General features: G+C 42.3%; 1 protein-coding gene across 4 annotated transcripts; it reads left to right on the top strand.

The window, feature by feature from the left end:
• Nucleotides 1-40,976: 40,976 nt before the first annotated feature.
• YTHDC2 (YTH N6-methyladenosine RNA binding protein C2) lies at nucleotides 40,977-141,074 on the top strand. Of its 4 annotated transcripts, none has more exons than XM_075179678.1 (31): nucleotides 40,979-41,109; nucleotides 42,367-42,534; nucleotides 45,545-45,635; nucleotides 47,445-47,641; nucleotides 48,501-48,700; nucleotides 52,628-52,794; nucleotides 53,986-54,088; nucleotides 71,342-71,498; nucleotides 72,226-72,333; nucleotides 76,904-77,052; nucleotides 77,506-77,641; nucleotides 85,028-85,154; nucleotides 90,109-90,174; nucleotides 90,578-90,756; nucleotides 91,156-91,252; nucleotides 106,731-106,818; nucleotides 106,906-106,986; nucleotides 112,185-112,267; nucleotides 114,167-114,272; nucleotides 114,434-114,553; nucleotides 115,482-115,754; nucleotides 115,884-116,010; nucleotides 116,089-116,294; nucleotides 117,184-117,379; nucleotides 118,995-119,110; nucleotides 122,581-122,873; nucleotides 125,749-125,923; nucleotides 133,235-133,438; nucleotides 135,148-135,330; nucleotides 137,573-137,686; nucleotides 140,782-141,074. In XM_075179678.1, exons 1-30 carry the CDS (start codon nucleotides 41,103-41,105, stop codon nucleotides 137,651-137,653), a joined length of 4,284 nt encoding a protein of 1,427 aa, XP_075035779.1. In that variant the 5' UTR covers nucleotides 40,979-41,102; the 3' UTR covers nucleotides 137,654-137,686; nucleotides 140,782-141,074. The 4 variants fall into 4 exon arrangements, with proteins under 4 accessions (XP_075035797.1, XP_075035779.1, XP_075035771.1 ...); XM_075179670.1 differs by having other exon boundaries at nucleotides 125,749-125,932; XM_075179686.1 differs by having other exon boundaries at nucleotides 40,979-41,185; nucleotides 125,749-125,932.
• Nucleotides 141,075-144,179: the final 3,105 nt, after the last annotated feature.

Here is a 144,179-nt window from a genome sequence, read left to right as displayed (position 1 = left end):
CAACCTTCTGACTATAACAGAAATCTGGGTAATACAATCAGACACCACCTCACCTGCAGCCCTTTCACATGGTGGCCTACATTTCACCAACACCTCCAGACCTGAAGATGGGGTTGGACTACTTCTTTCCCTAAATTGCACATTCACACTTCTACCCAATTTCCCACCACTCACGTTAACTAATTTTGAAGCACATGCTACTTGGATTTTCAACCCATTCTCTATGCATGTTGCTGTGATCTATGGGCTCATGGTCCACACCAGCAATTTCTTGAATATTTCTCTTCTGAGATCTCCACCAACATGGGGGATTGTATCATCATTGATAATTCACATTCTACTTGTGCTTCCAAACTACTCTCTCTAACTTCCTCCCTTGTCTATCCCAGTGGACTGACTCCTCTGCACATCGGGGTGGTCTTGTTTTCTCTAGACTATGCTCAGTTTATGATTTCTGTAACACTCCTCTCCCCTCTCTGATCATCACCTTATCAGATACAAGCTCTCCACCAGTACTTTAACCTCTCTGTTGTCAAACTCTACCAAGCCCTTTCAATTCTGGTTTCATCTCTATGCGGATGATGCCATAATTTGGATCTTTCACCATCTGTGTCAGCCCATGTTAAGACTGCCTTTCTGCCATCTCATCCCGGATGTCCTCTCGCCAACTCAGGCTTAATCTTTCAAGAGCAGAGCTAATAATATTCCTACCAGTCAAAATAGGTTATCTACCTGACATTTCTATTTATGTTGACAACATGACAATAAATCCTACCCCACAAGCTTGTTGCCTAGGTGTGATCCTTGACTCAGAACTATTCATTGTCCCCACATACCATCTATATATGCATCCTATTACATACATCTAAAAATATTTTTAGAATATACACGTATCTCACACAAGACACTGCAAAAACTTTAATTCTTGCACTCAACTGAGTGATTTAGGAACCACGTATCTTCACATTCTTGAAGTGATAGCTGTAAGTCTTTTCATCTTACCATTAAAGGGGTACGCCACATAAAACTAAATATTAGCTATATGTTGGCTGTGAGAGCACATATTGAAAGTGTAAAAATAGCTACAGTATGAACATCAATTTAATGTGTGGTCCCTCTGTTGGAAGCATGAGAATTTTGTTTCAATAAATCCTTCAAGGCTAATATACCAGCATGCTGCTTGTGCTGATTATCCTGGTACATGCAGGAGCTTGCTATGATGATTCTCTCCTTCCCTTCTGTTTTATCTCCATTCACCACTATTGTCAAATGTCTGTAGTTTTTGTTTAGCTCTAGCATCCAGTTTCTTCAGCATCCTGATCATAGCAATACATTTTAGGCATATTGTACTACACAGTATATTTTGGTTATTTAGTCATTTATTATGATATAACTTTTTGTACCCAAACTGCCCATATTAATACCTTTGTGGCTGGGGATGTAGTAATGCTTTCAGATAACACAGATGTTAATTGCTTCATAACCATTTATTTGCATGCCTCTTTCAAATTAATGAAGCCTGTATTTAATTAAATGTATGTAGTTGCTACCAAACCTAAAATACGAGAATGTCTTCAAAGCACAGCTTGGTATGAACTCCAAAATGTGGCAACAGATCCTCCTATTATTATATAAATTATTATGTGGTAATGCAATTGCAAGAAATGGGTACACTTTTGGGTTATGATATGAGACAAGAGCGGTGGGCTGAAATGGGTCCCGTGTGGTTTAGGACTTTATATGATTGCTATTGTATTTGATATGGCTGTATACCATGATGTTTATGATGCTGTCAATATAGCTTTGATTGTATTGAAGACGTATATTCTCATGCACTGTTTTATGTATTTACATGTGTATTCTCACAAGTGAGATCAATAAAAAAAATTAAAATGAAAAAAAAAAAATGTATGCAGTGTTTCTGTCCCCCCCCCCCCCAAGTTTGATAATAATTTGCTAATTATTGCCAAAGCCATTTAGCAATACCCAGCTTTCCAAGCAACAGCTAGCATAAAGGGGTAAGAGTTAACAAGCCTCTTTGGTGGGCCTCTCCAGTTGTGCGCATGCGTAAAGTGGCTTGCGGTCACACGAATGCACAGTGGAGCTGAAAGACCACTTTCCGTTTCACTTGTAGAAAAATAAAATAGGGTTTAAAATTAGTCATAATCAAATTTTATATATTACAATGTATGCATTTAAAAAAGTCAACAAAGGAAGGTGAAACTAAAAAGTCTTTTGACAACAGTATTAGTTGTTTATTGTTTACAGTCAGGATGGATACACATGGGTGCTTATTTTGACTGGTATGTTATGTTCAAGCTGCCGTCACCTGGTTGTAGCACTTATCGTTCGTGAAGGGTTAAAACTTTCACTGTGTACTGACAAGCCCATTCGCTGTAATTGATCTCTATTTCAACAGCCATTCAAACTGCAGTGATATCAGCTTAAACCAAAAATGCCACAGGTGCAGAATACGCACCCATGGATATCCACCCTAAGGCACTCCGGAATATGAAGTGAGCTGCTTCTGATTCATTTTCTGTTTACAGAACTGTACTGATATCTGGGAAAATGTAAGACACTACTTTATTCTCTTCTGTCACAGTATTTTTTATAGCAGGGATTGAGTAAAGTAAAACATAATTGCTATGTTATTAACACAGAAATACAACTGAAGAGAAAAGTATCAGCAAAACTTTACTATCCCGTTTACCATATGTAAATTAGCTGTAGATAGGAGCCTTGTGGTGTCATGAAGTACTTGAAACAGTTTGAAATCCTGCTGTAAGGAATATACAAGAGGAGCATCATACAGATGGGCGGGTACCTCCTTCTGCTGTTACTGGGAGATCCTGGGGAGCTTAAAATACCTAAACTGTATTTTTCAGTCTATAGCTCAGCAAAAACATCAGGATACACGGTAACAGTGTGACACAAATGCATATGTCAATCCATGGTAGGCACAATTTAGAAAGAGAAGCCAGTGAACATCAGGAGGTTTATTAATATCCGGCGATAAGGATCATTTTCTACAGACCTCTTGCCGATAGAAAATCACCAATTGTGGTCATTTATCATTAAAATCTCGCCAAGGCAGCTGTCGACAATACTGTGTGACCCGGCTAACTGGTTCATACATGCGCAGAGGACCGCCGAAAAAAAGAGAAAAATACAATAATTGTAAATAAATAGATGAATATCTAAATAAAAATTGTTCAAATATACTGAACCTTGAAAAAAGTCTATACAAAGAATAGTGCATTTTCAATTATTTTTCTTCATTTATTGCTACACTGAGATGGCATTGACAGAACAAGTGTTCATCATCCTCAACATTTATTTATATAGCGCCAGTAGAATCCATAGTGCTTCCCAATTGGGAACAAACACAGTAATAACACATACTGAGTAATACAGAGAGAGAGAGCGGTGAGAGGGTTTTGCAGGCAAGCATACAATCTATAGGACAGTAGGAGTTTGATACATGAGGTTAAGTACTACTTATTGCATATTAATCCAGCCAGATTGAAAATGTAAAAAGTGCTTAGTGGGCTATATGATCCAGTCATGCAGCACTGTTGACTAGGAGGTCATAGGGTTTTGTCTTGTGTGAACTGAATAACGGGTGGTAACAGGGTATCCTAGAGTGGTTAAGAGGTTGGATGAGGAATACGATAAGCTTGCCTCCAGAGGTGGCTGTTCAGGGAACGCTTGAAGGTTTGAAGACTAGAGGAAAGTCTTACTGTGCAAGGGAGGGATTTCCAAAAGTGGGTGCAGCCCAAAGAAATATTGTAGCTGGGAATGGGAGCAGGTAACTAATATGGATGAGAGACACAGATCTTGTGCAGAACGGAGGTGTTGAGTTGGGAGAAATTTTGAGAAAAGTGAAGATATGTATGTTAGTGCAGTTTTGTTGATGGCCTTGTAGGATATTAGAAATATTTTATATTGAGTTTGGTATAAAAAAAAAAAAAACAAGCAACCAATGTAGAGACTTGCAGAGCAGATCAGTTATGGAAGAACACATTTCATGGAAAATCAATCTAGCCACTGTTACGAACCGCGGCGGTGCCCAGCCGCCGCGACTCACTCACCCGCGTCCCGGCCGTCGCCATGACGACCGGGACGTAATTTCCGGCCATAACCCGGCCGTTGCCGGGGCAACCAGTAGACGCTTCAGAGCTGCGTCCCGGCAATAGGAGGAGGCCGGGCGTAGCGTTCTACAGCCTGTGGGCTAATTAATATGGGCAGATTATAGGAGGCAATTACAGGCATTAGCCTGCAACTGTGCAGGCCAGGGGCAAGCCCTGATTGGCTCTGTTAGTGACTGCTTTATTAACCTGCAGGAGTGTGTTCAACCTGTGATTGATTCAGCTGGGTATTTAAGGCAATGAGGTCTGCTGCCTCATTGCCGGTTATAGCTCCTGTGTTCCAGTCTGCTGACCTGCTTGTTCCAGTTCCTGTATCCTGATATCTATATTTGACTTCCCGTGTATGACCCTTGGCTTTGTTTTGGACTTCGCTCGTGTTTCCTGTGACCCTGATCCTTGGCTTGTTTACCCGTTCCGCTACTTTGCCTGTGACCTCTGACCTCAGCTTGTTCATCGATACTGCTACTTGCTGCCGGCCTTTGACCTCTGCGTGGACCTGACTCTTCTTGCCTGGGTTCTCCCCAGCCGGTACACACTTCACGACCCTCTGTCAGTCTGCAGCCCAGTCTGTCCCCACCATCAGGGGCTCCAGTGAACACCTGACTGGCAGAGTAGACTCCGGGTTGTGTTGTGCTGGCTGGAGAGGTTCCTAACAGCCACTGCATGCAAAATAGATTGTAGGAGTGACAGTCTGATTTGGGGAAGACCGGTAAGCATGATATTACAATAGTCAATGCAGGAGATGAGGAGTACAGTTTTTGCAGTGTCTTGTGCTGCCATGTTTCTTAAATAGACATTCCCATCCTTTGCATAGAGAAGCTATCACCACCGGTGCAAATCTTACAGACAGCAGACGTTACTTTCAGCGATAGCACTGCCATCAACAGTGATGACCCCGTGATGTATAGGGTGAAGCCCTATCGCTGGTTAATGGCTTTTAACAATTTAATAAGTAGACCTCAAAAACGTCTTGCAGTATAGTTAAATACTATTTTTATCATCATACCAAACGCAAAAAAGAAAAATCAACAAGAGAACAGTTTAAAGATAGGAACAATAGAGATCCAAAACTCACTAGTCAAATAATCCAAACCCCAGAAGCCACACAACTCCAACAAATGTACATATCACATTACAAAAGTTGCAATCTGTCTCTTGGTAAATGCAAACGGTTTCATAAATTACATTTAGTACATATTCATTTGGGTGCGCCAGAAATGTGCATTGTAGGAAAATATTCATTGTGATGCTGAGTTGGACATAAAATAATTTTATTATTTTTTTGTTGCTTAAAATACCCATTTCCGTACTGCTTATGCTCATGAAAATTTGTAAGCATAAGAATGAACCTCAAATCTCACTACCCTCTACGCTCATAGAGGCAGTTGGAGGGAGGGAAAGGGGGGTCATGTGTAACCCAAGTACATTAAGGGTGTATCATGTAAGTAAAATAGAATGTAGAGGTGGACGCAGCCGCAGATAAGGTCTTCCCCTAGTGTAAGATCATTGTCATCAGCACGGACCTTGCTCTGTATAAAATAGTAGTGATTGGCTGTTTCAATATCATTCTCATTGTAGCCCCTAGCAGAACAAGTGTTTGTCACTCAATATGTTCTTTGTTTATTTTAAACCAATGGATTGCCACACTCCAAGAAAAAAGAGGATCCCCAGGATATAGCTGCACAATACAATGGTTAATGACAATGTATTGTGCATTGTTTATTTTTAATAACAGATTTTTAGTTAACGTGCATGTGTTTACAGCATTATATCACTGCACTACTGGTCCCGGCAGGCCCTGGATGCTGTTGCAGCCATGGGTACGCTGGTACATGTAGTTCTACAAGATCCAGCATATCAGAACACTTTAGGCCTGCCAAGCCTTGCTTTGACCAGTAGGGCGCCAGCAATAAAATACACTTTTTTATATTTTAACCATTTATTATCCAACATACACTTCACCAGGTGAAAGCACTACCAGACTTGGCTATAAGCGCTCGAGCTGGTAGCATTAGAGGGGATTGTTGGCACACTATTTTTTTATGTATTTATTTTTAAAAAATAACACAATGAAATTATCACAAGTTGATGATGATGACTTCTGTCTGTCTTTTACATACATTGTATCCAACTCAACATCAGGTATTAGTTAAAGATTTTAAGTTGAAAAAAGAGAGCATTCTGGAGAAAATGTATCCCGAGATCTTCCTCCTGAACGTGACTCTCTTATCTCCCTGTGCAACAGCATTGATCTGCATTTTAGAGAGCGCACGCAGGAAAGGTCTTCTGCTAGACGTTTCATCTCAGCCACTCAATTTTCCTACTCGGACTTTGCTACAGCCGCTATTCCTTACCGCTGTGGATGGTAACCGTGTCACCAATGGCTTCATCTACAGTGTCACCTCGCCAATTCATCTGTTGGTAGGAACTTTGCATAAAGAGTGGACAGAATTTTCTTCTACTCCAGTCCATTAATTCCATCATCCTGGGCTTACACTGGCTTAGAATCCATGCTCCCCAATTCAACTAGGACTCTGCTCAAATTTCATCATGGGGCCTACAGTGTCATAACTGATGTATTACCTCTGTGAAGCCCACACAGTCTCTCATCTCTTGCCGAGTTCCGTCTCCCCAGCATGCTCTACCTTCAGCTTATGAAACCATCCAATATGTATTCTGCAAAGCAGTCTCTGAGGTTCTTCTACCTCAACACCCGTGGGATTGTCCTATTGACTTAATGCCAGGTAAACAAATCCCCAGAGGTCGGATCTATCCTCTGTCTCTCCCAGAAACCCAGGCTATGTCGCAATATATTTCAGAAAATCTTCAGCGCGGTTTCATCAAGAGATCTTCTTCACTTGTAAGCGCAGGATTCGTCTTTGTTAAGAAAAAAGATGGGTCCTTACGCCCCTGCATCGACTTCCGCCTGCAGGCTGCATTGAATCTCAGATCCCAAAGAGGTCGGTCTAAGTTTAAAGTACAACTTGTAGCCCTCCTTGAAGTTCCAGAATATCTTACAGTCTCCTGAGAAACGGTCTGGCAAGTTGAGGCATGGTTCTACAGGAACGTCCCTGAGGATACGGGGGTTTCGGCTGATGCCCTCCAGGGTAGTGACCTGAATGGAAAGTTCCTGTAGGGATTGAGTCAAATTTTGGATCTTGGTATTAAAGAACTGGGCCATAGCCTGATGTCCAAGATCCATTATATTTTCTTAGGTACGGTCTGGGTATGAGGTTTTGGCCGGTAATAATGTTAAGAACCCCTCCAGCGAGTACAGCAAAACCCGGAGTTTGCTCTGAAAGTCTGGTGTTCACTGTTGCCCCTAGTGTTGGGGACAGACTTGGGTGCAGACAGACAGAGGGTTGTGAGATGTGCACTGGCTGGGGAGAACCCAGGAATAGAGCTACAGAGGCCGTAGAGTAGGAAGTGCAGGAGGGAGTCAGGTGAGACACCGAGTGGATGGTGTCAAGACTGATATATCACTCGTGGCCACTGGAATAAATATAGGAACAGCTGATAGAGAAGTCCCCTGCTACACAGCAACTTCTGAACCAGTGCTTGTCCGGAAAGGAACGGAAATTGCAGTGATAGGTAATGATTATGAAACTACAAACCACAGTACCTGTGAGAGTCTGGAGGTTTTAGGGAAACAGTTCTTAGGCAGTTGCCAGGGGTAACTGCAGCCCACAGTATCGGTGAGAGACCGGAGATTTAGGGTTAACAGTTCTTAAGCAGTTGCCAGGGGTTACTACAACCCACAGTACCGGTGAGAGTCCGGAGATTGAGGAAAACAGTTCTTAGGTGGTTGCCAGGGGTAACTGCAACCCACAGTACCAGTGAGAGTCCGGTGATTGGAGGAAAACAGTTCTTAGGCGGTTGCCAGGGGTAACTACAGTTACAGGGACATGGTGATATATGTAAACAGTCAAAAGTACCTGTGGCAAGGTTGAGTCTGGAGCCAGCGGAAGATTGTAGAAATCTGATCGCAGAGATGCTACAGGGGCTGTGTGTCCGTATAAGGTTAGGATGGGCAGAGGAGCTGCAGATCACGCCGGAGCCATGCCTGGGAGCACGACTTTACCGGGATCCAGGAGATGGTTGACTGGAACTGGTGAGTAGATAGTAGAATAGTCAGGAACAGAATACACTAAGCTGGCAGGAAACAACAGGAACAGGGAAAACACAAGGGAGCAGAACACTATGGTAAACGTATTACTGCCAATCCTGCAGAGGATTAGCCGGCTATTTAAGGAGAGCAGAACCAATAGGCTGCAAGTGATAATGAGGAGCCAGGTGAGTGAGCTCAGAGAAACAGGCTGCCCAGGTGAGGCATTACATAGAAATGACAGCATGAATCAGGGCAGATTCTGACAGAGAACAGACCTAACTGACCCTATCTAAGACCTATCTAATCTATCTAGCTAATCTCTCTGCCTATCTAATCTACCTAAACTATCTATCTAAGAACTAAACTAACTACCTATCTGAACACCCAAGTGGCTATCTAATACTTACCAAACTACCTACCTACCCCAAACTATCTACCTATCTCTAACTAACTATCTATCTATCTACTAACTCTGACAGAGAGCCCGGCGAGTCATAACACCTTGGGAGAATTCCTGTGAGAATGTAGCAAGGTCTGAGTAATGGAATCATGCACAATGAGTGGTTAAGACGAAGATAAGACAGTTAGGTGCGTAGTTTGCTGAAGTACATGATTTTGTATAACCAGAGTGCTATAAGTATGTGAATTTGTAAACAATAAAGTAGAGCTAATTGCACACACAGAACTTGCAGTGTCTTTTATTCTCTCCGGCTGATGAGCTCATAAACTGGTAAACTGACGATTACAGGTGAACTGACTGATTAGATCCAACATGGCCATCTCTGCAGTTCCGTGACAGAAGGTAGTCCTTAGACTAAAATCACTAGTGTTACATCTGGGCCCACTCAGTATAACAGCCCCTTTTTCTTACAGCGGATTGTGTTTATCTGTACTCAGTTACTCCCAGGATTTATGCATGAATCAGAAGTGCTTATTGTAAAGGAATTCATGGTATCACAGGAATAAAAGAACTCACTAAGTTCAAAGGGGATTGTCAAGAAGAGGTATAGCAAGTCAGGAAAATGCAGCACCAAATCAGTATCCAAACATAAGGTCACTTCACAAACCTTGTAGTACCTATCATGGACACGTCAGAGCATGCGTCTTGAACATCTATCACCCCACTACAGCAGGACACACCTCTGTGTGTGTCGAGCTGCAAAGCCTGTAAGCGGGCAAGTGATTGGCTGTACTTACAGTGGAGCAGCCTGACAGCTAGATAGTGACATCACTGGTGCTTCAGTGAATCAAGATGTAATATATTGGTTCAACCCAATAAAAAACAGCTGCTTCCACTGAGTATAGATCACAGGTCCACTTTAAGGAACTGTATTACAATATATTTTCTCAAGTGGTGGGGTTGTCCTTTTAACCTTTGTTGAAAAGCAGGGTTAACAAAAGCAAATTTTGTGTAATATGAGCTTGTTGTCAGTGTATAGCTTTTGCTACATAGTTTGGTGTGACAAACTTTTCTTAAAGATCTGTCACTCAGGATTTGGATGATGTGTTCAGTAACATATTAACAGTGAAAAGAAGCCAAAGGACCGATAAACTCTTTGGCATAATTGTTGTACTTATTTGTTCCCTGAGAACATCTGTCTAAGTGTTTCATTGATTGTACATGAGTAAACGCCATCCATGTAAAGCTTTGAAACAATAGTCATAAAAACTCCTTCTGCTCAGTCAATTATTTTACAACCGACCCGCTGCTTTTGTGTTTTGAATTCCTAGCAAACTGGAAAAAAAAATCAGATCACTGCAGCTAGTTTTGCAATCCCCTTGAACATTTGCTGAAATAACAGACACAACACGTTTGCTAATCCTAGTAATGACTGAGAAAGTCATAGAGGGACACACAAGCACTGTATAGAATAATTATTATAAAACAATTATATGTGATCACGTTATCTGTGGGTTTACAGGAATGCTACTGTGGTAGGTGTTTAAACATGTCAGAATGTGGTTTCTCCCTCTCTCTCTCTCTCTCTTGTCTTTCCCAGGTGTAAACTTCATTATCTGTTGTAAAATCTATTGTTGTTTTTTTCTCTTCCCCCTTTGGGCAAATGACACTTGAAGTTACATTATGAAGATGTATGTGGTATGGTAGATGGAATAACTTATTGATTGTCAATTATGTGGAACGTGTTATCATTAAAGCGATTTAGATGGTTCATGCTTGTCAGCTGCTTTGCAATATGGTCTTGTTACAACAATATCTGTGTATCTCATAGAGAGGCTTTCGTGCTCCATGAAGATTATGACATGGTGTTACTGATGCTGGATGAGGACATATATTTAGAGACAGTAGCCTCTGCTTACTACTATGACTTACAAGGAATTTGCCAAGTTTCGAGCATAATGCATTCTTAAGTTACACAAAAACAGTGGTGTTGGGTACTATCAATAGTTTAGACAGTGACTGAAATCGTATTTATTATCCATAGGCGATGGAGGGAAATTTGACACATCACATTCCTTTATGTGAATATTCGATAGCTATATATAAAAGAAAATAACAGATATTTTAAGTGCAGACGTGAAGACACAACTGCCAGGAAAGACAGACACACAGTATGGATTACACTCTATAATAATAATAACAATGGCACAATTTGATAATTCAGTAATAATTTATTTTTTTATATGAAAATGTTATAAAATTCACACTATCATTCAACTAAACCTTTCAGAAAAGCAGCTGTTATTACCTTAATTATTTAAAAATGTACTTGTAGTTTAAACAAAACTCACTACAAAGGAAAACTGAAGTGCAATATACGTATTACAATATGGAACCTTTTATACTAGAATATCTACATTGTGAGCTAGAACTGGAAAGAATTCCTGTATCTATCTATCTATCTATCTATCTATCTATCTATCTATCTATCTATCTATCTATCTTTCTATCTATCTAGTCTCTTATATGTTCCCGCAGTGCAGAACGGCTTTGGAGAAAGTCACGCACTCATGCTGACTTCCTCCACTTCAAGTTCATGCTTGCTTCTTACAGTTCGGCCCTATCCCTCTCTAAACAATCTTTCTTTAAAGCTCTCATTTCTTCCCAATCCTCCAACCCCCATCGGCTTTTTGCCACCTTCAACTCCCTCCTCTCCCCTCCCCCTCTCCCACTCCCCCCCACGCTCTCTGCTGTCGACTTTGCTACCCACTTCACCTCCAAGATTGAGTCTATACGTCATGACATCTCCCAGCAGTCCCTTCTTACCCCACCCTCTCCCCCCTCCATGCCCATTCTGTCCCCTTCTCACCCTCTGCTGCTATCTCCTTTCTCCCCTCCCCTCCTGCTAGCTCACCCTCTTTCTCTTCCTTCACTCCGTTATCTGCAGATGAAGTCCATGCCCTTCTCTCTTTCTCTCCCCCCTCCACTTGCACACAGGACCCAAACCCCTCCCATCTCCTTCGCTCCCTCTCTCTTGAAGCCTGCTCCCACCTTGCTCACCTCCTCAACCTCTCCCTCTCCTCTGGAATCTTCCCCTCCTTTTTTAAACATGCTCTTGTCTCCCCCATACTCAAGAAACCGTCCCTTGATCCCGCCTCTCTCTCTAATTACCGCCCTATTTCGCTTCTTCCTTTTTCCTCCAAACTCCTTGAACGGGTTGTCTACAACCGTCTCACCTCCTTTCTCTCCTCTCACTCACTCCTTGACCTGCTCCAATCTGGTTTTCGCCCCCTCCACTCCACTGAAACTGCCCTCACTAAGGTCACTAATGACCTTCTCCTTGCTAAATCCAATAGACACTACTCCCTTCTTATCCTTCTTGACCTCTCTACTGCCTTTGATACCGTTGACCACGCACTCCTTTTGCAAACTCTCAAATCTATAGGCCTATGTAACACTGTCATCTCCTGGTTTTCCTCTTTCCTTACCAACCGCTCATTCTCAGTCTCTACTCATGATTCTACATCACCCCCTCTTCCCCTACCTGTTGGCGTTCCTCAAGGCTCTGTTCTTGGCCCCCTGCCTTTCTCCCTCTACACCTCCTCCCTTGGCGTCCTCATCCGCTCCTTTGGTCTCCAGTACCACCTCTATGCTGATGATACCCAAATTTATCTTTCATCCCCTGACCTCTCCCCTTCCCTTCTGTCTCGTGTCTCCTCCTGTCTCTCGGCCATCTCGTCTTGGACGTCCCAACGCTTCCTTAAAATCCTTGATTCCTCCCTCTCATTCAAGCCTCACATTCTGTCCCTCTCAAAATCCTGCTCCTTCCACCTTCGGAATATATCTAAGATACGTCTATTTCTCACCATGGAAGCCACGAAAACCCTTGTTCACTCGCTTGTTATCTCTCGCCTTGACTACTGTAACCTCCTTCTCTCTGGCCTACCTGATTCTCGCCTTGACCCTCTTAAGTCTATCCTCAATGCTGCTGCCCGCCTCATTTTTCTCTCCCGCCGCTCTGTATCTGCAGTCTCCCTCCAACAGTCACTACATTGGCTACCCATACCCTACAGAATTAAATTTAAACTCCTCACCCTCACCTTTAAAGCTCTTAGTCAATCTTCCCCTCCCTACATCTCCAATCTCATCTCTACCTACACTCCTACTCGCCCACTCTGCTCTGCCTCACTACTTCACTGATCACCTCCTCTCACTCTCGTCTTCAGGACATTGCCCGGGCTGCTCCCCTGCTGTGGAACGATCTTCCACGTTCCATCAGGTTAGCATCTACTCTCAAAGGCTTCAAGCGTGCCCTTAAGACTCATTCCTTTATTCAAGTCTATCAGTCCTCCTCCTAACTTTCTTGTCCTGGCTCTCTCCCCTAGTTAGTACCACCCTATTTGTGTCTCCCCCTTTCCTTTAGGATGTAAGCTCTCATGAGCAGGGCCCTCTTTCCTTGTGTGCTCCTTCTACTGTTCCTTCACCCTCTGTACTTCTTGGCCTGCTTCGCTAGCCCTGTTTTCTTAAGCTTTGGCCTTCTTCTCGCTGATTTCTACCATCCCTTTCACTATCTGTCCCAGAGTTAATCTGATTTTGTTTTGATGTTTTGCATATAAGAGATGGTCTCGCACCTAATTTACATTTTTTGCACTGCACCAACACCCTACAACTTCACTTATGCCCATACCCAAGAGATAGCCAGGGCAGAGGAGAGCACAAGAAAGGAGGAACATTACCTTCCTATTCACCCACCGAAGGCCACACGCAGTGGTAGGAGGCTACAAGTGTATGGTGCCTCCTCTCTTATTATGTCAGATAGGTCAAACAGTATGCGGTTTAAAATATCACACCTCTCAAAAGCACCCTGTTTTTTCTGACATTTTTACTTTACTGTGTGCAGTTTGGGACTCTTCTAGCTGCCACACACTGTCGGCGGTTTGAGTTTTCACCCACCAAACTGCTGTAATAAATTCTCTGGTTTGGAGTTGAGAAGCGCTGGCAAAGTGCTGCTTAGTAAATCTTCCCCCTTTTGTCTGCTATGAAGTACTATTCAATGATAGCGTTTATCTAAAAAACAGCCCCCATTAACACATTTATGATCATATGTACAAAACATGTTTTTGCACTTCTGAGCTCTTAAAATCTCTTCATAACACATTAGCATAAATCCTTATGTACACAGAAACTCTTTTTTTAATAGTTAATTTATATGGATGGAAGATTTGAAAGACTAAGCTTTACAGCAATTAGAATACAGTGTTGTCATTGGGAGGTGGGGCAGGGATTTAAGTTACTGGCTGAATGTGGCAAAAACATGTAACAGCATAGACCACAACAGTCACAATTCTTGTGTGATTTTCCAGATATTTATGGCAAAAAATTGATGTGGCGCATGGCCAGGGCCGTAATTAGGGCTGTGCGACAGGGGCAACCGCCCATGGGGCAATGCTGAAGGGGAGCGCAATTTAGGAATATTTTAGGTTAATTTGGTTAAAATTGAGGGCTAGGGGGACGGCATATGGCTTTCTCGCCCCGGGCGCTAGAATTCTAGGTTACGGCTCTGCGCATGGCCACGTGAATAGAGGCAGTCAATGACAGCCATAGGGCAAAAGCCTTAACTTGGAATTCTATTTTCCAAATTGGGTAAACTTGGAGTCCAAATAATATAACAATAATCTTAGTGGCACATATCCTACCAGGTGATCCTGATCTAGATGTAGACATTTTATAAACAATAGGATATTTTCTTCCCTAAATAAATTTGTCAAGATGTCTACAATTCCAGGAGGGGGTGGGACTTTGTTTCACATAAACTCTCACTATTTACCTAACAAAACAACATGTTGACCCTGTCTGGAGAATAGAAGGTACCAGGACTAAGTTTAAGTTAAGTATATTAAGTATGAGATAAGATTAGGGAAGTTTATGTAGACCTCACACCGCCCCAAAACTTAGTATTCACTTTTATGTCTTAATAACAAGTTATTTTGTTTTTTTAATGTGGAAGCAGAATTTTGGCATTAGTTGTAGTCATCCTTTAATGTGGGTAAAGGGCAGACTGTTTAATAATTTAAATGTGTCATTTATGGCACTGGATTTAGATTAAAAATAAAATCTGTTCATCAAAAACACTAATTTGTTCACAGCTTGTACCTCATTAGTCCATACAGATGACAAATGTATGCATCAGCTTTGTAAACTCTTGTCCTCATTACCAGGCTAAAGTGAACACAATCACAAGACCCTTATCTTGGAGTTCAAGGACGCAGACTCAGGGTTTGGACGCTTGCCAAATGAGGATCCTCTCTCTCTCTCTCTCATTCTCTCTCCCTCTCACCAACTCAGAGGCATCATCTTTTGCATCTCATCCTATAATGTTTTACACCTCCAGTAGAGAAACACATTTCTAGGTGCAGTCCAAGCAATACGATAACACACACACACACACACAATTTCACAAGTAATAAAGGCAGTACTGGGGATAAATGTATTAAATTGCAGACTTTGCAAGTCGACGATATTCGCCGACTTTGCAGGGGAAATTTTAAATAGCAATGGGCCTGAGTCATTAAGCAAAGTAAGGCAAAAAAAGGAGTAAATGTTCCCTTGGGACAAACCATGTTACAATGCAAGGGGTGCAAATTAGTTTATTATTTTGCACATAAGTTAAATACTGACTGTTTTTTCATGTAGCACACAAATACTTGATAGCTTTATTTTTACACTGAAATTTAAAGTTGATCTAGGACATGCCCTATCCAGGATTAGGCTGGGAACTTAAAGTGATCCTGTAAAAAAGTCTTGAGGTGAACTATTTAGAACTACTGGAATTCGGTTGTAGTAACATTTAGGAAAACCTGTATGTGATAACTTAAGACACAGTGGGTCATCTCTAAGGCGATGCAGGGGTAAAACTGTCAGTCCTGTGCTATCAAAATACATGAATCCCTTTGGATGATCTGCAACTGGTTTATACCTCTCTGCTCAAACTTGTTTATTTGCCTACTAACACATCCTTCCAAAATTCCCTTCATAGAAACATATCTGACCTTGTTTAATAAGTTTAACTATTAAGAAACATGTTGGCACAATTGTATTTGATCAGTTTGCCAGAGCAGCATATGAGCACCTCACTGTTGCATCTTTTCCTGACGTCCTGAGATGCAAACTACTAGTCAAACCTCTCTCTTTAATATATATATATATATATATATATATATATATATATATATATATATATAAATGTATACTATGTGTTTCACAAAAGGCATTAAAAATAATCCTTATAATAAATGGCTATCCAGTGCGATCACCAAAATGGTGAAATTTTGCAAGCATCTGCAAGAAAACACTTATTTTGTAACAATAGTGTATGAGCCCTAAATGTGCCCTGTGATTGGGGGTGTTTGAATTAATAATATCTTCAACCATACTGTTAGTGGCACACAGCATTGCCTTCACGAGTAGTACAGTGTAAAGCAGGACATACCTCCCAACTGTCCGTGCTGTCGGACCAAATCCTGACTAAGCGAGACAGTCACCTAAATTCGGGACTGTCCCATCATATTCAGGACAGTTGGCAGACTATTCTGCTCTCTCCTACCTGTTTTTGTCACTTTCACCATCTGTGGCTGCTGGTTTCTTTATATCAGTTGCTGTTTGTCTGGATCCTGAATCTTATAGTTCCACTCCTCTATTGCTTTCATTGAACTTCCGCTGCAGTACCAATACCCTTCTGTTGTTGCTCTGAACTCGCTATCACCGCTTCAGCCACCATTCTATTATTGAACTACCGCTGTCTCAGACACTCTGTTGCTGCTACTCTGCACTACAATTGGGCCAGCTTTAGTGCTGCTTCTCTAGTACTCCACTGAGTTGCCGTCATCTCTCCTCCGTGTCAGACTCCGTCTACCACCAGGGGCGAACGCAGGATTTAGAAGGGGGTGTTTCCGCCCCCCCGGAAAAAAAATAAAATATTGCGAAAGGGAGCTGCTGCGCATGCGCAGCAGCTCCATTTCGGCGAGTCTGAATTCTACAGCAGCCGCGGCGCTGTCAATCAGCATCCGCGGCAGTGCTGTATTATACTACAATACAGCACTGCCGCGGACGCTTCTTTGACAGCGCCGCGGCTGCTGTACAGTTCCGTTGGTTCGCGAAGGGGAGGGGTTTCTGGAACACCACCTACCCGTTAGACTCCTCGCCCCTGAATGAGCAATATCGCCTGGCAGTTACAAGGGAATCACTAAATATCCACAGGATTCGTGACACACAGTATTGTGGGACCCCATACAGCAACAGGCAGCCTAGCTATTCTCTGCCTATTGCTGTCCACTCACCGCCAAAGCCTTTGATGTCTTTAAAGTTTTGCCTTTAAAGACATTGTCATTTTATATTTCCGCCGCAATGTCACTGAATATCGTTGACTTGGAAAATCCGCAGTTTAATACATTTATCCCCTGATATCCTATCACACTCATGATTAATTGAAACTATAAATGGCTAAAACAAGCAATATTTTTGCTGAAAAGCTGAAAAGTGTATGATATTGGAAGGGTGGCACTAAAGGGGAGGGAGATTCTGCACTGTGCCTCTATTCAGATTTTTCCACCTCTCCACACACCCAGACGAACTGTAGCTTATTCAGGCATCTTCCCAGAGCTGAGGGTAGACATACACCGTGGTGTGCACTGGCCAGGCCATCCAGGTGCACTGGTAAATAAGGCATGTTCTTTGTAAATTACATCTATTATGTGGGGGATGAACTGGATAGATGGAGAAACAGAAAATTATGTTTTAACTTGACTAGTGCTTAGCAGCAGAATAGCATAATGCCATACCTTCATATCTGACAAATCTTTAATAGTTGCCAACATCTGAATACAGCATATCTATATGCATACCAGAAATATTCACTCTGGTCATATTCAAAATATTATGTTATTGCATTCTTGAAGTTCCGGATGTAACAGTGTGTAATAGACAATGTCTGGGGCACACAAGGAGAGCTTTCAGCTACATGTTTGAATTCAAAGGAAGCAAGGCTGTGCCCGTTGAGTGGTTGCACTGTTAACACGTCACAATCTTAAGTATCTGCTTCCTTGTGCTACACTGAATTAGTGCCAAAATCATATCTGAATGGTTCTATCAAGACATCTAGCGTAAAGATCATGTTGTTACCTAAAGCAGTGTATTTATTTATGACTATTCCACATTTATAATCAGGTAAATTCATTAACAAATTCTACACCATTATAACAACTTTTATTACTAGATTAGCTAGCACGGTGGGCAGCACGTGGCATAGGGGTTAGCACTTCTGTCTCACAGCATTGGGGTCATGAGTTCAATTTCCAATATTGGCCTTATCTGTGAGGAGTTTGTATGTTCTCCCTGTGTTTGCATGGGTTTCCTCCCACATTCCAAAAACATACTGGTAGGTTAATTGGCTGCTAGCAAATTGACCCTAGTCTGTGTCTTTCTGTCTGTCTGTCTGTGTGTTAGGAAATTTAAACTGTAAGCTCCATTGGGGCAGGGACTGATGTGAGTGAGTTCTCTGTACAGCGCTGCGGAACTAGTGGCGCTATATAAATAAATGATGATGATGATGATAACCTGTCCTTCCCAAAAACAGGAGGACTGACATTCCCCATTGTAGAGAAATTATCAGCACTCATTACATTCTAAAATTATGTGGCTTAGACTTGAAGATTGTTTGAAAATAATGTTCCCGATAAAAGACCTATTATAGATATACCCTAAAGAAAGAGCAATTAACAAACACACCTAAAGTGTTATAGATTAAACTTCAAGCTTGGGACAAAATTATTACCAATACAAAGGAAAGGTCATCACCTTCCCTTAACCTTTCCATATTAGATTTGGCTAATCTGATTCAGAATTTAAACCTCAACTGTAGCCACAATAATGGCATTATAACCCTAAACAACTCGTATAAAGATTGGATATTTCCAAATATCTTCATGTGAGACCACATCTGAGACACAAATTAGTCTTCCCCCCTCTTTAGTAATGTCCAGATTTCTCTCTCAAAACCATAAAGGGGGCATTACATTTTGGTACAGATTTAGCCCAACAAATTCACAAACACAACTTTTATGAAAAAAGAGTGGGAAGAAATTTTCAAAAACAGTCATTGGGTATCAATATATTGACCACTCTGAACTGCTAAAAATTTTTTAGAGATGGAATGTAGTTAATGCCCAGCAAGCTCCATACCATATGACCCAATCAGTCTAACTTCAGCTGGAGGAAGTGTTGAGCCATAGGAGATTTGTTCCATATATTTTGGGACTACACAGCTACAAACCTTCTATGGATAGAGGTATTCAATTTAATTATCCTAAGTAACAGGAATGAATATTTTGTATCCCCTTAGATATGGAAACTATAGAACGTTAGTGCACATTAAATCACTGCTACTGACAGGGGCGGATCCAGACAATTGATATACCCCGGGCGATTTTAGGGGGAGGGGGGCGATTTAGGCCCCGTCCCCTTTCTGATTTCTGCACAGTGTGTGCAGGTCCGCTCGGCAGTGGCAGTGTGCTGCCCCGCTGCTCTGATTGTGTTTAAAACACAATCAGTGCAGCCGGGCAGTACACTGTCACTGCCGAGCGGACCTGCACAGTGTGCAGCTGTCGGCAGCAAGCCCCCGCTATCATCATCATCATTTATTTATATAGCGCCACTAATTCCGCAGCGCTGTACAGAGAACTCGCTCACATCAGTCCCTACCCCATTGGAGCTTACAGTCTAAATTCCCTAACATACACACACACAGACAGACAGAGAGAGGCACACACAGACTAGGGTCAATTTGTTAGCAGCCAATTAACCTACCAGTATGTTTTTTGGAGTGTGGGAGGAAACCGGAGCACCCGGAGGAAACCCATGCAAACACGGGGAAGACATACAAACTCCTCACAGATAAGGCCATGGTTGGGAATTGAACTCATGACCCCAGTGCTGTGAGGCAGAAGTGCTAACCACTATGCCACCGTGCTGCCCCAGCCGTCACTGGCTACTGATGCATTTATTGTTGTTATTGTAATGTTAAATAATGATGAAGTTGGCTATTATTGCCTATAAACTCCCATCCCCCTTATTCCTCTCCCCACTTTTTTCTATACCCAATAGTTCTTTAAGCATTAACAAAAATGATTAAGTAAAAAAAGACAACTAGCGTATCATACTTTTTAACTGTGTAAAATAGGAAATAAACTTAAGTTGTTGCTATATTTTCTATGAAGGTCTGTCAAATACTGTCAGTAAATGTAACTTATGAACAGTAATAAATGCAATCATGAATAGCATTCCATGTGACATCATTGAGCCTATTTGTCCAATTTGTGCATACAAAGGACACCCTCACAGTCTTACAATGGAACTGCGAAAACTTGCTGAGTGAACATTTGAAGGTCCAGTTTGAAATGTCACTCTGTTGATTAATTTCAACTCTTCTATTTTTCTCTAAAAATACAGCTGAATTAAACCTCACTTATGAAAAGACTTTGAGACTGTATTTATTATCATTACATTTGAATGACATTGTGGAAATGCGCCGAAAAATGGGCTTTCCTAAATAAAGCGTGCTTGGAAGCTGCTGAAATTTTGGGCTGAGGCGTGGTTTCTATCACCTCCACGGATGTGTCAAACATAAGAACTTTGCTGGGAGTAAAAGGCCACCTGCAACTGCTAAATGATCCCTCGTTGCCCTTCATCATCATCATCAGCTATTTAAATAGTGCCACTAATTCCGCAGCGCTGTACAGAGAACTCACTCGCATCAGTCCCTGCCCCATGGGAGCTTACAATCTAAATTCCCTAACACACACGCACACACAGACAGAGACTAGGCCGCGGTCAGGAATCAAACTCATGACCCCAGTGCTGTGAGGCAGAAGTGCTAACCACTTAATAACTTGTCCTGCAATATGAATTTTCGTTTTGCGCAAGGGTATACAGTGAGTCACATGATGTCTGAGTGCATGACACTGTCAGCAAGCACAAACAATTATCTACTTTTTCTCCTGTCTCTTTTATATTTTCTAGATAATGGGTTTCTGGTATAGAGATTCTATAGCTATATTTAAATATGCACTTTCACTTGGTAAGACTGTTAGGTGGGTTATCTCTATAATTTCCATAAGTTTTTAATATTTTTTCTTAGGGCTTTAGATTATTATCAAGACAAGGGGGTAAATGTATCAAGCTGAGAGTTTTCCAGCGGGTTTGAAAAACCAATCAGATTCTAGCTATCATTTATATAGTACATTCTACAATATGATAGCTAGAATCTGATTGGTTGCTATAGGCAACATCTCCACTTTTCAAACCCGCCGGAAAACTCTTAGCTTGATACATTTACCCCAAGATGGGAAAATAAAAGGAAGTAGTCGTTCCATAATACACCAGTAACTAGGTATTACAGCTTTCTTTGTCAAAGAAACATTACTATGCTCCTGCTTGTTCGATGTCACAAATAATTACTTAGGAGCTCCCTCTATTGGTAAGTTTATAAAACACACAATAAGTTAGGGACACTGCTTATATGATATTTCATCCTTTGCATGCACTCTTCCATTCTAATTGTTTATGTGACCTTTTATTTATGTATTTATATATGGAGAAGAGGGCCTTGTATGGTAAATAAACAATATATAATGAACAATATGCAATAACTGCCCCTGGAACTAGTTGTAATCTTAACATATAAACATATTAACTGCAATAAAAGTGTGAGATGTTTACAGCACCTGCTTGGATCGTCCGTGCCTCCTGTTTAGTATAAACTACACACCTAGGATGCAGAGAAATGTTAAACGCCTGCCAAGCTCTACTGACAACACTCATCTCTATCACAATTGGACCAGCTGCTCATTACATGTAGCAAGGGTTCACCCGAGGGCCCCGGCATTTAATAACTACATAGGGTAGACTACCTGAATGGAAGATGTTATACTGTTCACCAGGGCCGGACTGGGACTAAAAATCAGCCCTGGCATTTAAAGCACACAGGCCCACCTGCTGTGGCCTCCATGCATGATATATATGATATTTAGGAAAACAAGCAAGGCTTGTGTGGTAATTATTTATGTATCCTATGCTTATCAAATCTTCCTAAACAATTACTTAAACGCCCCTGTAGCTCTCATTGATTCTCAGGAGACATCCATGATAATGGACATTAAAATCTTTGCCCATCATGGGAAACCTCATGCCCTGTAATTGAACATATAATTCACTGAGATCACACTAATCCTATACTAAGTTGGAAAGCTAAGCTAAAATGTTCACCTTTTAAGAATGTATAATATTTGCTATCTAAGAGATCACGTTGCAGCTGCTAAAATTGCCTTAAAGTGTTTTTTGTTTTTTTAACAGGAACATATCTTTTATTATGAAGTACAACCATACAAAAAAATCTATATGACCATCTACAAATTGGGATAAACTGCACAGACAGTTCTGTTTTTGCCACAATACATTTCTTAGTTTAATTAGACCTACTACATATTCCAAAAACTACTAAAATTGGAAACAAAAATTCATATGGGTCAGAGTTTGCATCGATCTCTGGATTCTCAGCAAGCAATAAAGTGGCAAAATTTTCTAAACTCTGCAATATGCTTTTCTGTCACCTAGAAAGGTCCTTTTGTCATATAGGAAATAGCAGGAATTTTTATTAACATTTGGCGCAGATTCAATTAGTACAAAAATAGCAGCGTAGTGTCTCGGAACAGCCGCGAGAATCTACACAGTGAATTTTTTAGTGAAAGTAACGCTAACTTTCGTTTGTGCCCCATAGAGGTGTGAGCAAAAGTAAGTGTTACTTTTTACCATGTAAACTGTAATAAAGTGTGGAACATGGCGGCCAATTGAATTTGTCCCTTTGACTGCTTGCTAAAGACTGCTCTCTACAGTTCACTTTAAACAAACTGGTTTAACAAATAGTGTATATGTTGCTGCAGATTTTTATGTGAAGAAAAAAATAAAAGCAATATAACATGTGTCAGTCAGGGATTGGGTAACTTTTTTCCACTGCAGCAGTTGTTGAAATACCTTCCTATAAAAGAGCTGTGTGAGCATCACATGAGGAACTTCAGTTCTTTTTTGGGAGATCACCAATCTGTTACCAATTTGGCTACATAAGTTGGTCAAGCTGAATGACTAGCTAACAAAAAGCCCTCATGCTTTGAGCATAGCAGATAACTGCTCACAATTACAATATTTCAGACCTGGATTTGATCTGGCAGATCAGATCTTTACAGGGACACACTACTCATCGTCTTAGTGGAGGCAGAAGCTTGCCCACATAACGGCCGTCTCCAGTGGTCCACCTTACGTTTAGTTGTCCTTGCTCTAAACATTAACCAGCAGGAATTTACAACTGCGTACAACTTTGAATTCTGGCGATTTATTTACAGTATGAGTGCTAGCAATGAAATGAGATTTAGCTACCATAATATTAAGATACCACTGCGTCACCATTTAATCTGCCTTTTTGTTTTGTATTGAAGTGTTCAAGTTCAAAGCGCACTTTCTAACGCTGCAAATACAAACAAACCACTTTTCTATCACAAATAGTTCTAGCAGTGGATAGACCTGCAGTGAATGTACATGAAAAATATATTTATTGTATTAACATTGATGTCTGGCAACTATCAAACATTATCTGCTACAGTGGGATATGATGCCTGTGCGGTTATTTGAACATGGGGCAGTAATGTTGTGGTAACCAAAAAGATGGTAAACAGTAGGTAGCATATTGGACTAAAGCCAAGATTCCCTAGAGAATCGCCCTCGGCGCTAGCAAACCAATAAATAATCTCTATAATAGGGGTATCACATGGAGAACCCTGCAGCTCAAACCACGATTCATCAAATCGTTAACCTCAAAGGAGATAAACAGAATGTCGAGCGCTGGAAAAAACCTGTGATCCTTACCCCCTTCAATTAGGGTACACTGATAAACTTATACCAAGTACTACATCAAAAAGTTTTATTACACTTAAGCAACATGACAGTATTAAAAAAGCTTGTATATTAGCGAGGCAGAATCATATAAATATGAAGGATAATACAATAATTAACAGACAATAACATCCCCATGTATAAACACCTAGATTTTCTGTATAGAGGGAGATCAATACATATAGTTTGCCCGGGCAAAAGAACTGATTCCCTATATTTTAATTGATTCTGTCAGAATCCTGTCAAAACTGCTGTATCCCTATAAATCCAAGGCAAATTGATGTATAAAAGATTGTAAATACAATAGAAATACATGCATATAAAAATTACCAAAAAATAAAAATAATAATAATCATGAAAAATGGAATTAAAAAGCAAAATAAAAATGATATTGGACTGCTGCACACATCATACGGATACTCTACTTGGATTTAGAAAATTGTGAGAATTATACAAAATAGAAACAGGGTGATCTGTCTAGAGGCTTCATACTGTCGTATTGGTGAACAAATCCTCTATTGCCAACACAATTGAAATCATGTCGGTGGCAAAAACAAAACCAAAGAGCTCAGATAGCCTCCTCACTCAGCTTTAATATCCCCTCCCCTTCCCACACTTACCATCTTTTATCCGGTGCTGCAGAGGCCGGGACTTCTGCCTTCTTCTCCCTTCTGCACACGTGGGGCGGCGCGCACATCATGTGATGCGCGCTGTCACATGATTTAACAAAAAGAGAGAGAAGAAAGCAGGGGAGGGTCGGATCCGATTACGATCCGTGGACCCAAACATTAGTACAGTTGGTGCCTCTCCCGGCACTAGCCTGTCAATCCACCCTGTGTGCGGGGCTGACATCCAGCCCTGGTGCCAGGAGTTGCTGCTGCTCGAGCCTGCAGGGGGACGGATCGGCCCATCTGACCATCGGCCCTTCTGGCATTTGCCAGAAGTGCCAGATGGCCAGTCCGGCCCTGCTGTTCACTTTCCCAAGTGAAAAGGGGTCCACAGGGGAGCACCAGCACCTACAAGCTAAATAGGGCACAGCTACAGGGGGCAGCAGAATCTAAGTTACAGTGGGTAGGCTTCCTATGTGGGAGATGCCATATTGTTTACTCAGCCAAGTGAAATAGAAAAATTCCTCCATATAATTCAATTGAACAGTGCTTACTGAATAGGAGATCTGGCTCACTAGTATTTGTTTTCACTGCAGGTACAATGAGAACATTGCAGTTATCCACTAATTAAGAAACAATTGTCCAAAGTAGACACCTCTAAATATCATTTTAATATGCAGAAAACAATAAATACTTCTTCAACTTTAAAATCCTTTCTTACTATGTGGACATGAACAGATTGCTGATTAAAGACGAGAGCACACTCGTGTGTGTGTGTGTTTTGTGTGTTTTTGTGTGTCTCTCTGGGCATGTTTGACCTAATACAAACTCTCCCTTTTATCTGAAATTCCTCTGATAAATCACACTTGATGTAAAACACTGGCTACATACATCTTAATATTTTAGGGTAAACATCTGGAAATCATTTATGGCTTTGAAAAGACATGATTATTTTAAAATTGTTTTCGTTTTTATTTTAACTTCTCCAGGAACATAATGAAGATTGTTAGGACTAAAGGCTTGAGCACAGAGCAACATCATCAATGTCCAGATTGTGGCACCACTAGCTCTCTTGGCCTGTGTGCACTCACATGGTTCAACAATAGTCATGTTACAGATACTTTGGGATCTGATTATTTGGCATGTTTTGGAGCAGCTCACGCTGGCCAAATAGCCCCCTATTGCTGCTGACATTGCAGTATGTGGTATTGCTGCTGATGTCAGCATTAAGATTTTGTTTATATTGATGTATTAAGAAACCATAAGTAGAGAGAACATCGTGGAGGACAATTTAGGTCCTTCAAAGTTAAAAATTTTTGAAAACATAAAAAGGTATAGGTTTTTACTGAAGGGACAGTTTTTGCAAAGCAATTTAAATCTGGTACCTGTAGAAAATGTTGTAGTTGTAAATAACAAAAAAGATTCAATAATACTAGCTTTTCTATTAAGTATATATTGTTTCTAAAAGGAATTAAATTAGAGAAATTAATAAATCAATTATCCTGGCAGAAATTCCACTAATCACAGATGTTATTATTAACACTACTGTTGTCTGTTATACCTTTAACATTCAGTCTCAACAGTATAAGTGTTATTCCACAAGATTAATCCTCTTCATCAGTTCTTTGTGACATTGTGGCATCGTCAATGCATTCACAATCGTAGTCAAAGTTGGACAGTGTTGCAGTTCAGTATTGCCTTTGTCTGTCTATCTAAGTGTGGTACTTGTCATCAATGTGTTTGCTACAAAAGTTCATTATCCCTGACACTTTTGTACATACTTGAGTGTCTGTCAACATAAGGATTGGTTGAATGGTTTGTGCATCTCCGTCCCCAAGTCCATCAAGAGCTGAGAGCGTAACAAGCTTTAGCTTCAGCAATATATTCAGCTTCAATTGATGAAAGTAGTACTGTTGTTTATTTTATATTGATCCAGCATATAGTGCCAAACAAAAAAACAGTTGTAGACTTGCTGTATTTTGTATCAACGGGTCAGTTTGCATCTTCACAACCAGTTATCTTTGTGAAAGCCATAGCTAGTTATTTATTTTCCTTTTATAACTGACTTTCAAATAAGTTACAACACACTTTGCAACTGTTCTGAACAGTATTCTTACATATGTCTGTGATTGTAGATATTTGCCAAAGCACTCTTGATATTGACAGCTCTTGGTAATAATGTATCCACTTTTTCCCTCAAGAATTAAGGTTCCTTAGGAATTTTCAATTTCTTTGTACCTTATTTTCCACAGCAGATTAATATTTCCTTAAATGTATTTTTCTGTTAAGGAAACTTCCATCTTCATATTTCAATTTGTATTTTAAGATAAGAACAATTTCCCAAATTCTTAGTGTCAAAATTTTGGCTCAATTTTTGAACAATTAGTTTCAATAAATATATACTGTACACACACCAGTGCCTGCTTATAATATCCTAAATTCAAATGGCAAGAATTGCAATAGTGACCAAAAAAAAAAATACTTCCAGTCCCCCTTCCGATCTGTTTATATAAAAGGAAGTCAATGAGGATAGCCGGGTCGAATACACAGGTAGCAGCGTAGTCAATAAGTATAGCCGGGTCAGATACACAGCTACTCAGGCAGCAATGGATCCAGAAGCTGAGGTCTATCAAGCCAAAAGTCATACACAGGGAAACACCAGAAGCAGCACAGGATACACAGGGAGAGCCAGACGCCAAGTAGTAACTTTTTGCTCTGACACAGGCATTGTGTCAAAGCGCGCTAGATATAGGAGAAGGGAATTCAAATTTCCCACCCCTGAGTCACATGACTGCAGCAGAGCAGCCGCCCATAAGAACAGAGCGGTGGCTGGGATTGGGAGCAGGAACGAGGAGAGGTAAGTTTCTTACAGGTAGGCTTGTTTGCAAAACTCTAATACCAAAACTGGTGGCAGAAAATGCAAAAATGTTGAACTGATAAAAACGGGTGAAAATGTGTACAGAGGACCAGGTTGCCGCCCGACAAACCTGATTCGTGGTAGCTCCGTGACAAGCAGCCCAGGACACCCCCACCGCATCGGTAGAATGTGTTGTGAGAACCCCCAGCACAGGATGGCCCCTGCCCACATAAGCTTATCTAATTGTAGCTCTAATCTAACGTGCAATGGATGGCTTGGTAGCAAGCCAACCTCTTTTATGGGAATCATAAAGAACAAATAGAGAATCAGATTTACGCAAAAAGTCGAAGTTCAATCCACATAAAACCTTAATGCCCGAACCACATCCAGAGAGGCAGAAGAGGAGGGCCCCAAAGGAGACACCCCCTACCAAAGAGCCGGGACACAATTTCTTGATTTATGTGGAACCCAGAAACCACTTTTGGAAGGAAGGTAGGTACATGTAGGGAACTTGCATGATAAGGTACTGAATTACGACACCCTGCGCCCAGAAGCTATAGCCAACAAGAACACCACCTACCACATCGTAGCACGCAAGTCAGCAGACTCCAACAGTTCAAAAGGAGGACCTTGAAGAACTTCCAAGACCAAGATGAGATCCCAGGGAGCCAAATACAAGACATAAGGGGGTTTGTCACGGATCAATGTAGAAATACAGCTAAGGAGCCATAGATAGGTGAAAAAACAAACAATGTTTATTGCTGGAGAGACTGAACAGATGATGTAACAATGGTCTTGTAGAAATTACCAGGTATACACAGTTGCAGGTAAACAGGAGGTGTGGAAAGATTTCAGGCAGCAAGTACAGGGAGATGCACAGGAAAGTACCAGGTTCACAGATGAAAACAGGGCAGCAGAATGTATGTTGGGATCCCAATGCAGCATGATCACAGGAGCAAGGCAGGAGGAAGAATCCACAGGGTGCAACAACAGGATATGACATCAATAACCAGCAATGTGTGCTGGGAGTGACAGGTATATAAAGGGAAATGAGAACACACCCAGGTGCATGGAATAATTAGTGAACAAGTTAACCCCTAAAGCAAACAAGAAAGGACAATAGCAGCACCTCTGGTAATCAGAGGTACTGCCGCAATACAATAATAAGGACAAAGGCAGGAGCTGCCAGGCAAAGCAGCATGTAATGCATAAGCTTGCAGGCAGATCCTGACAGTACCCCCCCTTAGGGCGGATTCCAGACGCCCGATTACCAAAAATGTCTAAATTCATCGGAATCATAGTCCACAATAGGGGGCCTGGCAGAAAAGTCCTCGTCCATGGGCGGAAAGGCAAAAGAGACCATGCCAGTTGTCAGTTCAAGCACTGCAGAAGCACCTCTCTTCTTACGTCTTCCTCTCTTACGGGACTTCCTCGGAGTTGGGACCTGAGCCAACAGGGTGGAGCACAAAGGTAGTTCTCGGACTGTAGTGCTGGGTAGTGTTGCCAAAAGCACAGGTGACCCACAAGATGGCACTGCAGGGGTTGGAGAAAACTTTTTGATTACTGCCTCAACAAACAGTTGTAAGTCCGATAGGATGGAATGATCCGTTTCAATAAATGGGTTTGCCCACTCCAAAGCTTCCCCTCTAAAATATGAAATTAGGAACAGTACCTGTCTCTTAGGGTTGTTAACAAGCTCAGGTATGGAGGGAATGTAAGAAGCAGCAAATCTCAAAAGGGCACCAAGTTGGGAAATGTGCCCCTCAAAGAAAGGCAACGGCTCAGACTTGGCACTCTCAGCAAAGGATGACTTGGACTTGGCAGCTGACCCGGACTGGGCGGCAGGCTTGGCAGCTGGCCCGGACGGGGCGGCAGGCTTGGCAGCAGGCCCGGACGGGATGGCAGGCTTGGCGGGAACAGCACTGTGAGAAGCCTCGGGGCAGACAGCACTGTGAGAAGGCTCGGGGCAGACAGCACTGTGAGAAGCCTCGGGGCAGACAGCACTGTGAGAAGCCTCGGGGCAGACAGCACTGTGAGAAGCCTCGGGGCAGACAGCGCTGTGAGAAGCCTCAAAGCAGACAGCACCAAGTGGTAACTCGGGCTGAACCGCATAGAGTGGCAACTCGGGCTGAACCGCATGGACAGGCAACTCGGGCTGAACCGCATGGACAGGCAACTCGGGCTGAACCGCATGGACAGGCAACTCGAGCTGAACCGCATGGACAGGCAACTCGGGCTGAACCGCATGGACAGGCAACTCGGGCTGAACCGCATGTACAGGCAACTCGGGCTGAACCGCATGGACAGGCAACTCGGGCTGAACCGCATAGACAGGCAACTCGGGCTGAACCGCATAGACAGGCAACTCGGGCTGAACCACATAGACAGCTTGCAGGCAGATCCTGACAGGGTTGAACATGCAACACTCACTGAAGGAAAGTACGTACATCTAGTAATGTGGCCAAATGACGTTGAAAGAAAATGGATAGTGCCAAGACCTGCACCTTTAGCGAACTGTGTCGCAGCCCAGTCTCTAAATTATCCTGAAGAAAAGCAAGAAGTCTGGCTATTCTGAAAGACCCAGGAGTAAACAAGTTTTGCTCACACCATTGGATGTAGATCCGCCACACCCTGTGATAAATCCTTGCCAAAACCGACCTTCTAGCTCTCATCGGGGCCTCCACTACTCTAGAAGAAAACCCTTTGGCTCTCCAGAGGCCGGCTTCAACAGCCACGACGTTAAAGTCAGCCGAGGTAAAATCGGATGATGGAAAGGTCCCTGTCTGAGAAGATTGGGTCTGAGGGAACGGCCACAGACTGGTTCTTCTGCCATTAACAATGTTGCCTGAGAATCCATGGAATCATTGGAATAGGCGGGAAGAGAGATACCAATTGGAACTCCCACTTCATGATCATCACATATACTGCAATTGCCTGGGGATACTTGGCTCTTGCACAGAATCTTAAAACCTGGTAATTGTGTCTGGATGTCATTAGATCCAGATCTGGTAGACCCCAACTCCGGACCAGCTAATGAAACACCTGAGTGTGCAGCTCCCATTCTCCCGGAAGGATTGCATATCTGCTTAGATAATCCACTTCCAGTTGTTCACTACTGGAATAAACATTGCTGAAAGTGCTGGAATGAAGTTCTCAATTCACAAGATCTATACTGCTACCTGCATGACTCCTGCGTTTCTTGTTCCTCCCTGTCGATTTACATATGCCACCGCTGTGGCGTTGTCGGATTGGAGGCGGACTAACCCACCTTGAAGGAGGAACTACGCTCCCTGGAGGGCTAATATCATGGCTTTTAATGCGAGGATGTTTATGGGCAGAAGCGTTTCCTTGGCTGTCCAAAGTCCTTGAAGACGAAGATGGAGAACAACCGCTCTCCAGCCCTTCAGACTGCTATCGGTGGTCACCAGGATACAAGACCACGGGGCAAAAGATTGGCTCGTTATCAGATGTTCTTGAACTAGCCACCTTTTCAGAGATTGCCAAGTCTCTCTTGAAAGTCTGATCCGCTGGGTCTCCAGATGAAGAGGGGAGCCTGAACACTGTCTCAGTAGATCCCATTGGAAGATATGAGAGTGGAACCGACTATAAGGGAGGGTTTTGAATGTTGATACCATTAACCCCAGAACCCTCATGGCCAAGTGCATGGAAGGACAAGGGTAATTTCGGATTGATCGTACAGAGAGTTGCAGCGATTGAACTTTATGTTCCGGGGGAAAAGTCTTCTGAACAGTGGTGTTTATGATGAGGCCTAGGAACATCATCCTCTGTGACGGCACCAACTGGGATTTTGAATAATTGATTATGCAACCATGCAGCTCCAGAATCCAAATAGACAGCGTCAGATGCTGATTTAGAAGGGGACCTGATGAAAAGTATATTGTCCTAATACGGAACAATGTTTAACCCCAGAGCACGTAAATGTGCCGTCATAATTTTTGTGAAGACTCTCGGGGCGGTGGAAAGACTGAAAGGGAGCACCTTGAACTGAAAATGGGATCTTCTGACTGTAATATGAAGGAGGGACTGATGACCCTCCCAAATGGGAACATGTATATAAGTGTCCTGAATGTCTATAGACACCAGAAATTCCTGGGGTTCCAATCCATTGATCAATGAGCGGCCTAATTCCATCCGAAACTTCTCCACTCGAAGGTGTTTGTTTAGGCTCTTGAGGTTTAGAATTGGCTGAAACGAACCGTCTGGTTTTGGAAACAACAACAAATTTGAATAGAACCCTAACCTTTCTGAGATTCCGGGACCCTGCAAATAACCCCTGCCAATAGAAGAGAAGCGACTGATTGGAGCATCGCCCGTCTTTTTTCTACCTCCTGAGGTAAGGGAGTGTGAAAAAAAATAATGAGGAACAGGACCAACTATTTCTATAAAGTAAACTCTGGACATGATCCCCAATATCCAATTGTCTTGGGTGGACACTGCCCACTGATCCTTGAATAATTGTAGAAGACCCCCTACCCCCGCAGCCGTGAGGAAAGGGGAGATCCAGTCATGTGGAAGGCTTGTCTGACATCTTGGAATTTGGATGTCTCTTGGAGTAAGAACCTCTACCCTTTTGCGACTGTCCTCGGGTTGCAAGGGGTCGGCTCCTATTGGCGGCCCGGCCCCTATAGGCTGCGTTCCCACGTAAGGATGGCTGAAAGGACCAAAACCGCGGAGTTCGTGAAAATACTTCCAGTTGCTTGGCTAATCATATTGTCCAGTTCTGGACCAAAAAGAACTGACCCAGCAAATGGTAAAGCTTCTAAGGATCTCTTTGATTCCCCATCTGCATCCCATGAATGAAGCCAAACTGTCCTCCTGGTTGCCACTGCTGATGTAGACACCGAAGAGGAGATGGAAGCCGCATCTTGAGCCGCCTCGTAAAGATAACCTGAAGCTTCCTTTAGGTAGAGATCTAGGGGATATAATTCAGAGTCCTGCAAACCTGCGGCTGATTGATCAGCCCAAGACTCCTTAGCTCTGGCCATCCAAGCAGACAAGAATAAGGGTCTAAATGCGGTGCCAGCCGCAAGAAAGACCGTTTTGAGGGACTCTCTATTTTATGGTCAGTAGGGTCCTGAAGAACCGTAGAGCTGGGTACTGGGAAGGTTGTATGCCGTACCAACCTAGCCACTGGAGTATCTACCCTAGGTAATTGCTCTCAGCGTGTAACTTCTTGCTCCTGCAGGGGGTAAAGTATAGCAAATCTGCGAGGAACTGGAAATTTTCTGTCTGGTTGTTTCCAGGCAGATTCCGCTATTTCCGCTGAAGGTGGAAAGCAAATAGTTTTAGGTTTCTTGCATTTGAATAATCCCTGATCTGAGAGGCCCAGGTCCTCTGATTCCACAAGATCCAGGGTCTGACATACCGCACCAAGTCCTGAATTCCCTGGTTTCTACCATTCTCATCCCAGTCTCCCCGCTGGGTAAAATTGGAATCTTCCATCAAATTCCCTTCCTGTTTAGATGTATCCTCTGAATCAGATACAGTTAACAAGGTATGAGCAAGCTTTGAGTGTTTACCTCTGGGTGCTAAGTACCTTGGGGAATCTAGAAACTTATTCAGATGGCCCAAACACACAATGTCTCAAATGCAGAACAGGATTGATGTGGTGGTGCCCATTGTCTAGGAACACATGGAACAGGTCCAACAAGCTCAACAGAGGGTGTATAATAGGAACACCAGTGTATGTACATTTGCCCCTTGGGACAGAGTTCTGATTTTAGTGCCCACAGTAGAAAGCAAGTTTCTTGCAAAATGGCAGGGTCTGTTTGAGATCAGGGAAAAGTGAGGTTAACTATAAAGTGTATCAGCCAGGGAAGAGAAAGTCTGAGTAAATTTAACATAATAACCTAATAAAACCCTGGGAGGATAGGTTAGCCTGTCAGCTGAATCTGGCCCACCAATATCCCAACTTGCTTTAGTTCCAGAAATGAAAGTGTCAGAGGCACTGTCAGCACCCCAAAAGAATAGGGCTAAAGAGTTCATCATAAAAAACAGGGGTATATTTTCAGAGCTACCCAGCAGAATGGCCATAATAAAACATGACATTGTTACAGAACCAGAAGTCAAGGTCAACCTAAAACCAAAACCCAGCAAGAGGCTATTTCCAAGGAGGTTAAAAAATGTTTGAACTCAAGGTTATAGAAGAGTCTAATATTGAGTGGTGCAGCCCTATAGTTCTAATCCCAAAACCAGATGGCATCCTACACTTCTGTAACAATTTCCGTAAGATGAACGCAGTGTTCAATTTCGATGTCTACCCCATGCCCGATATGGATGAGTTAGATAGATATCTCACCACACAAAAGGTTATTGATAAGTACCCTTGACTGATATGACACTAAATAGTGATGATGACCGATAGCGCAAAAGAACAACATGCTTCTCTGTTTTAGAAGGGCTCTATCAGTATGTTACTGTTTGCATTACATGGGGCCCCAGTAACCTTCCAGCATGCAATGGATACAATTTTGAAGCCCCACAAACAATATGCAGCTGCCTGTCTGGATGATGTTGTGATTCACAGCACGAATTGCGACTCTCACCTAGATAGGGTTCTAACAGTGTTGGACTTATTCGGAAAGGCAAGGATAGCAACTAATCCAAATTTTTTTTAGCAATGAAAGAGGTTAGGTGCTTGGGATTTTGGCTATCCAAAACTGGCTCTGTCCTGTTAATGAAAAACAGGTGAGAGTCTGTATTAGATTTTTTCAGAGGAGTTTGTTGTGCAGACAGATGCCTCAAATGAAGGGGTAGGTGCCGTATTGTCCCAAAACAGAGATGGTGAAGAGCACCCTATAATTAACCTTAGTGGAAAGCTCAATGAGCATGAGAAGATGTACGCCTTTGTAGAAAAGGAAGCAGTGGCTATTAAATGGGCATTAGACACTCTGAGGTATTACCTCTTGGGTAGACAGTTTAAGCACGTTACGGGTCATACCCTGTTAAAGTGGATACTGTGTATATACAGTGGTTGGACAATGAATTAGGAATAGTGAATATATAATAAATATATTATGATTTATATTCTATGATGTAAACATCAAAATAGTTTAATTTAGGCAATTTATTACCATATTGCTCCACCAGGTGGCAGCACAACTTGGCTGAATCTTCCCGTAAAACTATGCTGTTTTATAAGAAGATTAAACAGAACAGTTTTATGGGGAAACTGAGCAGTCGTAAAATTAAGCCCAGGCAGGACAGACTGCTCAAGAAAATTGCAACAGAGAACCAAAAATCGCTAGGAAAACATGTGATGATGATGTGGAAGGGAGCAGGAGCTAACATTTCTTTAAAAACTATTGAAAGGTGCCTTGCAGAGATTGGGTTTAGAGCTTGACGATCAGTCAAGAAACCGAAAAAAAATTGCTGACCCCTCTTCTAGATCAAAATAAGCTCATACAAAACCTCCTCTTCATATAGTGAAGTAAATGTAACTTTGTGATGATATTTTGTTGGGGAGGGTGTTGAACGAATCTGCTCAAACAGGCCATCTGAATTCCAGTTGTAGTTAAGTGTCTCCAACAAAGAAGCAGTGCACCCCACAAAGTAGTCATAGGGGCAGATTTAATGCGGCAGTGGGATTTGACTGATGTGAGTTCTCTGTACAGCGCTGAAGAATTAGTGGCGCTATATAAATAAATGATAATGATGATCTCTGCTGATTTTTGCTCAAAAATTACTGTAGTAATGGAAATAATGTGCAGCCGGATTGTTCTAAAGAAAGAAATAGTGCATAGTTATCTCCAATCTCTGATAGCAATACTGAATTGCATGCATTACACTGATACTATACCAGGGAAAGTCATCATGGAAATGTCCATGGTTAAAGTGTTTGAATGTATTTGCGTACAGGATTTTAGTATATGATTTTAGAAATTGGATTTTTCATTGAGATTGGTCCTTGGAGCTTGAAAAATTAATTGACTTGATTTACTGATTTGAATTTGGAAGAAAATTTGCTGTTTCTGTGGTCAAGTAAATTTACATTACAGTCCCTAAGAAACAACATCTCACTTTTTGAATTTTGAGAAACAAGGATGCCCAGAAGGTTTATCATAGCAGTTAGTGACTGTACAGAGGTTTTACAAGCTTCATAGGTACCAGCAATAAAGATCTAATTGGTGAAGAGAAGGAACATTTTCCCAATTACGTATTTAAATTCAGATGAACGACAGAAGTTACATATCATTGCAAAAGGAAAACCACACTGAATAATACACATCCTCCTCTTTTTGTGCTCTTTCCTAAAACCAAACAGAAAAATTCTTGAATGGCAATAGATCTACCCCCAAATTTGGGGCTCATCCATGTTTCTGTAAGAATTATGACTTTAAGCATATGCATAAAGTACTAAACTCTTCATTTGTCCAGTTTAGGAATTAGATTGCGAATATTTTCACGAGTAACAGAGAACCCCTTTGGGAGCTTGAAAAGGAACACAACAATATTGGCATTTGGATAAGGGAAGATTTGCTTCAACATCACCTGCCAGAACCAGCAACAGAATAAATAAAAGTGTAAAGGATTTGTTAAAAAGTGGAAATATAGCAGGGTAACTATAGAAAGTCTAGACCTGAGATAATGGGTCTGTAGTAGAGAAACAGTGGTTAGAAAATGACATTGCAAAAAAGAAACAAAAATATAGCTAGTAAGAATTTCATAAATATGTATGAGGAAAAGTGAGACCAGGGGCTAGATTTACTAAGCTGCGGGTTTGAAATAGTGGAGATGTTGCCTATAGCAACCAATCAGATTCTAGCTGTCATTTTGTAGAAGGTACTAAATACTACCAGCTTAGTAAATCTAGCCCCAGAGGTTTGGCAAGTAAACGGTTGGTGAACAATATATGGATTGTGAGCATCTGTGCAGAAGAGATTCTAGAAGCAGACATGAAAGGGAAGTGTTTTATCTTGGAGCTGCTTTTCTAGGTACAGATGTTTAATGCTTACTATTCTTGTAAAAAACCCAAAATGAAAACATACTTTGAGAAATAACACACCTTGCAAAAAACTCTGACCTTCCTAAGGGAATCTTATAATGGAAAGAACTGTGTTCAATGTCTATGAATATCTCCTTAGTAACATATTACACAGGGTTGCAATAAAGTTCCTAAACTAGCAAACAAGTATATAGATCAGCACAGCAGATATTAGACCAAAATGCAGAATAATTTAATCTTTTATTCAAGGCTGTGTTACATATATTTACCATATACTAGATCAAAATATAACAGTGTTTTCACGGCTGCACGCTTTACCACGGGACCATATGTTTTATCATAATCTTGAACAAATTTTAATAATATCCTTTGACAACTAGTCTAACTCTGAAACACTCTTTGTAATGTCTCCATTAGTGTTGTATTTAAGTTTTCAGTGTACATTTATATGTAATCACTTTTGGTAATTGGGTCAATAGCCATGTTTAACTTTTATGCAATGATTCAATTTCTTCTTGAGTTGCCATTTCCAATTTCTTTGATTCTTCCTTTAGCAGCTTGTGATGGGTATGTGGTGCAAGAGACACTCTACATGACTGATGCCAGAAGAGATAATATAGTAAGATTGTACGCTTGTACCTCTCTGTGTGTCTGTATTACCCAGTGTTGTTGTATTGCTGTGTTTGTTCACAATTGTAAAGCACTATGGAATTTGCTGGCGCTATATAAATAAATGTTGAGGATGATCAATGGTATGTGAAGATTAAACTTTATTTCCACAGAGATGTAATTCACAGCTTTGAACAGCAGGTGTCATTATAAGTCCAACCACACAGTTTTAGGCACTGTTCCCCTTTGCTTTTTATACCAGTGTTTCAATAAGCAAAATAATAGTTTTTACACAGTGTTCTCAATCACAGGTCTCTCAACAGGTTTACAATAACCAGTTTGAAGCTGCAGTGACTGTTTGTGATGGTGGTACCAGAGTACATTTTTACCCTCTGCAGCCTCCCAGTAAAGAAGCAATCCCATGAAAATATAAGGTGCATGGGTTTTTGTTCGCATAAATCACTGTGACGGGCTATAAGAAGAATCTTGGTATCTAGCATTTTGCCATGGTTTGTTTCTTCAGGCTGCTATTAATGATTTCTAATTCTGCACAGTGCCATGGGCCACCATATTTTGTATCGTCAAGAGAGATTTTGAAAAGGAGCTGATTTGCAGAAAGACAACTAAGAAAAATGACTATCGGAAAAAGGTACTTAACTTGCTATTTGAAGATAAAAAAAACACCATATATGTAAGATTGCTGCTTTAAACCAATCTGCCCCCTGCCCCTGTTGTACTTAGTTCTCTGTGTTTTCTGCTTGTTTATCCTCTCTAGGTTCTCCTGAAGTTTTCTCTGTCTTTTTTTTCATTCTATTTCTGCTTTCCTTCTTTCTCCTTGTTTGCTGGTTGCTCTGTTTTTCTCTCTTGGTACTTTTTATTTACTTTACTTTCTCTCCTCTCCTTTTCTCTCTATTGTCTTGTGTCTTCCACTCATAACATACTCTACTCACCGATGGTCCAGTAAGACACCAGGATCCCAGCAGACACAGCATATCCCACTCCCACTCCCAGTGTTTGTTCAGTTTTTCTGTCCCTGCAGAGTCACACTCCACAGTCAGATGGCTAAGCAATAGGAAATTAGTGATTACCTATTGCTGCAGCTTCTCTGGCTAGCCAGCAATACCTACAGAAATCGATAGGAGCATTATGGCGATAATTACTAGTTGGACGATCTCTTTCCAAGATTTAGGTTCCAATATTTCTTATGTGTCATTTTTGTATGATAATCTGCAGGGTAGTATTCCTTTTATGATCATGGTTCCTTTATGATTTCTGGTTGTTGGGGGGTGTTTTTCTGATTTACAACACTTGGCTTGATCTCCCAGTCTGGAGAGGCTTTCATTTTGGATACCCAATTGGTAAAGCACTACGGAATTTGCTGGTGTTATATAAATAGATGATGATGTGCAGCCAAGCATTTTCCATGAACTACACCGTGTTTTTTACCATTACACAGCTTGTTAGGTATAAGCCGTTACTGATTTTTATGGTAGATGATTTTGTAAGTAGATTGCTGTGGTTAGTGCTTCTCTCTAAAATGTGTTTGGAATGTTGGAGTCCATTAGCATACGGCTTGCCTTCTCTATGAGAAAAGGTGGTTCTTTATTTTTGCAACTTTTGCTCAGGTGAGTGGGGGATTATAATAGGTACGCCACTTAATTTCTTTATGATTAGATTTTTCCACGTGCCCAATCATGACTAAGATGCTGTGCACAGTGTAAAGGGGCACCTGGGTGCAGGTCTCCTTATTCTAGACACACTAGCAGCTCTTACCTTGCTGTGGTGTCCCGTGGAGGAGGGGTCAGTGCTGTAATTCACTACCCAGCACAGCTTATGCTGCTGGTCCATGATGTAGGCGGTCTGTTCAGAGTGCTAGGGGCGTCATCAGCGAGAGTCATCTGTGTTCTTAACAGAGATCCTTACCACTTGGAGCAGCAGTGGTGGGACCTTCTGTGAAGACCGGAGACTTCCTCCTCCACCAAAAACCACAGCAGGTAGGAACCTGGGTGGGAAAGTTTGGGGCGTATGCGACAAGGGGAAAATGGTTGAGAAGCATCTGTGACAAGGAGAGACTGAGCAGGCCTTATATCCCCAGGACCACGAGTCTCGACTACATTTGCATTACACGTGTGGGGTGGGGACCAGTCATACAGCCCAGGCCCCAGATAATGTTAAACCACCTCTGCTCAGGAATATAAATTGGTGCATAATTTCTGTGATCATTAAAACATACTTAAGCTTCTCTGCTCATATACTCTCCAATGTTATCAGTAGGCAGTTTTACAGATTGCACTGGAACTTTTTTAATGATGCTGCTATGTACTCCCTTAAGTTTTTCTAGAATTTTACCTTTCAGCCTAGATAAGTATTATTTGATTTCCAGTTACATAAAAACTTGTTTCCAGGTGAGGTTACTGTTCGCATTGGCCTGCACACTTCACTATTGATTAGAGCTAATGAATGACTTCCTCTGCTGTGAATTGCTTTTAGGCCGCATCATCCTTGGAGATTTAGCTTTAATATATCACATGTATTTCATAAACATATTGTACAGCGATATAACTAAATCAGAAATCATGTTGTGTCCCAGGCACCAATGCAACGCATTTCTGACAAGGTGCTTGAATGTCGACATAATCTCAACTTTTGAGCTCTTTCAGGTTGCTGTCTGCTATTCTCTCAGCTAGGATTTCTGACCCATGCTGAATCACTCAATACTTTGCCTTAAAATAAAATATAAGAGTCCTGAACTGGTTAAGTTCAGCTATGGGGCTCCCCTCTAAATCTGGAAAAACATAGTACATCTTTCAGACAAATTTTTCGTCTTTTCCTAAACCTATGATACAACTTTGGCAGCCCTGACCAATTTATTTCACAGTAATACTTTCCACGTTTGTAAAGAACACTTTTTCATTTGTTGTATAGTTTAATAAGTGGAAAACAATTGTAACTAGTAATATGACTAGTTCCCCAATACACCAACTTTAAGAGAAATTTCCTTAAGGAAGTTCAAAACACCCATTACAGTAACTTAATATGCTGCTTGGAGTTATATGTGGGCAGCACGGTGGCTAAGTGGTTAGCACTTCTGCCTCACAGCGCTGGGGTGATGAGTTCAATTCCCGACCATGACCTTATCTGTGTGGAGTTTGTATGTTCTTCCTGTGTTTCCATGGGTGTGCTCCCACACTCCAAAAAACATACTAGCAGATCATCATCATCATCATCATTTATTTATATAGCGCCACTGATTCCGCAGCGCTGTACAGAGAACTCATTCACATCAGACCCTTCCCCATTGGAGCTTACATTCTAAATTCCCTAACATACACAGAGAGAGACTAAGGTCAATTTTGATAGCAGCCAATTAACCTACTAGTATGTTTTTGGGAGTGTGGGAGCACACCCATGGAAACAATTAAAGAAAGACTGGTCCATTTGGAAACATTAGCAAACCAGGAGACTGGCATTCATGGCAAAAGAAACTTCAAAAGCTGTTGCAGAAACCTATGGTGACGGTTTTGTGTACAAAGTCAGTGGAACCGCAGCAGCTGCAATACTTTAGTTATAAATAACTTCAAAACTTTATTTTTCAGTTATCTTCTGATGTGGTATTTTAGGCTAAAGGTACCTTAGTAAATAGGCGTTTAAGACTCCAAAGGGGAGACTCAATTCTGCCACGAATAGTGCGGCGTCAACAGTACTACCGTTAATATGGTCATTTTAATCTGGATTTCATCCCGCAGCTCAGGGAGCCGTGACTAAAAACCCACCGTTGAAATTACCGTATTAAGGGTAAAACTACTAACGCTGCGTTATTCTCGGCAGAATTGAATCGGCACCTTGGAATGTGATAAAATGTCTATTGACACAGTCTCTACAAATAAATTATTACAGGAACACTTTCTGTTTTTTACACTACTGACCACCCTGCAACAATTAACATCTTGGAACAATACAGAATGTGTAACTTCTATAGTTTAGAATGTAAACTTTGAATCATTTTGTCATGTCAATTGATTTGTGTGGTAATTGATATGCTTTAACTATTCTCATTACACCTATCGTTAATTTTAGTGTTTGTGGCCAAATCATTTTGACTTTGACCTCTAAATTAAAAAACATGAATAAAACCCAATAACTGCAGCGACCAAACTATACTATTAAATACTCTTCTGTTGCCCAGATCAATGATGGCCGCCCATTTCCCCTCACATCATTGCTATCTTTATACCCTACAATCAGCGTGGGTTTCACATGTCGCGTGATTGGGCTTGGCTCCTCCCTCTGGAATCAGCGGATAGACCCGGCTCTGGGGCCTCTAAGGTGTACGGGCTGCGGTTGGAGTCAAAACACTTCATGAAGTGAGCGGCGAGACAGACACCTCCGCAGAGTGTGTATCAGGACAGCATGAACTGTGAGATCAGCTTATTGTTCTACACAACTGGCGGTCTATTAGTGCGCTCTTCTGTATAGCATATCACTGTGACCAGGTATATCCACTGCCCAGCAGCACACTGCTTGTCATCCCTGGAGAACTCTAAATACAGGGATCGGTCGGGATTCTGGTTTCACATCCGTTCCTAAGCATGTCACTATTTACCTCCTTTATAAACACTCCTCTTATTCCATATATATCCCCTACAGACATAGATCGTGACCATTCTATCTGACTATATCCCCATTGCACTGGATTATAATGTCTATTTTCTTTATTTTCTAGTACGTGTTTCCGTCATAGTTTACATATATCTCTCTCTACCTACACCTGGCATGATAGAAAGCACACTAGGACTGCTGAGTGGAGGATCTTGTCAAAGGCAGATATATTTATAATTCATATAACTCAATGAAAAGCACAAGTGGAAAAATATTGCAGTTGCCCTTGTATAGGAAAGCATATATAAAAAGAACAAAAAGTAGATACATTAGACACAAGTACATATCAGTGTAGTTGTAATCCAGTATTCTGTGAAAGAGTTTGATAGTATTCTGTATTGGGGACAGGAGCGGGCTGGCAAGTTTTAGCCTGGGGGGCATGACTCCACTCAGTTGCCTATTAGGAACATTTTAGAGGATAAAATGCAGGTGACCCTGTGACCCACCTCAAGGTAGCCAACTATGGGACTGTAACGGGGGACAGATGCCCTCCCTGACGCTCAGCCCAGCTGCCCCTGCCTGGTGATACTCATTAAGACATTCACGTGGACTTAAAAATAAAGCTAAATGCTGTTTTAGCAATTGTGAATAAGGAATTTGTTTTATTCAGGGTGTTTTATATGAAGGGGAAATATGTTTGATGGTACACCTGGATGATGATGTTAAGAAATATTTTGGCACACAACCTCATGGTGTATGTACTACAGGGGTGGAAGACTTTGCGTAATTCCATAGATAATATTTGCAGATTGACTCATACATCATATAGTCTGTAAATCATTGTTGCATTACGAACATATTTTCCAATGTTACTAACTATATATGTATTTTCTCTTTTGAGATTGTGTCATTGTACTAGAAACTCTGTTATGACCATCTCAACACTTGTTCAAAACTAACTACATGGCAAGGCTAAACACTGAAACAAAGGGAATTCCTGGTACACTGGCTTTGTGAGCATGAATTATCCAAAGGGTTCGCATCATTTATAATTTTTTTAACCTTTTCTGTGCAGTCAAAATGTCGCGACCTATCAGTATGTCACCGAACCCTAACACAGTACAACAGCCAGGTTCTTCCAAGTCTGGAAGAGCAAAGGGGCTCAAAGACATTCGAATTGATGAAGAAGTGAAAATAGCAGTCAATATTGCGCTGGATAGATTTCGTTTTAGTGATCAAAAAGGTAGGCTTGTTTTTAATTTATTTATTTTCTACAAAAGCTCTGTAAAATCTCATTATATTAGTAAAAATTTTATTTATTAAGAAAAATGAAATGGAAATGCCATTGAAGGGATCCTGCAATGAAAAACATGTTTTATGCCTGTCCTTATATAATTATGCAGCTCTCTTCATGTAAACACCTACATGGAATTGTATAATGCCTTTAAAGTGTCAGTAAACCCACAATGAAAACACTTCATATAAGTAAAAACACTCTAAGAAGTTTATAAATGGGCGCTTTATACTGATATACAATATGCATATTTGGTTTGCTAAAGACTGCCACAATTATGTCTCTTAAAGTGGGCAATACTGTATGGTGTGTATATTGTAGTCAAAGAAAATTAAACAAATACTTTGCTTTGGTTGTCCTTTTTTAGATTGATAAAATAATTTTATCCCCCCTCATTTTTACCTGTTTCTCATGTAACAAATGCTAGGAGAATGCACTTTTGTTATTTGGTTGAATTTATCCATATGGGAGCATATTCATTTGTTCATCATCTTGTTCTCAGAATCATCACATACGTTTACAATGTGGCCACACATGATATACCAATTTGTATACACCAGGTTGTTCATCAGTCCGAATGACTGCATCATGCAGCTCTAGAGCACCAGCCACTGATTGTACACATGAAGATTGCACTTATCAGCTGAGTGGCCTACCATTTGCTTCCAATTAGATTCTGATTGGTTAACAGATTGCTTTAGCCCCAAACATGGAGCAGTGTTATAGTACTTTGGTTTTCTGAACTAATTGCTTTGCGGGTGACCAGTTTTCAAATTTGTTTAGAAATTCTTACCATTGATCAACACAAAATACTATGTAATGTGAAATGGAAAAAAAAACTACAGCCGTAAAGATTCTTCTTAATTGCAAATAAAAATAGACACTGTGATATTTAAGATTCACCCCTCTTTGTTTTGGTACTAGAAGCACCATTAGCTGCATATACAGCTTTTAGTATTTGAGAAAGTCTTTTCCAGCTTTGCACAACTGGACACTGCAATTTTGAGCCATTCTTTTCAAAATTCCATAAAAAGTCTTACATAAAATTGAATGGACACAGCAATTTCTAAGTCATCCCAACAGGTTCTTAAAAGAATTAGATCTGGGCTTTGACTGGGCCACGCCAAGATATTTATTGTTTTATCCAGTGTAGCTTTTGATGTATGCTTTGGATCATGTGAAGTTTTTGCAAGAGTGATTTTCTTTTTGATACTCCCCATATTTGTGAAGTGCCTGAGTTGTATCATGTCATATTTCTCCCATATCTGCCAACAGTTATGTGAGAAGAGCACTCTGAAAACATTTTGATGTGAAGCCAGTTCTAGACAAATGCCACATTCTCTCTATTTCCTTATGATGGACATGACAGTGCAATGGGGGATATTTAGTCTTTGAAATTGTCTGCATCTTTCCGATGACTGGTATTTTTCAATAACCTATTGTTAATTTACTTTGAATGTCCTATGGTCTTCAATTGTAAAGTGCTATGGAATCTGCTGGCGCGATATAAATAATTGTTGATGATGACCTATCACAGACAAGTGTTTTTTAAAACAAAAATCAGTGGAAGCACTTTAATTAGGCACATGGGGAATACAATAAATTAGGTAACCTCAAGACAGCTGATTGCACATGGGGTGAATGCTTATGCAGTAAATTGCTTTTATTGCAATTAATAAAAATCTTTAGAGTGGTGTTTTTTCTATTTGACATTACAGATTCGTTTGTATTAAGATTTCTCAAGTAAATTCATTAATTAAGAAAATAAAATGTGAAAAATGGTAAAGTTACCGTACATGTGTTATCATATCTTAAGTATTCATCCACTCGCTTTTTAATATGACTGGCTGGATGTGCGATCATGATTCGATTGGATTTATCAGCCGTTTCGTTGGCATATGAACAAACTGTTTGGACGTTGATAAGGATTGGTAATCTGTTTTGACCTGTACAATTCGCAGTTTATGATCAATTTGGTCCAAAATATCCTAATTTCCTGGCACAATTGCAGCACAGCCACCGTAGATCTGCTCACTGTGGACCTGAGTCATAACAGAGAGCAAAGGATAAAAAAAGGAGTAACTTTGCACCTTGGCAAAATCATGTTGCATTGGAGGGGGAGGTAAATTTAAAATGTGGGGACAGATTTATAGTTGAGGTAGGACATGACCTAGATCAACTTTGAGTGTAAAAATAAAGTTACATGACAAAAAAAAACAATTTTGTCTTTATGTGCAAAGTAATAAACTAATTTGTACCCCTTACATATTACCATGGTTTGTCCAGGATCAAATTTACTCCTTTTTCTTTTTTCTGCCTTACTCTCCTTAATGACTCAGGCCCAGTGTGTTCATCTGACAGACTCCAACTACACAGATGCCCCTTTGATCCGTCCATTTGTCCCATGTGCTTAATGACCAGGGGGTAAATGTATCAAGCTGAGAGTTTTCCGGCGGGTTTGAAAAGTGAAGATGTTGCCTATAGCAACCAATCAGATTCTAGTTATCATTTTGTAGAATGTACTAAATAAATGATAGCTAGAATCTGATTGGTTTTTCAAACCCGCCGGAAAACTCTCAGTTTGATACATTTACCCCCAGGTCTTTGAGACCTATCTACACAAATGTTTTGCATTCTGTGCCATACACAGCAGTTTGGATAAGTAACATGCCACACACCGACATGGCCAAGTTTAACGAGAATTGCATAAATACAGTCATCTATGCCGTTTGCCTAAAATTTGTATGCGTCAGACTAAATTGTCCAGTTTTAGTATTGATAACGCCATAGATTGTACCACATTGTTCTATGTGTAGATCATAAAATGCTGCTGCAGTAAGTGTATGTTATAAATGACTGCTTTATACGAAGAAAATCATTATTGCAGATGTGTAGTCTTCTATCTTTAAAATACAATTTTGATTAGTTAATAGCATTGTATTTACTTTTTTTGTTGAAGAAATGGAATTCCCCTCTTCATTGACCAGCACTGAGAGAGCTTTTATCCACCGTTTTGCCCAGTCACTTGGACTTATATCTAAGAGTAAAGGGTATGTTACTGAGTTTACTCTATTGTGTAAATGTTTATGCCTTATAAGGCTAAGTTTCAAAGCCAAAAGTTATATTGTGAGACAGTGAAACTTTGGTTCTGGTGGTGAGCTGAATATTAATTTTCTTGAAGTTATTGCCTTTGTTAAAGAGAGATTGTGGGCTCCTTGGCTTAGCAGTATGAGATTACAAAGATCACACTTTCCGCTAACCACATGACCTCAGTGGGTCTAAGCATGACACCTACATTTCACAGGTCCTATGTGGACCTGAACCAATAACCTAGATGAGAGTGGAACTACCTCTGCCATGCAGTAGAAGCACGCGCTGTCCGTCACGTACCAGGAAGCTGTTAAACAGTGAGTTCTCAGTGGTGCCATCTCACAGTGGGCTGACAAGAATTCACTCTATGGTTGTTAGCGTTACTGGCAAAAGTAATGCGACTTGCGCACTATTACCGTCATTACGGTAATAGTGCGCGTAAATATCGTTATTACAGTACCTTTCATGCTGGATTTCAGCTCGCGGCTCAGGGAGCTGCGAGCTGAAATCCGGTTTAGTATTACCGTAATAACGGTAATACTTTTAACCCTGCGGGGAATTTAAACAATTGAATATGCCCCTATAAAGCTTTTGCTGGTCCTGCTGTACCGCTAACGGAGGGGCAGGAGAGAGACCATGTGAACGTTAAACAGGGAAGATTTGCACCTACAGGTAAATTATTGCAGCAGAAAATACACAGAGAGCAAAGGGTCCATTGACAATACATCTAGTTACATAGTTGTTTAGGTATAAACAGGGCCGGATTAAGGGAATGGAGGCCCCTGGGCTAAGGGGGCCTCCATTCCCCCGTGAGGCCCCCCCCCCCCCGTGATCTGAGCTGCCCCCCCCCCATCCCCCGGTGAGCCGAGCCGCCCCCAAGGCACTCGCCTCCTTCTCTGGAATTGCAGTCCCTCTCCGGCGCGCTGTATGCTCTTTACTGAGGAGATCTCATGAGAGTGAGACTCACGAGATCTCCTCAGTAAGGAGACTACAGCGCACCGGGGAAGGACCGCAGTGAAAGTGCTCAGCAGCATTGATCGGGCCGGAGGCGCCCCAGCCCCCGACCGATCAATACTGCTGCTGAGTACTTTCAAGGGCCCCCTGGATGCCCGAGGCCCCTGGGCTGTAGCCCAGTTAGCCCTATGGTTAATCCGGCCCTGGGTATAAAACACACATGTCAATAGTGAGATCAAAAGGGTACAGACAATCTACAAAGGTTAGGTGTGATATGTGTGGAGAATTATGACTGGGCCACGTAGCCAACGGAGTGATTTCCCTTAGTCAGATTTGTGTTTCTGTCACATTCTTTTATATCTCTAGTGAACAAAGTACAGATAGCATTAGCAGTAGGATTCCTAAGCTGGATATAGAGTCGGTACAATTGGCTTTAAAGACAGCACATGATAAGGTATAAAGAGATCTAAACAGAATACCAATAATGTATATGTGGCATCCTTGCTCTGTAATCCAATAATTTTTGTATGCTAACTTTCTGATCATTTTAGGAATCAATGATCCTTTTTTATGCTCTGTTCACAGACAGGTTTGAACAAATTGCACACGTGTATACCACTGTGCAAACTTTGTGTGTGTATAGTAAAGTATAAATGGTAGTAACAAGCTACGTTTAAGATATGAATCATTTATTGGTGGCTGACATTTTACAGTGTTAATATTTATGTCTTGCGGAAGTGTGCACCTCTGCAAAGATGGTTTGATAAAAATACAATGTAATCTGTTGCTATAGACTCTGTTTGGTTTATTTTCAGAAAAGGTGCTAATAGGTATTTAACAATAAGAAAGAAAGATGGCTCTGAAGCCAATAGTACACTCATGTCCTGCTGTCTGACTCAAAACACAAAGCATGCCATGCGGAGCCTCATCCAGCGGTTTCCCATCACCAACAAGGAAAGGACAGAATTGCTTCCCAAAACAGAGCGGGGCAATGTGTTTGCAGTAGAAGCCGGTTAGTACTTTTTCCTTTAGCCAATGTTTAGACCCTACAAAATATTTACGGTATATATATTTTTTTCCATTCAACTGATGTAATTCATACCACTTTCCACGTTGTTAATCTCTCTTAAGGCTTTGTTGACAGAGTATATTTTGAAATAAAAAGAGATATATTATCTAGACTGCTTGGAACCCAAAGCTTTCCAGATAAGCGTTTTTACGTAATTTGGAGCACCATGCCTAAAATATTCAAAATTGCATTTAAAAATAGCCTCTTGATGCATACTCATTAAAGGGTTTAGCAGTACTTCTCACAGAGATTATAAGAGGAGGCCCCTATTGCCACTGATATAGCAAAAATATAGTGTATATTTGCAAATGCCATTCCTGAAATAATCTATAATTCTGTTCAAAGATAAAATGCGTTAAGTGATAACACTGCAAAAACATGCACAAATATGCAGTAACCATAATAACCAATCAGATGCTGGCTTTTATTCATTTTACGTGCACCGAACTAATTAGAGCTAATATCTGTTTGGTGCACATTGTTCTAAAATACCATTAAGGGTGTGGAGGAGCGTTGGCATCATGTCTGTCAAAGATTCTAAAACCTGCAGACCACATGGTCTATTTTATAAAATGTGTGTTCCCATTCCGTTTTATTTTCTTTTTACATCTTTTAAATGATTGGTCATTTTAGAAGTGTCTCCTATATGATTCTTTAAGACCTGTATTGCTTTTGTTCGTAAATCAATTAGGAACTCTTCCCTGTAGTCTATTATCACATTTCTGTTTAGAATTTTGATCTGAAGTCTGCAACAAATGATTTGTGTCTAGTTTTCTAATGCACTACTTTGTGTTGTATGAAGAGAACCGTGAAATGAGTAAGACCAGTGGCCGTCTGAACAGTGGCATTCCCCAAGTCCCGATAAAGAGAGGAGAGTCTGAATTTGATTCCTTCCGTCAGTCTTTACCAGTGTTCGAAAAACAGGAGGAAATTGTTCACATTATTAAGGACAATAAAGTTGTTCTCGTTGTTGGAGAAACGGGATCAGGAAAAACCACACAGGTAAATCTTTAATACGACTGTGTCATTGAGGATATTGAAGTAATTTGGGGAGGGAGCTGATAGCTGTTGACCATTTGACTGAGAAAGATACATAAGATAGTTATGACATCTTGCAGAAATCAAGATATAAAAACACGCAGATCTTATTATTTTTTTTATCTTGCTTGTTTCGTTGGCGGACACAGCACTAGGGGATAGGCCTTGCCAGTAAGAGGATAGATGCTAAGTAATATTAAGCTCCTCACGAACTGTACATACCCTTTGGCATAACATTAGTTAAATTTAGCTTTGAATCTATTGATCTGCTATGGCAATTTCTAGTCACTTTACTCCTTCCCCTCTGACTTTTTCTCTATGGATGGCAGGGCAGAAAACAGTCCATAGCTGCCCTCCTACCCTGCTCCTGACTTCACCCAAAAGTGCTCCTTTACTAGGGTGGCGTTGTAGAATTATAGAGTCCAGGGATATGTCTGTTGAGAGGCTGTAGCCTGGATGGGCTAAGTATCATCTTAACCCTACACTCTATGCTTTCCCTACTGCTGCTACACTGTCTCCCACAGAACTCCCACAACCCATTCACGTCTGCATTTCCTCCTCCTCTGCATGCCACTCGCTCCTCTGATTCCGGCAGCTCAACGCTATCCAGGCTTGATGGGTGGTCAGGCATTCCAGCTGCTCTGTCATCACTCCTCTGTTCTCTGTCAAGTTGGCAATGACTGTACTGGTAGGTGGCTGAACAGGAGTATAGGCAACACTGACAATGAGGCACACAGAAAAAACGTCTCGTTTATGGTCTTTATGTTGCAAAGGGTTGAGCAGGCTTTTCTTTCATAAGTCTCTCCCGCCCTGGGCCCAGTGGAAAGGTAGGCGACCATATATAACCTGTCAGCAGCCACTGCTCTCACTTCCACCCTACATAAAGCTTGGTGCCATTTTTTTGTTGGAAGAACATAGGATGGTTTGCATCAGACACTTTAACACCTGGATAAAAAAATGTTGCAAAGAGCAATAGTGTTGGATTTGTTAGTCTGGACAATGGAGCTTGGAATGATAAGATGTCCACAAGAGACTGCATCCATCATGCTGCTAGGGGAACATAGGATCTTATGAGTACTTCAAACGGTTTATTAATGATTATTTTAATAGGTAAGGGAGCTACTGAGAAAACTGTGCTGAGGGAGGTTTTATATTGGGCAGCACAGTGTCCTAGTGGTTAGCACTTCTGCCTCACAGCGCTGGGGTCATGAGTTAAATTCCTGACCATAGCCTTATCTGTGTGGAGTTTGTATGTTCTCCCTGTGTTTGCATGGGTTTCCTCCGGGTGCTCCGGTTTCCTCTCACACTCCAAAAACATACTGGCAGGTTAATTGGCTGCTATCAAAATTGACCCTAGTATCTCTGTCTGTCTGTCTGTCTGTCTGTCTGTCTGTCTGTCTGTCTGTCTGTCTGTCTGTCTGTGTGTGTGTGTGTGTGTGTGTGTGTGTGTGTTAGGTAATTTAGACTGTAAGCTCCAATGGGGCTGATGAGAAATGAGTTCTCTGTACAGCGCTGCGGAATCAGTGGCGCTATATAAATAAATGGTGATGATGATGATGTAAAGAATGTAATGAAAGCAAGTTTAATATAGGGCACTGCAGATAGGATTAAGAGTGTTTCTCGAGAAACAATTTATACACCACTAGGACATAAAGAGGAATGTTGAAGAGAGATTATACATAGGGGAAACCTCTGATCTGTTAATGAAAGGGTAGGGGGTAATCAAAGCAAATTTTAATAGGCCTGATGTGGATTGGAATCTGCCAATTGCTCAATGTGACAGGAGTTTGGATTGCTTGCATGGAGCATCCTTCAAGCTATTAGGGAACCAACATGCAAGGAAGAAATTCTAGATTTAGTTTTTACAATTGGAAATGTATCAAATGTGTCTTTAAGAGAGCTTGGGGTCTAGGGACCTACAGTCAGTGTGGTTTATGAAACTGGCAGGAGTACAGTAATACCACACTAAACTTGTTTGTTTCTCTTTTTTTAATTTAATGCTGACTTTAGTAAAATGAGAAATCATTTGTGCATACTCCTGACATTGTAGAAATTGGTTGGTGAAGTGCAATAACAATGGAATAAACTAAAATATGTATTAATAAACATAAAGCTTCTTAAGAATTAATGTTCTAAGCACTAAATCTGGCACTAAATCCCAATCTTTGGAGGATAAAACATTTAAAGCTACTCTAAAAATGTCTAAACACACAATAAAATGTGCTAAAGAACAAACATAAGATAAGACTACAGTAATTATAAAAGGGTGACAAAATGTTCTGTAAATACACTAGTGAAAGGAAAAAGAGGGAGGAAAAGTAAGGTTAAAAACTGAAGGAGATGGATATGTTGAAGTAGACCCAAAAAGAATGAAGACTGCCTAAGTAACTTTTTTTTTGCTCTGTATCAACTGTTGAAAATTCAAACAAGGCAAATAAAAGAGGGGGAATATGTCCACTACTGTACTATAGACAGACATATATAAAGTATAGCCTCAATTGTTGCTGGTATAATTCCTGGTAACTGAAGAATGGCAAATGTAGTTCCACTACACACAGAAGGCAGAAGGGAAATATTTGATTATTATAGACTTGTGAGTCTCACATCAGGAGTAAAGAAGAAATAACAATTGCTGAATATTGAGAGTAATCAAATTAAAAGGTCCATGGCAGGAGATCATGTCAAACAAATTTAATAGACTTTTTTTTTTCTTAACTCTGTCACTAAAGTGAAACATCAGGGTGGATGAGCGGATGAAGCATATTTAGATTTTTTGCAAGGCATGTGTTACAAGTGAATGTTGTCAGCTCCACTTAAACTTAGAGGGTCTGATTCATCTTCTGACATAAGCCCCTTTGTGTGCCGAATCTTGCGTGAAATAGCTATAGCTATAGTATAATAGCTATTATAACTGTATTTCATACACAGAGTGATGCAACCACTACAGGGCCTTCAAACTATAAAAGTATAGCATATAACAAAAGTATAATATTAATAGAAATGAATCATAAAATTTCAGATTCATTTTCTAAATCATATGCATATGTATATGTGTGTATGTATATGTATATTCTACTATATAAATGCCTAGTGGCGTGTGTGAAAAAAAACAAAAAAACAAGCTGCAGCGCCACCTGCTGGGCAGAGTTATACACTGACCTATATATTTCTTGAAGGAGAAGTGACAGTTGGGAGTGGTTGGTGGTTGCCGGGGGTGACAGTGGGGAGTTTTTAACACCTTAAGTAGCTTGATGAAGATGAAGGATGAGGTGATGGAGAAAAATGATGAGGTGGTGACACGTGGACAAAACCACGTTAAAAAAGGGCGCTTGCGACGGGAAGTAACGCTCTTCCCCTGAGGAGGCCTGGGCTAGGCCCAAATGCATGACAAGAACCTTTTTAACAGCTTAAGTAGCTTGATTTGACTAGAATGCATGAGTATCATGCACGGGTTAACTTGTGTGTGTGTGTGTGTGTGTGTGTGTGTATATATATATATATATATATATATATATATATATATATATATATATATATATATATATATATATATAATGTATTTCAACTGTAAGAGCTATGCAGTCACATCCAAGTGCATTCATTCTTTGTATACATACTGTACATGGCATAAGTTACAGGGCTTCAACAAATTTTACTAAGTTATATAAATGGGCACATTATATTGTATGCAAAGTACATGGAAGTAAAAATACACAAACAATAAAAAATATACAAAAATGTCTAACAGATTTATGAAGACGGAGGGAGTGTATAATTGTATGCATCGTTTCCATTTAAATATTTGCATTCAGATTGCATGAAAAATGGATGAAACATTCTAAGGAAAATGTCCTAAATTCTAATTTACCTTAAACTCTGATTCTTTCTTAGATCCCTCAGTTCCTTCTTGATGACTGCTACAGAAATGGAATCCCGTGTCGAACATTCTGCACCCAACCACGACGCTTGGCTGCAATTGCTGTTGCTGAAAGGGTTGCAGCTGAAAGGGGAGAGAAAATTGGTCAATCTGTTGGTTACCAGATTCGCCTAGAGAGTCGGTATGATTATTTCCTTCCTCTTAGACTGTTCTGCGAACATACTCATCTGATTTATCTGTAAAATGAAATGGCCATGTTTTACTGGCCATTAAGAATAAAAATGATGGTACCTTTTCTATATATAGGTACTTTACATTGAAACCTTACATTTTTAAAACAATATGAGTGATAGATGAGAATTTTTCCATAGAATCAGATGCTTCAATTTTTCTATTACAGTTTAGAAAATGGAAGCAACTGTTGCTGTGAGCAATGTGGAACAGTTTGTAGTTAAATCTGTGATAGGATGGGTCTACTCTGCTGCTGTCCGGAGTTGGTTTACAGATATTTCCTGTTACCGTTGGTAACCTGCTTTTACTGACCACTCCAACTGGTGCTACTCAGACACCCGATTCTCACTCACTGTAACTGTCAAAGGAGCAGCACCACTGTGCCCCTAGTGATAGGAGAACAGTCATTACCACCCCAAGGCTCCTTAATAAACTGGAACCGCTTGCCTTCGGGTAGTTTGTACAGCTACTGCAGCACCTCTGGCTGTGGCTGGGGCCTCCTGACAGCTTACTCTGCATCAGGACTGCAGCCTGGCGTTCAGAGTTTTGACTCAGGATGCTAAGCTCAACACAGGACAGTGAGAGGATGGATGAGCAAATTATCCATCATTTCTCACATAATGCACTGGGCATTTTATTTTCAGTTAATCCCTAAGGTGCCAGAGCCAAAGCTAGTATGATTTAGTTCCCGGATTAGAATGCACAGTGTTCTATCACAGACGCGTAAGATTATGCCAAGAAAAATGTATCTGTCTTTTAGACCAATTTTCTGAGCAACTTGATGTTTAATGTCAAATGCGTTCAAAAATTCCTCTCTAAAAAAAACTTATAGCGACTTGACCCAGAAGCAACCCCCCCCTCCTAAGTAAACACTATAACTTGCTGTACAATATACACTACCCACCAATAACATCAGTCAACAAACTCACAATTTATGTGTCTTTCCGCTTTATGTATTAGATTGTTAGCTCTTAAAAACAAGATGTTTATTCCTATTGTCTAGTGTTTATGCCATGCAGTGCTGTGGCTGTTCTTTGTACTATGATAATTGTGATGATGATAATAATAACAGTCAGTTAACAAAACATAGCCTGTAATATATTTCCTGTAGCTGAAACATGTTTTCATCTGTGTTTAACAGTGTTTCTCCCAAAACACTCCTCACCTTCTGCACTAACGGAGTCCTATTACGCACTCTCATGGCTGGAGACGCTACACTCTCAACTGTGACTCATGTAATTGTGGTAAGATTTCATATACGTATACACCTAATCACAGGGTAGGTTTACTGGAAGTTCAGTGAAATGCCACATCTTAAGGGATAAGTAAGAAAGAAAGCTTGTTATATTAAGAGAAACCGAACGGAGGAAAGAAGGTGTTGCATAGACACATTTTTGTGTTTGATGGAGTAATGTTTATTGATATTTGGTTCATTTACATTTTTTAATGGGGCATTTTTGAGATTCTTATGTGTTTGTGTGTGGATTGTTTGTACTTAAGATTTCATTTTCTCTCATATCCTTCTGGGGGACACTGCTACCATGGGGTTGTAGGTGGGGAGTGTGGGAGTTGGCACTTAACTAGTTAACTTGTTACTTGTAACTGGCTGACAAACCTCTCTCCCCCTCCCCCCCCCCCCTGCAACCCCCTTGTAGCTCCTCAGTGTAGGAGTTGGGCTTACTTTCTTCTGATTGGTGATGACTGCTGCTACCTTCGTGTGAAGAGTGCCGCCATTCAGCGCAATGGCGGCCGCCATCTTATGGCCACTACCAAGTTCCCCCCTACATTGATGAAACTGATATCGGTGGCAGCAAGACCTGGTGGTGCACTTATAAAATAGAAGCTGCACGTATTTGGTGGCTAAGAGAGACAGTGCTGAGAACAAAGGCTGGTAGGAGGGGAAGAGCTGGATACAAGAGCTTCCTACCCACAGAAGAGGGTATGGTGGTATCTCCTTGGGCGCCAAGATCTATCTGGGAAAAGAACACAGAACACTCCCCAGCCATCTGCTTCACTGCTGACCAAGGCTTCAAGGGAATCGCTGCATCACAAATTCCTGCTGGGGCATAATACATATCAAACAACATGTAGTAAGATACAGCTTTTGACTGATATAGTCAGGGATTAGACAGTATCGTTTATAATCTCTTTTCTTGTGTTGTATAATTTCTAAACTGTCATTGTATGTTCTATTCTGTAATTGCTATTCCTCTCATAATGTCCGATTAAAGGAAAAGCACCTAAAGCAAAATACTTTGCTTGCTCAAAGTGCAAGATAAAATTACCAAATGTACACAGCAGGACCCGAGGGGGCTCTGCGTAGATTGTGAGGCGGTGCCCCGGGTGGCGCAGGGCCAGGGTAGTACTTCGCTGTTAACGGAAGAACTGGTGTGGGCTGTATCGCTGGCACTCTGGTGCAGCGGCTCACCCGTCGGGCAGAGACTACGGCTCTGTTCGCAGTTTCTCCTTCTACCTCGGTAGCGGGGGTACCCTTTCCAGCGTTACTGGCTGGCCCTTCATCTTCTATTGCTCTCCAAAGGGCCCCTGTAGGTGAACCTGCATGGTCCACATCATTATTTAGGGACATTGACAGACTGAACAGAATTTTAGACTCTCCAAGATCTTCTCAGTCCAAAAAACAAACAGAAAAGGACTAATCATTCTCTTCTTTTGGTCTCAGATTCAGAGATATTATCTGAAGAGGACGGGGAAATCCTTTACGAGACAGACACCCCTCAGGTCATGGATCTTGCTGAATCTCACAGAAATCAGAGCATTGAGGATCTGGTCCTGGCAGTTAGAAGGACCTTACACCTCTTGGACCTACAACTGCGGATCAGGGTCTTTTAAAAAACAAAAAATGAAGAGACGCACGGTCTGCTTTCCTCCTTCTACTGAGTTGAGGGAAATTGCGGAAGCAGGTTTGTCACAGCTGGACCACAAGGTAGTAGTTCCTAAAAGATTCATGGCATTGTACCCCCTACAGTTAGATGACGTTAACCTTTGGGAACAGGTACCAAGGGTGGACACACGGCTTGCGCGCCACACCACTCTGACAGCTCTGGGCACAGCCTCCCTTCAGGACACTACTGACCGGAAAGTGGAAGGGTTTTTAAAATCCATCTAAGTAGCTGCAGGAGCCTCATTTAGACCAATGTTATCTTCAGCATGGTTTGCTAGTGCCATGGAAACATGGGCTGACCAACTCGCTGCAGGACTTCAGGATTTGGACCTGCTTCCCCTTGTTCTGCACCTTAAAGAGGCATCAAGCTATTTGTATGATGCTGCTCAGAATGCAGCCTCAATGTCTTTCTCTGCGTCTGCCTCAGTGGTGACAACCAGACAGACTCTGGCTTAGATCCTGGGAAGCCGATGCAGAGTCAAAAGTTCATTTGAGGCCCTTCCATATTCGGGATTGGTACTTTTCGGGCCTGAGCTTGATAATATTATTTTGAAACGTCACTGACCTCCGGAAATTAACTAATCTATAGCTTATTTCAGGCTGACTCTAGCACTAATCCAAGTGCCATAGTATTGGATGACTTCATTCCTGGTTCTGGTCCTGGTTCCTGTAGTACTGACATGCTTGTACTTTCTTTTGATTCTTTGTTGCTTACTGCATTGTTCTTGACCATTATTCTGTTTAGTGATTTTGGTACCATTGATTTCCAGCATTGGCCTTGGCTTCCTTGACCTTCTTCTGCTACATGTTTCTTCTTCATCTCCTGTTACTATACCCAGCTTGCTCACTACGCTCTATTCAAGTCTCCAGTTACTTCACTAGCATCTGGCTCTGAGGGCTGCAGCCAGCAGATCCGACGCAGCAAAGCCCAAACTTCCTGCGGGTGTACCCGGTGAACACCAGGTGTCGGGTTAGACTCCTCACCTCTTTGCCCAGTAGTGTCAACTACTAGCAGGTGTACGACCACCTTTCCAGTGTCATCTTGACAGCATATATACCACATACAATCGCCCGTTATGCTAATAAAACTGTTACGGAGAACAGGGACATATTCCTATACACATCCTGAAAATAGTGGAAGTTTAAGAGAAACAGAATGACTTTTAATAACATCACATCTGACTGTACCATAAGGCAGAATGATGATTTTATGCTGACTTTCTCCTCTTCTGAGGCAGACATTTTCTAAAAGCGTCCCTGCAGCTTTCTCTTTGTGCCCTACGCGCTGGTTTCACCTCAAAGGGGTCTAAATATTATAGATGTTGCTATCACCTGGTGTTTGACTATACAAGTTCACAAAGTGGGTTTACTCCCCTTCAGAGTGTCTGTAACCCTTTTTGATGGTGTAATATATTATATGTATATTTTATTCCCTATTGTACATTTATAAAGTGCTTAATAGGAGATTTCTGCTTTAAAGCATCATCAGTACGAGATCAGTGCTTGTCTGTACCTACGCCGATGCCTATGGAGGGACCAGCTTGAGCTAATTCTCTGGGGGCATCTATTGCTGTACTTTCTCGGGTTATGACTCGGTCCAGAGAGGTAAGTGATACTTTACCAACACATGTCAGGCATAGGCAGGACTGGCTTTCATGTTATCTAAATCTGCTCAGGTTCTGGCTAGGGAACGACTCCTTAGTGCTCCCCATAAGAAGACATGCAAGAGCCATGTTCCTGAAATAATTCAGAATATTGTTTCTTACTTGGAACTCTCCTCTAAAGAGAATGTCGGAGGGGTAGGACACTTATAGCGTGAAGAATTCCTCTACACCTCAAAGAGTGGATGATTTAGTCCTGGGTGTTCTGAAAACTTTAGGGTTTGCGAAATCTCAGATTACAGATTCTTCTCATTTCTCTTTTTCAAAGATAGAAAAAGCAGACAGTCTGTTTTCTGCTGTCTCCTAAACTCTTCAACATTGTTTCAGCGGCCTGGCAAAAACCTGACAAAAGTTTCAGATGGAAATTGGAGCTTGCCGAGGAAATTTAGATCCCTTTATCCTTACCATCGAAAAAGTCCGTTAAATGGGAAAATTTGGCCAAAGTTGATCCTTCCATTGCCCTTCTATCTAAATGCACCGCTTTACTGGTGCCGGGTGCTTTCTTACTCCTGGCCCATACAGACGGGAAGTGTGATTTTCCCCTTAGGTCCACTCATATGGTAACCTATCGGATCTACACAATTTGTAGGCCATTCAAAAAATGGACAGAATAGTTGGCTACAGGCCGGCAGCGAATAGGCTTAGAGCTGACTTGTTAATCCATGCAGAACACATATAGGAGGCTTTACTTCAGGCATCTCTAGATGCTGTTTCGGTCACCTCCTCTCATAATTCGGCATTCATTGCGGCTGCGTTCCTGGTCTGCAGATGCAGAATCTAAGTGTACTCTGGCGTCCTTGCCATTTGATGTTAACACTTTGTTCAGCTGGAAACTGAATTAGATCATTCAGGTTGCTATGGGAGGTAAGTGCACCTTTTTTCCCTGTCACCAGTGCTAAACCAAACAACTACAGATCCGGTCCATTTGTTCCTTTGGAAGGTCTCGGGCAGCTTCAGACAGAGGTCAATCATCTTCTTCTCGGGAAGGTTCCCACAGAAGCAGGGGGTCTGCCAGACACTATGCATCCAGACTGACAAAATAGGTTTCTGCATGATGGGAAGACCCATCATGTCACAGTGTTTCAGGAGCAATGGTTGGCCTTAACCACAGATGCCTGGGCTCGAGGGGTAGTGACAAGGGGTTATGTCATCGACCTTGCCAGATTCTGTCACCGCAGATTCTTCACTACAGGCCTTCCCACCTGCAGACTCAGAAGATTTGCTCTCCTGGAGGCTATCCGTAACCTTCTGGCTTCTGGTGTGATAGTTCGAGTTCCTCCACAAGAACTGGATTTGGGGTTTCACTGCAGCCTTTTTCTGGACCTGAAACCGGGTATATTTTTGTCTGATCTTGAATTTCTGAACACTCAACAACCAGGTTCGAGGATTCAAGATGGAGTCGCTGCGTCAGTGTACCGGGACATGGAAAAAGGCACAATTGCATCCTTTGACATAAAAGATACTTACCTCCATGTTTCCATTTCTGAGGCGCATCAGTGTCTCCTTTGCTTTGCGGTGAGCAACGCACGCTTTCTGTTTAGTCCTTTGACCTGACTACCGTTCTCCAAAATTATGGCTATAATGGCGAGTCTTCTCCGTTCTCAGGGCATCACAATTGTGCCATACTTAGATGATCTGCTGTTAAAGACGCCATCAGAATCTGTCCTCCAATAGCACATTCTGCTGACTACCCAGATTCTGGTGAGACAGTTGGATCTTCAATCTTCCCAAGTCAACCTTGATTCCAGTACAACAGATGAGGTTTCTTGGGGGTAAATGTATCAAGCTCCAATTTTGAATATCCTGTGATTTTCTCGGGGTGTTTGATCTCGCATATGTATTAAAGAGAAATTTTATGTAAAATTGCCAGAGATGTGTTTCTGTCAAAATCTCCATTTCTCTTTCATCCAGTCTGGGGGACACTGCTTACCATGGGTTGTGGAGGGGAGCTTGGGAGTTGGCACCTAGCTAGTTAACTTTAGCACTGCTGACAGACCCCTCCCCTCTACAATCCCCCTGCCTCTTCCTGTTCAGTTTTTTTCAGGTGCCCATGGCGTTGGGCAGTGTTTTTAGTACTGCGTGTTTTCTTTATTTTTTCCTTTAATTTAATTTTATTCATTTAACTTTTATAGGTGACAGACCTGAGAGTGTAGAATACAGAAAAGAAAAGCAGTGTGTAGGAGGGGCACTCCTTAGGCCACAACATAAATAAAACATATAATTTTATTAGCTATGCAATAAAATTGTCTGGTAGGACAAGAGCGAAATAATTAAAATGTAAAACACATAAGGACAAAACAGTGTTTAGGTGAGTTAAAATGCAATATAGATTGCAATGCCTCTGCTACTATTAAATAATGCACCTTATTAAGTGCAAACAATAGTCAGCTATAATGAAATGTAGGAGATGCCAATATAATGTAAGATAGGTTACGTGTATCTGAAAGTATGGCTGTTAGTGTCTGGCCATATAACCTAGTAGTAGTGGATTCGCCAAGCAATAGTATGTTAAAGATCTCCCCGTGGAAATAAATGGAGAGAGCTATGTTAGCAAATACCCGTGAGACGCGGGTCTAATCTACCCACAGTTGCCCTGCTGAGGTTGGAGTTAGAAATAAAACTGAGAGTACCGTGGTTGGTCCAAATCTCCCATAAATATTCTCATAGATAAAGGGTGCTCCCTCCGATCAGCAACAATGCAGCATAAAATGCGCACGAACGGGTATGGATTAACTCCCTGTGATCGCGGGTATATGTGAAATGCCCTGCCTGAATCTAAAGCTGGGGAGCGATCAGAGGGAGATTGCTGCTGGCTAGAGAAATTGAAGTAGCAGGGCAAAACGCCAACGCGCGTTTCGCTCTATGGCTTTCTCAATCTTGAGAATCAGTGTGTAGGTGTGCCCCTCCTACACACTGCTTTTCTTTTCTGTATTCTATGTACCTAACAAGTGTTTTGGGAGCACCCCCTGGGAGTCTCTTTCTCCTAGGTAATGTATTCACATTTATAAGTAGGTCATACTACATTACTGGTGCTGTCTCCATCCCTCTTTGTTTCTAACCAGACCTGAGAGTGTGTTCTGCTATAGAGAACACACTCACAGCAGCGCAGGCTCTCACTGACAGGGACAGAATGGGGTGCCTGAATTGCGAGTGACAAGCGGTCTCACGGACCGCTGTCACTCCTGCAGCCTCCCCGATAACCGGCGCTGCCACTGCAGGCATAGAGCGCCGGTTTTCGGAGATTTCAAGTGACGGCGGCCATTTTGGATCCACGGAAAGGAGCGAGGAGAATTACAGGGGGCCATACCAGGATCCCCCCTCATACATAGGAAGGGGCATCGGGTACTAACCGCTGCGGAGACCTCAACTCTTAAGGTCTCCACTACTCTGCCACATACCTTTTTTAATTTTTATACGGAGAAACAGCTGCAGAGACAGCATTATCAGAAGGGGGGAGCTAAGACATAGAGGTCCCCCGCCTTCCAGAGAGAGATGGTTTAACTCGCTCTCGCTCTCGCTCTCGCTCTCGCTCTCGCTCTCGCTCTCTCTCTCTCTCTCTCTCTCTCTCTCTCTCTCTCTCTCCCTCCCCCCCCCTTAATTTAACCCTGTGTGTTTGGTGTGCCTTCCTTTATAAAAATGACAGATAAAGGAAAGGGCCCTATGGCAAAATATTTCACATGTTCAAGATGTAATGTAAAATTACCTTGTGGGCAGAAAGACCCGTTGGCGCTCTGCTCTGTCTGCGAAGCAGGGGTCCCCCCTGTGCAAACACAGCTTATTTCAGCCCCACTGACGGAGGAACCGGCCTGGGTGGCCTCCCTGACACAGTCGGTTTCCTCTTTAGCACAGATGGTTTTACAATCCAATCAATTGCTATCTAGTGTGGCAGCCTCGGTGGCTAATAATGCTAGTACACCTTTGGCCCTCCCCGCTACCTCAGGTTCTATTGGAACGTCTATACCAGTACCTTCCTCATTACTTACGGACCAGGCCCCTGTTCCCACAGAACCGGCATGGTCCGCAGCATTTATAAAGGGTTTGGATAAGCTGAACCAGTTACTTGAATCCCCAAACATCCCGCCTGCTAAAAGAAAGCTGCCTAGATCTGATAGTTCCCTTATGGTACTTTCAGACTCTGAGGGGTTTTCAGAGGAGGAGGGGGAAATTAATTCTGATCCTGACCAGGTTCAACCTTTGGGACAGGAAGAAAACTCTAAAAGCCAATTTATTAATGATTTGGTTTTAGCAGTGAGACAAGCGTTGGACCTCCCAGAACCAGAGAATCCTACTCCTAGAGACAGAAGTCTCTTTAAGAAGGCCAAAAGAAGGGCTTCCCGGTTCCCCCCTTCGGTAGAACTCAGAGATATTGCAGAGGGAGCCTGGAAACAGCCTGATAAAAGGTTCTCTGTTCCCAAAAGATTCTCCTCCCTGTATCCATTGCAGGAGGAAGACGTGGCTCGCTGGGAGAGTATCCCTAAGGTGGATATTCCAGTAGCCCGTTTGGCCAAACACACTTTACTACCAGTCCCAGGTTCAGCAACTCTGCAAGATGCCAATGATCGCAGAGTAGAATCCCAGCTGAAATCTATATTTGTGGCTGCGGGTTCTTCTTTTAGGCCCACATTTGCTTCAGCTTGGGTTGCTAGAGCCATGGAAGCATGGGCAGACCAACTGGCAGAGGCCTTACAGGACTCTGATTTACTTCCCCTGGCCTTGCATTTGAAAGAGGCATCAGGGTACCTTTATGAGGCGGCTCAAAACACTGCGTCTATGTCCTCCTCTATTCAGGCTGCATCTATTTCAGCAAGAAGAACGTTATGGCTGAAATCCTGGGAGGGAGATGCGGAATCAAAAAAGTCAGTTGAAACCATTCCCTTTTCAGCAGCAGGTTTGTTCGGCCTGGAACTAGATACTATGATTTCCCAGGCAACAGGGGGTAAAAGCACTTCTTTGCCGGTATTTTCAAGTAGGGGCAGGATTTCTCGTGTCAGTTCCTTTCATCAGCCCTTTAGGGGGACCTCCTTTCCTAGAGGACAGTCCTTTAGAGGTAGACAACCTAATGCTCGAGGCTCCTCTGTCAGGGGCAGATCCTCGTTTGCAGCTAGGCGCCAGGCCTCCAAGACCCAGGAGAAGCCTGCATCCTGACGACCACTCTACTCTGCCGGAGGTAGCGCCAGTGGGGGGACGTCTGTGTCTGTTTCGGGAACAATGGGCTGCGTCTTCCCAAGACTCGGGGCATTATATCAAGGGGGTACATGATAGACCTGCTGGGCCCTGTACCACATTGTTTCTTTGTAACCCCTCTACCCCGAGATCCAACAAGAAGACAGGCAATACAGGCTTGTGTCACCTCTCTTCTTTCGCAAAGAGTCATCTGCAGGGTCCCAGACAACCAGAAGGGACAGGGGTTTTATTCAAATCTGTTTCTGGTCAAGAAGCCGGACGGGTCCTTTCGGCCCATTCTAAACCTAAAGAGCCTCAATGTGCACTTACAAGTGGACAGATTTCGGATGGAATCCCTGAGGTCGGTAATAAACGGCTTAGTGAAAGATCAGTTTATGGCCTCCATAGATATAAAGGACGCATACCTCCACGTTCCCATTTGGAGCGACCATCAGTCTCTCCTACAATTCACAGTGGGGTCCTCCCACTATCAGTTTCGGGCCCTTCCCTTCGGCCTCTCCACAGCTCCGAGGGTCTTCACGAAGATCATGTCGGTCATGGCGGCGTGTCTTCACTTAAAGGGAGTTCAGGTTGTGCCTTATTTGGACGATCTGCTCATCAAATCCTCCTCAGAGATTTGCTTACGTCAGCACTTATCCCTCACCTTGGTAGTTCTCGATGGCCATGGGTGGCTGATAAACTTAAAGAAATCCCAGATGGTTCCGTGTCAATGCATGGTCTTCCTGGGCCTTATCATGGATACCAGTCGGCAGAAAGTGTTCCTGCCTACGGAGAAAATCAGTTCAATCTGGACTATAACAACTCAGGTCTTGTCCTCTCCCAATCCCTCAATTTATTTGTGCATGCGGCTGCTGGGGAAGATGGTGGCCTCCTTCGAGACGATCCCCTTCGGCCGGGCTGATTCTCGATGCTTCCAGTGGGATCTGTTACGGAAATGGTCAGGATCCCACATACACTTGGATCTCCAGAAGATTTCGCTGTCTCCGGGGGCGAGAGAGTCGCTCCAGTGGTGGCTGAATCAGGATCATTTGTCGGTGGGCAGGTCCTTCGCTCCATGGTCATGGATCATAGCCACGACAGACGCCAGCCTAAAAGGTTGGGGGGCGGTAATCCTGCACCTCCGGCTCCAGGGACTTTGGTCGGTTCAGGAATCAACCCTATCTATAAACGTGCTGTAGTTGAAGGCTACTCTTTTAGCCCTTCGGGGGGGGCCCAGTCCCTCCTCCAGGGCCACCCTGTCAGAGTTCAGTCCGACAATGCCACGGCTGTGGCATATGTCAACAGGCAGGGAGGAACCAGGAGTCATTGCAGCTCAAATTTTGGTTTGGGCAGAACAATATGTTCCAGCAATATCGGCAGTATTCATTCCAGGAATAAGGAATTGGGAGGCCGACTACCTAAGTCGGAATCCAATGATGTTGGGGGAGTGGCCACTCCTTTCGGAAGTTTTTCAGTCTCTAGTTCAGAGGTGGGGTCTTCCGGATATAGATCTCATGGCCTCCAGACACAACAGAAAGGTTCACAGGTTTTGCGCATGGGCAAGAGACCCCTTAGCGGTAGCAGTGGACGTAATGACCATGTCATGGGTGTTCAGGTTGGGATACCTGTTTCCTCCGATCCCCATGCTTCCTCTCGTGCTCAGACGAGTAAGGCAAGGCGGTCTGCCAGTAATTCTAATAGCTCCCTCATGGCTGCGCCGAGTGTGGTACGCGGACATAATCTCTATGGCGGAAGGACAGGGATTTCCTCTTCCGTCACGAGACGACCTTCTTCTGCAAGGTCCCTTCCGTCACCAGAATTTACCTCAGCTCAGTTTAACGGCATGGCTGTTGAAGCCAGCCTCTTGAGGGCTAGGGGTTTTTCCTCCAGTGTAGTGAACACCATGATGCTAGCCAAAAAGCCAGTTTCAGCCCGCATCTAGCACCGGATTTGGCGAGCCTATATCAGATGGTGCGAAAATAGGACATGTCACACGTCCTCCTTTCGTCTCCCTTGCTTATTGGCTTTCCTTCAGGATGGCCTGGAAGCAGGGCTTCGGTTAGGTTCCCTAAAAGTTCAGATATCAGCACTTTCAGTCTTTTTTCACCTGAAATTAGCGGATTTGCCAGATATTAGGACTTTCCTTCAGGGAGTCTTGCATATTCAGCCTCCCTATGTTCCGCCTACAACACCATGGGATCTTAACCTGGTACTGGATATGCTTAAAGGGCCTCCTTTTGAGCCATTACTTGTGGCAGATTTGAAGTGGTTGACCTGGAAGGTCCTCTTTCTTTTGGCTATCGCATCTGCACGTAGGGTTTCGGAATTAGGAGCTCTGTCTTGCCGGGAACCATATCTGGTTTTTCACGAGGACAGAGCGGTATTGAGAACACTCCCTTTGTTCCAAAAGTAGTGTCGGCTTTTCATTTGAATCAGGAAATTGTGGTTCCGGTCCTTTCATCAACTTCTCATTCTGATCAGCAGTCTATGGAAAAGTTAGATGTGGTTAGGGCTCTCCGTATTTATGTCAAAAGAACTTCTCAGATTAGACGTACCGATTCTCTGTTTGTTCTTTATGATTCTAACAAAAGAGGTTGGCCAGCCTCAAAACAGTCCATTGCGAGATGGATTACGGCAACCATTAAGCAGGCTTACATAAGGGCTAACCGTCCTGTGTCGGAGAGACTTACGGCTCATTCCACCAGATCGGTAGGGGCATCGTGGGCAGCGAGAAATGGGGCTTCTGCCGACCAGCTTTGCAGGGCAGCCACCTGGTCTTCTGTCCACACATTCACCAAATTCTATCAATTTAATGTATTTGCAACTGCGGATGCAAATTTCGCTACGTAGTGCTCTACGAGCGGGGTTTTCAGAGCGGTCCCACCCTTAGGGGGCTGCTTTAGAACGTCCCCATGGTAAGCAGTGTCCCCCAGACTGGATGAAAGAGAAAAGAGGATTTATGTATTTACGTTAAATCTGTTTCTCTGATTCCGTCTGGGGGACACTGCGATCCCTCGCTTCTGCTTTTCTTCTGTGTGCTCTTGTTTGATTGGCCTTTTCTCCTTGGGCTTTTTAATTAACTGAACAAGAAGAGGCAGGGGGATTGTAGAGGGGAGGGGTCTGTCAGCAGTGCTAAAGATTAACTAGCTAGGTGCCAACTCCCAAGCTCCTCTCCACAACCCATGGTAAGCAGTGTCCCCCAGACGGAATCAGAGAAACGGATTTAACGTAAGTACATAAATCCTCTTTTCCAAAATCGATAGAGGTCAGATAGTCGCGACTGTTTGCCACTCTAGCTATACAAGTCTCAAATGTATGAAGCTGCGATTAAGAAAATTCTCCATAGTTAGCTTTAAAAATTGCTAGATATAACACGCTGTTTCCTAGCTGCGTGATTAGTAAACACATCACTGTTATACTGCTTCTGTTTATAGAGCCGCAGGTCCCCGCAACTTTATAGTTTAAAAATAGATAAATGTTCCTCCTAAAAAAAAATAAAAAAGCACAAGGTCCCCCATCCGAACACTATTAACCCAAGTGCTGCCAGCCTACTGCTGGTTATGTGTAAATCGGGTAAAAGGTTACGTGGGGTCCCCCTTATTTTCACATAACCAGCACTAGGCAAACCAGCTGGGGTGGTTGGCACTATAGCAGGTGGACACGCGGCAGGGGTCCCCCTGCCATAATTGCATACCAACCCCAAGCTGTTCAGTGCTGTGCTGGATTCCCTAGGGAGTGGCGTCAGCAAAAAAAACATGCAGGCCCACCTCTAGGAATAACCAGCCCAGTGCTGAAAGCACTAGGGCTCTCCCTATACCCCTGGGTGGTGGTGTAGGGTAATATCGACGATTGTAGGTTTATTTATGGTCAGGGATTTTCTCACGCTGTCATGGGAAAATCTGTTATACCATACATAGACCTTGCGCCTGTGCTAAACTCATTGCATATCGGAGCTTGAATTAGAGACAAGTTAAATTTGCAGGGTCTGTAATCGGGGATTATTTTTTTAGCCAATCATGTTCCGGATTTGGAATACAAATATGGTTGCCCTTCTGGCCTGAAGAAAAGAATACTGCAATCAACATGGAATTACAAAATGGGGGTGTATGTCACCCGAAGAAAATAAGTGTTTTTCAAGCATGGACATTTGGATATATAAATATTTATGGACATGGGTTTTAAATACATTTGGATTAAAAGCTGTGGACAAAAGAGGAATAATTCAGATCGGTGAGTATATGGGGCTTTATTATTTTTATTAAATGTATGTGGTAATAACGAGGCTGTGTTATGGTTTTTATTGTTTTTTTTAATTTTTATTAAAAGTATGTGATTTTTTTAATGAGGGTATTGTGGTTTTGTAAACATTTTTATTTGTGGAACTACAGGTCTCAGCCAGCCATGGGTGTCAGGCCATGTTGGCACTTGTGGTTCTCCAAGTACCAGCATGACCTGGCTGCCATGGATATGCTGGTGCTTGTGGTTATACAAGCATCTGCATGCCCACACTGTTTATGGCACCCTGGGTTTGCTTGGACTTTTAGTTCCACAAACAAGATGGGGTCCGTTTGTTTTTTTAACATTATAATAGCCAATATTACCCTACACCCACCGCCCAGGGGTGTAGGAAGAGCCCTAGTGTTCAGCACTGGGCTGGTTATTTCTAGAGGGGGGGCTTGCACATTTTTTTTGGGCGGACCCCACTCCCTAGGGAATCCAGCCCAGCACTGAACAGCCTGGGGTTGGTATGTCATTATGGCAAGGGGACCCCTGCCGCGTGTCTTCCTGATATAGTGTTAACCACCCCGGTTGGTTTGCCTAGTGCTGGTTATGTGAAAATCGAGGGGACCCCACGCAAATTTCACCCTCATTTTCACGCAACCAGCAGTAGGCTGGCAGCACTAGGGTTAATAGTGCTCGGGTGGGGGGACCCCACGCATTTTTTTTTTTTTAATGTAAACATCACTCTATTTTTAAGCTTTTGACAGCTGTTGGACCTCCGGCTGTATAAACAGCCAGTGTAACAGTGATGTGTTTACTAATCTCGCAGCTAGGAAACACAGGAGAGTTAGCTAAACACAAGAGTGTTTGAAATCGCAGCAAATCGCCAGAGATGACAAGCGATTTTGAAGATCAGAGTAAAAATCGCAGCTTAATACATCTGGCGACTTGGGGACTAAAATCGCAGGTTATCACCCGCGATTTACTGCAATTTTAAATTGCTGGAAAAAAGGGACCTTGATACATTTACCTCCTGGCCTCAACTTCGACAAAGTGTGTCAGAAGGTTTTCTTCCAAGAGAACAGTGTCCTCTCCATTCTGAACAAGACGAAGTTTACTGCTATAACCCGAAAAATCACTTGGTTGAGATACGGCTGTTCATGTCCCATTCCGTTGTTAACCATAACCACCATTTAAACCATAACCACCATAATAAAGGAGTCTAGATACTCCCTGGAATTAGAGGGGAGAGTTGGTAACACAAACAGTGTTTACATGCAAAAAACATTAGCACAGATTCAGATATCTAAGATAATGTCAAAGCATATTAAAGAATGCATTAACACTAGGACAGGATCTGGTCATGAGAGCTTCTCTGGGACATATGAGATCTGGGGCTCTCCCTCCTTCAGGTTTCTAAGAAATGCAACGGGGAGAGCGATTATTCTCCTGCATAGTGTTTTGTATTGGATGCTGTACAGGTTTGTGGGCAGGTAATGTGTGTCCTAGATTATACCAGAACATAAATGTATGCCCTGGTGCGCCAAGGGTTTAAACTACAAAACCATGTCAACCTTCATATACTTTTTTGTTTTGTTTTATAAAGTGCAAAACTTTAGCAACCACTCGCCAAACAGGGTGAGGTGCTAACATTCCTGTTAAAGTTAGTCTTAAGTATTTAACATAAAACCCCCATCCACATTTACTGCATTAATTTTAAAGTATGTAGTCAACAGAACCACTATAACTTGAAAGCATGTTCTTATAAATGATGAACTGACATAGCTCGGAGCGTGTAATGTATTGTAAATGAAAGCTAAGGGCACCTTCGACTTTATATTTGTTTGTTTCATGATGTAGTGACTGATGTTCCTGTCACAGCCAAATCGATTGTCATTGATCTAATAATTAAAATGTCACTTTCTTATATCACATGACAGTTTTTATCAGTGTTGTTTATTGCTCTCATTTTTACTCTATATGAGCAGGAGGCAGTAATTTGTTTGTAGTTAGCTTAGAGCAGCAGTATTTGCGCACAGGACAAATTTCACTTGCATCACGGTTCACATATTCATTCGGTCCCGTTATCATAGAGACATTTTTTTATTCAAATACAGGGCTGTCCCATGTTGTTCTGTCATCAGAGACGAATGATCACTGCTTGTGCCTACGTAGATTTTAACACAATACTGTAATTGCTGGATTTCTCCCAGAGATTAGTTTCCCAGGCAGAAGAAAGGGTCTGCAGAGCTGTAGGGATGTTCTGTCATACAATGATATACTATAGTTGGGAAACCTAGCGCCCTCTATTAAAGTAAAATGTCACTCAAGCAAAAAAAATCTAATTTAATACACAGCAAAGTACACTATTTATTAAGATACAAGAAATGTGTAACCTTTATATTTTAGTCCAGCATGTAGGCCTATTATTGGTGAGCAGTATTATTTTAAATATAAATATTAAAATTTAGTATACCAATTAAAATATGATAAAAAAAAAAAATTATATTAGAATTTAAAACTCTGAGGTAACTGGATATCTGGAGCATTAGTGAAACAAGGGGGCGAAATATTCCTCAGAGCGACGCCAGTTGGACAGCATTCATTCTGAGTTTCGGTCTTCTAATAGCCACATCCATTACCGCAACATAATATTGCATTGGCTGCTTATGATGCCTTCAATTCAGTACAATGAATTTAAAGAAGCAAACAAAGGGTCTTTTATGGTGTTGATTTGCTTTTAGTTATTTGAATTTATGACATAAACATGTGCAGTTTGTATGTAATTATTATTGGTAATTCCAAACATGTCGAAATACCTATTTACATGGAAAGGTGCATTATATGAAGATAATGTTTCCACTCATTATTTTGATTTACATGTGCTTTTTGTGGTATGAGTATATTTTTTACTAAGAGTCGCTAACTGCTGCCTAACAATAAGTTAACATAGCACCATTTACAGATACAGTATTACAAGGCTATGATTAGGGGGTAGTGATGAGTGTGGCTGTGGCACAGGAAAAGCCCAAATTGAGAATTTGGAAGCCCATATTCAAGACTTGCCCAAATCCAAAATGATTGCATATAACAAACTCCTTGCTCTCAGTGACCAACTTAATCAAGTACTCTGGACAAAAGCAGCAAAAACTAATCACAGTTTACAACAGAATTCTTATGAATAAGGGGATACTGCTCACATCCTGCTAGCAAGTAAGCCCAGGGCCAAGCACTCATGTAGAGTAGTATACATTCGAACAGAGATTCAAAATATCATATAATATTAGATCTGGGGTAAGATCGCTGAAAGATTCTGTGACTTTTATACTGCTCTTTATAACTTGATGCCCCAAAATAACAAAGTGACTTAATTAAGAAATTACACAATATCTCTTGTTGTGCTCACTACCTTAAATCTCCATAAAAAGAAACTAAAAAACTCACCAGTCACATTACAATCTATTGTAACAAGTTCATAGGAGATCTTTCACTCATGTTGGTAGATCATTTAATTTTTTTTTAACAGGAGTCCAAGTTTAATTTGGTCACTACCAGGACAGAGATACTATTAATCCCTATACTGTCCCTAACACATGCAATAGTTATTGACCTATATCACTATTAAATGTTGATCTGAAACTTTATGCAAAAGGTGCTGGGGAATAGAAAATCATAACCCCTTGGGTACATCCAGCACAGGATTGGATTTGACCCTGACAACAGACAGTGAACAATATTAGAACCATTGACTTCAAGTGGGAAATCTGCAACCATACCTGCACTGGTGGTGGCCCTTGATACTGAAAAGCATTTGATAATAACTCTTGCGCCTATATACAAAATACTCTCCACCGGGGGTAACTTTGTCAGAGGGATCATCATCCTAAAGTATAAGTGGGTTTTCATCCCCGTGTTTGCCATTAATAACAGAACTAGGTAGAGCTCCCCGCTTTCCCTCCTGATTTGCACACTAATGATGGAGCTTTTTGCAGCTAGTATTAGAAGTAACCCAAATATCCCCATAATAAAAGTTCGACCTCATCTCAACCACTCGTCCCAAACCTCCTCCAAGAAAACTGCCTGTATGGTGGGGTCTCCAATTTTAAAACAACTACATTTTCTGATTAAATTGATGGGTGTGTCCAGTTTAATTCTACTTGCAGAAATGATTGTGCACTGGAGAGACATTATATTTTCCCATTTGCCCCCACACAATAATATAACGTCTTTAGTTGGCAAAATGCCTGTTTTTATTTCATTATTGGGGTTGGAAGAACACAAAAATGACAGTAATGAGGGAAATGGAGACAGACGTTATTCCCTATATGCTTCTTTACTTAACATAAAGCTGTGTATACCATTCATATTTCTGTATTAGGTACTGTTAAACAAAGCCAGTTTCTGTAAAATTCTAATTTAGGTCATTTGATATCTAGATATTTTAGATATTTTTAAGGCTTCTTGTGAGGTTGTACAGTGGTGAGGAAAATAGTTTGTAGTATGTTACTGTCAGGTGTCTTTGTAATACCCTGTTACATCAATTATCACAGGATGAAGTACATGAACGAGATCGGTTCAGTGACTTTCTGCTCTGCAAAATGAGGGATGTGATGTCGAAGCACCCCGCTTTGAAACTGATTCTCTCCAGTGCTGCATTAGATGTGAACTTGTTTCTGAGATATTTTGGAGGGTGTCCTGTTATATACAGTAAGTTTGTTTAAATAAACATTTCAATTATGAAAATGATAGAAGACTGTAACTGTCTTTAGTATCTTAGTGACAATAGTTTATACATGATTACTGTTCCTCGTATCCAGTTATTTAAAGGAGACCTATCACATTTGCTGTACTGATGTGTTAGATTGAAAAAATTATGCTTCAAAATTACGATAAATTCCACCTACTACCCCTTGTAGAGTGACGCAGTCTTGGAGTATACCTCTAGTGCACATTACTATGGTTAGTATGGTAATTTCAACGCTGATTTTTGCTCGCAGCACGTTAAAATTACTGTACGAACGGTAATAGTGCGCGGTCCGCGTTATCCTCACGAGTAACGCTGTCAATTGAATTGACTCTGAATCTTGCATTTTCTTAAATCTAACCAGTACGTGTGCTGGGGATCCTTAAATATGCAGAAAATGAAATTAATATATTTGAAATATTTACATTTTTAACATTTAAAACTGACAGTTGTGACAGGTTGCCTTTAACATAGTCATTAGAGTTAAAAGTAACATGCATTGTGATAAGCTCAACTATAGGAGCTTGTGTTTTATAGCGGAGTCATTAAGTCCCAATGCTGTATTCTAACCGCAGCTCTTAGCTGTGCAGACACATTATATCAGATTTTGCCTAGAACTTTTTTAGCTGCTATTAAGAAAGTTTTAATTATTCTAACTTGATCACTACTGTTGTGTTACTCTCATTTAAGTACAAGGGCGACCCTTTGAAGTAAAAGAAATGTTTTTACAAGACATTTTAAGGACTATGGGGTACACCAATAAGGAGATGCTGAAATACAAGAAAGAAAAACAATGTGGTAAGTTTAATTTTTATTTAGAAAGTATTTTACTAGGAAGAAAGGTATTATTATTTATTAATTTCTAAAATCCAACATATTACGCAGTGCAGTACATAATAAGGGATAATGATACAAACAATTGACATACACTGACAACAGTTGTTGGTTTTTAAGTATATTTTGTTTGTCATTTTTTTATTTTTTTTGATAGCATTGTACTCATGTTTCATGATTGATTTGCTATTGATAGTGATTCCCAATAATAACAATGCATTTAGGTACAACATCTGCACTTAACCACAGCAAACAATCCACTTTATCTGTCTAGTGCAGGTTAGGCAATGAAAACAAGTGTCTGATTAGATGCTGTGGGTTTGTCCTATATTGTGACATTACTACTACATTGCGATGTAGCATGTGGTCTCACATATGCTCATTTTACTGAAATGAAAGATCCTCTTGAACCAGGGCCGGACTGGAACTAAAAATCAGTCCTGGCATTTAAAGCACACAGGCCCACCTCTGTTCCAGATAATAATATTACATCATATATTACAGTACTTTTTGCAAAGGTCATTGTTATACGGTGTCCTATGAGATACAAATGTATTACGTGCAGCTTGACTATTTGCAGCATAGGGCTTATCCGTATTAGTTAATGGTATGTACAGGACTGGCAAGAGAAATTTGGGGCCCAGGTACAGTGAACTTTTGGGGCACCCCTCCATAGACGAGTAGTAAATAAACTGTGTGCCGCCGCACAGCGTCGGCGCTGAAAAGGGCGTGACCACATTGTGCTGGGCATGTAGTCAACATGGGGCATTGATACATATATTGTAATAAAACATTACATTTATCACACCCTTCCACCCACATTATGACACCCCCAGCCCACTGTACTTATCTATGCTTCTGATGGTGCTGACATCCTATAGAGTGAGCAGGGAAGCACTTTGTCTCACGAGATTACCAAATCTTGTGAAACTTAGAGCTCCTTGGCTTGCTCTGCAGGCTGTGTCCTGTCTGGGAACTGGGAGCAGCTATCAGTTCCCTTCCTCTAATCAGAGCTGGATTAATACTCGGGGGGGGGGGGGGGGAAGGGCCCAGGGTATTTAAGATATCAGGGCCCTTATTATGTAACATGGTTATCATTTTAGACAAATACACAGGCAATACTGTGTGCACTACTGTTAGATGCAAACAGCTCTGCCTTCACATGCAGTACGTTGTGAAGCGGGACATACCTCCCAACTGTCCTTGCAGTCAGATCAAATCCTGACTAAGCGAGACAGTCACCCACATTCAGGACTGCCCCACCAGATTCAGAACAGTTGGCAGACTGTCCTGCTCTCTCCTACCTGTCTTATCACTTTCACTACTTCTGGCAGCTGGTTTCTTTAGCTCAGTTTCTGCTTGTCTGGATCCTGGACTGTTGGAGGCCCTATTTTGAAAAAAAAATAAATGGAATTTAGAACACTTCAACCAGCCCTCACGGTTTAGAATTAGGCCTCCTTCTATCCCCAACAATAATAATATTCACATTTAATAAGTAGGCATATTTTCCTCCAACCAGCCCCAACATTAAACAGTATACCCATTTACTCAAAACCTAATTCCCTCTCTCCAAACAGTCCCAGCAATAAATTTAAATAGCATTAACGTTTAATAAATATAGCTATTTTCCACAACCATCCCCGCAATAAATAATTCATATTCACATTTAATAAATAGCCCTTCTCCCCAAAATCAGCCCCATGTTCAATTAATAGCCCCAAACCACCCCAGCATTATATTAAAGGTTCCGTCACCTCACCTTAAATAATTAGTCCCTACCTACACTCCACCATTAAATAGCCTACCTCCCACACTATATTAAGATCCTCCCTTCCCTCACATATTATATTAAAATACTGCGCCCACACACACACGCTATATTAAAATACTGCGCCCACACACACACTATATTAAAATACTGCGCCCACACACACACTATATTAAAATACTGCGCCCACACACACACGCTATATTAAAATACTGCGCCCACACACACACTATATTAAAATACTGCGCCCACACACACACTATATTAAAATACTGCGCCCACACACACACTATATTAAAATACTGCGCCCACACACACATTATATTAAAATACTGCGCCCACATACACACACTATATTAAAATACTGCGCCCACACACGCACTATAATAATACTGCGCCCACACACGCACTATATTAAAATACTGCGCCCACATACACACACTATATTAAAATACTGTGCCCACACACGCACTATATTAAAATACTGCGCCCACACACGCACTATATTAATACTGCGCCCACACACGCACTATATGAATACTGCGCCCACACACGCACTATATGAATACTGCGCCCACACACGTACTATATGAATACTGCGCCCACACACGCACTATATGAATACTGCGCCCACACACGTATTATATGAATACTGCGCCCACACACGCATTATATGAATACTGCGCCCACACACGTACTATATGAATACTGCGCCCACACACGCACTATATGAATACTGCGCCCACACACGTATTATATGAATACTGCGCCCACACACGCATTATATGAATACTGCGCCCACACACGCTAAATTAAAATAATGCAGCCACACAAGCTACATTAACATGGCTGCGCGCACGTGCAACATTAACATGGCCTCGCGCTATAATAACATGGCTGCACGCACACGCTATATTAAAATACTGCGCCCACATACACACACTATATTAAAATACTGCGCCCACACACGCACTATATTAAAATACTGCACCCACACACGCACTATATGAATACTGCGCCCACACACGCACTATATGAATACTGCACCCACACACGTACTATATGAATACTGCACCCACACACGCACTATATGAATACTGCGCCCACACACGCACTATATGAATACTGCGCCCACACACGCACTATATGAATACTGGGCCCACGCACTATATTAATACTGCGCCCACACACACAATATTAATACTGCGCCCACACACGCTAAATTAAAATAATGCAGCCACACAAGCTACATTAACATGGCCGCGCGCACGTGCAACATTAATATGGCCGCACGCGCTATAATAACATGGCCTCGCGCTATAATAACATGGCCGCACGCACACGCTACAATAACATGGCTGTGTGTACGTGCTATAACATGGCTGCGTGCACACGCTATAATAACATGGCAGGATGCACACGCTATAATAACATGGCCGCACACACACCCGCGATATTAACATGGCCGCACACACGCTATAATAACTTGACAGCGCACACGCTATAATAACTTGGCCGCGCACACGCTATAATAACTTGGCCGTGCACACGCTATAATAACATGGCCACGCACACACCCGCTATAATAACATGGCCGCGCACACACCCGCTATATTAACGTGGCCGCACACACACGCTATAATAACTTGGCCGTGCACACGCTATAATAACTTGGCCGCGCACACGCTATAATAACTTGGCCGCGCACACGCTATAATAACTTGGCCGTGCACACGCTATAATAACATGGCCACGCACACACCCGCTATAATAACATGGCCGCGCACACACCCGCTATATTAACGTGGCCGCACACACACGCTATAATAACTTGGCCGTGCACACGCTATAATAACATAGCCACACACACACGCTATATTACCATGGGCGCGTGCACACCACGCTATATTAACATGGCCGCACACACACACGCTATATTAACATGACTGCTCGCACCCGCTATAATAACATGGGCGCGCGCACACCTGCTATAATAACACACACGCTATATTAGCATGGCCACACACACTATATTAACGTGGACACACACACACACTTACCTTGTTACATCCACACACGTACAGTCTTCTTCACTTAGCAATCCAGCCATCCGCATGCCCGCCTGAGCAGCAGCACCTCCATGCGTGCTGCATGACGGACGGAGAATCAGTGATGTGCGGCCTATGCAAGTAATCACATGGGACATGCACCACGTGACAGGTGCCGTCCCATGTAATTACTTGCATCGTCCGCACGTCACTGAGTCTCCGTCCGCCGAGCAGCGCGCAGGAAGGTGCTGTTGCTCAGGCGGGCATGCGGACTGGCCCATCTAGCCATTGGCCCTTCTGGCATATGCCAGAAGTGCCAGATGGCCAGTTTGGCCCTGTCTTGAAGTAATCAAACCATAAGCAGGAGATACTTAAACACATTATTCATCCATGGAGAAGCTGACAGTGTTTTTATTAGAGCAAATCTTCCAAGCTGCATCTTACACTGCAGCAACCCAAACCTCACCAGCTGTCAGTGTCTAGCTTCCTGTCATCTGTTTTTTGTTTTGTTCTCTTAATTGACAATTTAACAAATCACACAAAACATACAATAATTGTTGCATATATATATTTATAAATACTGTTAAATGAATTGTTGTTTGGAAGGCTGTAGAGACAACCGGAGACAGTGAAACATGTATGTGCCACAGTCTACCTGCTGAGCACTGGATGCGGTACACGCTGTCGTTAGCAAATGAACTGTTTGTTGTGTTACCAGAGGAGAAGCAGAAGACAACACTATCCGAATGGCATTCAGTGAAAGAGAACAGCGCAAAGACTGACACACAGAGGCAGAGGAGCATTACTAGCATCACTGAGGATTATGATTTGCTAGATGATGGAGGGGACACTGTATTCAGTCAGTTGGTATGGTATTAACCTTTCTACTATATGTGAGGTGTAGTCCTGTGTCCAGAATAACATTGTAATGTAAGCAAAAGGGCTTTCATAAATGAACTGTGTGAATATATCCATATCCACAAATACTGCCATAACAACATTTAACATGACAAACAGGCTTTAACAGCAATAACTACTTCTAGCTTTTATTGCTAAACAATGTTTCTGTACTTGGTGTATTAGAATCCCATTTCAGTACAAGTCACATAACATTTTCTAAAAACTGTGGTTCAACTGTGTTTTAGTGTTTCTAGATAATTTTGTCATAAACTTTGAACTGTTGGGATTTTAAATCCCAACATCACTATAACTTTTATCTTTTCCATGATGAGGAGTTTGTCTGTTTTTTAGTTCAGAGGAGTATTAACATTTTCAGCAACATGTTGTGACCGTGTTGTCCTGTTATTTGTATACAATAAGACTGAGAGGGATGTGAACTGCCTGGAGCCCTGGCTGATAAAAGAAATGGACTCGTGTCTCTCTGATATTTGGCTACGTCGAGATGTAGATGCGTTTGCTCAACTCTTCCATTTGATACTGACGGAAAATGTCAGTGGTAAGTTTCCCGTTAATTTGTCTATATTTATTTTCCTTCTGTTCAATTTATATTTCTCTTTCATCCAGTCTGGGGGACACTGCTTACCCTGGGTTGCGGAGGGGAGCACAGGAGTTGGCACCTAGCTAGTTAATCCCCCCGCCTCTTCCTCCTCAGTTTTTTTTAGGTGCCCATGGAGTTGGGCAGTGTTTTAGTACTGTTAGTGTTTTTTCACTTTATTTTATTTTATTTATTTCCTACTTCTATCCAGGTGGCAGACATGGGAGTGTCTATTATAGAGAACACACTCCCAGCATAGCAGCGCAGGCACTACCTTGTCAGATGAGAGCCAGAGGCTCTCACTGACAGGGAGAAAAAAAGGGGTGCCTGAATAGTGAGTGACAAGCGGTCTCACCGGACCGCTGTCACTCCTGGAGCCTCCCCGATAACCGGCGCTGCTACTGCAGGCATAGAGCGCCGGTTATCGGAGAATACACATGCCAGCGGCCATCTTGGTTCCGCGGAGGAGCGAGGAGAAGGGGGCCATACCAAGATCCCCCCTCATACATAGGAGGGGCATTGGGGTAACCGCAGCGGAGACCTTGAGGTCTCCACTACTCTGCCACATACCATTTTTTCTATTTTTATTCAAAACGGAGCCCAGCGGCAGAAAAGCTGTAAGAGAGACAGCATTATCAGAGGGGGGGGGGGGAGCTAAGACATAGAGCTCCCCTGCTCCCTGCTCTCCAGAGAGAAGTGGACTAGCCCGGCCTTCTGGCGCCAAAGAGAAGCCCGGGAAAAGGACACAGATCAGAGGGAGCAGGCACCAGGACACTGCTGTTGGACTTCTCCCCTGTTTGGCCTATGGGCTAAGTATCTGATCTTATTTAAACACATATTACTGTATTTGCTGTGTACAAAGTGGGCTAGTAGGGGTTATATTGTAGATCTCCTACTTGCCAAAAATAGTATATTGTGTTTTAAAATTACAAGTACAACTTTTATATTAGATTAGTTGTTTACTTGTTTGTTTCCAACTATTCTCTCTACACTCTCTCTTTCTCTCTAAATTTACAACTTAAGCCTGTGTGTTTGGTGTGCCTTCCTTTATAAAAATGACAGATAAAGGAAAGGGCCCTATGGCAAAATATTTCACATGTTCAAGATGTAATGTAAAATTACCTTGTGGGCAGAAAGACCCGTTGGCGCTCTGCTCTGTCTGCGAAGCAGGGGTCCCCCCTGTGCAAACACAGCTTATTTCAGCCCCACTGACAGAGGAACCGGCCTGGGTGGCCTCCCTGACACAGTCGGTTTCCTCTTTAGCACAGATGGTTTTACAATCCAATCAATTGCTATCTAGTGTGGCAGCCTCGGTGGCTAATAATGCTAGTACACCTTTGGCCCTCCCCGCTACCTCAGGTTCTATTGGAACGTCTATACCAGTACCTTCCTCATTACTTACGGACCAGGCCCCTGTTCCCACAGAACTGGCATGGTCCGCAGCATTTATAAAGGGTTTGGATAAACTGAACCAGTTACTTGAATCCCCAAACATCCCACCTGCTAAAAGAAAGCGGCCTAGATCCGATAATACCCTTATGGTCCTTTCAGACTCGGGGGGGGTTTTCAGAGGAGGAGGGGGAAATTAATTCTGATCCTGACCAGGTTCAACCTTTGGGACAGGAAGAAAACACTAAAAGCCAATTAATTGATGATTTGGTTTTAGCGGTGAGACAAACCTTGGACCTCCCAGGACCGGAGGATCCTACACCTAGAGACAGAAGTCTCTTTAAGAAGGCCAAAAGGAAGGCTTCCAGTTTCCCCCCTTCGGTAGAACTCAGAGATATGGCAAAGGGAGCCTGGAAATAGCCTGATAGAAGGTTCTCTGTTCCCAGAAGGTTCTCTTCCCTGTATCCATTGCAGGAGGAAGACGTGGCTCGCTGGGAGAGTATACCTAAGGTGGATATTCCAGTAGCCCGTTTGGCCAAACACACTTTGCTACCAGTCCCAGGTTCAGCAACTCTGCAGGATGCCAATGATCGCAGAGTGGAATCCCAGTTGAAATCTATATTTGTGGCTGCGGGTTCTTCTTTTAGACCCACATTTGCTTCAGCTTGGGTTGCTAGAGCCATGGAAGCATGGGCAGACCACTGGCAGAGGCCTTACAGGACTCTGATTTACTTCCCCTGGCTTTGCATTTGAAGGAAGCATCGGGGTACCTTTATGAGGCGGCCCACAACACAGCGTCTGTGTCCTCCTCTATTCAGGCTGCATCTATTTCAGCAAGAAGAACGTTATGGCTGAAATCCTGGGAAGGAGATGCGGAATCAAAAAAGTCTGTTGAAGCCATTCCTTTTTCAGCAGCAGGTTTGTTCAGCCCGGAACTGGATACTATAATTTCCCAGGCAATGGGGCAAAAGCACTTCTTTTCCGGTATTCTCAATTAGGGCCCAGACTCCTTGTGTCAGCTCCTTTCGTCAGCCCTTTAGGGGGACCTCCTTGCCTAGAGGACAGTCCTTTAGAGGTAGACAACTAAATGCTCGAGGCTCCTCTGTCAGGGGCAGATCCTCGTTTGCAGCTAGGCGCCAAGCCTCCAAGACCCAGGAGAAGCCTGCGTCCTGACGACCACTCTACTCTGCCGGGGGTACCGCCAATGGGGGGACGTCTGTCTCTGTTTCGGGAACAATGGGCAGCGTCTTCCCAAGACCCTTGGATTCGGGGCATTATATCAAGGGGGTACATGATAGACCTGCTGGGTCCTGTACCACATTGTTTCTTTGTAACCCCTCTACCTCGAGATCCAACAAGAAAACAGGCATTACAGGCTTGTGTCGCCTCTCTTCTTTCGCAAAGAGTCATCTGCAGGGTCCCAGACAACCACAAGGGACAGGGGTTTTATTCAAATCTGTTTCTGGTCAAGAAGCCGGACGGGTCCTTTCGGCCCATTTTAAACCTAAAGAACCTCAATGTGCACTTACGGGTGGACAGATTTCGGATGGCATCCCTGAGGTCGGTAATAAACGGCTTAGTGAAGAATCAGTTTATGGCCTCCATAGACATAAAGGACGCATACCTCCACGTTCCCATTTGGAGTGACCATCAGTCTCTCCTAAGATTCACAGTGGGGTCCTCCCACTATCAGTTTCGGGCCCTTCCCTTCGGCCTCTCCACAGCTCCGAGGGTCTTCACGAAGATCATGTCGGTCATGGCGGCGTGTCTTCACTTAAAGGGAGTTCAGGTTGTGCCTTATTTGGACGATCTGCTCATCAAATCCTCCTCAGAGATTTGCTTACGTCAGCACTTATCCCTCACCTTGGCAGTCCTCGAGAGCCATGGATGGCTGATTAAACTTAAAGAAATCCCAGATGGTTCCGTGTCAACGCATGGTTTTCCTGGGCCTTATCATGGATACCAGTCGGCAGAAGGTGTTCCTGCCTACGGAGAAGATCAGTTCAGTCCGGGCTATAACAACTCAGGTCCCAATCCCTCAATTCATTTGTGCATGCGGCTGCTTGGGAAGATGGTGGCCTCCTTCGAAACGATCCCCTTCGGCCGGGCTCATTCTCGATGCTTCCAGTGGGATCTGTTACGGAAATGGTCAGGATCCCACATACACTTGGATCTCCAGAAGATTTCGCTGTCTCCGGGGGCGAGAGAATCGCTCCAGTGGTGGCTGAATCAGGATCACCTGTCGGTGGGCAGGTCTTTCGCTCCATGGTCATGGATCCTAGCTACGACAGATGCCAGCCTGAAAGGTTGGGGGGCGGTAATCCTGCACCTCCGGCTCCAGGGACTTTGTTCGGTTCAGGAATCAGCCTTATCAATAAACGTGTTGGAGTTGAAGGCAATTCTTTTGGCCCTTCGGGGGGGCCCAGTCCCTTCTTCAGGGCCACCCTGTCAGAGTTCAGTCCGACAATGCCGCGGCTGTGGCATATGTCAATAGGCAGGGAGGAACCAGGAGTGCAGCTGCAATGGAAATTGCAGCTCAGATTTTAGTTATGTTAACATAATAATATGTTCCAGTAATATCGTCAGTATTTATTCCAGGAATAAAGAATTGGGAGGCGGACTACCTAAGTCGAAATCAAATGATGCCGGGGGAGTGGTCACTACATCCGGAAGTATTTCAGTCTCTAGTTCTCTAGAGGTGGGGTCTTCCGGATATAGATCTCATAGCCTCCAGACACAACAAGAAAGTTCACAGGTTTTGCGCAAGAGCAAGAGTCCCCTTAGCGGTGGCAGTGGACGTAATGACGATGTCATGGGAGTTCAGGTTGGGATACCTGTTTCCTCCGATTCCCATCCTTCCTCACATGCTCAGACGAGTAAGGCAAGGCGGTCTGCCGGTAATTCTAATAGCTCCCTCATGGCCGCGCCGAGTGTGGTACGCGGACATAATCTCCATGGCGGAAGGACAAGGATTTCGTCTTCCGTCACGAGACGACCTTCTTCTTCAGGGTCCCTTCCGTCACCAGAATTTACCTCAGCTCAGTTTAACGGTATGGCTTTTGAAGCCAGCCTCTTGAGAGCTAGGGGCTTTTCCCCCAGTGTAGTGAACACTATGATGCGAGCAAGAAAGCCAGTTTCAGTTCGCATCTATCACCGGATTTGGCGAGCCTATATCAGATGGTGTGAAAATAGGACATGTCACACGTCTTCCTTTCGTCTCCCTCGCTTATTGGCTTTCCTTCAGGATGGGCTGGAAGCAGGGCTCCGTTTAGGTTCCCTAAAAGTTCAGTTATCGGCACTTTCAGTCTTTTTTCACCTGATATTAGCGGATTTGCCAGATATCAGGACTTTCCTTCAGGGAGTCTTACATATTCAGCCTCCCTATGTTCCGCCTACAACACCATGGGATCTTAACCTGGTACTGGATATGCTTAAAGGGCCTCCCTTTGAGCCTTTACTTGTGACAGATTTTAGGTGTTTGACCTGGAAGGTCGTCTTTCTTTTGGCAATTGCATCGGCACGTAGGGTGTCGGAATTGGGAGCTCTGTCTTGCCGGGAACCATATTTGTTTTTTCACGAGGGCAGAGCGGTTTTGAGAACACTCCCATCTTTTGTTCCAAAAGTGGTGTCCTCCTTCCATTTGAACCAGGAAATTGTATTTCCGTTTTTTTCATCTACTTCTCAGTCTGATCTGCGGTCTATGGAAAAGTTAAATGTGGTTAGGGCTCTCTGTATTTATGTCAAAAGAACATCTCAAATTCGACGAACCGATTCCCTGTTTGTCCTATATGATTCTAACAAAAGGGGCTGGCCAGCCTCTAAACAGTCCATTGCAAGATGGGTTACGGCAACTATTAAGCAGGCTTACATAAGAGAGACTTACGACCCATTCCACCAGATCGGTAGGGGCGTCATGGGCAGCAAGAAATGGGGCTTCTGCTGACCAGCTTTGCAGGGCAGCCACCTGGTCTTCTGTCCACACCTTTACCAAATTCTATCAATTTAATATATTCGCATCCGTGGATGCAAATTTCGCTCGTAGTGCTCTACGAGCGGGACTTTCAGAGCGGTCCCACCCTTAGGGGGCTGCTTTAGAACGTCCCCATGGTAAGCAGTGTCCCCCAGACTGGATGAAAGAGAAAAGAGGATTTTTATACTTACGTTAAATCTGTTTCTCTGATTCCGTCTGGGGGTTACTGCGATCCCTCCCTTCTGTCTTTCCTCTGTTTGCTCTTGGTTGATTGACCTATCTCCTTGAGCTTTTTGAATTAACTGAGGAGGAAGAGGCAGGGGGATTGTAGAGGGGAGGGGGTCTGTCAGCAGTTCTAAAGATTAACTAGCTAGGTGCCAACTCCTGTGCTCCCCTCCACAACCCATGGTAAGCAGTGTCCCCCAGACGGAATCAGAGAAACGGATTTAACGTAAGTATATAAATCCTCTATTTAATTGTTTTTCACAAACTATCTTGGGCAGAGTGACTGATACTAACAAACATTCCCTGCTTTATTGCACTTTACATCAGAATTAGGAACCCTGTAAGTCCTCTTGCTGTGACTTTCTCTTTCACAACCTCTGTTTTAGACCTCACAGTGCTGTATTGGCGGATATTTGTGTGTTTCTCCAGTACTGTGTTGGTCCTGCCAGTGTCACATGCTGTGACATTGCAGTGCTGCAGGAGGGTTGCAGAACTACAAAAAAAAAATCACTCACTGCTGTCTTAGTCGTTGTTGCAGAATATCCATAAATGCTTCTTTAGCATCTGCTCTGGTGACATATGTATGTATCACTGTCATTGGGCATGACACTCTCTGGGTGAGGGCATTGACATCATGGAAGTTATGCCTCCTCTCAAAAAAATGCAACATGGTGATCACTCTGTAGCATTAAGTAGTAATTAGCACTGACCTTTCCTTCTAAGGGAATGTCTGCACCAACCCAAGGCAAGAAAATGCACCCCACAACATTTTGGAACTACCAGAAACATTTGTTGTTAGAAACAAGTTGTGTAGCGTTCTTTAGGTTGGTGCTACATCCGCTCATCAGTTTGTTGAGAACATGGTGAAGGTTGAGCCATCTGACCATATTATCATCCACTGCTCGTTAGTCCATTGCTTGTTCTTCTTGCACCCTATAACTGTCAGATGTACATTGCAGATTGTATGATGAGTGGTTTATGAACTGAAACCCAAGTTCTTTTTAGTTGAAACTTACACTTCTTTCAATGCTTGATGTCCCTTATTTACCCAGGTGTTTCCATTTTCTATCGTCCACTACCTGTACGTGCATTGTAATACATGATTACAATCAGATAAATAAGGTTCAGAATTATTATAATTCATGTGTCTTTTATTTTGAACAGTTGTAGAAGTCTAAACAGAAAGAGAAAAAAAAACCTTCATAGACATGGGGCAGAATTCCCCTCTAGTGTATCTATGAGTTGATGACCGCGCTCACACCAATTTGGGTGTTCTCTGATCCCCTTGATCTGGTGGGATTTGCATCTTTTTGGAATTTGTAAACTCCAGGTGTTCACCCTCTCCTTTATAAAGTGTGGTTCTCATGCCAGACTTTAGTGATTACTAACACAGGATTTAAAAAAATATTCATACTGTGTTTTTTAGCATACCACAGTTACAAATGTTGTTTTTTTTATGACATTACTCTGTAAACCATGTTGTGTTCATTGGAAGTGCATTAGACATCTATATGTTGTGTTTGATAGCTTTACACAGTCATGCATTTTCACTTGCCAGTCTAAACTGGCAGTAGATGGTATTTTGTAATCATGCAAAATGTTGAGTGTGGTTAGTTAATAAATAATTGTCTCTTTGCATATGTGTGTGTGTGTATGTATATATATATATATATATATATATATATATATATGTGTGTGTGTATATGTATGTGTATATATAGGTATTTATATGATTTTGTATATTTCCTTATGTATTTACCTAGTTGACTACAGACACAGTGAAACAAGTGCATCTCCGTTAATGGTAGCAGCTGGACGGGGTTTTTTAAGCCAAGTAGAACAGCTTATTAGCATGGGAGCCAACGTCCATGGCAAAGCATCAAATGGATGGTAATTGTTGTATGCGCTGTTCGTTTTAATCAAATTACTTGATCCAAAATTAATTTTGGTATTTAAATTATTACTATTTGTGATATATATTTTCTTACTGAGTAAATTTATTATAGTTGTAGCACACATATAGTATCAACTTTATGTTACAGTTAATACATAATTTGCATCTTAATGGGAACATCATATATATCAATGATATTATTTGATCTGAAATTATGTGTTTGGGCAATGGTTCTTTGTAAATGCAAAGTAACTTTTACTAAGAATGATCTTGGAAACACATGCAAGTCTAAGGTGGTGTGGTTTACTTGTGTCTCCCCGGCTGTACTGTGCTTTACTTACATGTGAGCGCTCCTGAGCTGCCTCTCCAAGCGCAAGTGGGCACCAGTATAACATGCGCTCAGCTCAGAATATTTCCTCAAAAAGCATTGATATCGAGCATGGCAAATTTAATCAAAGTCACTTTTGTATGTGGTGCAAATGGACTCCTGTCCAACTGTAAATCAGGCCCACAGTCTTTTCAGTGTTGCGGAGAATAGCAGAAACTTACTCTTACTGGAGATGGCAAATAATCCACGTTCTATGTAGTTAGTAAGAGTGATATGTTGGCTTACTGTGATATGACAGATAGAGATCTATGAAATGGTTTTGTTTTGTTCTATATTGCCTTTAAAGGGGAACGCCACCATTTATAAAAATTTGATGTGCCAGTACTATGCTCAGGGCCGGATTAAGGGAATGGAGGCCCCTGGGCCAAGGGGGCCTCCATTCCTCCGTGAGTGAGGGCCCCCCCGTGATCCGAACTGCCCGCGCCCCGCTCTCCCCCCCCCCCCCCCCCCCTCTGCACTTACCTCTTTCTCTGGCGCGCTGTACTCTCTTTACTGAGGAGATCTCGTGAGACTCACGAGATCTCAGTAAGGAGACTACAGCGCGCCGGAGAAGGACCGCAGTGAAAGTGCTCAGCAGCACCCCCGACCGATCAATACTGCTGCTGAGCACTTTCAAGGGCCCCCTGGATGCCATAGGCCCCTGGGCTGTAGCCCAGTTAGCCCTATGGTTAATCCGGCCCTGACTATGCTATAACATGTTGTTTTGTTATAAATCATCTTTTTCTCTTTCCTACCATTGGGGGACACTGCGAGACATTGGGTATAGTAGGTGGTACTAGGAGTTTAGCCACTTGCACTTGTTTAATTCACACACTTCTCCCCTACAATGCCCCTCCTCTCCTCCAGATACCTCAGGTTTTTTCTAAGTGCCTAGGAGATAGGTCACGTAGGTATAGGCTCCTGCCTATACTTGTGTTAGTTTTAGGTTTTCATATTTTTATTTTTAATTCCTTTACAGGTACAGCGCAGGGATCAATCCTAAACCCAGAGGAATGAATAGCCTGTTGGCTTCCTTCACTCTGGGTCCCTGCGCAAGGTAAGCAGCAGCCTGGCTCACTAGCCTAGCACCACTGCCGGCAGTCTTCCCCTAGAAGTGAGCACTTGGACCACAAAATATAAGTCTGCAATACAGGCAGCAGCTAGTCAAAGCCAGCAATGCAATTAGACGGCCATATAGACTGCCACGGTCATAATCTTTAGTACAGGCGGGGAGTGAAGCTGCAGTAGCCTCTCCTTCCCGCCTGACGGACATGCCGACAAATCTCACCCCCCCCCCCCCATGGAACAGGGAGAGCAGCGAGCAAACGAGCAGGGGGGACAGCGAAGCGATCGTATTCCATAGGAGGCGATTATCTCGTTATTGCTCCCTGCAGTCCGGGCACCATAATTTAAGGCAGAGGATGTAGTCTAATAGCCGACAGCCATACTTCGTATGCGCGTACGGCGGTCATTTCTGGAGACTGGGGCACAGACATACATCGTGCTGCTTGCTGTCACCACTCTGCTTCTCCTCTGCCGATATCTCTGTATTGTTTTACTTGTTTAATCCTTTAAACGAAGTTAAACTTGTTAAGTCTCTATTTGGACATAGACTAGGACTGTTTGAGTCTTAGGACTTGGTGTATAATACTTAGGAATTACAGAGAGCATCTATAAATATTTAAATGCTGTATTTGTTGTGACTTTGTGTCTTTACATTTCAATATGTCTGCAAAGGGGACTTCCAAGAATAAGGACCATTCCCCAGCAGACACCCACTGGTATGTCTGTGCTGTATTATACATGTGCCAAATGTATTTCTAAATGATCTTTTGGACAGCCTATCCAAGATGCTCTTTGTACCGTTTGCGAAGCTGAGATCCAGGCGCACCGTGCTCAGACTCAGGCGTCAGCAACTCTGGAGGAACCGCTCTGGGCTAGATCACTGGCAACAGCCATTGATGAGTTCACTAAGGTGATGTTACGGTCCACTGAGGTATGTGAAGCTTCCATTTTTCACAGTTCTGCACACTCTGGCTGTTGCAGGCACATCCTCACAGTCGGAATCTCCTCAGGGAGCGGAACACTTACTTACTGTCTCTCATAGGGACAAGCAATTTATTTCAGAGGTGGTCCAGGGGCAGGATGAATATTTGGACCATTCCTCAGCAGATGATGGTGAATTGGATTTTATTTTGCAGGAAGATGATACAGTTAGCCCTGTAGATTCTGCATCTACCTCATTTTAGGCATCAGACATACTTTAGGTTTTGCAGTGTTTAAAAAGACTAAGTCGTAGGTAGCATGTTTCCCACCATCCCCACAGATGATGGACATGTCTGACGCCTGGCAGAAGCCAAATAAACAAATTTAAGTCACTTTACCCTCTCCTGGCACAGGACTTAAATAGGAGGCTTACTCTAGGGTTGACACCCCTGTAGATCGTTTGTCCTCCTCTCCGGCTATTCCCGCGGGAGTGGGTTTTCCTTGAGGGACACCACTGATTAAAAGTGTGACCAGGCCCTCCACTCAGCTTATGTAGCGGCAGGTACTTTGTTTAGAACCAATATGGCTGTAGCTTGGACTAACAAAGCTTTCCAGCAATGGTCAACAGTTAGTCAGAGGTATCCATTGTGATGTTCCTGGATCAGAACTTCTCACTTTAGCTGAACATATACAGGAATCTTCAGATTCTGTGGGTCAGGCAGCCATGGATGCTGTGGCTATTAATTCCAGCTTTTTGGCCCTCATCGCCTGCCTGTCGTACCTTATGGTTACGCTCTTGGGCAGTGGAAGCTGACTAAAAGAGAACATTAGAAGGCTTGCCTTTTGATAGTATTACTATGTTTGGGTCAGAGTTAGAAAAGGTTATCTAGGTGGCCACTGGAGGTAAGAGCACCTCTCTTCCCATCAGCTCCACTAGACCACGACAGGGTCGTTTTTGGTCATTTCATCCCTTTGTAAGAGGGCCGGGTACCCCGTCTCGAAGTCAATCCTCGGCCTCCAGGGGAGCACGTTGTAGAGGCAGAGGCATTGTTAGGCAAGGAGCCACGAGACTGGGAGTCAAGCCTGCAGCAGGACAGACTCCCTCCTGGTGGGAGCGCGTCGCCAGTAGTGGGCATCCACCACGGATGTTTGGGTGCGGGGAATTGTGTCCCGTGACTATGTCATAGACCTAGTCCAATTTCCACAGCAGAGGTTCTTCAGCAGAGCCCCCCCACTTTATCCCATTAGGCTCAAGGCACTTCAGGAGGCCATCCAGAAGCTGCTAGGTACCAGGTTCACTGTCCAGGTCTTTTAGCAGGAAAGAGGTCAGGGGTTTTGTTCCAACCTCTTCCTGGTAGCCAAACCGGACTGGTCATTCCATCCCATTTTAAACCTGCAGTCTGTAAACTAGCAGGTCAGACTTCAAAATTTTTGGATAGAATCCCTTCGTACTGTCATTGCAGGAATGTATCCAAACATTTTCAAGATTTTACAGGTTGCAGGGCTTTGCATCGACCGATGCAAGCTTTGGGCACAGGGTATTGGGCTCAGACGTTCCAGAGAAATCCCTCCCTTAGGGCAGCTTTGGTATGTCCCTAATGTCTCGCAGTGACCTCCAATGGTAGGAAAGAGAAAAAAGGATTTTTACTCACCGTAAAATCTGTTTATCTGACTCCATTAGGGGACACTGCGCACCCTCCCTTGCTCTGTAAATAGTTCTGTTCAGTTATGGCTATTTTGGACCTGTTGGCCTTTTTCTCATATGCTTGGTTATACAAAACTGAGTTATCTGCAGGAGAGGAGGGGAATAGTCGGGGAGGAGTGTAAGTGCCTAAACTTTTACTACTACCTACAATACCCAATGTCTCGCAGTGTCCCCCAAATGGAGTCAGAGAAACAGATTTTACGGTGAGTAAAAATCCTATTTTATTATTTTCAGAATACAGTTCCTCTGCTCTCGTGTATGATGCATCATACCCTACCATCATCATTGATTTTTTTTTTTTACATTTAGAAATCAGTGACATTCCCAGTATGTAGCTGTGGGATTGTATAGCTGATCTTTGGGTGGTTGGGGGATAGTTTCCTTTGGTATTAAAGTCATTTATCTGTTTCATGAGCGAGCCGAGATTCTGTATTTTAAAAACTATGGGACAAACGTATGTTCTTCTGTTTTCAAAGCAGTTCATTAGCGTATAGTGAAATTCGTTTTTAGTTGAAAAACCCCTTTAAGGATACGATTGTCATTCTGCATGTTTAATAAGGCTTCAGCCATTACATGTGAAATATTGTGTAAAGAAATAGATGGTGAGCTCAGTGTCATGACAGAAATTATGTTAACTTTGTTTACCCAACACTTTACAATTAATGTTCACTTCAGATGAGACCTGCAAGCAAGCAAATGGATTCTTAGGAAGGCATTATATTGCTATTTCTAATAAAATATCAGTGCAGGGGTAGGAGGCTGGTTTAGCAGACGTTTTGTATCACGGTAGAAATTGCAACTGTTTGAGAAGTATCTGCATGCTTTGTTTTTTAAACACTATAAACACAATTTGAAATTGTTTTTCAGTATTACATATTGGGTTTTTTTGCAGGACGGCTCTGGACTGGGGTAAACACTTTGAACAGAATGATGTTGTTGACCTGTTGGAGTCCTATAGGTAAATAAGATGCTCCATGTTTTGCTTCCTTGTGCACACAGTCCAGTAACACGTGGATTATGCTTTCCATTTAAAGGACATTTTATTTTCTTCTAGTTGGTGAATCTTTCTTATACCGTACTATTTCTTAGAAGGTATTCTTATTGTCACATAACGCCCCATGAATGGTCATGGAGAGATCTGGCAGAGATTACCAACAAAATCCAGGCTAAATTTCCCTCACCCGATCACTAGTCTATCTACACCTCATGATTCTTAGAATTCTTGCTGTTTCTGTCCTGATAACATTTTCTAGAATAGAGGATTAGAATAAACACCACCTCATAGGTAACCTGTTTCGTGGGCATTCCCGTAATATTGACTGATTCTGTTGGTCTATGGATGACTTGTGTTGTTGGTGTAGTGCATCACTGGAGCCTGGTAGTCTGGATGAAAGTTCATTGGTGCAGGATGATAGCAGCGACCTGACTGCGGAGGAGCAGGAACTCCTTTCAGCTTACCACCACAGTTTTGACGACGAAAAAGTGGACCTTGATCTGATCATGCATATACTTCATAACATATCCCAAAGCAATGAACCAGGTACTGTCTGCTTTTATCTGTATGCGTGTGAAAAATAGCCATTAGAAAGGATAATTAGTGTATGAGACACAACGATTGGAATTAAAAATGTGTATTTGAAAGAGCTCTTATAATTGATAATGAAACCTATATTACATTTTAATGTCGCCTCTGGATAGATGGAGTAATGTTAGTGTCACTGTGTAAATCACACAGTGACACATAATGATTTTTGCAATTGATTCACTTAATCCTTAGTTGTGGTGCACTGTTTACTGCAGCAAACACTACTCCATCTGCGTCAATCTGCGGGCAGTGGAGGATATATTCATTTGAGATTAGAACTGCCCGTACACATCTAAATAAAGAAGTGTATAATGTTTATGTATTCAACATGCTGTTTATTATTTGTTTCCTAAGGGGCTGTACTGATATTTCTCCCGGGGTACGATGAAATTGTAGGATTAAGAGATCGCATCTTGTATGATGACCAGAGATTTGCTGATAATGCTCACAGGTGAATAACATTTTCAAGTATGATTTTCATATACTCGTCATTTTTTCTAATCTTTATTTATAATATAAAGCTATACAGATACATGAATATATGAGAAAACACATATTTACAGTATATAATGTAAGACTTTAGCTATCTATGGTCGCTATGGTTCTACAGTTGAATTAATAAGGTAGGCCTAAACTGATTGGGGGAGAGGAAAGAAGAAAGAGGGAAGAAGAAAAAAGAATAATAAAAGAGAATAAAAGGTTGAGGTTAATGGTGAGGAGAAACTGGAAGAGCAAGGAAGAGTGAAACAAGAATAGACACTGGAGGTCCAAGAAAGCCACCCTGAAGTGATCTTCTAGACTGTTGCAGCATCAACCCATCAACAAAAACATGAAGAATAATATCAAGTGGGAAAAAACTTCAAGGGTTAAAAACCCCAAACCCAAATTGTTTAACCCTTGTACACAAACCCAAGGGTTAAAAAATTGAGGCAGGGGGCAGTTTAATAATTTGGAGCATCTAAGCATTACACATAAGGATGATGATTGCTTGTTTTCGAACCAGAGAAACCAAGAAGTTAAAAGTGCCTGATGTCCTCCATAAGGGAGAGCAGGATCCTTCATCTGCATTATATAATTGACCAGAGTTGCCCATTGTTTTACTGTAGTGGGGATGTTGATGATGGATATTGAACTCCTTAACTAGATGGCTTTTACTGGCCCATTTAAAAGTTGTTATGGTGATATACATAAAAGATCAACTCAACTACAAGCAGGACATCAGAGACTCAAAATCCTAATCATGTTTTACCCATAGAGAGCAGTGCCCCTCTCATTTTCACACCTCCAGTGCATCAGAGAAGCTGGGGGATAGATTTTGGGGTAAATGTAAACCTTCTAAAAAGTAAATGTGGAGATCTTACCAATGGCGACCAATCGGATTCAAGCCAACATTTATCCCTGTATAGTAACCTGTCAGAACCTTATACCATGTCACTAAGATCTTAAAACCAGCCTCCTGGAATTTGCAGGTGACTTGGGAGTTAGGAGAGAAGATAAATATCCTTTCCTATTGTTTAGGTGCACATGTAAATCCTCCACTTCTAAACACACAGAGATAATGTCAGTGATTTGGTGCACCCTTCCCAAACCTGTTCAAAATGATTCATAAAGAAGGCTTATAGGCAAATGTGTCATCCTCAAGGGAGTCCCAAGAAATACCTCATCTGACAATATTGTAAATTGCTCTAGTTGGCATTGTCTAGGTGAGACTTGAGGACTTTAAGGGAAGTCCCAACCCGTATCATTCATGCAGTATTCGTAGATTGTCCAAAACCATCCATAGTCGAAGGACCTTTTGGACATTGCCAGAGGAAAGGCAGGATTACAAGTTATTGAATAAGCGGGGGGGTGGGGGGGGGAAAATGTAGGTCTTTTGGGGGGAACATTTCCTCATAATTGACACAGTGGGCCCTGACCTTGGTGGCTTTAATCTGCTGTAAAATTCTATTTCTCTTTCATCCAGTCTGGGGGACACTTCTTACCATGGGTTGTGGAGGAGAGCACGGGAGTTGGTACCTAGCTAGTTAATCTTTAGCACTGCTGACAGACCCTTCCCCTCTACAATCCCCCTGCCTCTTCCTCTTCCTGTCCGTTTTTTCTAGGTGCCCAAAGGAGTTGGACTTGTTTAGAAACAGCTAGTGATTTATTTTATTTTATTTTTAATAACTTTAATTTTTCTTTATTTTTAGACATAGAGTTAGGTTAGGGCAGAGCTGGGAGTGTGTTTTATATATAGAGAGCACACTCACAGAAACTGGGCAGCGGTGACCGGACTCTGTCAGAGGGAGCAGACTGCTCTCAATGGCTGAGCATTAGCGGTCACAGTACAGAGTGACAAGCGGTCTCCCGGACCGCTGTCATCCTTGCAGGCTCCAACGATAACCGGCGCTGCCATTATAGGCATAGAGCGCCGCTTATCGGATTCCCTCGCCAGCGGCCAAGATGACATCATTCGTCCGCGGAGGTGCACAGAAGGAGGAGAGTCGGGGGCCATACCAAGATCCCCCCTCAGGAAAATAGGAGGGGGCATCGGGGTATTTAACGCTGCAGGAGACGTCTTCAAGGAGTCTCCATAACTCTGCCAGAAATAAGGATAAGTTTCTTTTTAAAAAAAAAAAAAAATAGAGGAGAGACAGAAAGCTGCAGAGGGGTGACTATCACAGAGTTTCCCTGCTCTGCAGCACAAGTGGTACAGTCGGGTCTTCTGGCGCCAAGAGAAGCCCGGGAAGGAACTTATCTTGGAGGGAGCAGACACCAGGACACTGCTGTTGGACTTCTCCCCTGTGGGGCCCTTTTGGCTAAGTACCAAAAACCTTTCTTTAACCATTTACAAACTGTATTTTGTGGTTACAAGAGGGAGGCTAGTAAGGATTATTGTATTTTCTTACTTGCACATATATCTTTTTATTTGTTACACACATACAAGTACAACTTTTATTACAGATTAGTTGGTTACTTGTTGTTTACTCTGTCTCTCTCAAAATATCTTTATCTAAGTGTGTTTGGTGTACTTTTCCTTTTAAAATGTCAGAAAAGGGAAAAGGCCCTATGGCTAAATATTTTACATGTTCCAGATGTAAAGTTAAATTACCACGTGGGCAGAAAGACCCGTTGGCGCTCTGCTCAGTCTGTGAAGAAGAGGTCCCCTCTGCGCAAACCCAGCTCCTTCCAGCCCCACTGACGGAGGAACCGGCCTGGGTGGCTTCCCTGACACAGACGGTTTCCTCCTTAGCACAGATGATCTCCCAATCTACTCAATTGTTATCTAGTGTGGCAGCCTCTGTGACTAATAATGCTATTACACCTGTGGTGCTCCCTGCTGCCACGGTTTCTACTGAAACGGCTATAGCAGGACCTTCCTCCTTTCTTACGGACCAGCCACCTGTACCCACAGAACCTGTATGGTCCTCAGCATTTATAAAGGGTTTGGACAGACTTAACCAGTTACTTGAATCCCCAAACCTGCCCCCAGTTAAAAGAAAGCAGCTTAGATCCGCTAATCCTCTCGTGGTCCTTTCAGATTCTGAGGGATTTTCAGAAGAGGAAAGAGAATCAAATTTGGATTCTGACCAGGTTCAACCCTTGGAACAAGAAGAAAACACTAAATATCAGTTTAATGATGATTTGGTTTTAGCGGTGAGGCAGGCGTTGGACCTCCCAGAAATGGAGGATCCTAGTCCTAGAGACAGAAGTCTCTTTAAGAAGGCCAAAAGGAAGGTTATTCGGTTTCCCCCTTCTGTAGAATTCAAAGATATTGCAGAGGGAGCCTGGAAACAGCCTGATAAAAAGTTCTCTGTTCCAAAGAGGTTCTCTTCCCTGTATCCATTACAGGAGGAGGACGTTGTTCGCTGGGAGGAAATTCCGAAAGTAGATACTCCAGTAGCCCGTTTGGCCCGACACACTCTCCTTCCATCCCCGGGCTCAGCAACTCTGAAAGATACCACTGACCGCAGAGTGGAATCCCAGTTAAAATCTATTTCTCTTTCATCCGGTCTGGGGGACACTGCTTACCATGGGTTGTGGAGGGGAGCTTGGGAGTTGGCACCTAACTAGTTAAACTTTAGTACTGCTGACAGACCCCTCCCCTCTACAATCCCCCTGCCTCTTCCAGTTTTTTTTAGGTGTCCTGGAGTTGGGGCAGTGTTTTTAGTACTTCGTGTAAATTTAAAAAAAAAATATTTTCTTTTATTTGATTTTTTACTTTTTTCACAGGTGGCAGCGCTGGAGTGTGTTCTACTATAGAGAACACACTCACAGCAGGGCAGCGCAGGCATTCCCCTGTCAGATGAGAGCCAGCGGCTCTCACTGACAGGGACTGGAGAAGAAGAGAAGGGTGCCTGATTGAGGAGTGACAAGCGGTCTCAGGGACCGCTGCACTCCTCCAGCCTCCCCAATAACCGGCGCTGCCATTACAGGCATAGAGCGCCGGTTGTCGGATACTGAGAACGCCGGCGGCCATCTTGGAATCACTCACTTGGCTGAAGGGAGAGGAGTGAAGGGGACCATACCAAGATTCCCCCCCTCATACAGAGGAGGGGGGTGTCAGGTATCTTCACTGCGGAGACCATCTGTCTCCACTACTCTGCCACGTTTCCAGAAAAAACTTTTTATTTTTGCATCAGCAATTTGGAGAGGGGGGAGCTAGAGCATAGAGTTCCCCCCCTCCTTCCAGAGAGAGAGATGGTCTTTCCCAGGCTTCTGGCGCCAAGACAAGCCCGGGAGAGTGAACAGAGCTGAGGGAGAAAGCACAGGACTGCTGTTAGACTTCTCCCCTTTTGTGGCCTATGGGCTAAGTATCACCTTTAATTAAACACTTCTCTAATGTTTTAATAACTGGGCTAGTAGGATTTACATTATAGTCTCCTACTAGCTTAAATACTTTGTGGTGTTTAACTATTACAAGTTCAACTTTTATATAAAGATCAGTTGATTACTTGTTTTTTATATTTGTTCTTCCATACATTTCTTTCTCTCTCCCTCTCTCATCTCTCTCTGTTTACTCAGCTAGATTTATAATTTAGTCTGTGTGTTTGGTGTACCTTCCTTTACAAGAATGACAGATAAGGGAAAGGGCCCCATGGCAAAATACTTCACATGCTCAAAGTGTCATGTAAAATTACCTTGTGGCCAGAAGGACCCGTTAGTGCTCTGCTCTGCATGCGAAGCAGGGGTTCCCACTGCGCATACCCAGCAGGTTTCAGCCCCACCGACGGAGGAACCGGCCTGGGTGACCTCCCTGACACAGTCCGTTTCCTCCTTAGCTCAGATGGTTTTTCAGTCAAATCAGTTGCTAACTACTGTAGCAACTTCGGTGGCTAATAATGCTAACCCACAGTCAGACCTCCCAGCTTCCTCAGGTTCGAGTGGATCGGGTTTGCCGGGACCTTCCTCATTACAGCCTGACCCAGCCCCTGTTCTTACAGAATCGGCATGGTCTACAGCTTTTTTAAAAGGTTTGAACAAGCTTAACCAGTTGCTTGATTCCCCTAATACCCCGCCTGCTAAAAGAAAGAGACCTAGATCAGTAAATCCCCTTATGGTCCTATCAGGCTCTGAGGAAGAGGGGGAAATTTATTCGGATCCTGACCAATTACACCTATTGGAACAGGAAGACAATCCCAAAAGCCAATTTGTTAAGGATTTGGTTTTAGCGGTTAGACAGGCGTTGGACCTCCCAGAGCCGGAGGATCTTACCCCCAGAGACAGAAGTCTCTTCAAGAAGGTTAAGAGAAAGGCCAGCCATTTTCCCCCTTCTGCTGAGCTTAGGGTTATTGCTGAAGGGGCATGGAAGCAGCCTGAAAGAAGGTTTTCTATTCCTAGGAGGTTCTCCTCCCTGTATCCATTACAGGAGGAAGAGGTGGTTCGCTGGGAGACTATTCCCAAGGTAGATATCCCTATTGCCCGCTTGGCAAAGCATACCTTACTCCCAGCTCCTGGTTCAGCGTCCCTTCCGGACGCCAATGACCGCAAGGTTGAATCCCAGCTTAAATCCATTTTTGCGGCCGCGGGTTCTTCTTTCAGACCTACATTTGCCTCAGCTTGGGTGGCTAGAGCCATGGAAGCATGCGCAGACCAGCTGGCAGAGGCCTTACAGGACTCCAAACTTCTTCCCCTAGCTCTGCATTTGAAGGAGGCTTCGGGGTACCTTTATGAGGCAGCCCAGAACTCAGCGGCGGTTTCCTCTTCCATTCAGGCGGCCTCTATTTCAGCAAGAAGGACGCTATGGCTGAAATCCTGGGAAGGTGATGCGGAATCAAAAAGGTCCGTTGAAACTATTCCGTTTTCTGCAGCAGGTTTGTTTGGCCCGGAATTAGATACCCTTATTTCACAGGCAACGGGGGGCAAAAGCACTTCCTTGCCATTATATTCTTACAGGAGCCGCAACCCACGGGGCAGCTCTTTCCGTCAGCCCTTTCGGGGGACCTCCTCTCATAGGGGACAGTCTTTTAGAGGCAGACAATCTAATTCTCGAGGCTCCTCTACTAGGGGGAGATTCCCGTTTGCATCTAAGCGCCAGGCCTCCAAGACCCAGGAGAAGCCTGCGTCCTGATGACCACCCTGTACCACAGGGGGTGCCAGTGGGGGGACGTCTGTCTCTGTTTTGGGAACAGTGGGCAGCGTCTTCCCAAGATCCTTGGATCCGGGGAATTATTTCAGAAGGGTACAGGATAGACCTGTTGGGCCCGGCTCCACAGCGTTACTTCCAGACCCCGCTACCCCGAGATCCATTAAGAAGACAGGCTATACAGGATTGTGTTGCCTCTCTTCTGCTTCAGAAGGTCATCTGCAGAGTTCCAGATTGCCAGAAAGGTCGGGGTTTCTATTCCAACCTGTTCCTAGTCAAGAAGCCGGACGGCTCCTTTCGTCCCATCCTAAACTTAAAGGGCCTCAATGTTCACTTAAGGGTGGACAGATTTCGGATGGAATCTCTGAGGTCAGTGATAAACGGCCTAGAGAAGGATCAGTATATGGCGTACATAGATATAAAGGACGCCTACCTCCACGTTCCCATTTGGATCCACCATCAGTCCCTTCTCAGATTCTCGGTGGGATCATTCCACTACCAGTTTCGGGCCCTCCCCTTCAGCCTCTCAACAGCGCCAAGGGTCTTCACGAAGATTATGTCAATAATGGCAGCATGTCTTCACCTGCAGGGAGTTCAGGTCGTTCCTTATTTGAACGACCTACTCATCAAGGCTTCCTCAGAGAATTGCCTGCTTCATCACTTATCCCTCACCCAGGCGGTCCTCGAGGGCCACGGTTGGCTAATAAATTCAAAGAAATCCCAGATGGTTCGGTGTCAGCGTATGGTTTTCCTGGGACTCATCATGGACACCAGCAAACAAAGAGTGTTTCTCCCAGTAGAGAAGATCAGCTCTATTCAGACTGTAACTACTCAGGTTTTGTCTTCCTCCAGCCCCTCAATGCATTTATGCATGAGGCTACTCGGAAAGATGGTGGCCTCCTTCGAGACCATTCCCTTCGGTCAAGCCCATTCTCGATGTTTCCAGTGGGATCTATTGTCGAAGTGGTCAGGATCACACCTACACCTGGAACTTCAGAAGATCTCCCTATCTCCGAGGGCGAGAGAATCTCTTCAGTGGTGGCTGTTTTAGGATCACCTGAAAGTGGGCAGATCCTTCGCTTTATGGTCGTGGATCATAGCCACGACGGACGCCAGCCTAAAAGGTTGGGGGGCGGTAATCCTGCACCTCCGACTCCAAGGACGTTGGTCGGTTCAGGAATCAGCCCTATCAATAAATGTATTAGAATTGAAGGCCATTCTCTTGGCCCTCAGGGGAGCACAGTCCCTTCTTCAGGGCCACCCGGTCAGAATTCAGTCCGACAATGCCACGGCCGTGGCATATGTCAACAGGCAAGGAGGAACCAGGAGTGCAGCTGCCATGGATATTGCAGCTCAAATCTTAGTTTGGGCAGAGCAATATGTTCCGGCAATATCAGCAGTCTTCATTCCAGGAATAGAAAACTGGGAGGCGGACTATCTAAGTCGAATCCAGATGACGCCGGGGGAGTGGTCACTCCACCCGGAGGTCTTCCATTCCCTGGTTCAGAAGTGGGGTCTTCCGGACATAGATCTCATGGCCTCCAGGCACAACAGGAAAGTTCCAAGGTTTTGCGCAAGGGCAAGAGATCCCCTAGCGGTGGCAGTGGATGTCATGACTATGTCATGGGAGTTCAGGATGGGATACCTGTGTCCTCCAATTCCCATGCTTCCTCGCGTCCTCAAACGAGTAAAGCAGGGCGGTCCGCCAGTAATACTAGTAGCTCCCTCTTGGCCGCGCCGAGTGTGGTACGCAGACATATTGTCTATGGCGGAAGGACCAGGAATCCACCTTCCGTATCGAGACGACCTTCTTCTGCAGGGTCCATTCCAGCACCAGAGTTTACCTCAGCTCAGTTTAACGGCATGGCTGTTGAAGCCAGCCTCTGGAGGTCTAGAGGTTTTTCTTCCAGTGTAGTTAACACTATGATGTTAGCTAGGAAACCTGTTTCATCTCGCATCTATCACAGGATTTGGAAGGCCTACATTAGGTGGTGCGAAAACAGGACATGCAATTCGTCCGCTTTTCGTATTCCTCGCTTGTTAGCTTTTCTTCAGGAGGGCCTGGAAGCAGGTCTCGGATTAGGTTCCCTAAAGGTACAGGTATCGGCACTTTCAGTATTTTTTCATATGAAATTAGCTGATTTGCCAGATATTAGAACTTTTCTCCAGGGAGTCTTGCACATACAGCCTCCTTATGTACCTCCTACAGCTCCATGGGATCTCAACATGGTACTGGATATGCTCAAGGGGCCTCCATTTGAGCCTTTAAGCGAGTCAGATTTAAAGTGGTTAACCTGGAAGGTCCTCTTTCTTTTGGCTATTGCATCAGCTCGTAGGGTTTCTGAATTAGGAGCCTTGTCCTGTCGAGAACCTTATTTGGTTTTCCACGAGGACAGAGCGGTGTTAAGGACCCTTCCTTCTTTTGTCCCTAAAGTAGTGTCGGCTTTCCATTTTAACCAGGAAATTGTAGTTCCGGTTTTCTCATCTTCTTCTCATTCAGATAAATAATCTATGGATAAGTTAGATGTTGTTAGGGCTCTCCACATTTATGTCAAAAGAACTTCCCAGATTAGACGCACTGACTCTCTGTTTGTCCTTTATGATGCTAATAAGAGAGGCTGGCCAGCCTCAAAACAATCCATCGCAAGATGGATTACGTCTACCATCAGACAAGCATATATAAAGGCTAACCGTCCTGTGCCGGAGAGACTTGCAGCCCATTCCACCAGATCGGTAGGGGCTTCGTGGGCAGCAAGGAATGGAGTTTCTGCAGACCAGCTTTGCAGGGCAGTCATCTGGTCCTCTGTCCACACCTTTACAAAATTTTATCAGTTTAATGTTTTTGCATCAGCTGATGCAGATTTCGCTCGTAGTGCTTTACGAGCGGGATTTTCAGAGTAGTCCCACCCTTAGGGGGCTGCTTTAGAACGTCCCCATGGTAAGCAGTGTCCCCCAGACCGGATGAAAGAGAAAAGAGGATTTATGTACTTACGTTAAATCCGTTTCTCAGATTCCATCTGGGGGACACTGCGATCCCTCCCTTCTGTTTTTCTTCTGTGTGCTCTTGTTTGACTGCCCTTTTTATCCTTGGGCTTTTTAAAACTAACTGAACAGGAAGAGGCAGGGGGATTGTAGAGGGGAGGGGTCTGTCAGCAGTACTAAAGTTTAACTAGTTAGGTGCCAACTTCCAAGCTCCCCTCCACAACCCATGGTAAGCAGTGTCCCCCAGACGGAATCAGAGAAACGGATTTAACGTAAGTACATAAATCCTCTTATTTGTAGCAGCGGGTTCTTCCTTTAGACTCACTTTTGCTTCAGCTTGGCAGAGGCCTTACAGGACTCAGAATTGATTACCCTAGCTTTACATTTGAAAGAGGCATCGGGGTACATTTATGAGGCGGCTCAGAGCACAGCATCTGTGTCCTCCTCTATTCAGGCTGCGTCAGTTTCAGCTAGAAGAACGTTATGGCTGAAATCCTGGGAAGGGGATTCAGAATCAAAGAAATCCATGGAATCCATTCCTTTTTCAGCAGCAGGTCTGTTCGGCCCGGATTTAGATAATATGATTTCACAGGCAACGGGGGGGCAAAAGCACCTCTTTGCCGGTACTCTCCGGTAGAGGTCGGGCCCCACGGTTAAGCTCCTTTCGTCAGTCCTTTTGGGGAACCTCTTTGCCCAGGGGACAGTCGTTTAAAGGTAGACAACCGAATTCTTGAGGCTCGTCTGTCAGAGGCAGGTCCTCGTTTGCAGCTAGGCGCCAGGCCTCCAAGACTCAGGAGAAGCCTGCGTCCTGACTGCCACTCTATTCTCCAAGAGGTGGCGCCGGTGGGGGCAAGTCTGTCTTTTTCAGGAACAGTGGGCAGTGTCATCCCAAGACCCTTGGATTCGTGGCATTATATCAAGAGGGTACATGATAGATCTGCTGGGGCCAATACCACATCGCTTCTTTGTAACCCCGCTACCCCGGCAATGCAGGCCTGTGTCACACCTCTTCTTTCGCAAATAGTCATTTGCAGGATCCCAGACAACCAGAAAAGGAAAGGTTTTTATTCAAATCTTTTTCTGATCAAGAAGCCGGACGGGTCCTTTCGACCCATTTTAAACCTAAAGAGCCTCAATGTGCACTTACGAGTGGACAAATTTCGAATGGAGTCCCTGAGGTCAGTGATAAACGGCCTAGAGAAGGATGAGTTTATGGCGTCCATAGATATAAAAGACTCATACCTCCACGTTCCCATTTGGAGCAATCATCAGTCTCTCCTGAGGTTCACAGTGGGGAACTCCCACTATCAGTTTCGGGCTCTTCCCTTCCGCCTCTCCACAGCTCCAAGGGTCTTCACGAAGATCATGTCGGTGATGGCAGTGTGTCTTCACCTAAAGGGAGTTCAGGTCGTTCCTTATTTAGACGATCTACTCATCAAATCCTCCTCAGAGATTTGCTTACGTCAGCGCTTATCACTCACCATAGCGGTTCTCGAGAGCCATGGGTGGCTGATAAACGTAAAGAAATCCCAGGTGGTTCCGTGTCAACGCATCCTAGGGCTCATCATGGATACCAGTCGGCAGAAGGTGTTCCTGCCTACGGAGAAGATCAGTTCAATCTGGACTATAACAACTCCGGTCTTGTCCTCTCCCAATCCCTCAATTCATTTGTGCATGCGGCTGCTTGGGAAGATGGTGGCCTCCTTCGAAACGATCCCCTTCGGTCGGGCTCATTCTCGATGCTTCCAGTGGGATCTGTTAACAAAATGGTCAGGATCCCACCTACGTTTGGCTCTCCAGAGGATCTCGCTGTCTATGGGGGCGAGAGGATCGCTCCAGTGGTGGCTGAATCAGGATCACATGTCAGTGGCCAGGTCTTTCGCTCCATGGTCATGGATCATAGCCACAACAGACCCTAGCCTGAGAGGTTGGGGGGCGGTAATCCTGCACCTCTGGCTCCAGGGACTTTGGTCTGTTCAGGAATCAGCCTTATCAATAAACACGTTGGAGTTGAAGGCAATTCTTTTAGCTCTTCGGGGGGCCCAGACCCTCCTTCAGGGCCACCCAGTCAGAGTTCATTTCGACAATGCCACGGCTGTGGCATATGTCAACAGGCAGGGAGGAACCAGGAGTGCAGCTGCAATGCGAATTGCAGCTCAGATTTTTGCTTGGGCAGAACAGTATGTTCCAGCAATTTCGGCAGTATTCATACCAGGAATAAAGAACTGGGAGGCCAATTACCTAAGTCGAAATCCAATGATGCCGGGGGAGTGGTCACTACATCCGGAAGTATTTCAGTCTCTAGTTCAGAGATGGGGTCTTCCGGATATAGATCTCATGGCTCCAGACACAACAAAAAAGTTCACAGGTTTTGCGCAAGGGCAAGAGACCCCTTAGCGGTAGCGGTGGATGTATTGACTATGTCATGGGAATTCAGGTTGGGATACCTGTTTCCCCCGATTCCCATGCTTCCTCGCATGCTCAGACGAGTGAGGAAAGGCGGTCTGCCGGTAATTCTAATAGCTCCCTCATGGCCGCGTCGAGTGTGGTACGTGGATATAATCTCCATGGCGGAAGGACAAGGATATCGTCTTCCGTCACGAGACGACCTTCTTCTTCAAGGTCCCTTTCGTCACCAGAATTTACCTCGGCTCAGTTTAACGACAAGGCTGTTGAAGCCAGCCTCTGGAGGGCTATGGGTTTCTCCCCCAGTCTAGTGAACACTATGCTGCGAGCTCGAAAGCCGGTTTCGGCTCGCATCTATCATCGTATTTGGCGAGCCTATATCAGATGGTGCGAAAATAAGTCCTGTCACAAGTCTTCTTTTCGCCTCCCTCGCTTATTGGCTTTTCTTCAGGATGGGCTGGAAGCAGGGCTCCGTTTAGGTTCCTTAAGAGTTTAGGTATCAACTCTTTCAGTCTTTTTTCACCTGAAGTTAGCGGATTTGCCAGACGTCAAGACCTTTCTTCAGGGACTCTTGCATATTCAGCCTCCCTATGTTCCGCCCACAGCACCATGGGATCTTATCCTGGTACTGGATATGCTTAAAGGGCCTCCTCTTGAGCCATTACATGTGGCAGGTATTAGGTGTTTGACCTGGAAGGTCGTCTTTCTTTTGGCAATTGCATCGGCAGGTAGGGTGTCGAAATTGGGAGCTCTGTCTTGCCGGGAACCGTATCTGTTTTTTCACGAGGACAGAGCGGTATTGAGAACACTCCCTTTGTTCCAAAAGTATTGTCGGCTTTCCATTTGAATCAGGAAATTGTGGTTCCGGTCCTTTCATCAACTTCTCATTCTGATCAGCAGTCTATGGAAAAGTTAGATGTGGTTAGGGCTCTCTGTATTTATGTCAAAAGAACTTCTCAGATTAGACGTACCGATTCTCTGTTTTTTCTTTATGATTCTAACAAAAGAGGTTGGCCAGCCTCAAAACAGTCCATTGCGAGATGGATTACGGCAACCATTAAGCAGGCTTACATAAGGGCTAACCGTCCTGTGCCGGAGAGACTTACGGCTCATTCCACCAGATCGGTAGGGGCGTCGTGGGCAGCGAGAAATGGGGCTTCTGCCGACCAGCTTTGCAGGGCAGCCACCTGGTCTTCTGTCCACACATTTACCAAATTCTATCAATTTAATGTATTTGCAACCACGGATGCAAATTTCGCTCGTAGTGCTCTACGAGCGGGGCTTTCAGAGCGGTCCCACCCTTAGGGGGCTGCTTTAGATGGTAAGCAGTGTCCCCCAGACTGGATAAAAGAGAAAAGAGGATTTATGTACTTACATTAAATCCGTTTCTCTGATTCCATCTGGGGGACACTGCGATCCCACCCTTCTGCTTTCCCTCTGTGTGCTCTTGGTTGATTGGCCTTTTCTCCTTGGGGCTTTTTAATTAACTGACAGGAAGAGGAAGAGGCAGGGGGATTTTAGAGGGGAGGGGTCTGTCAGCAGTGCTAAAGATTAACTAGCTAGGTGCCAACTCCAGTGCTCCCCTCCACAACCCATGGTAAGCAGTGTCCCCCAGACGGAATCAGAGAAACGGATTTAACGTAAGTACATAAATCCTCTTATTTCTGTGTAAAACTTGGACATGTGTCTCTGAAAGGGAAGACATTCCAGCTTAATACAACACTGTGTACATTATCAGGGTACAGATACAAATAACCTTGTCAGAAATAGTGTATATTATGAGAATCTAGGATCTAGGGGTTATATCAAGGAACTATTGGCCAGCAGATAACTGCCTTATTTTACCATATTTTAAAAGGTACATTTACATTTGCTAGGTAGTCCCCACGAAAAGGATATGGAAATATAGGTCTAATGTGGTATTACCAATTTGCGTTCAAGACTCTAAAATTGGTGAAAAATAAAAGGAAAAGTACTCATGGGACTAGTAGTGATTGGCATATAGCATTGGCTATAGTTCGGACACAGTCTTGGGTAGAAGTTAAAGGTGAGCTCGACAGTACTCTGTCTGGCAAGTCGGATGCACAGGGGACGGTCTGTCTCTAGAGTCCAGTCAATAAGGAGAGTCCAATCTTGCTGCACTTGCGGCATCACTAATGTTAAGGGAAGCTACTAAATTCAGAAATGGAGAGACAATCTGGGACATCCATATGTGGAAGATTTAGGTGAGAGAATAAATGAAGGGGGTGTGTGTAAGGTAGGGGAGTGGCCATCCTATTTAACCATAAAGTGAAAAGTGTACCCTCACCGGTACATGACCTACCTGGTCCTGGTAGGGTTTGTACTTTTGGATTCGAGAGCTCTGTGTACCATATTCATCTTAATCTCTCTACCAGAGTGCCCCAGGATGGTATTGAAGAATCAATGTACTGTGTCTGTTTCAGCTCTCCATGGTCTTTTTCCTCAGGGAGCTCTCTGATACAGACATTGTTGCTTTAACTTTTTATTTTGCAGATTGAATTGTGAGATATTAAAGAGTAAAGGAGGAGGGGTTACTCCTCACCTCCTGCAAGGCTTGAATAGTCTGTTTCAGATTGTTCCCTCTCAGTCACTCTATCCCTTTCACAATTAAGGTGTTTTCTCACCTCTTTTATATAATTGCAATGGGCATTTCAGTCTGAAAAGTGGCAGAACATTTGCTCTGGTAGGCAGTTACCTGACGCATTTTAAAATATCCATCTCTACTCCAGTGTCCCCAGGCCAGCTAATCTGTTAGACAGGCTGCTTATTTGAGAGGGAGACCTACAAAATTGTCTGGGTGTATCCAACATAAGATATCAGAGACAGCTATGTTTCTCAGCTGTATTCTTAGGCCAGGTGTATCCGGAAGCTTTTCTGAGCTTGGTGCAGTAGTAGCCAATTCCCTCTAAGTTATGGGGGCCATAGCAGCATGAGAGTACCTGCCCCGCACTATCTGGGATAGCGCCTCAGGTCTGCGGCAGCATCCTTATTCAAGTATTGACCAATTCTGCCCCCTCCATGGTTATCAAGGGACTACTTTCTTTTAGAGCAGACCTGGCCAACCTGTGGCTCTTCAGGTGTTGTGTAACTACAAGCACCAAGCATTGTAGTTCCACAAAACCTGGAGAGCCACAGGTTGGCCTGGCTAGAGTCTCTAATGTCAGCAGCAGGTAAGGTGAGACTCTTGAAATAAAGGAACAGACCAGGAACTAACAGTAAATGCATCCTCAAACCAGCATGTCATGTCACTCCAACAAAATCAGTGTATTAATAAGCTATACAAATGACATGCAAGCCATATGTGCACAATATAATAATGAGAAATAACAAGTTAATATCAGGGACAGCATAAGATGTCTTTTAGACAAGATTCCCTACCAATCCTAAATAAGGATTTTTTTATATAGCAGTTGTGTGGAAATTGCATCTCTGTTTTGCAAACATTAAAGTCTCACTTGTGGCCTAGTGCTGGCCCAAAAAATTTGGAACTTTCAGATTACATGAATTCATACAGTTTTTTAAATATTTTAATGTACTTTTAATTACAATATTGTTATTGTGCACAAATAATAAGCATGATTGGTGAAACAGTATCCACCATATAAACAGGTGTGTCGACAACTTTTCATTGCACCAAGTTTACTTTCAGACCTGGTAATTAGCCAGGTGGAAGTGTTCTTTACAACACCTGTAGTATATCCTGAACCACAATGGTCTTGTGCACGAGACTACACTCCTCTATTAATGTAAAAAAATCCATCCTTGTTTGAAATGTAGTATTATGAGTTTTTGAATGATGTTTAAATATATCCTGTATCTTTAAAATAAGGGCCCCTTTTTTGCTCTAAGACTCGTAGCTCCTGCTATCTGTGTAGGTATCCAGAAAGGATATAAATGAATAAATATAATTTATATTGCAATATGTAACTCTTTCCTCTTTCTTATTTTCTGAAAGGTATCAGGTATTCATGCTGCACTCAAACATGCAAACAGCAGACCAGAAAAAGGTCCTGAAGACTCCTCCAGCTGGTATTCGAAAAATTGTAAGTGCAGAACTTTATGAACTATAAATCTTCTTGGGATTTAGATAGGAGAGGATGAATGAGTGATAACATTCATTTGTTTTGCAGATACTTTCCACAAACATTGCAGAAACCAGTATCACAGTAAATGATGTTGTGTTTGTCATTGACTCTGGCAAAGTGAAGGAGGTAAACTTTGTATGGAAACATATATTTGTTGCACTAGATGTATAGAAATGGGTTATATTTTGCAGTAAAATACATTCATGGACGTTTGATATTTCAGCTTTTATTAAAGGTATATCGTTGTATTCTTATAACAGATCACAATGGCCTACTGGTTTATACACCACAAACACTGTTATCCAAACATGTTATTCTGTAACAGTGCTGACTACCACGACCACAGCAGATCTAGTGATAGGCGCTAGACAATGAGCACAGCCCGGTACTAGAGGGGGGATAAAAATAGCAGTCATAGCATAATCTTCATTAAAATGGAGAGCACAGCTATGGCTGCGCTCCCTCGAGGGGGGGGGGGGGGGGGGAATGGAGTCTGCTGGCCACAGACTTCCTGTTCCGTTGTGATGATGATTGGAAGGGACGGTCTCTCCCTCCCCCTTTCCTCTTGGCATGCTTCCTTGGCGAAGACGCCATTTACAAGACACCGTATATCGGTCTCTCTCCTGCTGTACTCCTCCTTACAGGTCAGGTTTTTAACGCTCTGCTCATACTTTCCCTGTGTGGTATATAATATGTAAGTGTATTGAGTAAGCCTGCAAATATATTTGTGAAGGGTGTATATAATAGTGACCAGCCAGTTTTGCTGGGCTCCTGCACATAGATATATGGTTTATAACATATACATATACCAGTGTGCAGCGTATGAGGGAGATTTCAGAGAGCAGTGGCTGCCTGTGTCTGTGACGGCAGTTGTGAAAGAACCAGCTTGCCGCTTGGCTTCGCTGCCTGACTATGTCTATAGCAGAACTCATGTGGGTAATGTCTCACTGTGAGGTAGATGATTGTTCCAACTCTATTTCTTCACCACACAGTCCAAGCTCTCAGTTTCATACCCCCCAATTGTGGTGTGTCCCAAGCGGAGTCTGCATTAGCGCAATCTGTCACTGTCTGCCCAGGGTTTAGCTAAGGCCTCTTCCTCACTGGAGTGCCTCCTTAGCACACCCCATAGGATGACGAGTAAACGTCATGTTCCACAGGCGGCTCAGGCATTAGAGTCCACTTTTGATTTCTCTTCAGATGAAGAAGGCAAATTACCAAGGGACTCCAGGGAGGAGGACTCAGGTAGCGTGGAGTATTCATCCACCACCCAGGGCATGGATTACCTGCTTTTAATAGTTTGCCAGACTTAAGGTTTTGCGGACCCATATATCTCAGATTCAGCTAGGTTCTCCCTCTTCAAGAGGCTGCAGATAGAATTTTCAGAGCTTGCATGTCTACAGCCTAGTCATTGGCCGAACAGTTAGTAAAGGGTGCGTGACGACATCCCACGAGCTGAGTTACTTGTACTGGCAGATCAAATTATAGAGCCGTCTGAATTTCTGGGTGAGGTATCCTTGGATGCCATCTCTGTCGCATTCAAGCTCTCAGCGCTTGTTATAGCGTCAAGGCGATCCTTATTGCTTTGCTCTTGGTCCGTGGATGCTGATTCCAAGCCGACCAATGAGGTATTACCCTTTGATGAAGTAACCCTCTTTGGATCCCAAGTAGATCAGCTTATCCAGAAGGCCACTGGAGCAGAAAAGCCCTCTTTTGCCAGTTAACCAAGCCAGACCTAATTATCCAAGATTTTGGTCCTTTCTCTCCTTCACTAGATCTCGGGGGGGCCTCCGGCAAGGAGACAGTCTGCTTCCACTAGGGGTGGTTTCCTTCAGGGCAGCAGGCTTCCCACTCCTGGGATCCCAAGGCCGCTAGAGTCTGCTAAAGCATGACTGGAGTTCCAGCGGCAAAAATGTGGTGGGAGCCCGTCTCCTTTGGTTTCAGGAGCCATGGTTGGAATCATCCCCCGATGACTAATTTCGAGGGTTTGTCACTCAGGGATATATTATCGATCTGCTCCATTTCACACTTCGCTGATTCTTCACCAAGGGGGCCTTCCAGCTTGCGGCCTTCTGTGCAAAGCACTCTGGCTGGTAAATGTATTAAGTGCTGTTTTTTTCTAACTTGCCGCTATTTGGCGAGTTTGCAGTGAAAATTTAAATCAGCAATGGCCTTAAAGGCAAAACAGTGCCTTTAAAGCTATTTCCGCTTTAAATTTTCACTACAGGGTCTCTGAATAGCGGCAAGTTGGAAAAAATCGGCACTTTCATCTACCCCCAGGAGTCCATCCAGAAACATTTGGAATCATTCAATGGGATTTGGGGTTTTACTTCAATGTCTTTCTTGTTCCAAAGCCAGATGGCACCTTCCGGCCCATACTAAACGGGTTTGAGTCCTTTGCTTCAGGATGTAGTCACTGTGGTCCGTCATCGCAGGCATGAAACCGGGAGAGTTCCTTGGATATAAAAGATGCTTACCCCCGTGTTCCCATATGGCAGGGGCATCAGTGTCTCCTCCGGTTTGCTGTCCACGACGCCCATTACTAATTCAGGATGTTACTCTTTGGCCTGGCTACTGCCCCAATGGTTTTCATGAAGGTGATAGTGGTCATGGCGGGTCTTCTCCGCTCCCAGGGGGTAACAGTTGACACTTGGACGACTTACTGTTGAAGGCTCCATCCTATCCAATCCTGATCCGTCTGCTTCATTTCACAATTTCCTTCCTGGAAGCAAATGGTTGGATCATCAACCTGCCAAAGTCCTCCTTAACACCAGCTCATAGGATGCACTTTTTGGGCCTCGACTTCGACACCAAGCGCCATTTAGTGTTTCTCCCGGAGGATAAGGTCCTCTCTATCCGGTCCAACACCATAACCCTCTTGACAAGACTGGAAGTGTCTGTTCGCTGCATAAAGTTGTTGGGCACCATGGTCTCTGTGTTCGAGGCAGTTCCCTTTGCATAATTCCACTCACGGATGTTCTAGGCGGAAATGGTTGAAATCTTCTCTTCATCTGGACAAGCAGATCATCATATTGTATGCAACAGTGCGCCAGTCCCTCACATGTTTGCTGGATCGGTCACATCTCACTTTGGGTCGTTCCCTCCAGGTATGGGAGTGGACATTGGTGAGCACAGACGCCAGTTTGTCAGGCTGGGGAGCAGTCATTAGATCTCTCTGAGGGTCCATGGCCATGAAGGAGACGTCCATTATTATGTTTCGGCAGAACGTCCGGTGATATCGGCACTCTTCATCCCAGGCCTATTATCTCAGTGGCAACAGTCCATCCAGGAGATTGGTCCCTTTTCAGGGACGTGTTCGACCTTGGTTCAGCGCTGTGGTCAGCTAGATAATAGATCTCACAACGTCCCTGCTGAACTTCAAGGTTCCTCTAATCTGAAACCTTGAAGTTCAGGGATCCTGCCGAAAGGTTTGTCAATGCCATGATGATTGCATGGTGCTATCATCTGCTGCACCACATTCCCCCGCTTCCCATGCTTCCGCAGATGTTCAAGAAAATGAAGAGAGAACAAGTGGCGGCTATACTAGTGGCTCCAGACTGGCCCTGTTTGGCATGGTACTCGTACCTTCTGAGGATGGCCATAGGTCCTCCCTTCCGGCTGCCTCTCCATCCCGACCTTGTGCAAGGACCTCTTCGTGGCCACCCGTTAAGTCAGCTCGATCGTGAAAACCATGATCAAGGTCAGGAAACCTTCTTTTGCTGGAAATTACTATCGGGTGTGGAAGGCATATGTGTGAGGGGCTACATTTCCACACTTCTCGATTGAACCTTTCCAGGTTGTTTTCCTTCCTTCAGGCTGGACTTGACAAAAGTCTGTGCTTATCCTCCTTGAAGCTGCAGGTCTCAGCACTGTCAGTCTTCTTCCAGCACAAGTTGGCTGGTCGACGAGATGTTAAGACCATCCTGCAGGGGTTCTTCATGCTCAACCCCCCTTTGTACACCCAATTGAGCCATGGGACCTTAATTTTGTACTCCGGGCCCTTCTTAAGGAGCCATTTGAACCTTTGGAGTTGGCGGATCTTCATTACTTCACCTGACAGGTAGTCTTTTCTTACTGGCTGTTTCTTCAGTGAGCCAAGTTACTGAGTTGGGGGCGTTATGTTGTGCTCCCCCCTTTCTGGTGTTTCATCCGGACCTGGCTGTGCTTCACACTAAGCCCTTTTTTGTCACAAAAGTGGTCTCCTGTTTTCCCAAAACCACTGATTTGTTTGTGCTGTATGATGTGCAGAAGCGGGGTTGGCCGGCTTCTCAGCTGTATTTGGCTAGATAGATCACTTCCACTATAAGAATGGCCTATGTTCAATTGGCTAGGCCAGTGCCAGGGGGCTTGACTGCTCATTTGACCAGGGCTTGTTGGTGCTTCCTGGCTGAAAAGGTGTGCTGGGCTGCTATGTGGTCATCTATGCAGATTTTGTGCAATTCTATAGATAGCAGGGCTTTGCATCTCCGGATGCTAGCTTTGATTGCAAGGTTTTGCGTTTAGCCGTTTCAGAGCAATCCCTCCCTTAGGGACAGCTTTGGAATGTCCCCAATGTTTCGCAGTGTCCACAATCGGGCAACAGAGAAAATAGGATTGTTGTACTCACCGTAAAATCCCTTTGTCCATTGGGGGACACTGCGCACCCACCCTTGCTCTGTTGTATTCTGGTTGCCTGTTTTTTTGTTCTGGTTGACATAGTTAGGCCCTCTTTTGGGCTTTGTTATTAAAAAATAATTGAGGAGTGTCTTCATATGGGAGGGGCAGGGTTGGGATGGAGTTACACCCATTGACTCCAGGACCACCTACTATACCTTAATGTTTCGCAGTGTCCACCAGTGTACTAAGAGAAAGGGATTTTACGGTGAGTACAAAAATCCTATTTTCTTGCATAAATGCCACTGGCTGAAACAACAATGTTTTTTTTCAGTTTTACTCTGTTCATGAAACAATAGGTCGCTGTATTATCACAAATGAGCTGATAGGTTATGGTTTACACCTTGGGTGAGTAGAGCAGGGAAGTTCTCCAAGTGCTGTGCAGGATTTTGTAGAGACCCACGAAACCTATAAAGATGGCAATCCAAGTCAATAAAGCACAGGGAAACATTCATTCAAAACATTAATTTTATATTTGTGGTTCACTGACTACTCACACTCACAACTTTTTTTTGTATTGTCTTAGTGTCCTAAACATTTTAAGAACACTTACAATAATGTGTGTGCACTAACTTCAGACAAGAATAGGTAGATTAAATCACATAATAATATGCAGACAAAAATAAAACCGTTTGTGATGCAGTTGCTTGTTTTTTTTTTCATTTCTTTTGTAGAAATCTTTTGATGCTCTGAACCATGTTACTATGCTTAAAATGGTTTGGATTTCTAAAGCCAGTGCAATTCAAAGGAAAGGAAGGTAATTTTTTTTAATGTTCACTTTGTACTCTAATTCACAATATGTTTAAGGAATATACTGAGCCATATATGTGTGGTATAATAAACATCTGAATGGGTACACATAGACTAATGGCCGAATGGCACCTCTATTCTAGAACAAAATTGCACAATGTTGTAAAATATATAGAAAGATGAAATTCTAAATCACATTTTGTATTTTTAACGCTCTGCTCATACTTTCCCTGTGTGGTATATAATATGTAAGTGTATTGAGTAAGCCTGTTAATATGTAAGTGTATTGAGTAAGCCTGCAAATATATTTGTGAAGGGTGTATATAATAGTGACCAGCCAGTTTTGCTGGGCTCCTGCACATAGATATATGGTTTATAACATATACATATACCAGTGTGCAGCGTATGAGGGAGAGTTCCGAGAGCAGTGGCTGCCTGTGTCTGTGACGGCAGTTGTGAAAGAACCAGCTTGCCGCTTGGCTTCGCTGCCTGACTATGTCTATAGCAGAACTCATGTGGGTATATAGTAAATATATAGAAAGATGAAATTCTAAATCACATTTTGTATTTATTGGGTTTTCATTATAAAAATGTGTTCAGAGCAAAGTACTTATTTAACCCAAGTCAAATGTAATACATAATTTCTCTTCTCATCCAAGAGAGTCTGCAGTTTATGGCTTACAAAGCCCCAAAGGATAGGGTAAACTGAAGCACACAAGGGGCAACAGAAAACTCATACTCCAAACAACATTCAGAAACGTAACCAATGCGCGGTGGGAACATGGTGTTCCCAGATGGAATCTGAGAAATGGATTTGACAAGTTCAAAAATCCTTTTTTTCGTAGTCCATTGTGAAGCCAGGTCATTTTTTAAACATTTAAACTTGCTTTATCAAATATAACAACATCAGTTATAAGGGGTTTTGTAGTCTTCTCAGTATTATCTTATTAATCTGTTGATTCCTGCCCGCCATAGATGTATTCTGGGCAGAACTGCATTATATTGCTAACCACAGAGTATTTAGAGGGACTGCAAGTGGTGGTCGTATACTGCAGAGTCTCAGCTCTTCATAAAGAGATCCGTGAACCATTATTAACTTGCTGAATAAATGATATATTTGCAGTGTCATCCAAAGTCTATCTATTATGATATACTCTATCTAATGGAATATAAAAGTAAAACAAAAGTTGGAAATGGGGGAAAAAACATATTCACTTTTAAATATTGTAACTTTTGTAATAAACATCAGCACATATTGGGTATCAAAATAAACATGTCTAGAGACATACTTTGAGAAGGGTTACATGAAATAACATGAATACAAACATGAGACTCTACTTTTTTACTATGCCTAGTATTGTCTCTAGTACTGTGTAAATATTAATACTATTTAAAATTGCTGCCAAAAGATATTCCTATCTTTTATGAAATGGTAAATAAAATTTATTTGGGTAGCTTAAAAAAGATAAATGATGTTCTCCTCTAAACCGCACCTAGTAAAAATGCTGATATTGGTCTGGTCGTTAACCTACAAAACACTCCTAATAATTAAAGGGTTAAAACCATAAAACTACTGCAGACGTTTTCCAGGCTGTATTCAAGTGCAGTAACTGACTGAATATGAGAGCTATGTAACACTGTGTGACGCCATTCGCTTTTGTTTCATTCATGCATCTGAGAATACATAGAAATTCACCGACACTTTTACACCCAAGGGTGTGCTGTATTCTGAATGTAAGCAAATCCTTCAGAATTATAGATTTTGCTTGTAATGTATAGCATTACAATCCTATCTACTTTATCAGTATTGACTGCAGTTTTATTGCATAGTCATTCATCCTTCACCTTGTAAAAATGAGATTGGTGGTACATGCTCTGATCAGATTTGTCTGTTGATGCTTTGCAGGGCTGGTCGCTGCAGACCTGGCGTCTGTTTCCGTCTGTTCAGCAGGCTGCGTTTTCAGAATATGTTGGAGTTTCAGACCCCGGAACTACTACGAATGCCTCTACATGTAAGGGTTAACCTTCCATTGGCAGTGAATAGATTATGTCTCATAAAGAAGTCCCTACATTGATCTCCAGTATTCTTTTTTTGGATTGCAAAGCTACATACACAAGCATCAAAATATATTTCTGCCATTGTAGAGTAATTTGTTTCTCTTTGTATACACAGGAACTCTGCTTGCATACAAAATTGTTAGCACCAATAAACTGCCCTATTGCGGATTTTCTAATGAAGGCCCCAGAACCCCCGCCAGCCTTAATTGTTCGAAATGCGGTACAGATGCTGAAGGTAAGCAGTAGAGCAGGTAACTGGTTTTATTTTAATTAGTACTCTGCAGGAATCCTGCAAATGAGGGGTTGGGGGAAGACAAAAAATAATTAATTTTCAGTTTACTCTTTATACTAAAATTTTATTCTATGTAAACGCATATAACTTGTCTTTGTTTACCTGCAAGCTTGCAAACAAGCAAACACTTTATACAGTCTGTTATCTTATTTAGGATCCTATTTAAAGTTTTAACAATGCATAATGTCACTGAGAAACTGAGATATTTTTTTTTTAATGATACCAAAGATTAACTTCTTATCATTATAGTTATGTAGAAGACTTAGAGGGGTTGACTAGTTTTTGGACAACCTCCCTTCATATTATATACTGCCCCCATAGTACGCACATAGCATCCTCCTCCACCAATACCTAAATAGGAATGCAGAGGATTAAATCCGTTCAGCCCTTATTCCATGTTATTGGTGAGAACTGTGACCTCACCCTGGTTTTCGCAGTTACACCCAATGCGCAGTGCTCCCAGCCCTTTTTTTCGAAAGAGTGGCGATTTTTCTGACTTCTAGCTAATTTTTTCTAGCCCACATTTTTCTACTGTGTTGTCTATTTCGTATTGTGATTGACTGTCCAAACTGACAGTCAATGAAGGGCCATAGATGGATATGGTCGCAGGGCAGGTCAAAACAAAGGCTTGTGGGAAAGTTGAGAACCACTTTGCCTTTATCATGTTTGCCAGTGTCTGCTACTTTCTGTACACATCCTATCTATACATTAAATTAATAGAAATTAAAAAAGAAAATGGGCAAAGCCCGAATATGTAGAACCTTTAGCCATAGCAGGATTTGAATGACCTAGAAAGAACTGGTTTAACCCCTTTATAAATACTAATTTGTGTCTGTCTGTGCTAAGTGTCAGAGGTGCTTTGTGTTTACAGACAATCGACGCCATGGACACCTGGGAGGATCTGACAGAACTTGGTTACCATTTAGCTGACTTGCCAGTAGAACCTCACCTTGGCAAAATGGTGCTGTGTGCTGTTGTTTTGAAGTGCTTAGACCCTATCCTAACCATAGCCTGCACTTTAGCATATCGAGATCCCTTTGTCTTACCAACTCAGGCCTCCCAAAAGCGTGCAGCCATGTTGTGTAGAAAGCGATTCACAGCGGGAACGTTTAGTGATCACATGGCTTTACTCAGGGCATTCCAGGTAAGGAATTATAATCATCCTGAAAAGTATGTTCTTATTGTTGTCTTTTGTGTATGTCATATCACAATACATGTGTTATATATAATATAACTTTGTAATAGAAGTGATCCTTTTGCACCTATATTGCAGGCTTGGCAGAAGGCTCGAAGTGATGGCTGGGAAAGAGCATTCTGCGAGAAAAATTTTCTTTCTCAGGCAACAATGGAAATTATCATTGGAATGAGAACACAGCTTCTCGGCCAACTCAGGGCTTCAGGTATGTATCTTGGCACTGTGTAATGATAAAGATACCGATTTCACCACATTGAGTGTTTGCCTGTTTGTTTCTCTGTAGGGTTTGTTAGGGCTCGTGGAGGTGGAGACATAAGAGATGTGAATACAAACTCTGAGAATTGGGCTGTAGTGAAAGCTGCTCTAGTTGCTGGCATGTATCCAAACTTGATACACGCGGACAGAGAGAATATGGTTCTCACCAGTCCAAAGGAAAAACGTGTACGTTTCCATCCTTCTTCAGTCCTGAGCCAACCACAGTTTAAAAAGGTAAAGTCAATCATGAAAAGGGTGCAAGTTGATTATGCTGGTTACACCTGTGACAATAGTGCTCTTCTCAGGACCAGCCAGACTACCCAGCACTGTCTTACAGGAGTCCTCTAACTGTGTGATGCTATCATATCAATGTGCTCCAGAATCTCTAAAGAATGTTTCCTGCACATTAGTTTATCCATGTCACTAAATCAGGCTGTTGTGAGGCCTAATCAGTACTACTAAGATCTACCAAATAAAGTGACCACTGAGTATATGTATTGTAAACTCTTCAAAATTGTTATGGAAAATCTAAAATAACAAACATTTCTTAATGCACAATTTAATCAAATTATGAATGCCCATGTACCACGACTAGTTGATCTTATACAGATAGATACCTACACTCACAATCAAGCAGAACCTTACCTTATCAGTGGCTCTTACCTCCATTCAAATAATGCTGGTAGGAACCTGGCTATTTAAAAACACTTATGGATTAATGGGTTTGATTCTGGGCCAAATTTTGATCTGCAGATCTGCACATTCTAATTCATTATATGTATGGAAAGTTATACACGGCTGGCTTATAAGAAAATACAAACCAGAGTGTAGGAGAACACTTTAAGTACTAAGTACACATAATGGGAACTAAATGTATTCCAAACTATTGCTATGTAATATATATGTAATGATATCTTTAGTAAAAATGTAGGCTTACTTGCCTTACTGTTAATGTAGAAAATCCTGCTATCCAGACAGCATAGGAGAATGTTCTGATGCCTCTTTAGGTAGCTTACTGCCCCTTCCAGGGAACTGTAGAATAGAATAATTAGTAGGATTTATCTGTGTATATATCATACCATGAGTAAATATGAATATATTTCATTTGTTTTTATCTGGGCAGATCCCCCCTGAGAATGGGCAAGCTGCCGCTATCCAAGCACTGGTCACAGACTGGCTGATCTATGACGAGATGACTCGAGCACATAGAATTGCTAATATTAGGTGCTGCTCGGTGGTTACACCTGTCACAATAGTGCTCTTCTCAGGACCGGCCAGACTACCCAGTCATGCTCTACAGGAGTCCTCTAACTTCCGAGGTATGGAATTCATCATGGTTTTCTTCTTATTGATTCATGAATGTGACCCAGGTTTTGCATGGTGTGAAGTATAATTGTATGGAAAAAAAGTTGGAAAGAATTGTAGTTTGTTATATCATAATTATGGCAAAACAAATGAAAAATAAGGGTTGGAGAGGTTTCCACAAATAGCCATATTTTCAGGGCCAAAAGGAAAATTCTTAAAACCACTGCAGCACACTGGCATATAAACTACATATACCAGTCCGGAAAATTACCATCTATTCCAATAGAAGAAACATGTACTGCCCAGTTGCCAATAGTGTACTGCACTGGTTCATTGCAGTACCAAGTTATCAGAAATGGAGGGTACCGCAAAAACCCATTGTTAGACTTTCTTGCACTGCTGGACTGACCATTATTATAGCCAATCACAGTTTTTAAATTGTACTGAAAATTGTGGCCAATGATTTATTTTGTACAGTAAAGCTTTATAGGACATATAGAAATGAAGTGTTTTGAAAGGATTGTATGTAGAAGATAAGCAGGGGACCAAGAGTGAGTGTGTTTGGGCATGGATAGCCTGTGGGTTGCAGCCTGGCCCAACCCACACTTGGGAAGATAATTGATTAGTGTGTGTAAGGATCTCTCCTTGTACAGCCAAACCAAAATATAGGCTATTGTTATTCAGTATGGATTTTTTTTTGTATGTTTAAGCATATGGCTTAACAGTCAAGTGTAGTAGGCTGGTCAATAATATTTTCTATTACTAATTATTACTATTTTCTCATCTACTAGTAGCATGCACACAACCTCTGGACTAAGAGCAACACTGATAAAATCGGCACAGAAAGAAATCAATGCAAAAATCAAGTACATGTGTACAATGTTTTTTAAATTGCGTTTAAGTGCTTTTTTTGGCTTTGGGATTTTCGCCCGGGAGTGATACCAGAGATGTAAATGGCCACTGTACAAAAAACAATGCAAAATACTGCTTTACTGCACTTTATTTGAATTGTAATTCTGATAACCACAGAGGATGGTCTCAAAAATGTGACAAAATATGCGCAAGTTTCCTGGGCTGACATCATCATACATAAATAGCGCTGTAATATAAGGATCGTAAACCCTGAAAAAAAAGCTATTACAACCATGATGCAACTTACCATGTGTGATTTTTGCACTGTGTTCTCTCTGGTATTATAATTAATGTTCATTGTTGGGTGCTTTTTCTCTGTTCCACAATATTTGTGTAGCACGTTAGCATAAACTTTTTAAGAGCACCATTTTCTGTGTTTGGAGTAATATATGTAATGTTTTCCTTCCCCTTTAAGAGTTACCCATAAATGCAGTATAACGTGTGCAGAATTATTTTGATAATGTTTAGGACAGAGGATTAAACATGTTTTGACTTCAGTGCTTTATAGTTCTTTCATTGGCACAGGACACCCTTTTTGTGAAATAAGTGCCAAGCACACACACTGGCACACCACAGTCCTCAGGGTTTCCTGGCAGTCAAACGTTTGATAAATTGGGTGTCGATTTTTATTATGTATCTGTTATGGTGGTTCTGCTGTTTATGAAAATCCCCATCAGTCTGCTAAGAAATTGCTCTTTTTCAACCTGTTTATTGCAGCTTCACTGGAAGGTGTTCCTAATGACAGCAGTGACAGTGAGATGGAGGACAGGACCACAGCTATGTTGGCAACACTAAAGCTAGATGAGTGGTTACATTTTAAGCTTGACCCTGAGGTAATAATATTAGAGCGCACATTTATTTAGATATGCTGACACCTTATGGCCAATTTTAGTATTGCATTTTGCATTCTTATCACCGAAAGGCTTTTTTTAATTTTATAAATCCTGACCTTTCCAGTGAGCCTATAAAGATGGAAGCTTGAAATGTAAAGGTCATTAGCAGTTTTCCACATCTGTGCTTTAAGGATGCAACTTTCAATACACATGCCTGTCTTGCTGGCCAAGTCATTATATATGGGAAAGGTTATTGTACATTTCCATGAAGTTCTAGGACCATGTAATAATAAGGTCACAGATACCAGGGGGGGTGGGTGACTTTCAATGATCTTTATAATATAATCTTTATAATATACAGTATAATTAATATACAGTATAATTATTCCTTATAAACAATCTTTTTTTCTCAAAAACAATGAAGTAATGACTTTAGAATTCATCATTATAAGCGATTACATAAGAACTAATGGGTTATACATCTATTATTTACAGGAGTTTACATATATATTGGCATCATGTGTGTATGATAACTGTATTATAGCTTGGTTAAGTACTGCAACTGAAAATAGTTTTTCAGTTCCGTTTTCTCTTGCACAGCCATTTGAGTGACACTGCTGATCATGGGGTATAGAGGGCGCTGTGCTTGGAGTAAGTCACTAAATTCTAACAACCTGCCTGGCCTGCTTTCTCTCCTGTATGTCCCCTGTAGAGAGGACAATCCATATAATACAAGTGCCTACGGAGGAGGGCTCTTTTATAATTTAGTTCTTATTTCCTTTTAATTTATTTTCATTTTAGTTTTACAACTAGCAGCGTTCACGGAAGTGAACACCGCTGATGGGAGAGAGGAGGGCGCCATTGGCGCACCTTTCCACCACCCGCTCTCCAACACTGGGCTCCCGGCAGAAGGGTCACCTAGTCGCAGGACACAGAGACCGTAGACCCAGAAGCCGCACAAGGGCAACGATGGACTGCGCCTGGAGTCACGGCATACAGTTCCAGTCTCCCCCAAGCGCGGTAGAAACTGTGCTGTCGGCAGTCTTTTCCCTCTGGCTACTGAGGACCAGACAGCGGTGGAACGACTGGTAGCAGGGGGAGATAAGTCCAGTAGTGGGCTGTAGCTATGACAGCTCCCACCAGGGTCTTTTGGCACCGAAAGAGCTGTCATGTTGAGACATGCAGTAGAGGAGAAGTTGCTTGTTCAGAGTGGGTGGCACCTCCCCTCTTCCCATGGTTTTCTCTGTGAGAAAAAGCCCACCATTTCAGACTGCTCCCTTGACTCTACGGTACCTGGTCACTTTTGTTACCTAGGGGTAAGTTTTATATCTGCTGTGTGGTATTGTGACTGAGTTAACTATGTGTATGTGTCACACTGTTATTACTACTGTACTCTTTTCTTTACTGGCGGAGTATTTTTTTCTAACTTGTGTCTATAGTTTGCGGTGGACGTGTCCCAGTTCCACGCCCTACCCTTTCTTTCTGGCAACAGCACTGAGAGTATTTACAAAGCAGTCTTGGCAGCCCTCCGACGTCAGAAAGGCGGAGATGGTTCTGCCGTACCTCGATGATGCTCCCCTTCTTCTGTCTCACTTATACTTGACAGCGGAAATGCTGCAGTCGCATGGTTTGGTCATAAATTAGAAAAAAGGTCCAACTTTGTCTCGATCCAGCACATGCTTTTCCTGAGTCTCCTGTTCGACACCAGGTGTTAGAGGGTGTTTTTGCCCCAGGACAAGATTCTGGCCATCCAAAAACAGGTGAAAACCTCAAGCACTTTTCCAATCTTTAGTGCATGAAACTTATGGGGCGGAAGTTTGCTCCCTTTCATTCATGGCCCTTAAAAATGAGAGGTGTTCGGCAAGATTGTGGACAGGTGGGGTCAGCTGGAGGTCGACATGATGGCCTGTCGGCTGAACCACAAGGTGGCCCATTATTGTGCCAGTACCAAGGAACCGCATGCATTCCTAGTCATGACTGTTCTCTGGAATTAGTAGCTGATATATAGCTTTCCTCCGATTCCTATGTTACCTCGGGTGCTAAAGCAGGCCAAGAGGGAGGGGGCACAAGTATTTCTGCTGGCACCAGAATGGCTGAGAAGATCCTGGTATGCTGATCTTGGCATAGCGATGGAACCGCCCTGGAGACTTCCTCTCAGTGAGGATCTATTGAGCCAGGGTCTGTTCTTTCATCAGAACTTAATAGGGCTGGCTTGGACAGCCTGGCAGCTGAAGCCGTGATTCTCCACAGAGAAGGTTTCTCTGACACGTTCATCCATACAATGATTAAGGCCAGGAAACCGGCAAGTTCTAAGAATTATCAGCAGGTCTGGAAGTTCTACATAGGCTGGTGTATGGCCTGGACAAGGGCCTGCGTTTGACTCCTCTGCACGATCAGGTTCAGGTCCAAAGGCGACTGACTGTGGTGCCGGAGGTACACATCTTTCTTCTGGGGACTTTCACGTCCAACCACCTTTTTGTTCTGCCAGTAGTGCTGTGGGTTCTTTCAGCGTTGCAGAAGTCACAGTTTGAACCTTTAGAATCTGTTCCATTAAAGGTGCTGAACTGGATGATCCCTTTTATACTCGCAATATAATTTTCGAGACGTTATGAGTTGACGGCCTTGTCTTGCAGGACATGCTTTATGTTGGATATGGTTCGAGTTTTGCGAATATGTGGATCACATGGCATCCGTGCATAAAAGTGATAGTCTTCTGGCATTGCACCACGCTCACAAGTGAGGATGGCTGTCAACGAAACAGACAGTTGCCAGATGAATTAAGACTACCATTTGTCAGGCTTATATCTCAGAGGGTTCTCCAGTTCCAGAGAAGATTATGGCTCACTCTGCCAGGTCAGCCAGTGCCTCTAGGGCGGCACAAAATAGAGTCAATCAATCGTGTCAGACAGCTACCTAGTCTTCCGTCCACATATTCACCAGATTCTACTGCTGCAATATCTTTGTCTTCAAAGACACTAGCTTTGGCCGAAAAGTTTTGCACGCAGCCATCCACCCATAGGGCAAGCTTTGGAACATCCCCATGGTCAGCAGTGTCCCCCAAATGGCTGTACAAGAAAAGAAAGTGGATTTTTATACTCGCCATAAAATACGTTTCTCTTAACCCATTTGGGAGACACTGCGCTCCCATCCTTTTGTTCTGACAGTTTTTGGTTACATGTTTTATTTAAATGTGACTTTAGTCCTGTCCTTTAGGGGTTTGCTAGTTAAATAAACTATGTCCTCTATGCTCTCTGCCCTCTATGTCCAGGGGGCATAGAGGGAAGAGAGCAGGCCAGTCAGGTTGTTAGAATTTAGTTGCTTACTCCCAGCACAGCGCCCTCTATACCCCATGGTCAGCAGTGTACCCCAAATGGGTTAATATAAATAGATTTTACGTTGCGTACAGAAATTCTTTTATCTGTAAATGTGACCGTGTTATGAGCAAGCTTCATCTGCTGTTCATTTTCTAGGCTGCTGGTCTATTAATACAACTGAGGCAAAAATGGCACAGTTTGTTTCTGAGAAGAATGAAGGCACCCTCTAAACCTTGGTCACAAGCGGATGAGGCCACCATCCGGGCAGTTATAGCTGTTTTGAGCACGGAAGAGCAGTGTGCAGGTTTACAGCAGCCTTCTGGAATTGGACAAAGACCAAGACCAATGTCTTCCGAAGAGCTTCCAGTGTCCTCTTCCTGGAGAACAAACAATTGTCGCAAGAGTTCAGCAGAAGCAGACTTCTCGGATGACTTTAGCAGTTTAGACAGGTATTGTACACCGGTGACACTAGAATTTTTTTTCCCATTTACATGCATTTCTAATCACTTTCAAAATTATTGCTACTTCGAAATTTAAGAGGGAACATTAGGTTAGTTTGATATTTTGACCTGATTTGAAGAATTAGAAAATAATCATAACCAAAATGAAGAGAAGCTAAAGAGGAGACAGGTTTCTGCAATGTCTATACAGAGAAAATAAAAAAAAATACATTCCTCTGTAAAACCTGAAAATTCAATTTAACGAGTTTAAACATAAATGCAAAATATTACTTACCAGTGCCATGCAGATCCACTTGACCTGGTGTGGTACCCCCTTACGTCTGCTGCGGTGTGTTGAGGCTTTCCTCTATAAAATAAGGCTGCTTCGGTAGAAGTGTAGAAACTATTCCCAGACCAATGCAGACACCAGGGGACTCTACTTTTTCTTACTGAGACAACTCTTTTTTTGATAAGGCTGTGCATCCATAGATAACACAGCCTACCCTGACCGCAGCAGATTTTGGTGTTCCTTCCAGATCGTGTGGATTGCTGGAACACTGGTAAGCAATATTTTGCACTTATATTTGCATTAAATGTCAATTTCATGTTTCATTTATAATATTTATCAAATAAAGGTAATGCTTGAAGTTAGAGTGCATTTAGCAACCTGAAATAGCATACAGTGTTGTGTACAAGAGAAATGTACTTGGATGAGGTCTTCCCTACATACAGTACCAAAAATAGAAGATATATTGCACCCATCACATCTGCTGCTTGCGATCATAGTTACATTAAATCCATATTTGGATATTAAATCTCTACCCTTGCTTAGAGTGCCCTTATCTACACATACCTGTATGACTGGTTAAGCTTTGGTGCCAATTTCTCTTGTTGAACTATTTTCATGAAAGCAATCATGGGCATAAATAAGAACACTGTCTGTATGCTTTCTTTTTATACTGTTTGCCTTACATAATAAAATAGATTGCATCCAAAAGGAACCTTTATCTATCCTGAAAAAGACCACATAAAAGTGATGTGGTTGTTGAGATGGATTAGAGGTAATCTGTTATAATTACACTGCTAAACTGCTTCAGAATCAATTGGGGTGTACCGCTCTACGATAGAGATAGATAGATATCATTTTATTTTATAGGAGGTTTCTTTTAGTATTCTTACCTATTATTATTATTACTTATTCAGAGCAATCCAAGAAAATTACCCTGATATGTATTTGTTTAATTCTCTCAAGTACACGGATATAAAATAAATATACCTTTTAATCAAGGTCTTAGTGGGTTGTATGGACAGATATATGTTCTTATCTTGGTTTTGTTTTAAAACTTATTTTCATGTTAGCATGGATCTAATAGTAATGCTTTGCTTGGAATAGGTGATTCAGCTAATCCAAGCAAGGAGCCAGTCCTGCCGACCACATCACTTTCCTGTGGCAATTCAGTAGCTCTCGGGTACTGTCACACTTTACAAACCGTGTTCAGTTTTGAACACTGATTGTAAAGATAAAGGCAGAAAAAGGAGCGCAAATAGCTGCGGATATAATGACAAACAAAGGAGAGAAAAACATAGATCAATAGTGGCAATGTTTACACTCCTTTGCAATTATGAGCAGTCCAGCACGTGTGTCCAGTAAACCTCTCCCTCTACCTCGCTACCGCTTACCCTACCTCTCAATGTCTCCGTGAGGCCAGGAAGTGATGTGTCCAAGTTGTTCCTCCGGAGCTTAACAGCGCACACATCTCTTGTATGTTTGCGACGATGTTTGTGCAGCTTCTCTCGGCGGTGGTTCCTGTTACTATTATGTGCTGGATAGGTCAAAAAGATGCAGTCAGTTCAACGCATTTCATCCACTGGGGACTTTGTCAAGAATACTGCTGCATTGTTAAAAGGGCTTTATGGGGTTAGTATTGCAACCCTTTTAGATTGATATACTGAATAAGTTTACATTTCATTCAACAAAGTGGTGGTTTTTGATTTTTTTTTAAAAATTTTCTCTTTTTTTATATTTCGCCTTTTATATTTCTCTTTATCTTTTTTTACCTTTTTTTCCTCTTTTTATAACTATATATTTCACTTTTCAGTGGTTTGTGTCCGATATATGACAACATTACCATTTGAGTTTTATCTCCACAAGTTTAATAGTTATTTTAATCAAGCAATTAAATAATTAAGAAGAATGAATATAAAGCCCTTCTAACAATGCAGCAGTATTCTTGACAAAGTCCCCAGTGGATGAAACGCGTTGAACTGACCATCTTTTTGACCTATCCAGCACATCATATTAACAGGAGCCACCGCCGAGAGAAGCTGCACAAACATACAGGAGATGTGTACGCTGCTAAGCTCCGGAGGAACAACCTGGACACATCACCTCCTGGCCTCACGGAGACATCGAGAGGTAGGGTAAGCGGTAGTGAGGTTGAGGGAGAGGTTTACTGGACACACGTGCTGGACTGCTTACAATTGCAAAGGAGTGTCAACATTGCCACTTTTGATCTATGTTTTTCCGCAGCTATTTGCGTTCCCTTTTCTGCCTTTATCTTTGCCATCTAATATAGGAGCTGCAGTGCTATTGGAGAGAGTGCTTACCTTTTAACATTTTACTGATTGTAAAGAATGTGGGGCCAGGAACCAAATGAAAAGTAATTCATGAGGACTGCAATTGGGGAGCACAATCTCCTCTTCTCCATCATGACATTTATAAACATACCTGCTGTGTGGCCTTCACATTTCTACATTTCACTTTTACTTAAAGAGTTGATGCAAAATGTTCAGTACATGTATGGCTGGGATCTCTGAGTGTAAAATCTAATTGCATTGTAGTTAGATGTTAGTTTTTTTTTTGTTTTGTTTTTCTGTTCTGCAGAACAAGTTTGAAAGCTCCATCCACAGCTTTTTCTCAGCAGCCCAAATATAAAGAGAGGGGAATTTTACACCCAAAACGGCTTGAAGATAAAATGGATCAATCAGCTGTGAAAGTTTCTGAAAACAGTAGCTACCTTAGTCCCTGTACAAGTCCTTCTCCACCTGCTTCACTCAAGGTATCATCTGTAAGTTACTGAAAATATTGGTATTAACCTTCCTGGTGAACAGAAAAATGTTTTTTAACCATGTTGTTAATTGAAAGTGCATACAAGATTTCTCTGTGGGACACTGGAGACCGTGGGGTTATAGACTTTGGTATCTGAAACCTATGGCACTTTCTAATGTAGTGCTAAAATTGAAGCTCCTCCCCATCGATACCCCATTAGCTACTTTTAATCTTTCAGTCTTATTTAGTGCCCATCAGAGCCTATGGCAGCCTCAGCACCTTTATTAAGTTTTACATGTATTTAATTTGTTTTGTGCATTTTTTTTGTCTGATGACCTTTTCATCTGTGCAAGGTATCTCTCAGCTGGGGTTACCTGGCATGTGCTGTGGAGGTGATGGGTGGGGCTCCTGCCGCTGACAGCCCGCTCCAACCCGAGGGATAGACTCTGGGGGATGGGGGGGCACCACCGCAGGTAGTGCCTAAGATCCCCATGCACCCATTACTTTCGGACACGTGATCTGGCTAGAAGTCACTGTATTCCCCCACCTCCTTGGGAAGGGGAGGTAGTATCAAGAGAAAAATGGTGAAAAGAATCACCTAGGAGAGATTGTTAACTGAGGCACTCCAGTCCCTTGAAAAATATTTAAAAACAAATTTTATTGAAAATCATCTATAAAATTGAATATACCAGATAACATCACAGTCGGCGAATATTAAAATAAAGAGGTGATGAAAAATAAAGATAAGTGATAGAAATGGTTAAAAATACCCTTCCCGGAAGCCGGTGGTCACAAAATTGTGACACTTATAATTAACTGGGAATAATACCCATAATTATGGACATTGTATCAATGAGATTCAAAATAACACGGTTTATTGAGATTTAATTATATTCCCTATATTCATCGATACATAGTGTGTCACATATAGCCAGCAAGTGTGTCCACTCTAAATTGAATAACCGTGATGTCACACACCCGGAAGTGTGAAGCCGGTCAGCGGAGTTAGCCGCGATCGTGTCACACTCTATCTAATGTTGTAATTAATTTTGAACTTTGCAGTGCGCTTTGTTTAGGGTTTTAACACCAGGGCAATACTGTCTGACAAACAGGAGGAGACCGGAGGTCCCTTAATATCGCTAGTCAGATCTTTACTATCCGTATGATTATAGGCAGAACTGACTCAATCCCTAATACAGCACATATGTGTTAGAAGGAAATCCTCTGTGGTTATGACAAAGTTAACCCCTCTCTTTCACACATTGCATGACAGGATACTAGGTTAGAGTACCAATCCTGATTTTTTGGAACTATACATACACTTATTTAAGTTCCTTTGTATGTCTATGTCAGACTATCATACCTGAGTGGTTTTGATAATTATAACCCCTACAAGTGCATTCTTACACTACGGTTATTCCATTTAGAGTGGACACACTTGCTGGCTATATGTGACACACTATGTATCGATGAATATAGGGAATATAATTAAATCTCAATAAACCGTGTTATTTTGAATCTCATTGATACAATGTCCATAATTATGGGTATTATTCCCAGTTAATTATAAGTGTCACAATTTTGTGACCACCGGCTTCCCGGAAGGGTATTTTTAACCATTTCTATCACTTATCTTTATTTTTCATCACCTCTTTATTTTTCATCACCTCTTTATTTTAATATTCGCCGACTGTGATGTTTTCTGGTATATTCAATTTTATAGATGATTTTCAATAAAATTTGTTTTTAAATATTTTTCAAGGGACTGGAGTGACTCAGTTAACAATCTCTCCTAGTTGATTCTTTTCACCATTTTTCTCTTGATATTAACCTCGGTTGTGAGATTACCCCCTCATTTTGTATTTCCTACATAATTATAAATAATTCTTCGGTACAAATGATGAGGAAGTCCTCACCTTAGAGCGAGATGGATTTGCTTTTTTCGAAGGGGAGGTAGTGTCAGATGGGGGCTAATTCTCCTGGCAGCCGCACACTAGGCACTGTGTGGCTGGAACCCTGGGGGAGGAGAGATTTAAGACCACACCAACACCTCCTCCCTGGTGTGGCCTTCTTTTGGTGGGCTTATCCAAAGCCCCTTCTTTGCTGGCCTTGGGCACACTAGTCTCTCTCCTGAGCAAATCCTCCTGGAACATTTGGGTTCTGCCCTTTTGGTGCCTGATCAGCCAGCTTGGACTCTGTTCAGTGGTTTAGTTGAGGTATTGAGATCAGGACATTGTGGAATCGGAGATTTCAGACTCGTCATTTTTCAAGAGGAAAAATAAACAGGCTGTTCCTAGAAACAGGCTGCACTACTGGAGGACCTGGCATGGGCTAGACGAAACTGTAAGTTTCAGATCTCTTGCAGACAGTAGTCCCTTTATCCTTTCCTTAGTGGGGATATATGAAAATGGAAAGTGGATGCTCCCATAGCCCGCCTATCCAAGGCGACCACCATTCATTTACTTAATGTTGCCAACTTTAGAGGACAGCACTGATAGGAAAATCAAAGCCACTCTTAAAACAGTTTATACAGCGGCAGGAGCTTCCCCTTAGACCCATTTTGGCTTCTGAATGGGTCAATGAGGCCGTGGGAGCCTAGGTTTCATTTCTCGAGTCCCTGTGAGAAGGTTAGAGGTCAGACCTCACCTAGCCGAGGAGGGATGAAGGAGAGAATCCAGGCCCAGAAGGCAAGACTTCCAGCATCTAAGACCCCTCACAAGAAATCCGCCTTATGGGCAAGTTGCCCACATGTGGACTCCCGTGGTGAGATCCCATCTGCTTCTCTTCGGGCACCAGTGGTTCTATTCCTCTAGAGACTCCTGGGTTAGAGGCATCATCAGCCAGGGATACATAATAGATCTCCAGGCATCTCCTCCCAGGCGCTTCTTCACCATGAGTCTTCCATGAAGCCGTGCAAAGTGAGTGACCCATCAAGAGGCCAATCAATTCCTCATTTCTGCAGAGATATTTATTCCCGTTCTGAAAGAAAAAAAGGGGTTTGGATTTTTACTCAAACGTCTTCCTGGTCAAAAAAGCAAATGGCTCCTTCCGACCTATTCTGAACCTGAAAACCCTAAACATGTAGTTGAGGGTGGACAGATTCAAGGTGGAGTCCCTAGGGTCAGTATGGAACGGGACAAGTTCATGGTGTCCATGGACATCAAAGACACACATCTGCATGTTCCAATATGGGAAGGTCATTAATACTGTTCAGATTTGCTGAAACTCACCATTACCTGATTCAGGCCCTACCCTGTTTCCTGGCAACAGCACAGAGGGTGTTCATCAAGATCATGGCATTCCTTTTCAGATCCATAGGGATGACGGTCACTCCGTACCTCAGCGATCTGCTGATCAAGGCGAGATCCCTGTTCTTGCTTCTGTCCCGTGTTGAAGTCACGACCCTGGTGTTAGCACCACACAGTTGTATTATCAACTTCAAGAAGTCCAACCTGAGCTGTTCCCAAAGCATGATCTTCTTCTGGCTTCTTTTTAACACGCAACAGTAACAAGTGTTTCTGCCATAGGATAAGATCCTATTGCTACAGGGACTAGTGAGGTCCCTGTTAGCTTGCTCATCAAGGGTCGACTGTTCACTATCTGGGACTAAACCTTGATGACTGCTGATGTCAGTCTCCAAGGTTGGGGACTGTGGCCAACACTGAGAGAAGTCCAAACTTTAGTGTGTTGGCTTGCGATTGAATCGTTGAGAGGATTGAGCTCCAACAGTTTCTGAATTGAAGGGACATAAAGGTACAATTCGACAACGCATTTATGTGGCATACAGAAATCACTAGGGGCACCATTAGTGCACTAGCCATGAGGGAGACTGCTAAGATTTTCTTTTTGGTTGAACAGTATGCATCGGCAGTCTTCATCCCAGGGGTAGAGAACTGGGAGATTGTCACACACTGCTCCCATAAACAGGTACAGGCGCTGTTTCCTTCCTCTTGTTAGCGGTGATTAGATCTACTACTTTGTTCTGAGACATCATTCCTGCACATGTGCTCCTTGTTACCTTGTTTGGATCTCCTACCTGTTCTCATTGGTTCTGGTATTTTGGAGCACTATTTAAACTTCCCATGCTCCTCTGTTCTTTGTCTGTTCTTCGTGTTACTCACTCATTACTAGAACCCGGCTTCCTCAGGTTTTTCTTACCTGTTGTCCGCTGTATGCTTGGAACCAGCTGTACCTCGCGGTTACTGTTTGGCGCACCTGGACTCTTCATTGCTATTGCTCAGTTCCTCTACTCCTGTCCAGCTGACTCAACACCGCTATTGCCTCGCTACTGGGACTGCTGCTGAGCTGCCGGTCACTTGTACTTCCACGCACTGCTCAGCTGAACTTTACTCTTTACTACTCCAGCGTGGTGGACTGCTATTACAAACTGCCTAATACACCTGTACTCATTGCTCTGGCTGAACTCCCTCATTCCTGTCCGGCTGTCTCAACATCGTTATTGCTTCGCTATTGGGACTACTGTCGAACTACCTGTCATTTGTAGTTCCACGCACAGCTCTACTCCACTTCTCCGCTACCTCTAAGTATGAATTGTTTGTCATACCCATATTCATCTTTGCTGCTTGGGATTACTATCTGTGGATCAACGAGTCAACGTCTCTGTCTATCTACATGGGAACTACCGCTATGCCAGTAACTTACCTGCTACATTTTATCGCTACCTACAGATCAGCTAAGTTCTATTTCCTTGTTATTATATTATTGGACTACCGCTGTACCTGTACTCATCAGTTGCTATGAATCATTATGTTTGGATCGGCTAGTTCTATACTATGATCTTCGTTGTTTGAACTGTTGCTGTGTCAGTGATTCTGTTTCCTTGTACTGAGTTACATCTGTGGATCAGCCTAGTCCTAAACTTCTACTACCTCCATTTGAACCATTGCTGTATCAGTGATTTGTCTTCGTTGCTGTGAGTTACCAACTTGGATAGCTAGTTCCATATCAATCATATCCAGAGTTGAACTGTTGCTCTATTCACTCCCTGCATTTGCTAAGAGTTTCCTAAATGAAGACGGGTGTGGTGTTCCATCCCTTCAGCCTGATCCAGTTGCCGTGAGTCCTGTGTTTGCCGCTACCTTGAATTATCGTTTGTCATCCTGTTCTGTCCGTGTCCTGCAGTTCCTGCTATATCTCAGCCACTATATCTCTGCACTATTATTACTTGTGATTCAAAAACTCTTAGCCAGTGTTTGGATTCTGTATTATTATATTATCCATTGTGTTAAGCTCCACTACCACTCTGTCAGCACCCGTTTGGGAGACCGCAACCTGCGGGACTGGAACGGCAAAGTCCATATCCCCTTGCGGGGGTCACTGGTGAATACCTCCTACCCGTTAGACTCTGCGCTCCTGGGCGGGTTCTACCTTGGCAGAGACAAGGGATCCAGTAATTGACTCCGAGTCGTGACAGAGATAGGCCCTTCATCCCAGGGTATGGTCTCTTCACCCGGTGATACTCCAGCAGCTGATGCGAAGGTGGGGTCAACCAGACGTCCACATGATGGTGTTTCATTTGAGCCATATGGTGGAGCACTCCTGCTGCTCCAGGACACCATTTCTGCTCTTTTGACCTTCCATATCGTTCACCTGTTCTCACAGATAGCTATGCTTCCTAAAAAAAAAGATAGAGATGGAGTTCCTGTGATTCTTGTGGCATAGGAATGGCCAAAAAAGTTGTGGCACTCTGACCTCCTCAGCAAGGCAGATGGTCTGGCATGGCGCCTATGCTACAACCAGATCTGTTAAGCTGGGGTCCCTTCCTCCACCAGAGTTAAACACTGATGGTTTTAATGGGATGGCTGTTGAAGCCATAGTCTTTATATCCAACGGATTTTCTGATGGGGTGATGCAAGCTGTGATCAGGGTTTATGAGCCTGTGTTGGCCAAGAATTACCACAGGGTTTGGAAGATCTACATCTCCTGGTGCGAATTGAAGGGGTTTCCTACCTCTTCTTTTAGATTGAACCACTTACTGCAATTTCTGTAAGATTGTCTAGAAAGGGGTTGAAACTCAGCTTGTTGAAGGTCCAGATTTCAGCTTGTTCGGTTTCCTTTCAAAGAAAACTGGCTCTTTTTCCTGAGGTACATACTTTCTTACAGGGAGTGATGCATGTTCAGTCTCCTTATACCCCTCCAGTGGGTCTGTGGGATCTGGATTTGGTGGTAACTGCCTTGCAGCAACCTCACTTTCAACCAATGGGTTTTGTGTAGCTGAAATTCCTGACCTGGAAAAACTGGGGGCTTTGTCTTCTAGGTCTCATCCCTCATTTTTCAAGAGGACAATGCTTTAGTTAGAACCAAACCTTTGTTTCAACCCAAGGTGTAGTCACAGTTTTGCCTTTATTACGTTCAAAGAGAGGCTAGCCAGCCTCTAAACAAAACATTTCCAGGTGGATTACTTTGGTAATTTGCCAGGCCTACATTGGAGTTTGCAGCCTATCCCTAAAAATATGAAGCAGCATTCCACTAGATCAGTGGGTGCCTCTTGGGCGGCACTTCACAGGGCCTCCTCTGAACAGCTGTGTCGGTGGCCACCTGGTATTCGTCTAGCATACCTTCACAAAATTCTACAGGTTTAATACTTTGCATCCAAAGATTCCAGATTTGAACTTAAAGTGCTGCGCATGACAACTTTTGAGCTTACCCTCCCATATGGGACAGCTTTTAAGCATCACCACAGTGCCCCCCATGTCTGTCATAGAAAATGGAATTTCTATTCTTATGTTAAATCCTTGTCTCTAAATCCAGTGGGGGACACTGACCTTAATGCTCCATAGTTTTTTTTTTCCCATTCTGGTTCTCTCACTGCTGTCCTTGTTCGTTTTCATGGAAGGATGTTGTTTCCTCTTCTTCCTCTGGTTCTGTACCATTTTTCTGTCCTTTGGAGCTTTGTTAGACAAGTACTAATGTATTGAAAGTAGCCATTGTGTATAGAGGGGAGAACCTTCATATTTAGCACTAAAATTGAAAGTGCCCAATGCTCCAGTTACCACAATCCATATCCCACAGTCTCTAGTGTCCCCCATTGGATTTAGAGAAAAGGATTTTATGTAAGTACAAATATCACATATTTGAAGTACACTGCTTCTTGGTAGATGTAATGGGAGTTGTTTTGATTGTGGTCTGGTGGATTTGTCACTGAAAAGGGGGGAGGGGTTCCAGCACATTTTATTAAATTATGAAATGTGGAGTTATTTTGATGATCGAGCAACACTTGCCTTTGTTACTGGTAATATTTTCAGTAAATGGCAAATAAAAGGTATTTGTTGTAATTTTATTTTATTTTGTTGACTTTTAGGGCTCAGAATCTCCATCTCCGCGACCAAATTCATCAGTGCGTTATTTTATAATGAAGAGTAGCAACCTGAGAAACCTTGAGATCTCCCAGCAGAAAGGAATCTGGTCCACCACTCAAAGTAATGAGCGGAAATTGAACAGAGCATTCTGGGAGAGTAGTACTGTGTATCTGGTATTTTCTGTGCAGGGATCAGGACACTTTCAGGTGAAAACAATTTACGGAATTATAAAGAGAATTAACAGTTTTGTATTAGATTATGCTGATATTTAGCTTCACTCAATTAGTTAAACTTATCTGTGTTTGTGTTTCATGACCATAAAAATATTTACTTGTCACGAATACATGTAAAATATTTAGCAAAATACATCCATATGTTTTCTGAGAAGTGATGTGATCACTGGTGCGTCGAGTAGCAATGTCAATTTTATAACCAATAGCCTTCTATTTGGTGAACGGTGATGTCTTCTCTTAAGTGGAGAATAGGTGATGTACGTCTGTAACCTATAGCCTTACATTTGGTTAGCGGTAATGTCACCTGACTGATTTTCAAAGTGTTCAGTGACATAATGCATATTTGTCAGTGAACATAAAACACACTCAGATGGTAAGATTACCTTATACATATGTATATGGTTGCTGTTTAACAAAAAAAAGAAAGAAAGGTTTAAATTAATGGGTCTCCTTCATAAATTAGAATTATGTTGACCTAGAGGAAGACAAAATAAAAAACAGACATTGTGATAGTTGCCAAGCTAGTCTCTCAAGGTGAAAAAGAAAATCCTTCATGACCCCCAAAAATTTCAATCTGATACATTTTCTGGATCAACCACCCCCATATTGTCTAGTAATTATAGCTCTGGATTCCATTTCATGCAAGAAAGGCATTCAGTCCATTTTTTAATTATGTTAATTACCATCTGTAGTAATTGATTAACTATTCTTGTGCCACATACCCACTGGCATTTCCTTTTCATTTTTTAACTATTCTAATGTAAAGAGAAATCATTATATGAATCACCAAAGCATTTACCAGCGAGCGTTGTAACACTAGAAGCAATGGTTTCAAGGGTCATACCCCTTTTTATGTGCATGTTTGTTTATATATATATATATATATATATATAATTTAAAAACGCCAGTGGATCTAATCTCTTTTGGTAAAGTGCATCTGCGACTGTGGTTAAACCATCTTCCATTCACAGTTGATGACGTTTACTCTATATGATCCTTGGTATGAAAGGTTCATTAGACAAATTTTTGTATGAAGCTCATATATATTATAAATATTAATTAGGCCACCTCTGCAGCACCTTTTTCCAACACAGTAAAAGAAACAAAATATAATCCTTTTTATTTATTTATCATATAACCTGACCACTGTTTATTATCCCTTAGTATTGAGGCGTTCCCCCTATGAGCCCTCTCGCATTCTCGTATGTCCTTCATACAGTGACCATGCCCCAAATTCAAGAAGTGACTAATACATTGGTTATATTATATGTTTGCAGCACATTTATTTATGCCCTCCGGCTTTTCTTTTCTTAATTTATTCAGTATTTTTATATGCTTTTGCAGCCATTACCTCAATTGTGTGCTGCTGCCCAGATTTCGGTCTCTTTTTATTCCAAAGTACTTTTCCTGCTCTGTTTTCCCAGTTGTATGTTATTTAATGTGCAAGTAGCAAAGTTATTATGAAGTGCATAACCCTATTCATATCTACATTACATTTCATCTGCTGGTTCTCGGATGACATCACGGTCTAAATCTTCCTACAGCAAGCATATATCCTGCATACATAGTATTACCATTGAACATCAAATTATTTACTGCAGTTGAAACACATTTTAATAACCATTCAGTTGCCTATTTATTCACTGCATGAACATAAATATCGCTTTTTTATTATGTGGTAGGGCTTTGCGAGAATGTATTCTGAGATCGGCCGGGAGAAAAGTCAAGACTGGGGGTCCACCAGTCTTGGGGGAGTGTTTAAAGTGGAATGGATAAGGAAGGAAAGTTTGCCTTTTCAGTACGCCCACCACTTGCTGAACCCGTGGAATGACAATAAGAAAGTGCAGATCAGTCGCGATGGACAGGTAATACTAACATGTTGTAAATAACTGTTCATGCTGCAGTTACTGTACGTTGTTTTTAATTAAATAGGACCGTTCTACAGTGCGTCATGGCAGCCAATAATTCTGGTACAGGTTTTTTTTCGTAGCGAAGTTTTTCTATTATCTTCTGTTTCTTTCTCTTGATATTGGTAATACACAGGCAGCAGCCACCAAATTGGTGGTATTTGTGTAATCATAAAACTTATATGTTGCAGATATTAGCCATATATGCATCTAGTAGAGAATACAGAGCAACATATTTTTTTTTTATTTTTTTTTAGAGACTGTAGTGGTTCTAAATGTGGACCAGAAAGTGTCCACAGTTCTATAATAGTCTTGGGTCATTCTTACCCCCCACAATATCTGTGTTCATCTTGGTTGGATCATTTGGCGGTAGTTATGTTTTGTAGTCATTGCTGAAGAATGTACCAACACCCTGCAGACTACAGACATCAGATAAAATGTATTTTATTGGTTCTCTGTTAAATACATAGTGCCATAAGAGAAACACCTCTTAAATGTTTCAAGTTAAGCACTTTTAATCATAGTATGCTTTCAGAATTTAGCTAAAGAAGAAGAAAGTTTCCATTGTTATGTGTCCAGTTCTACATCTCAAAAAGGCAATTAGAAATGTGGAAAGAAGGAAAAGCAAAACAATCAGTTTTCATTATTACAAGATTTTAGGGGTCTGACCTTGCACAAGGGGAAATGATGTGTAGATGGAAGAGTCTCCTTTTACTGTTTTAGGGGCTGCTCAGAAATGAAGACACAGTTTCACTTATAGTTGGACAGAGGCATCATAAGTCTTAGCTTTGCGACTTCCAGGTTACGGCTGCCTCACAGTAGGCTACTAAGGCTAAGATCTTTCTTTTAACAACTTAGATAATGATTTTTTTAGAAGTCTTATCAGTTAGTATGATTATGAAGACTTCCCTTGGGAAGACTTTCTTATTTTGTTCTTAAACTTATACATTCATGGGCTGACACTTCCCCTAAACTCCCTTCTATTAGGTTCATCAGAAGTAATTGCATGTTTGGCATTCAGGTGAGAAAATCTGGCTGGAGGAAATCTACTGAACTTTGTGATTCCAGTGTGGATCAGTAAATGTACTTGTGAACGGTTGAAAAACGACATAAAAGCCCCTATCTGAGAGCACACAGCGTCTCTGTGAGGGATGTATTTTAGTTGGCAAAGGTTTAACCCACTTCTAAACAAATTTTTGATGTATCCAACTGGACAGCCACTCCTATAAACATTTTTCCCTTATGAAAATATGTATGCAAATGTTACATTTCCAATATAATAATAATTATAATAATAAAAAAATGACTCAAATTTATTTCCTTTTAATTTCATTCCTACTAAAGGAATGTTTGCTCTGAGTGACTGAATAAATTATACCTATGTTTATTAGCAGGTATGATTTGTGAACCATTCTGCAGTAGCAGAACCCAAGTACTCAAGAAATAGGGCATTTAACATTGAAACGTTTCCTCTGTTTTTCCCCCCACTCATTTGAAATGCTAGAAGATTTCTCAGATTTTCTTGAGTTACCAAGCTATAAAGAGACACTAACTTCAAAATTGTTCTGCTCTTAACCGAGCCTAGTACAGGAGACATATATATATATATATATATATATATACAAGATATACTTTTATGTTACCCGTTTGTGCAAGCTATGAGCTTGGTGACTTGTGTATGCTGTCTGTCGTCATAATTTTGGAACTTTCCAGACCTGGCCATGCACCCAATGACATAATGAATAATGGTAGTGGCAAGTGTAGCTCTTGGTCAAGGTTGGCAGGACCTTAGTGTCTGGGGATTTTCTTTTTGTTCATTATTGTAGGGCAGTTAGTCATGTTGCATCACATCAACCATAAAGTAGCCCAGTACAATAATTAATACACATACATATGCAGCGCTGATACACAGTTAATACACACAAATGAGGTTTGCAAATACACGGTTAATGCACATACCCATATCTAAATAAGCAGCTATCGCAAACATAAGCACAAAATGTACCAAAAAGCACTATACATTAATTATATGCTTTATGTCTAAGGAAGAATTACAGTATTTTATTGAAGTAGAGCTAACTTAGTATTGCTACTATACATGGTTGCTAGCAGTAGATAACTACTTGCATTGTTCTTGTGAGTTTGAAGTGGTTTGCATGTAATTCATTGTATTTGTTAATCATTTTGTGATCCTTTCTAGGAACTGGAGCCTCAGGTTGGGGAACACTTATTGTTGCTTTGGGACAGAGTTCTCTTGGGAGATAGAAGTATTTCTCACTGACAAGGAGCCAAACTCAGGTGCCATTTTATTTCAGTGAGTATCGCTCTTGCACTGGTTCTCTCTATTATACATACTCCTACTTCATAGAAAGGCTTCTGCTTGTAAATAATATGTGTGCATTATGTCCATGATAACTACATGCTTTATCTTTCCTTAATATTTACTTTTCCTCCAGATTATTCTCTGAGATAGAATACTTAATGTAAAAAGTATGATGTCATAGATGATCATGGAATTCCGAGAAAAATGTCTGAATTCCACATTCATTACTGCTCTCAGCACGTTGTAATACAATGTGCTAATTCTGTTGTCCTAGTAGTAATATCACAATGACTCTGTCCATATTAACACAAAATTCTATTGAAATCTACTGTAAAGTACTGAAATGTTATATTTTCTTTAGAACAGAAACCTTCTTGTACTCTGTAGCACCTGAAATTTTATATTACTGCAGATTGTTCACTGTACTTTTGTTGGTTTTATTTTATTTTTTAATTAACCTTATATTGTAATGGCACAGAAATATTAGATAACGCACATATCAATTCTAGAGTGTGGATAGGACACCAGTAACCAATTGATGGTAGGATGAACAAGGGAGGATATGTGGTGACGTAGTCTGAAAAAGGAGGCTAAACCTAGTGGGCCACAGGAACTATTGGAAGGAGCTGTAGTAGTCCTAGGGAAACCACCCACTTGGTAATATCTTATGCTCTCCTTTGCTTAAATGTATGCTCTATTTTGTTTGGGAGAAGGCAGATGGAGGATCAGGTTTCATCTAGGTTACTGTTAATGCTAGTCTTGTTGCTAAGTATTTGACTGGCTAAATTCTATTCTTGTTTTAGTGGTCCCTAATCAGAAGTCCCAACAGGAAGGATTTGGACTGTACCATTATAGTCCTTAAAATTGATAAATAAATCAAATAACTAACAAAAGGATATACTTTTTACTTCATTTATTGATCAAAATGATCCAGCATTAAATTTCTGTGTCACAAAAAGTAGGTGAACCTATGCTTTCGGTGACTGGTGTGACTCGTCAGTCCCTTGAGCACCAATGACTTTAATCAGACTTTTACGATAAGTATTGATCAAACCTGCACATCAGCTTGAGGAAGTTTGTCCCTGTCCTCCTTACAAAACTGCGTAAATTTATGGATGCTGGTGGACATTGTGTTGCATGAACACCCCACTTCATGTCCTGCAGCAACATTTTAATTGGATTAAGCTCTGGTCCTGACATTCTGCTTTGAATTTGCTGGTACAATCCAGAATTAAGGTCTTTTTAGACTCGTCCGTCTGTAGAACATTCTTCAGGTAATTTCTGACTCATCCAGGTGGTCTTTAGCGAATTAAAAACAGGCAGCAACGTTCTTCTTGGAGAGTAATGGCTACCACATTGCTATCCTCCCATGCACACTATTCTTGTTCAGTGTTTGCCACATGGGGCAGCACGGTGGAAGAGTGGTTAGCATTTCTGTCTCACAGCGCTGGGGTCATGAGTTAAATTCCCGACCATGGCCTTATCTGTGTGGAGTTTGTATGTTCTTCCTGTGTTTGCTTGGGTTTCCTCCTGGTGCTCCGGTTTCCTCCCACACTCCAAAAACATACTGGTAGGTTAATTGGCTGCTATCAAAATTGACCCTAGTGTCTCTCTCTCTCTCTGTCTGTGTGTGTATATTAGGGAATTTAGACTGTAAGCTCCAATAGGGCAGTGACTGATGTGAAAGAGTACAGAGAGTACAGCGCTGCAGAATCTGTGGCGCTATATAAATAAATGGTGATGGTAATGATGGTGGACTCATGAACACTGACATTAGCCAGTATTAGAGAGGCCAGCAGATCCTTTGACGTTACCTTGGGGTTCTTTGTGATTTCTCGCAATAATATATGCCTAGCATTGGGAGAGTAACAATGGTGTTGAATTTTCTTCATTTGTACACAGTCTGCCTAACAGTGGATTGATGAAACCCAAGGTCTTTAGAAATTATTTTGGAACTTTTCCCAGCCTGATGAGCCTCGACAACTCTCTTTTTGTGGTCCTCAGAAACCTCCTTTGATGGAGGCATGGCATGCAGTCACACACCTGTGAGGTGAAGACCAGTCTTTGGTAGTGCTACCCAAACTCACACCTGATTGTCAACACATTGACTGACACTCCTGACTCTTAATTATCTCCTTAACCGCATTGATAATACTAAGGGGTTCACATACTTTTTCTGACAAATTTAATACTGGATCGTATTGATCAATAAACTAGTGAAAAATGTATATCAGTTTGTGTGTTATTTGATTTATTGGGTACTTTTTATCTATTTTTATGACTTAGATCGAGATGTGAGCACATTTAGGTTACATTTTTACAGAAATTTTGAAAATTATAAAGGGTTCACAAACTCTTTATCACCACTGTAGTACAATCTCACGGATCAGTGGAGAGAGGGGGCAGCCCTGTCCCCAAGAATAGGACCTTGAAGATGACATATAACTTGGCTGTATGCCTGTGTCAACGTGTACAACCGGACAGAACATTGCGGAGTCTAGGCTTGATTATGGAAGCTTTTCTTATATAAGGACTAGCAAACAAGCACATATTTCTATTTTGGCACTAATGGGTTAAGTATTTTTTTTTGGGTGTAAATTATTGTTTCTGAGGAGGGTATGTTATCCATAGATTTAAGACCAATAAATAAAGGCAATCCCGCCGACAATTGAATACCCCCCTATAAGTTTATAAGTTTTAAAACTGCCTTCTCTTAATAAACTAGGCACCTTTTGTTTACGGCAGCAAAATCTCTATTAGAGAGTTAGATAAAATCATGTAGTATAAGCATTTAGATAATAGTAAATGTAAATGAATCATACAAAATAACTTCTCATATCTATAAGAATACATTAAATATATCCAAATATGGAGGGAAAGGAGAGAGATGATGAAATGTAAGACAAGATCTCTATATGACAGTATCTCTATATGAAGGGAGTAGAAAGATACACTTACACCCAAGGCAATGAAATTAAGCCAGGAAAAAGGATGCATGTATATTAGGCACATGAGTAAACTGACTTCAGTATACATTTTTATTGCTTATAAATAACATTTTCCTTTTATTGATTTATTCTGAACAGGTTTCATTGTCCTGACATGCCTGTGAATTCACAAAGTCTGCTCTGATGGGGGACCGGTGTTTAAATAAGATTATCCCTTCATGATTTCCGTTATCTGCACTGTATCCAAGCAACCTGCGTCATTCAGAAAGGCTTACATCACAAGTAAAGCTCTGTAGAAGTTGTCCTAGATCAGGATGGGCAAACGTTGGCACAACAGGTGCCGAGCTGCTGTTGGGGTGTTATAGTAGACGTAGTTCAGCAACAGTTGGAATATGAAAGCTTGTCCATCCCAGCACTAGACAACTTACTCACTTGAATACACTGTACTTTTCTGAAACTAATTGCACTGTTTTGAATGTTAAATGTTGATTTGTTGAATGCCTCTTTCCAGTTGACTCTAAATCGTTTGCACTTAAATTAAAATTACAATAGCAGGTTTGGTTTTCCGTTAAATAATTGGCTGTTTGTGAAAAAAGAAAAATTCGATATTGCATTATTAAAAATTAATTAAAAATAAATGGTAGTTCAGCATTAAAATGAAGTGTGTATATATATATATATATATATATATATATATATATATATATATATATATATATATATATATATATATATATATATATATATACACACACATACACACATACACACTGTATATAGAACTGTAGCCTATGCACCTGTTTAGAACCTCTATTAATTAAAATATGTATTTTTCATAATTGCCCCTGTAAGGTATAGTTGTTGCACATTTAGGTAGCGCATTGTCAGAATCTACTCACACTTTGTTCCAAATAGAGCATGTCAGAGCAAACCATTCTGAGAATCTAACAGGTATTTTGATCATCATTACAGGATTGACAGTATAAACTACTAGTCACAGCAAAGCACTGGAAAGTCGCGCATGCATGATTTTCCAGAGGCATGCAGATCACCAGACTCCTTGATCACAGTGCCTGTAAGATTTTCAGAGTACTTTATTTCCCATTGGTGTGAGAAAATCTAACAATGTGTTTGTCTGAATGAGATAACTGAACTTCAGTGGTAAAACTATTTTGAGTGCAAAATTTTTTAAAAAGGGAAGTTAAGGCATGTATGTCAGTGAAATATTAATGGGGAGTGATCAACAAAATTATTATTTAAATTTATGTTTGGACATAACCTTTACAATTGTATAGATGATAGACATTTTGTGTGGATTACATTTTGCTGAAAAAGTTATTTTTACTGTTTTATTAGAACTGCTGCTGTTTTTACTGATGCTTCTCTTCCTTGCTTTAAGTGACAAGTCACTTTTCACTAAGCTGCAAACAATAAATATTATGCATTGTCCCTTATTAATCCATAGTGTTATGTACAGTCTGTGTAGCCTGAAGCAGGCTACGAAAGTCAATGTTGCATAAACTATCATAAATTATGCCCTTGCTAGAAACACAGCGGAGTTGAACACAGAGTGGGCTCCAATCACTAAGACAGAGATGAAAATGTCAACCTTTTCTTTTTTTTGTAAGTGTTTTCCATTGATTGTGCATATTATACAGGGAAGGGAAAGTAAAGAGGGGGGCCAATATCATTACAAATGAGTGATACGAAATAAAATGAGATGGAAGACTTCTAAATTTCATTATCAAACTAGCAAACCTCATTATACACGTCAATAATATCTCCTTTATTGTGAAACCATTCTTTAGCAAGAGAAGACTGAAGCTGAATAAGGGAATCCTTCAGTTATTCATGTATATTGGCACCTCTCCAGTCTGGTTTCACAATTCATGTATAAGGAAGGTCCGATTGAAGTATTGGAAACAGGGCAGGAGGATCGTTCAATGTTTGAGCTATACAGTCCTAGGTAAAACTATTGGCACTCTTGCAGTTTTTTCTGAAAATGCGCCAAATTGTTGAAAGCAAAAAAATATTTTGATATCCACATATGTATTTCTTTGGTTTACAGTGGAATAAAACACAAAAAGCAGAAAATATACTATGTCTTAGCTTATTCCACAAATCCTTAATTGGGCCGGATAGAATAATTGGCACCTTTTAAAAGTAGTTAGAAATAATTAGATTTCAAGCAGGTGATTCTCCTTCACTTTGGAGCTGAACTCATCTGTGATGAGTAGCAGGATCTTCAATCTAAAAAATGACTCATTAAATGAACTTGAATATAGAAAAGTACTCATTCTCTTGCTTTGTGTCACTGTGTGTACTGCACTGAGCATGGAGAAAAGAAAGTGAGCTATAGAATTGACTGAGGAGGTTTGACCGAGATTGTAGACAAGAATGGACAATCTCAATGCTACAGATCAATCTCCAGAGACCTTGATGTTCCCTTTCAAATGTACATAATGTTATTTGAAAGTTTAAGGCAAGTGTCACTGCAGCCAACCTCCCTGGAACTGGCCGTAAGAGAAAACTCTAACAAAGATTGGAACTTGATCAAAGTGCTTTCTCTACCAGTCTGTAAACAGACTCAAGCTGACCTTCAGACATATGGCACAGCAGTTTCAACTAGCATTATCCTTTGCCTACTCAATGAAAAGGGGTTATATGATATGACTCCCCGGAGAGTCCCACTGCTGAGAGAGACACCTGACTGAAGGTTGCCAGAAGACACCTGAACATGCCAATTCTTTCTGGGAGATGTCCTGTTGACCTATGAGACCAAATTACAATTAGAGGTTTTTGTCAAAATGCATTATCTTATGTTTACAGAAACCAAAAAAGAAGCTTTCAAAGAAAACACCTTCCCTACAGTCAAATATAGAGGAGGTTAAGTGATGATTTGAGGTTGTTGTACTGCATCTGGCATTGGGTGCCTTGAACATATACGTGTTATTATGAAATCTAGAGATTTACAAGCTCATTTTGCAACCACTGTTTGAAAGCTGGGAATCTATCGATGGTCAAGGGTCTTCCAGCAGGACAATTACTCCATAACGATCCTTGTTAAATAATGTCCCAGATCTAAACCCCATAGAACACCCGTGGAGACATCTGAAAACTGCAGTTGGGAGAAGGCACCTTCAGATCTGGGACCACTGAAGCAGTTTGCACAAGAGTGGGGCAAACTGCGTGCAGCTTACTGCAGTTATTTTGACCAAAGGCTGGGCTACCAAATATGAAGACTTTTTTTGATTGTTTTTGTTAAAAGAATAAACAGTGTTAAATTCATAGTAAATAACAACGGTTCTGTAATAATACAGGGAATTATGGAGACCTAATACTATTAATTTAAAATTATGTTTATAGGAAATTTACAATAACTTTACAGCCCTATTTACAGCATATTTGTTTTAGATAGATGTTGTTTTGGAGCACGTGTGATAGGTGAGGCGATCCCTCTTCCTACCTATATCCAAGTTGCTGATGGTGTATAATAGAAGGTGTATTTGGCTAAACAAAAATGCTCCATCTAGTTT

This window comes from Mixophyes fleayi, chromosome 1 (assembly GCF_038048845.1).
Source record: "Mixophyes fleayi isolate aMixFle1 chromosome 1, aMixFle1.hap1, whole genome shotgun sequence".
Lineage (NCBI taxonomy): Eukaryota > Metazoa > Chordata > Amphibia > Anura > Limnodynastidae > Mixophyes > Mixophyes fleayi.
Note: the sequence above shows the minus strand (reverse complement) of the source record. Positions and strands in the feature narration are given on the sequence as shown.

Coding starts and splice junctions, on each gene's coding strand:
- YTHDC2 (XM_075179670.1), top strand. Junction 52,795..53,985: donor CAGATTCGCCTAGAGAGTCG/GTATGATTATTT, acceptor TGTGTTTAACAG/TGTTTCTCCCAAAACACTCC. Junction 125,933..133,234: donor CTTCACTCAAGGTATCATCT/GTAAGTTACTGA, acceptor GTTGACTTTTAG/GGCTCAGAATCTCCATCTCC.